Here is a 137,707-nt window from a genome sequence, read left to right as displayed (position 1 = left end):
CACACACTCATTCACACTGGTTGTCTCCCTCTTCTTCCCCTCCAGGTGAAAATGCTCTGGCTCAGTCAGATGACCCAGATCCCCTCCCAGGGCCCCTTTCTCCGTTCTGGGACCCCTCCCGCCTCCGCACCCCAGAAGTCGGCTGCCCTTTCAGCCATGTCTGCGCCTCGTTCTGCAGCAGGGACAGGTCCCCTTCCTGGCCTGGGGCTTGGGAACCTCCCGCAGAGCTTTCCGCTTGTACCCGGGGGAATCCCCAAGCTAGGGCGCTCGGATTGAGAAGTTTGGGGAGGTTGAGTCACGTCGGGGAAGAGGGTAGAGGTCCTGAGCAGGCCCCTCCGTGGAGTGGAGCGGGCTTCTCTCTGTCTCTTGTCTTTGTCACTCTCTTCCGCCCTCTTCAGGGACCCCCATGGGGACCCAATGTCCTGCAGGGAGGGCCTGGCTCAGAGAATGCTGAGAGACATTCCCAGACAGGTCTGGAACCTCTCAGCTTGCTCTTTTTTGCAGTTTCTTTTGAACTTGGACAGGGCAGAGTGTGCGGTGAGCCCAGGAAAGAGGGCTTGTCCAGCTTTTGTCTCTGGGTGCAGTCCCCGGTGCCGAGGGGGTCTTTTGGGTGCTTGCTGGGCCTCTCACCGTGCTTGGAGCTGGGGGGGGGGCACACTGAGATCGCTTCACGCTGAAGGGGAGGCCCCAGGGTGGGGTGGCCAGCCTCAGTGCCCTAAGGTCCCTCCACTGGCGATTCTAGCCCTCTCATTCACTTCTGTTCTGGGTCTCAACACCTGCCTTTGGTTCTAGTGCCTTTCAGCAGGCTTCCACTTCTTCCAGTGACAGAGCAACAGTGTCGGTGTGACAATGTGACAGCATCAGTGCAACAGTGTCAGTGTGACAGTGCAACAGTATCAGTGTGAGAGTGTCAGTGTGACAGTGTCAGTGTGACCGTCAGTGCAACAGTGTCAGTGTGACAGTGTCAGTGCAGGTGTCAGTATGACAGTATCAGTGTGACAGTGCAACAGCATCAATGCAATAGTGTCAATGTGACAGTGACAATGAGACAGTGTCAGCGTGACAGCGTCAGTGCGACAGTCAGTGTGCAGGGTCGGCATAACATCAGTGTCAGCAGTTACAGTTGTTTTCTCCCTGCCTCCACCCTGTCCTGCCCCTTAGTCTTTCTGACCTTCAGTTTGCCTCTAATCCCCTCACAGAGCTGGGGAGGGAGGGTCAGGGGCTTTCAAGGAAGAGCCAAATGAAGTCGCTTAGGAGAGGCTTTCAGCCCCAGTCGTTGGCTGCCTCACCAGCCCCGACACTAACAGGGGGAGCCCTGAGGCCTCCCCGAGACTTCCTTGCCACCTCCTGAACTCACAGCCCCCCCACCCCCCCACCCCGTGGCCTTCTCCCTGCTCCGCTCACCCCGCCTCAGAGAGCTTAGAGCTCACCCCTGCAGACCGAGCCTCCCCCCGGCCTTCCGGCCCTGGGCTCTGGCCGCCTCCTGTGGGTGGAGGTGCCCGGGATGGCCGTTCCTGACCGGCCGGGTGCCGGGGCCGCCCCCTTGCCACCGGGCCACAGTCAGGCCCGGGGTCTCTGTGGGGCTGCTCTCCTCCTGCTGGGCAGCAAGGTCTTGGGAGGCTCCTGTGGGGGCACCCCGACTGGTGGGGCGTCCTCCCTTCGCACCCATTTCTGCCCCGCCCTTGTCCTGGATGTTCTTCATGGCAGGAGACCTCCCCCTGCCCTGTGTCCCAACCTGAGGGCGCCAGCTCTGGGACAGGGAGTTCAGGAAGCCCTTGGACCCTGTGAGGAGCTGCATCCCCCTCAGGAGGGCCGGGGCTCTGGCTCCCTGCTGGTGCCTCTCCCTGTCCCTGGGGCCCTGATGGCAGCTGCTGCCCCTCCCCCCCTCCCCCTTCGCCGGTGGGATTGTTCCAGTGGACTCGGCTGGCTGCCATTTTCGTGCTCTTGTTCCCTGTGGTTTGGGTCAAATTAAAAAGAAGATTGAGTTAATTCTGATGTTATGTAAGGTCTGAGGCTGTCATGGTGATAGCCTGTTCTGAGGCTCCCTCCCCCTTCCTTTTCCCTCCTCCCCCCCCCTTCCCTCTCCCCCCCCCTTCCTTCTCCCTCCTCCCTCCCCCTTCCCTCTCCCTCCTCTCTCCCCCCTCCCTCTCTCTCCTCCCTTCCCCTTCCCTCTCTCTCCTCCCTCCCCCTTCCCTCTCCCTCCTCCCTCCTCATTCCCCTTTCCTCCTCTCTTCTCCCTCCAACCCCCCCTTCCTCCAGGGTGGCTTCAGAGGAGAGGAGGGCTGGGGGCCAGCTGCGGCTCAGGCTACTGTCACAGCTTGGCCGGGACCCCCAGCTGGTGCTCTGGGGAGGCCTGGTGCTGACCCCCACGCTGCCTTGGGTGGTAGACAGAGCGCTGGGACCTTCCCGGCCCGAGGGCCTGGAGCCCGGTGTAGACATCCCTGGTCCCGCAGGTTGCTTGTGGAGAGGGCGCCCAGCAGGTGGGGAGCAGCCGAGGAGAGGGAAGGGGCTGAGTCAGGGGCTCACCGTGGCTGGCTCTTGGCCCTCAGGATTGTGGAGGCCACAGTCCCCAGCAGCTGGAAGTGCTGCCCACAGCTGGGAGGTCCCCGTGGAGCTGGGACAGTGGGGGGCCAGGGGACGCTCTGTCTCAGCGGGAAAATCGTGGAGGTGTCAGTGAACAAGTGACACGGGGCTGAGAAGCGGGGGGAAAGATTCTGGGGCACCTGGGGCTTTCCAGGGCTGGACTTGCTTGTGGCCTGGCCAGGGACAGAGCTTGTTTCCAGTGCTGTGTGTGGATGGGGCAGACGTGCCCTTGGCTGAGACCTTCCCCTGCCCCCCATCTTCGGGGATCGCCCCTCCCCCAGAGCTGGAGTTCTTGGGAGCGAGGCTCCGCCCCACGCAGCGCCTTCTCATGCCCCTGCACACAGTAGGAGCTTCCAAAGTGCCTTTAACTTGCCAGGCGGAGAGCGTGGGGCGTCTTGGCGGGCACCGGTTGGCCTGCCATTGCCCCGGTTCAGTTACCGGCTGTGGGGTCCTTGTTCCTGGCCCGAGGCGATGGGCGCAGCAGCAGAGGTAGGGTCAGTGTGTGAGTGGGCACCCCCGTGCCCAGCGGGGAAGCTGCCTTTTGTCCCAGGGGCCCAAATGCCTGGCAGCATGAGGCGGGGGGTGGGGGGAGGTCAGCCCGGAGAAGGACCAAGGCAGCTCTCACCTCGGCCCTTCTCCCTGGGCCCCTGCTGGAGCCCATGGGCTTGTGGAGGTCCAGGGCACTGAGCCTCAGGGACACTCACAGACCCAGGCCTAAGCCGGGTGCAGCCCGAGGCCATTTGACCCAATGGTCTCTTTTGATGGAGGTCCAGGGGAAGCCAGCCAGGCTCAGCTGCAGGGGGAGATCCCAACACCTCCTTCTCCCAGTCGGGCCCTTTCATGTAATTGGGTTGGCTCAGCTTTGAGGCCGAGCAGGGTGAAAAGGATGGGGGTCAGGCTCCCTGGCTGCTGCATTGTAGCCGAGGCCGGAGTGCAAGCATCCAGCGTCTCAGGGAGCGCTGCTCGGGGCCCTTGGGAGCTGGCCGAGTCCTCTGTGCTCAGGGGGCCCCCTGGCCCGGACCACGCCGTCTCCTTTTCCTGTTGGTTGGCTTGTTTTCCCAGCGGCTGAGCTGGGCTTCCAGTGGCCAGCATGAACTCTGTCGGGCTCCTGGGACCAGCGGGAGCTTCACAGGCTGTGGGAGAAGCGGGAGCCCTTTGAAAACACTCATTCCTTGTGGAGCAAAGAGCTCCGAGGTTGCCGGGTCCGGCCGGGGCCTGGAGCCAGTCGGCGGACTCTTGCTCCTTGGGCCGGTGCCTTGTTGTAGCGGGAAGCGGCTTTGGGTTTCAGCCGGCCGTGAGGGACCCCTGCTAAGCGCTGAGATGTGGCTCATATGTACCGATGTGATACTCATCGGGATGCTGAGCTGTGGCTTGTATTAATTTTTAAAAATAAGTTTTTAGTCTGTTTCTTATACCATCATGGTTACCCGCCTCTCCCTCTCAGAGAGCCACTCCCATGACAAACTGTACTTTTTAGAGAGAGGGAGAAAAATCAGCTCGGCCGATAATTACAGCGAGAAGGCTCCAGAACCCAGGCCACAAGTCAGCCTCTTGGGCCCCCGCTGGGGCCAGCCTCTCATTGCTCTTCCTCAGTGACCTGTTCCATCCCCATACTTTTGTCACATTGGCTTTGGGTTTTTTGGCGTGTGTTTGTTTTATTTTTTCCTTTTCAGTAGTATTCTATTTTTCTAAATACATGTAAATATGGTTTTCCACCTTCATTTTTGTAAGACTTTGTGTTCCAAGACTTTTCCCTGCCTCCCTCACCTTGCCTCTCCCCTCTGATAGAGCTCCAAGACGTGCATTTCTTTTAAACATTTCCATATTTGTTACGTTGTGCGAGAAAAATCAGATCAAAAGGGAAGGAATCCTGAGAAGGAAAACAAACAAACAAATGAAACAAACAACAAAGTGACAGTTTACACTTTGATGTGCTTCAGTCTCCATAGTTCTCTCTTTGGCTATGGATGGCTTTTTCCATCCCAAGTGTATTGGAATGACCTTGGATCATCTCATTGCTGAAAAGAATCAAGTCCATCACATTTGAGCATCACATAATCTTGCTGATACTGCACACAGTATTCTGGCTCTGCTCATTTCACTCAGCATCAGTTCATGTAAGTCTCTCCAGGTGTCTCTGAAATCATCCTGCCAGTCGTTTCTTACAGAACAATAATATTCCACAACATTCATTTCCCATAACTTATTCAGTCATTCCCCGAGGACTATCATTTTCCAGTTCCTTGCCACTATAATAATTTTTGCACATGTCGGTCCTTTTCCCTCCTTTAAAATCTCTTTGGGATACAAGCCCAGTAGAGACACTGCTGGATCAAAGGGATTGCACAGTTTTATAGCCCTTTGGGCAGAGTTTCAAATTGTTCTCCAGAATAGTTGGATGATATTACAACTCCACCAGCAACACATTAGTGTCCCAGTTTTTCTGCATCCTCACCAATATTTACTATTACCTTTTCCTTTATTTTGGCCAATCTGAGAGGTGTGAGGTGTACTTCAGAGTTGTCTTAATTTGCATTTCTCTAATCAAGAGTAATTTAGAACATTTAAAAAAAAAAAAACTAGAATTGGCTTTAATTTCTTTGTCCGAGAATTGTCTGTTTTTCTCCTTTAACCATTTATCAATTGGGGAATGACTTCTATTCTTATAAATTTGAGTCAGTTCTCTGTATTTTAGAAATAAGGCCATCAGAAAACGTTGGCTGTAAAAATTGTTTCCCACCTTTCAGCTTCTCTTCTAATTTTGGCTGCATTGGTTTTGTTTGTGCAAAACCTTTTAAATTAAATGTAGTCAAAATTATCTTTTTTGCATTTCATAATGTTCTCTAGTTCTTTGGCCATAAATCCCTCCCTTCTCTGCACATCCGACAGATAGACAGACTATCCCTTGCTCTCCTAATTTGCTTATAGTATCTTGGTGTATGGTTGTTGATGGTTGTATTCACTGTGTATGTCGTTTTTCTTGGCTCCGTGGCAGCTCACACAGGCCTTTCTAGGCTCCTCTCTTCATCACAAGCATCATTTCTCACAGGGCAGGGCTATTCCGTTATACTCTCATACCCAAAATGTTTCGTTCTCCCCCAATCAATGGCCGTTGACTTTATTTCCAATTCTTAGCTCTCACAGAAATTGCTGCCATAAATATTTTGGAGTTTGTGAGGACTTTCTTCTTCATAAAAGTCCAAGTCTCCGGTTCAAAGGATATGGACATTTTAGTCACATTATCTGCGTAATTCCAAGTTGCTTTCCAAAATGTTTGTGCCATTTCACAGCTCCATCAAGGCTCTCTCAGTTTGCCCAACTTCCCATAGACCTCCAGCACAGACTGTGGCCATTTTTTGACATTTTTCCCAGGTTGCAGGATGTGAAGTAAAAAGGGCTGTTGCGAAATCATCTCTCTTTTTATTGTTAGTGGCTTGGAGCATTTGTGTGCTGTGAATTCTTGGCAGTTTTTCTTTTGAGAAGTGTTTGCTAATATTCTTTGACTCCTTAACCTGTTGGGGAATAGTTTAATCTTATGTGTGTGTATATGCGTGTGTATCTATCTATCTATCTATCTATCTAGATATAATTAATGTGTATGTGTATCCACATATGTATGTATACACATACATATTAATTTATTCATTCATTTATTGTGTGTGTCGGATTCCAACCCTTTATCCGAGAAATTTGATGCAAATCCTGTTTGATCACTTCCCTTCGGGTCTCAGGATTATGTTTCATCTCTTGCTCTGTCTCTTGTTTGGTCGATATTGAGGTCCTAGATTGATTTAAAACCTGTTGTAAATTATGGTCCCTGGTGTTGGCCACATGAGCCTCCCCTTCTCCTAGATGTTTTTATCAAGAAACCCCAGAGGAAGGCTCACCTGGACAAAGGGCGTTGCCAGCTGCTCCCTCCCCAGCCCTTTGCTGTTACCTCCCCCAGATCGCAGCCTTCACCGGGTCCCTTGGATATGTTGAGGAAGAAATCTCTTTCGGGCTCCCTTGCCTGGTTCCGGCTTCTGGGTTCACTCTTCTGACATTTCTCTTGTTGGAGGGTTCTGGAAGCAAACCGTCTCACTGGTTCTGCTTTTTTTGAGCTCTTTATTATTGAAGATGTTCCTTTTGTCTTGTATGACCAAGCTTAGTGTTGCAAGATGGGGTCCCTGGGCTGCCCCCATGCCTTCCTTCTTTTGGTGGGGTGCGTGTGTGTGAGTGTGTGTGCCCATTCCTTTGTGCTTGGAGACCTTTCTCCAAATCCCTTGCCCAACTTGTTTCTGAACTGGCCTGTGAAATTTAAGAAGCAGTCGGAGTCTGGGAGTCTCCAGCCGGAGGTGAATTCCTTCCATTGAACTTCCTTTTCTGTGTTCAGAAATGCTGGGCTGCTCCCTTCTGCCCTTTCCTTTATTCTGGCACTGAGCTTCTCTGTCATGGCCTGTTCTTCTGGGAGCCCATGATCCACAGGTGGACTCCGGGCCTCTGGACTCCTGGGTCTTCTGTGATCCACAGGTGGACTCCGGGCCATATATTCTGCGGTGTGCCCCCTCCCCCCCACCAGGTGCCCGACCTTTTCCTTTGCTTTAGGGGATCTGAATGCCGCATCCTTCCGTGGTTCGCATTTGCCCGTTGCTTTATTTTCAGCATCTTTGAGTTGTCTTCTTCCTGAGACCTTTGGTCATTTCAGACTTTTACAAAGGTGTCCTGAGGGCGCGCACCCCTTCTCCTTTTGTGACTCTCTCCCCGCTGATGGCAGCTCCCCCCGGGGGCTGGGTCTCAAAGCACTTCAGCCTCTTCCCACGCTGGGCAATTTGTGGTTCAGTGACCCAGATCTCTGCCCTCAGTGACTGTGGCTGCTCCCATTTGGAGGCTGTGCTCTTTCCTTAGGCCTGTTGGGCCCCCTCCGACCTGCCACGCGGGATGTGTTCTGCCCGCCCTTTATTGCCCAGTTTTCTCGTCCACTCGGCCTGTCCAGAGTTTGGCAGCCCTGGGGTTCCGGGCCTGTGGCCCCCAATGGAGGGGCCGTAGCTGCCTGAGCAAACTTCCCAGCCCGGGGCCAAGCTCTTCCTGGCACTGGGAAGGAGGAGGGAGGACTGGTTTGGGGAGGGGGGTTCATGAAAGGTCGGAGGGTCAGGGTCTGGGTCCTAGGATGGTCTGAGAGCTGGGGCTGGGAGGAAGTGAGCCCCAGGGCTCCAGTCTCCCTGAGTCCCTCTGGTGCCGTCCTTTCTGTTCTGGGGCGCATGAGGCTGCTGCTGGTTGGGGAAAGTGCCCGGTCTGCCACCTTGCTGCTTGTGCTGAGACTTGACTTGGGGCGTACGGACGCTTCTGTGGAAGGCCCCTTCTAGGGGTTTCCGCCATTTGTTTCTTCCTGTAGCCTGGCGATGTCCTTCCTGGGGAAGTGGGCTCTGGGGGCTGCCGCCTGGGGACCCGGCGGCCATCCCAAGGCGAGTCTCTGCGGTTCGGCGGGCTGGCGGAGGCCCAGGTGGCCGGCCCCCCAGGAAAGCTTTGGGAGACCCTTGGGTGAGCAAACGTGAAGGAAAATACATTTATGAAGGGCTCTGTGTGCCAAGTAGCTGGGGGGCTCCCACAGAATAGGTCCCGACATCCAGCAGAGGGGGAGTCCTGGGGTCCCAGGCGTCATTTTTTCCCTCGGCTCCCTTCTTCAAACCTCATCCCTGTCTGTCGGGGATCCCCCTGATGGGGCCGTGGCCTCTGGGGACTGGAGGTTGGCGGGGGGGCCGTGGAAGAGCCCAAAGGCTCGTGGCTGCCGTGTCCCCCACAGGAAGCAGGGCACAGGGAGGGTGGTGGAAAACAAGGGTTAAGTCAGGCCTGTTGGAATGTGTCTGCCCCTGGCGTGCGCCCGGGCTTCAGGACACGTCTTATGATTAACATGACAACTTTCAGTTTCCGGAAAAGCACGGCCGTGCCTTTTCCTGGGAGGGCGTTTCCCAGCCCAGGTTCCCCCTCCAGGTCCCTGAGGGCATTGTGAAGTCTGTTACCACACAAGAGATCTCAGGGCAGCCCCCAGGACTTCTGGGACTCCGGGAGAACGAGCGCAGTGTCCGCCACCCCCCTGATCTGTACCTGGTGACATTGTTTTCTCCCCTGTGATTCCCTCACTTTCTGGTTGGGGAGGGCCGGGATGCGGAGGCTCCAGGGTCTGCCAGTCTGGAGAGGACGGCCAACCAGACCCGGGCCGGCCTTTGTGGTCTTGGCTGGAGAAGGCGGCCACGCCAGCCTCTGTGTCCAGGAGTCGGGAGTGGGGGGCTCCCAGAGCCCAGTCCTGGAGTGTCGAGTCCATATTCCTCACCAAGCCTGCAGCTTCAGGGGCTCTGGGGATTCACAGAAACGAACAGTCGCTGCCCCCAAGGACTTGATGTGCGCTTGTCGTTTGGTAATTGTTGGTCAGGTCTGACTGTGACTGAATGGGCCACTTCCTTGTCCAGCTCATTTGGCAGATGAGGAAACTGAGGCAGGATCACACGCTTGGGAGTGTGGGGGGTGGGATTTAAGCTCAGGCCGACTCCAGATGGGGCCCTCTGTGCCACTTAGCTGCCCACCCAGCCGCAGAAGCTCGGTCCTGGGCTCCAGATGTCTTTGTCTCTCTCTTCATAATTACCAACCGGGCTCCAGAAAGGCCGAGCCAGCTCCCTGTCTCCAGGCCGGCCGTGCAGATGGGGGCACCCTCCAGGTCCCTGCAATTTGTGGGCCGTGTCTTAGGGAAGTGCCGGTGTGGCCCTAATGGTGGCCTGGTGCCCTCTGGGTGGCCCGCAGATACCTCCGGGAGCCCCCCCGAGGACTGACTGCTGGACCAAGGCTTCCTCCCCAGGCCTGGCCTTCTCTTCCTGGTGCCCTTAAAATAGGTATTTTGTGCTAAATTTAATGAGCGCTAAAAAGAGAGAGAGCGACTGTTTCCATGTACATCAGAGCAGAAGAGGAGAATCCTCCCTGGGACACGACTCACTCTTTAAAAAGCACAGAACACGGCTCCTCAACTTTCCGAATTCTGCTTGCCGACTTCCTTCCACTGTCTGGGAACGTTAAAAATGGCCCTGTCTTGCTTCTTCCCTTTTTGGAGGGTCTTTATTGCTGGTTCTTCTCCCCCTCCACCCCACCCCTCATTAAAAAGCAGGAAAGCCCTTGTCCCAGATGCCCGCACTGAAGGTAAGGAAGACCAGAGGTCAAATAAGACACGGCCTTGGGCAAGCCATTTAACCCCTTTCTGTTAAATGGGAGTCCTCATAGCTTGTCCCTCCCAGGGTAGTTGTGAGGATGCAGTGAGATCATGTTTGTGAAAAGTGCTTAGCATAGAACTTGGCACACAGTAGGTACCTACTAAGTACTCGTTCCCTTCCTTTCCCTGACTTGGAGAGAGGCTGTTTCTGTCTGCTGGTCAGTGTGCCGTCCCTCTGTTTGCATTTTTAAATTCAACGCTGTGCCTCCATCATGTGCCGGAGGCTCCCCGCAGCTCCCCGGTGCTGGAGATGTGGGCCTGGGAGCCCCGCGGCATCACAGTGCCCATCTCTGGGAAATCGGCTGCCCTGGACGCCTTTCCAGGGCTGCTTTCTGAGAGCCACAGTGAGTGTGTGTAAGCCGCCCTGGATCTTGTGACTCCTGCCTGGAAGTCTGGGGCTCTTGAGGATAGCTGCTGGATCCCGTGCTGGGGTCCCGTGGGGGCAGCACCGTCTCTCTGGGGCTCCACTTTTCCCTGCAGCTTTGGTGGGGAGAGGGTTAATTGCATGGGCTCCTGTGTCGAGGGGTTGCCAGTGGGCCAGCCCATGTGCTTATCCAGCTCTCCAGCCTGCTTCCTGGCCTCCTGACTGGTTGCCCACATCAGTGACATCAGCCCCAATCACGAGGCTCTTATGAATTGGTGCTTATTGTGAAGGGTGAGGTAGGTCCTTGGGCTGGGCTGGTCCTTGGAGAGAGGGAAGGGGGAGCCACTTCCTTCTCCAGCTGGGCTTTCTATCATGTGCATTCCTTGTTCTGAAAATTGTCCCCAAACCTCTTGACCACCCCCCCTCCCCCGGCAGCATCACAGTCTTGTGACATTTTGAAGCCTGGTCCCTTGAGAGAGGAGCAGAGGAGAGAAAGAGGCATTTAGTAAGCTCTTATAATCTGCCCGGCTCAGTGCAAAGTGCCTTGTGCATACCTGGTTCAGTCCTCTCCACAAGCCCAGCAGGTTGGTCCTGTTATTAATCCTATTTTATAGTTGAGATCACAGCAGCAAAACAGAGGCCGGGCGACTTACTCAGAATCACATGGGCAGCAGGGGTCCAAGGCTAGAGCGGAATCCTGCTCTTCCCAACTCCAGGCCCAGGGCTTCCAGTCACCATCTGGCGCCTCCATGAGAGAGATGAGATCCATGATGTGTATTGGGGTTTGTTCAGTTGGGAGGAGGTCACTGTCTCCCCAAAGAGTGGAGATTGACCTGAGACAGAATTAGGAGGAAAAAGCAACAGGAGATGGAATTCACCAGCCTTTGAAACATGGCTGGCTGCCCAGGGAGGCAGGCAGGTCCCCAGGGGACTGGCGCAGAGCTGCCACTCTCTGGTTCCAAGTCTTGGGGAACTGCGTTCGCGGTCTTTGTTCTTGGGGTCCCTTTTAGTGTTTGAGGGTTATCAATGACCCTCAATGACCAGTGAAACCATCAGCACCTGACACGTGGCAAGAGCTTCGGAGATGCTTGGTGACTTGTTGGCATTTGTTCACCCTCATGGTTCTGTCCAGAGAGAGAGTATTCTTTGGCCCAAGCAAGTCAGGTCAACCACAAGCATTTATTAAACACCTGCTGTGTGAGAAGCACTGTGCTGAGTGTGAAGGATATAACAAAGGTGGGGGGGGGGGGGAAGATAGTCTTTGCTTGTAAGGAGCTCACAGCATTCCGGGGGGAGAGAGCATGCAAACAATGGTGTATGATCAAGTTGTAGACAGACTGAAGAGAATCAGCCTCAGATGGCATCAGATGGAGTGAGACCAGTTTCTCACAGGAGAAACTGTGGGTCTTGAGGAAAGCCAGAAGTGGAGATGAGGAGGGAGAATTCCCTCTGTATGTGTGTGTACATGTATGTGTATTACATACAATATGTGCACAGATGTGTATACACACAAACCAGGATGGGGGCGTGTTCTTAGGGGTTACAAGAAGTGAAATCAAGGAGAGATGCTCCATTGGTGAAATCAGTGAGAAATGTTGCAGAGATGAAATCTAAAGAGATAATGCATAAGTGAAATCAATGAGAGATGTTGCAGAGGTGAAATCGAGAGATGTGGAGGCAAAGTCTAGGAGAGATGCTGCAGAGATGAAATCAGTGAGAGATTGCAGAGATGAATTCTAAAGAGATACTAATGGAGAGGTGAAATCTACAAGAGCTGCTGCAGAGGTGAATATGAGGAGAAATGTTGTAGAGGTGAAATCGAGGAGAGATGCTGCAGACGTGAATATGAGGAGAAATGTTGTAGAGGTGAAATCGAGGAGAGATGCTGCAGACGTGAATATGAGGAGAAATGTTGTAGAGGTGAAATCGAGGAGAGATGCTGCAGACGTGAATATGAGGAGAAATGTTGTAGAGGTGAAATCGAGGAGAGATGCTGCAGAGGAGAAATCTACAAGAGATGCTGCAGAGGAGAAGTCGAGGAGATTTGCAGCAGAGGTGAAAGCGCTGGCAATGGCTTGGAGTTGAGGGGTGAGAGAGAGGAGAGAGGCTGGGGTCACTCCTAAGTTGAGAGACAGGGAGGATGGTTGTGTCCTCACATTATAGAGTTCAAAAAGAGGAAAGATTTGTGGGGAAAGGATAACGAGTTCTATTTTGGGTATGTTGAGTTTAAGGCATCTATGGAACATCCAGTTTGAGAAAACTAAGAGGCAGTTAGAGGTGTGAGATTGGAGGTCAAAAGAGATTAGGGCTGATATATATGCCTAGTGCGAGGTACACAGGAGGAGCATAATGAGTATTGAATTAAATGAATGAGTATGTTGAACATTATGAGTGCAGCTAAGGAAACTGAGGCTGTAAGTGTAGGAGTCAGAATTGGAAACTGTGCCCCTCCTCCTTTGAATTTGAATACCCTTCCCACGTCACCTTCCTTGCTGATCCAGAGAGACTTCGGTTCCAAGGTGACCTGCCTTGAGTGTATGGTGCAGGTGTCACATAGACACATTTTCTCCTGACCAAATGCAGGGACTGGTTCATGTTTTCCTTTGTACACTTGTGTTTGCTGATTGATTCATTGACTAGGCAAAGCTTTGTGAAAGAGGAAGTGGGAAGAAGTGGATGCTGCCTGCCCTTTTCCCAATAGAAGGATGGTATCTTCTTCAGTTGGAGGAGTATTGGAGGGCAAAGATAGGAGACTTGTGGTCTTTTCTTGCCCTGCCCTTCACAAGTCAGTCTCAGTTTCTTCATCTGAAAAATGGGGATATTAAAATGATAATAGCTCTAAGACTGTATTGAGTAAACCTGGTCTTAGCTTCTTCTCAGCTGTATACTTGAGGAGCAAATTTTCTGGGCCTCTACCCAAGTCATTGGGCCACATATTGAACAGCATAAGGCCGAGCACAGATCCCTGTAGCACTTCACTGGAGACCTCCTGCCATACCCACGGTGCCCCTACCATCTAGTCTGCACCTCTCCATCTTCTCCATAAGAAGCTCTACTCTTCTTTGTGCCGATCCTTTTGCTTCCTGGCTTTGTGACCCTGTGGAGGAGGAAGTCAGGCAGGTGTGGTCTTGCATCCCGAGGGCTGGCTACTTCCTTCATGCTCACTGGCCATCTCTCAAATGTGCGCTCTCTTGTGGACTTCTCCCAAGAACCAAAGTCCGGCTTGCTGGGCTCTCATTTACAGTCCCATTCTTTTGGTTCAATTTTCCACTTGCTTTCGAAGCAGCCCAAAGGGATCCTGACTTCTTGGCTCTTCTGTGAAGGCAGCCCCCGGGAGCTTCCCCAGAGCTGAGCGCTGCTCCCTGGTTTGGCTGAGAGCCAGCAGGAGGTCAGGAAGAGACGCCTCTGGGGAGAAACAGCTGTCCTTGTGCATGCACTCCCATTTCAATGCATTTCTCTCCATACTAACAAGAAATAGGGAATCGATTTTTTTATGCTAACAGCTTCATTAAGGCAGAAATCACCTGGAAAAACCCAGTTCTTGCCTTAGCAGCCAGCGGGCCTCCGTACCTCCTGGATTCAAACACTGCCTTGGAGGGAGCCACACGGCTTTCTGCCTCCTCTTCATCCACCGGCCTCCATGTCCCTTTGAGCACAAAATCTGTGTCCTTTCCCAGAATTGTGATTCAGTTTCTTCGTATCTCCTGCAAGATCTAGCCTGGCACTTGTCACCAGCGCCATTAGCCTAAAAAACCCAAGTCTAGGCAGAAGCGCAGAGCACGGAGGGCTGATTTTTCTGTCTCGGTCGATGTTGTTCTGGCTTCGAGGAGGAATCCTCAGGGGTTGGCGGTAATCCCAGGACAGCTGGCCAACCTGGCTCTCCATCCTTGGAGAACGGCCTTGCTCGCGTCCAGTGAAGCTGGGGTATTTTCCTGTGTGAAATCTCATCGATACCCATACGGCAGAGGTTCAGACTGTCTGGTTTGGCAGCCCCTTGGAGGAGGCTTGTTTAGAGGCGGACGGGAGTCCTGACGAGGTCTCACGCTGAATGAAATCCGAACTTACTCATTTCTGTCCACGAGCTTTGTGATTCTGCCTCATGAAGAAAACAATCCAGCCAGCGTCCTCCTGGGAGGGGGTGGACAGAGCATTAGTGAGTCCGCAGAGACTCTTCTGTTCTCTGGTGGCTGTTGTGGGCGTCTTGCCTGTCCCCATGACGTGTCATTTAGAAAGAAAGGAAAGACGCGTGTGACTTGGCTGAAAGAGCCCGTCTGGCTCTTGGGCTGGATTTCCTGCTTGTTTCTGGGAGACTCAGGCATAGAGATGATTTCATTTGGGGAGAATTCATTCCGTCCCTTGTCCGCAGCTGTTGTAGGTGGATTTCTCATTGGAGCTCTGAATGTGTAACACAGCAAAGAATTTAGGAAAAGCGGAGGGAACACGTGCCTTCTCCTCGTGCAGGAGGCAGTGTGTGGGGGAGGGCTCTGCACAGTGTGGGCCCCTGCACCCTGAGCTGGGCTGGGCCCCTCACTCATCCGCCAACGAGCATTGCAAGTATTTTCTGGGTACCAGGGGACAGAGGACAAGTCGATTTCATGTTCTGTTCAGCCTGGCTCCTTTAGCCTGATCCCGCTTCCAGGAAGGCTTGTTGACCCCCATTTCATCCACCTTTAGCGCTTGTGTGTCTCGAGTCACGGCCTGCAGTGCTTCTTGCCTCTCAGTCACGTTCTCTGTCAGACACCCCGAGTCACAACTCTGAACAGAAGCCAGTTCAAGGAAGCTCAGGGGAGACTTGCCAGGTATGGGCCAGGCTGGGCAGAGTTTGGGGCTGTGGCCAGCTGTCAGTGCCCTCGAGGAGCAGCGAGCAGGTGTCCACCCGAGTGCAGGTCCCCCAGCCCACACCATTGCATTTGAACATATCCACTCTGTTTTAAAAAAAAATTTTTTATTAAAGCTTTTTAATTTTCAAAACACATGCATGGACAATTCTTCAACATTAGCCCTCGTAAAACCCTGTATTCCACACCCTCCCCTAGGTGGCAAATAGTCCAATATGTATTAAATATGGTAGAAATAGATGTTCAATCCAATTTATGCATACATATTTATACAATATCGTGTCGCATAAGAAAAAAAGAGAAGCAAAACAAAATGCAAGCAAATAACAACAGAGAGAGTGAGAATGCTTGTGTCATGGTCCACACCTGATCAGCTCCCAAGACTCTCTCTCTGGGTGCAGATGGCTCTCTTCATCACTGAACAAGTGGAACTGGTTTGAATCATCTCATTGGTGAAGAGAGCCGCATCCGTCAGAATTGATCATCGCATAATCCTGTTGTTGTCTGAACGCATCCACTCTTGAAGCACTTTGGTGTGTGAGGCTAGTAGATTAGGAAGGAGTTTCAGAGCCTCCAGGCCATGGCCCAGGGCTGGGAGAGAGGGATGGGCAAGGTGGGCAGCGTGATTTGGGTTGGTTGTTGTTTTAGCATGGATGTCATTGCTGCCCTTTAGCAAGGATTGAAATGGGAGGTTCTGGTACCTGAAGAACTTACCTTGTCATTCACGGCCACTTGTAATTCAGAGAGTAACAAAACTGGATCAATAAACCGTGTCCAGGCAGAGGAAAGGGGCTGCGATCAGTTTTTCAAAGGATACGGGACAAGTATATGTTTCTTCCTCCTAATTTATCACTGCGGCCGTCACACATCAGGATGATGCAAAGGCAGCAGCCACCGAATATTTTATCCTGCTTGGGACAGATATCAAAAGTCAAGAGAAAAAGGGCAATGAAGTCGCTCTAACCTTAACTGTTCAGATAAAAAAAGGTGGTGAAGTCATTGATCTTGGTGCATGGGCAGCATTTCCTGTGGGAGTTTAATAGGTTTTTAAAGCAGTTGTTGAGACGGCTTTGGGCAGCAGCCCGCAGCGGCTGTGCCACTGGAAAGTGGCTCATGAGCTTTCCCAGGGGGATGTGATGGGAGAGCGGCCCACAGGTCACTTCGAGTCCCCCTCTTCCTTTTCCCAGAACTGGCACATGAGCTGTGCCCGCTGACTGCCGCCTCCCCCCCTCCAACTGCCTTGTGGGTAGGGATTGTTCCCAGCACACAGTGGGAGCTCAATAAATGTCATTGATTGATTAAAAAGCAGCACAGAGTGGTGGAAGCGGATGTACAGTTTTGTGTGGGCATGTGTAGCGTAGGGTAAGGATCCTTTCATTCTTCATATTTGTGGCCGAAGCGCACAGTAGCAGCTCAGCTAATGCTTTAAAAATGGGCATGAAGCAATGGAAGAGAACGTGCTGTGTCCAAAGCACTGGGGAGCCAAGCCCGGTGATCCCAGAGTGTTTACCGGGCAGTTCCTTTTGGCCCAAGTTTTGCACTTAACGCCCGTTCTGATGATCCGAAGCACCAGCTGGAAACAGACGGGCTCCTTGCTTGTTATCGTGCTTGTTAAAGCCTGAAACTGGAGGAAAAACATCAGGTCCCCCAGCCCGCTGCCGTGGAGAGGACGATGATCAAGAGCTCCATGGTGAGCCTGGGAGACTGGGTTTGGCCCTGCGGGAGCTCATATCCCAAAACATGCTGAGTGAACACAGTAGATGGAGGACAGCTTTGGGAGTATCAGCAACAGTGTGGGGCTAGGGGTGGAGGGGGCGCCTCCTAGAGGAGGGGAGGTCTCTTTGGAGGAGGGGCCTCTTAGAGGAGGGGGGGGGTCTCTTTGGAGGAGGGGCCTCTTAGAGGAGGGGGGGTCTCTTTAGAGGAGGGGCCTCCCGGAGGGGGCCCTTGAACTGAGTCTTAGAGGAAAAAAAAAAGTGTTTTGGTCACATGGACCAGAGATGAACCGATTCCTGATAAATTACTAGCAGATTTTATCAGAATTATCCAGGAACCTTCTCAAGTGATTTGGGAAACAGAAAATCTGAACTCCCAGAGAATCTCTCCCCAGAGGTCCAGGAGCAGCTTTCCATCTGATCTTGTGGGATATCTGGGCCCGGTTCGCAGGCATTGGGAAGGGTCTTAGGCTCCGAGGCAACCCGGTGTCATTTGGCACGAAGCTTTGCTTTGGCATTGGATTCGTGGTGTGTTTTTCTTTTTTCTCACCCTGGGTCCTGCGAGATCTCTCTCTCACAACTGAGGGCAGTCAGTCTCCAAGTTGTTTGTTCTTTCTAGTTATGAATTTATGAAAAGCCTCATAGATTGGGCTTGTAGAGAAACGATCCATGGGGGTGGGATCTGTGCGTTCCCAGAAATCAAAGGGGGCTTTTGCAGGGCTTAGGACACCACGCGGTTAGTTGTAGATATGGGGAGAATTACGCTGCTGTCGGTCTCGTGCCTCGGTTCTGGGCTGGCCCAGGTCCTACTCTGTGTAATTAAGGGTCTAGTCCCATGTGGCTTGTGGGAAAGCCTGACGATGGGAATTTTGAGAAAATGTGGTTGCATTATTTGAAACCAGCCCATTGTGGCGGGGGAGCTGGGTCCCTCCTTGCCGCCCAGAGAACCCTGGCTACAAGCCTCCAAGACCCATCAGGGCCAGGATGGGACGGGGTGGGGCTTTCTTAGCATTACACACCTCAGGTAACTCGCATCTTATCTGAAAGTTGGCCCTATATTGATTAGTCAGGGTTGTTTCCGTGTTCCTTTGATTGTTCACAGATTGTTCACTGGGAGGAGGGGGACCTGGCTTGTTCTGACTCGCCCTCCCCAATTTGGAAAGTCCCTGATCTTTCCTCCAATTAAAAATCGACTTATCCCATTTTAGTATCCTGGCGGACCATTTTCTTCGTGACCTAGTCTTATTTGGTTAATTGTGCAGGTTTTCCACACTTACTCCAATGAAGATTACGACCGGAGGAATGATGACGTGGACCCCGTGGCGGCGTCAGCAGAGTATGAGCTGGAAAAGCGAGTGGAGAAACTGGACCTCTTCCCAGTGGAGCTGGAGAAAGGTAGGGCGGCCATTGGCCTCGGCCCCTAGACTGGGAGTGGGGAGGGAGGGTCTCCCGGGGGCTTCAGGGCTGGGCCCGGGCGCTCTCTAGGATGGCTCCTTCTCTTCCCAGATGAGGACGGCCTGGGCATCAGCATCATTGGCATGGGTGTGGGCGCCGACGCAGGGCTGGAGAAGCTGGGGATCTTTGTGAAAACGGTGACGGACGGTGGGGCGGCTCAGCTGGATGGTCGGTAAGTGTCCCGGGGCCCCTGCCCTCCCCCCCCCCCCCCCTGCCCTTGGGCGGTTCTGTCAGAGTCTGTCCTCTCTCCAGCTCAGTCTCCTTTTTTGTTGTCGGGGACTTCCTGCAGTGGGGCTGCATCTGTGCAGTGGGGAGGGGTTGCATCTGTTCTTCCAGAGCTTGGCTGTGGCAGACCAGGCCAGCGCCTCCCCAGATCCATGGGTGAACAGGCTTCGCCCTTCGGGGCCTTGGAGCCTTGGCCCTGCCTTTCTGAACCCAGACCCTTCCCTGGTTCCTCGTGGCACCTTCATTTCTGTGTGTGGCTCGGTGGGCAGCTCAGTGGGTGTCTTGATAGTGGGTCACTTGGTAGATGGCTTGGTGGGTGAGTCAGTGAGTAGTTTGATGGGTGGTTCAGTGGGTGACTTGGTGGGTGACTCTGGGCAGCTCAGTGGATGGCTCAGTGCATGATTGGAGCATGAGTGGGCAACTTGATAGGCAGCTCGGTAGATAGTTTGGTGCATAGTTTGGTGGGAGACTCAGTGGATGGCTCTGTGGGCGACCCGGTGGGCAGTTTGGTGCATGGCCAGGGCCATAATTTGGGCGACTTGGTGGGCAACTGGCTGGATGGCTCAGTGGGCGGCGACTTGGTGGATGGCCTGAGGCCTGAGCTGGAAGCAGGGCTGTGGTCTGGGCACCTGGGCCTGTGGTGTGTGAGTGCTGCTGGTTGTAATGAGGAAGATGAAGGCTGTGGAGAAAGGCTCACGTCCTCACTCCCTGCTCTGGGAGTCCCTAGTCGGCTGGAGGCAGCGCCCGGCCCAGAATCCTGCAGTCCCTGGTTGTGAAACCAGGGGGAAAGAGACCAAGGCAAGTTGGGGCCCACAGGTCCATAGTGCCCTTGGGATGCCCTTTTCATGTAGGAAGTCAGGGGGTGGGGGTTTTATGTCTTAAGGTTGCAAAGGACCCTGTGAGCCCCAGCCCTGTGAGTCCTGACCCTGTGAGCCTCAGTCCTGTGAGCCCCAAGCCCCTGTAAGCCATGACCCCATGAGCCCAGCTCCTTCCCAGCTGGCTTTGCCCTGAATCTTCCTCATGTGCCTTTCCCAAGGACGCGGCTTTGGCGGCAGGGATGACTTTCGGGCTTACACAGACTCCTTATTGTGGCCATTTTCCAAGTTTGGGGGAAGGAGGGGATAAGATTTCACTTGGTGCCTACTCTGAGCTGGGCACTGGGCTGAGCAGAACGCCTTTCTAGACCGGATGGAGCTCTGGGTCTGCAGTCAGAAAGACTTGGGTTCTAAGCCTCAGACGCTCATGGTTGCTCACCGCTGCCTGCCTCTGTTTCCCCAGCTGTACAATAGGGATCATGACAGCACCTCCCTCCTCCCCCATGCCCCCGAGTGGTAGCAAGGGTCAGACAAGATGGTTGGCTCTTCAGCACTCATTTCCAGTATGAGCTTTCTGAAAAGGTTCTCTCTGACCACTAAAAAGCAGCAGCGAGAGCCCAGGTCTGGAGCCACCCAGCCCCCCATTCCCAGGTCTGGAGCCCCCCAGCCCCTCATTCCCTGGTCTGGAGACCCCCAGCCCCCCATTCCCGCCAGGCCCGGCCCTCCTCTCCGGCGCCGTTTCTGGTGGCTCGGGCCCGGCCCGGCAGCTTCCTGGAACAGGCCGGAACGCCCCCGCTGCCTCCCTTCCTCTAAAAACGGGGTGCTTAGGCTGCCCCCGTGCTCCAAGGGGTAACCCCAGCTTTTCTGTGCTTGCTTTCAAGGATCCAGGTCAATGACCAGATCGTGGAGGTGGACGGCATCAGCCTGGTGGGGGTCACCCAGAACTTCGCCGCCACGGTGCTCCGGAACACCAAGGGCACCGTCAGGTGAGCGCCCTGAGTGGGCCCAGGCCCGGCTTGGGCTTCCGGGGTGAGGGGAGGGCTGGCGAGGGGGCTCTGGGCCGGGCCCGTCACCGTCTGGGCTCCCTCGGCTTCCAGAATGGAGCCCCCGGCCTCCTGTCCGGCCTTGTCCCATTGCCCGTGGCCCAGCCCAACGCCGTCTCGTCTCTGCTGTGCCCTCCCTTGCAGCCCTGCCCTCTGTATGCAGCCTCCTGGGCCCCGGCGCCCCCCATCTGTTCTGTGGCCAGCGCTTGGTGGGGATCCCCACCCCTGCCCTGGGAGGGAAGCTGCTCGAGGGCGAGGGTGGTTGTGGGTCTGTCCCGGTGCCAGCCCCCGGGCGCTCCCTACGGGCTCCGGGATCCAGAGCCGGCCTGTGCGCCAGGCTGCCCGTGAGGCGGACTCAGGGGGTCAGTGTGGGGCCGCGGGCGGCCCCTCCCTCTGCCCCTCCCGCTGTCCCGCCCTCCCGCTGCCGCTGCTCTGGCTGCCCCGCCCTCCCACTGCCCCTCCTGCTGCCGCGGCTGCCCCGCCCTCCCGCTGCCCCTCCCACTGCCCCGGCTGCCCCCTCCCTGCCCCGGGTACCCCGCCGCTGCCCCCCGGGGGACCAGGGGCGGGCGGAGGGGGCCCGCGGGGCGCTGTCTGTGGGGCAATGGCCCCGGGTCTCCTGGTGGGGAAGGGGGGGGGTCCTCCCAGGGCTGTCCTGTCTCAGCCTCCCCCTACCTGGGGAAAGGAAGGTAGCCCGCCTGTGTGCTCCTCCTTGGGAGCCCCGGGGGGGACTGCGGGTCCCTCAGAGACAAGAACGGGGCTGCGGGAGCAGAGTGGGAGCAACAGCAATGGCGCCCGGGGAAGTCCCGCCCTCAGGGGGGGTCCCGCCCTCCAAGAGGAAAGTCCGCCCAGGGGAGAAGTCCGCCCCAGGAGAAACCCCCCGGGAGAAGTCCTGCCCTCCGGGAGAATATCCGCCCTCACGGGGGCCGCCCTCCGGAAATGTCCGCCCTGGAGGGCCCCCCAGGGGGGTCCGCCTCAGGAGGGAAGCCCGCCTCAGGGGGAATAGTCCCGCCCTCACGGAGAGAAGTCCTGCCCTCAGGGGGAGAAGTCCTGCCCTCAGGGAGAAATCCCGCCCTCGGCTCCCCCCGGGAGAAGTCCCCTCAGGGAGAAGGGGAGGTTGCCTGGCCTGTGGGGGGCGGGCCCCGGCGGTGGGAAGTGCGGGGTCCCCGCCCTTGGGGTTTTGGATTTCGCTCAGAGCCGTTGCTTGGTCGGGCAGGACTCTTGGCCAGGGACCTTTGGGCGGGCTTTTGTTGGTTATTTCAAAGAACGTCCCCCTTTGCTGTCTGTCAGCGCTCTGGCTGCGGGGACCGGTGTCCCCAGGGTCCTGGCCGTGGCAGCCGGCCTGACCCGCCCTTGCAGTGTCGCATGGGGTCATTCCTTTTGGCTTTTTTGGTGTCCCAAATGGGCCGGGTTCGGTCCCCGCCCTGGCGCCTTGAAGCTGGGCCGGCTGTCGGCCGCTCCTCCCCGGCCCTCAGTCCTGTGTAACCCCGCCTGCTCTGGGGGGCCGGGCCGGGGTGACCGGAGTTGTGCCCCCGGCCTTCCCACAGGTTTGTGATTGGGCGGGAAAAGCCGGGACAAGTGAGTGAGGTGGCTCAGCTGATCAGCCAGACCCTGGAGCAGGAGAGACGCCAGCGGGAGCTCCTGGGCGCATTATGGGTGTGGCGCCCGGGAACGGGTGAGGGGACGGGGCGGGGCCCGGGTCCCAGGCCTGAGGGGAGTGGGTGGACTGTCACAGGGAAACCCCTCCCCACCCGGCGTCCATAAAAGGGAGGGGAGATGGCCCCCAGAGCCCCATGTCTATGTCCCATGGCCCCCTTTCCATCACGTCCACAAGAAGGGGACGGCCATGATGTGTGCAAGAGATAGTGGGGAAGTGATGAGGTGGGGGGGGGGGGGGGGGGTGCCTGGAGAAGGCTGGCCTTGGCAGGAGGGGGAAGGGCGGAGGCAGCTGGGCTGGTGGCTGAGGGGGCCGTTCCAGTTTTCCCCTGAAGGTCATGGCGATTAAAGGGGAAAGGGTGTTTGTAGGACTGTTTGTTATTCTTATTTTCAAACGCCTTTTCCTGCCTCCTCTCCCCCATGGCAGTATTCCCCCCCCCCAGTCTGGGAGGCCCCGCCTCCAGATGTCCGGGCCCGGGGCAGCCGAGGTAGATCCAAACTGCTTTCCCAACGTCCGTCCACAGGTCGGCCTCTGCTCCGGCAGTTCTCGCTTTCCTCCTTTAGTTCCCAGGTGCTCTGACTTGTCAGTCTCCCATTTTATTTCTCCCATCATCCCCTCTCCAAAAGTGGGAGCATCTTCCGCCATAAGTCCAAGTCTTTTCATTACGGCCCCCAGACCCAGAGCACTTGTTCCGGTTCGGCCCTGATCTTTTCAGTCGAAGGAGCGGGTGGGTTACCGGGGTGCCTTTCCTGCTTCCCGCGCCTTGGGGCACTTCCTCCGAGTCTAGAACTGCCCCCTCATCGTTTCTCGTGCCAGTCACAATCACAGCCGCCGGACACCATCCCGGCCTCCAGGCCCTTTGTGCCGCAGAAAGATAAGTCTTTTGCAGGATCTTTGGGTGGGCCCCAGGACTCCGGGTGACTTTTTTTGACGGGTGCAACGGCCCTCAGAACGTGGGATTTCCAAATCCAGAGGGGGCGCAGGGGCCCGATTTTCTGTCCTCCCTTCAACGGCTCTCCTTTTCTTTCCCCTCACGTTAGCCGGTCCCGTAAGTGTGTGGTGGTCCCTCAGAGGGGTCCTGATTTGCATTTCTCCAATCAGTCGTGATTTAGAACAGTTTTTCATTGGTTTCTTCTGAAAATCTGGTTGTATACTTTGTTTCTCATTTGAATGGCTCTTATTTTTATCAATTTGACTCATTTTTGAGAAATGGGGCTTTTATCAGAGAAACTGGCTATCAAAAATTGCCCATTTTTTGCTTTCTAATCTTGACTCCTTTGGTTTTATTTGTGCACAAACTTTTTAGTTTAATGTAATTAAAAAATTATCTATTTTTTCTCTTGTGACTCCCTCTCTATCTGTTTTTATAAACCTTAATTTCGGAACCAACTTTAAACAATAAATACATGCATGATGCAACCCCCGCCGCCAACACCGGTAATAGGAAATTACAAAACCTTTTTTCTAGAGTGTTCCCCTTGATATTCTTGGCCATTTGTTTTTCCACCGAAATGTCCTTGTGATTTTATATAATTCTATGACAAAACCCTTGGTATTAGTGTTGCTGTTACATTGAATATATGAATTTAGGAGATGTAATTTTTGCTACGTTTTTCTGAGTCACCCATCCATAGAAATAGAATGCCATCCATTTAGGTCTTCCTTCGTTTTTGTCATTATAGTTCTAACTATAAGGGGTATTTTTGGTTAAATTAATTCCTATCACTAATAATTCTCATTATTACAAACATTGGATTCTTAAAAATAAAAATAAACTTCATTTCTCCCTAGATCTGACAGGGAAACTGTTCCAATGCCGTGCTTATGGTATCAGCCTTTATGTCGAAGTCCTGTACACTCTTTGATCATATCTTAGTATGCGGTGATGGTTTATATCCACTTTCGGTCAAAGGGCTTTCCGGCCTCCCCCTCCCCCAGTCTTTCTTTGTCCCAAGAGCCGGAATCTTTGGGTTCATAAAACACCGCCTTACCCTGGTTTCTGACCATCGGGTGCCGGGCACCGGGCCTGTCCCACTAGGAGTGAGTAGAGCTTCCCTTCCGAGGATAAGGGACCCCTCACTGCACACATCAGCTGTCACAGGGATGAGCTAGAAGCCTTCTCAGGGAAATCAGGGAGAGGCAGGGGTGTCCGTGTCTCCCCTGCCACGCAGCATGGCGCTAGAAATGGGCGCCGTAGCAACCAGGAGAGGAAATTGGAGGTGCAAGACTAGGGAAAGGAAACCAAGCTATCGCTCTGCTGGCGACTTGCTGGTTCTTAGAGGATCAACTAAAAAAGTCTCCTCGGAATAAGGAGCAGCTTAAGCAAAGTCACAGGCTAGAAAACAGACCGCGGTGACCCTCCTGTCGCGCCAGCCCCAGAGAGGGACCCACAGGGAAGCTCCTTTGCCATTTGTCTGGTCTCCCTTCAGACAGGGGAGTACGCCACGGATGAGGAGGATGAGGAAGTGGGGCCTTCGCTGCCCAGCAGGGACCTGGCCATTGAAGTGTTCGAGCTGCCGGAGAACGAGGACGTGTTCTCCCCATCGGAGCTGGACACTGGGAAGCTCAGTCACAAATTCAAAGAAGTAAGTCGCTGTAAGCTGTCGACCCATCCCCGGAGGGGGGCCTCCACAAGGCCCCCCCCCCCGACCATTGGGGCCGGCCCTCCCCCTCCCCGACCGCTGGGGCCGCCCCCCCCCAACTGCTGGGGCTGGCCCTCCTGGCCCTCTGCAGAAGGCAAGGGGGGTTCCCAGTCCTTTCCCCTGCCTGCAGCACCCCTCTGTTCAGGGACGGTTCAGGGAAGGCTACCCCATAGCCGTTCTAGCCTCTCAGGGCTGGTCTGAGCACAAGTCACCATAGTCTGAGCCCTGAGGGGGTGCTTGGGAGGCAGGGTTGTTCAGTGGAATGTTGGGACTCTGAGACCTGCGTTCAGATCCTACCTGGGAGACTGACCAGCCCCCTGGGCCTCCGAGTCCCCTTGGCTGCCTCCAGCGAGAGGCCGTTTGCTGCAGAGGGGTGCCAGCAAATCCTCTCAGTTATTGGCAGAATCGTGGGGGGCTGGGGGAGCCCCGGACGTCGCCGTCCCTCCTCTGGTCAGTGTTAGCACTTGTGTCCTGCCTCAGAGGAGGAAGTGGGAGGGACTCAGACTGCCCAGGTCCCAGGTCTTCTGCTCAGTCTCCCCCTCCCCCCCAGCTGTTAAGAGGAGACTGGGGTCCCACAGCCCTTGTGAGACTTAGGGGGGGGAGGTCTGCCGTGGCCGGCCCCGGAGCCCACCTTGTCCGGCTTTGGTTTTCAGCTGCAGATCAAACATGCCGTCACAGAAGCCGAGATCCAGAAGCTGAAGAACAAGGTAAGGAGGGCCAGGTCCCGGAGGGTTCCTCACTGGGGGTGCGTTGGCGGGGCATCAGCTGCAGCCTGGTATCGAGGGGCAGGGGGTGTGGGGTTGGCGGCTGCCCCACTTGTCATGACACAGGCCCAGGGAGAACTTTTTTCAAGTTCACGGATCTCTGTCAGCTCCTTAGAATGTCTGTAGTTCACCCTAAGCTCCTTCCGGCCGCCGCGCTCTCCCGGCTCCATAAACGTTGGCTCGCTCTCCGCTCTCTCGAGCCGCGTACACAGAGTTCTTCCGGCCGAGTGGCAGCTCTTGAGCTCAGGCGTGGCCATGGATCTGTGGGGGTGGCGGCCAAGCCCCGGGAACATCTGTGATACAGAGCAGTGGTCGGGTGGTCGACGGCCCACAAAGTGCTCACAGAGTCTGGGCCCCCAAACCTCGGGTTGGAGCTGCCCTTCCTCCGGCTCCAGCAAGGAAAGGAGCCCTTACCAAAGTTTGTTTTTCAAAATGGGAAACTGGGCCGGAGACCCTAAGCTGGCTCTCTGGGGTCACTCACGCTGTCTGACAGGAGACCCTAAGCCGGCTGTCTGGGTCACTCACTCTGTCTGACAGGAGACCCTAAGCCGGCTCTCTGGGGTCACTCACGCTGTCTGACAGGAGACCCTAAGCCGGCTGTCTGGGTCACTCACTCTGTCTGACAGGAGACCCTAAGCCGGCTCTCTGGGTCACTCACGCTGTCTGACAGGAGACCCTAAGCCGGCTGTCTGGGTCACTCACTCTGTCTGACAGGAGACCCTAAGCCGGCTGTCTGGGTCACTCACTCTGTCTGACAGGAGACCCTAAGCCGGCTCTCTGGGTCACTCATGCTGTCTGACAGGAGACCCTAAGCCGGCTGTCTGGGTCACTCACTCTGTCTGACAGGAGACCCTAAGCTGGCTCTCTGGGGTCACTCACGCTGTCTGACAGGAGACCCTAAGCCGGCTCTCTGGGTCACTCATGCTGTCTGACAGGAGACCCTAAGCCGGCTCTCTGGGTCACTCATGCCTCCTGAAAGATTGAATCCATGAAGGCTGGAGGATGGATCCATCCTTCCGGCTTGGCCCCTTCTCCCAGACCCCAGAAGAGACTGGACGTGTCTCCCCCCCCCCCCCCCCTGCCATTGTGGACCGTTCCCTGTAGCTCATTCTGGGGACTCCTGCCCCTCAGCAGCCATGTGGCCTTGGCCCAGGAGCCCGCATCCATCTGCCCACAGGCGGTCTGGGCCATGGGGCCGTCAGGACTCGGACACCAAAGCCATGCGGCGGGACCCTCGCGGGTGCTTCTGGGGAGCCGGGCTGAGGCTCTGGATGGCCCAGCTCCGGGGGGCAGAGTGGGCCCGGCACGGAGGGCTGGCACGGAGGCCCCGGGGGGCAGAGCGCGCCCGGCACGGAGGGCTGGCACGGAGGTCCGGCTGCCCCAAGGCCGGGCCCTGACGCCGCAGCCTCTTCCCCGCCCAGCTCCAGGCCGCAGAGAACGAGAAGGTGCAGTGGGAGCTGGAGAAGAGCCGGCTGCAGCAGAACATCGAGGAGAACAAGGAGCGCATGCTGAAGCTGGAGAGCTACTGGATCGAGGCCCAGAGCCTGTGCCACACGGTGAACGAGCACCTCAAGGAGACGCAGAGTCAGTACCAGGCCCTGGAGAAGAAGTACAACAAGGCCAAGAAGCTCATCAAGGACTTCCAGCAAAAGTGAGGGGCGGGGCCCCGGGGGAGGGGCTGTGGGGGTGGGCGGGGCCACAGGGAGAGGGAGGGGCTTTTGGGGTGGGGAGGGGCCCTGGGGAGAGGGAAGGGCCTGGGGAGGGGGAGGGACCCTAGGGGAGGGGAGGGGAGGGGGCAGGGCTGTGGACCTGTGGCCTCTGCTCAGCGCTGATGGGAAGGAGGGTCTGGAGAAGTATGGCCGCCTCTCCCTCTGTCTTGTTGCTGTCATTCCCACTGCTGAATGAGAACAGGGGAGGGCACGTTGGGCATCCCCTTGAGCTCATGGTGGGGAGGGGGCAGTCTGGGGACTAGCCCCCATTGGGGGGCAGGCAAGAGCTTCCCGGGCCTCCCCCACGCCTGACAGCTGTCCCGACTCCGGTCCCGGCCCTCCCTGCTCCCCACCAGCGAGCCGGGAACCCCGGAGGTCCTTGGGGCCGGGAGCGGGCCGCTGCCCGGCCTTGGGCCCTCGGCCTTCTCTGAGGTCTCCTCTTCCCCGTCCTCTTTTCCCTCTGCAGAGAGCTCGACTTCATCCGGAGGCAGGAAGCCGAGAGGAAGAAGCTCGAGGAGCTGGAGAAGGTGCATCTGGTGGAGGTCCAAGGCCTGCAGGCCCGGGTGAGTGTCCCCGCCGGGCGGGGGTGGGGTGGGGGGGTGGGGGCACAGCCTTGGGCTGCAGCACGGCGCTCTCTCCCAGATCCAGGAGCTGGAGGCCGAGGTCTTCCGGCTGATGAAGCAGAACGGCACCCAGGTCAACAACAACAACAACATCTTCGAACGGAGCACAGGCCTGGCCGATGTCCCCAAGGGCGAGGCCGTGGGGACCCCGGACACGCAGCAGGTCTCCACTCAAGGTTCGTGCTGGGCGGCCGGAGGGAGGGGCCACAGTGAATGAGGGGGCAGCCAGAGCCAGTGAGGGGGGAGCAGCTGGAAATGAGGAAGCAGGATCCCCCTGAAAGGGCAGAAGTCACCGTTAGACCTTGTCCTGAATTGGACAGGCTCTCCGCCCTCCCTTCTGTAAGGCTGGGAATGTCCTGGATGTAGAAACAGGGGGGGTGTGAGGGGGGGAGCAGAAAGGGGCTGCTATCCTCCCTTTTCAGATGTGTCAGAGGCCCCCCCAGGACCCTTGTGGAACTGGACTCTGGCCCCTCTTGGGGCTCCTGGGGATCCCCAGCTCAGGTGCTCTGCGGCAGCCGTGGCCAAGGGCCAACAGGGGGCAGCTGTGTGTCCGTCATCTGGGCTGAGGGGCTGGACTGTGCAGCCTCTGCCTCCGGCCCTCGGCCCGTCCCCTGCCCCCTCAGCCCCCTCGGCCCTCTCGGGCCAGGGCTCCCTGCTCTGCCTTTCCCACAGAGTCCCAGGCAGACTCTGGGCCCGCCTGTGCCCGGCCCCGGGGCCTGTGTTTTCAGTCCTTCCCCTGGTGTGGGCGCTTGTGCTCTAGAGCTCCCTCGTGAGGAAGTGGGGGGGGAGGAAGAGGAGGAGCTGGCCGAAGTTTCCTCCCGGCCCCCCCACCATCACCCCCTTCTGCCTGGAGGACGGGGGCCGAGGCAGCTGGCGACGGGAGCACAAATTAAAGAACAAAAAGTAAACCGAGGGCCGCTAGGGCAGTGATGGCAAGAGCAGTGAGGCAGGAGATGCGCCCCAGCGGCCCAGAGCCGCTTTCAGCCCGCTGCTTGAGAGGGGGGCAGAGGCACCTGACCCCGCAGCCCGGCCGGCGGGAAAGGCTGCAGGCGAGGCCAAGTCTGCCTGGATGGAAGCCAAGCCCAGTTGGGGCTCATTTGGGGGCCCCCAAGGGAGAAGGAGGGAAAGCAGAGAGAGAAGGAAGGGGGAAAGGACCCAAAAGAGGCCGGGGAGACCCAGAGCTGGGCCAGCTGTTCCCCCCACGTTTGGGAGCGAGGAGCCTCAGGCTTAGCCATGAACAGCTGCCTCCCGCCTCTGTCCCCTACCCTGGGAGCTGCCCCTGTGCCCAGCATGGGCACTGTCATCATGGGTACAGTAGTGGGCATCAGGTTGTGGGCATCAGGTCGTGAGCACTGTCACAGGCACAGCAGCACTGGGCCTTAGGTCATGGGCACTGCAGCAGTGGGCATCAGGTTGTGGGCACCAGGCCATGGGCACAGTAGCAGTGGGCATCAGGCCATGGGCACTGTCACGGGCACAGTAGCAGTGGGCACCACAGCCGTGACTTCACGGTGCCACCTCAGGGCTGACCACACTGTTCCAGATGTGGCTCTGGCCAGGGCAGACAAGCTGCCCCAAGCTGGCCCCTCTCCAGGCCAAGTTGGGATGGCGATTTTGATAATCCCGGCCTCGGCTGGGCCCTTCTCGCGTTGGCGCTGGTGCTGCACCTGCCTGGGCTCCCCATTGCTGGCCGGGCGCCAGCCTGTGCTCCCCAGAACCTTGCAGGCCATGTGTTCAGCACAGTTGTAGATGGAGGTCAAGCCCAGGTCGCTGTGCTTGGGCTTCTGGGCCACTGCCTCCCGAGTTTCCCCGGCTCCCCCACGGAGGCTCCGCCGTGTGCCCGGGCTGCCGGCCCCTGCGTGGGGAGCCCCACGGCCAGGCCTGCCTCCCCAAGTCTGTGGGGACTCGGGAAAGTGAGAACTGGGCTGGGGCTCGGTGAGGGATGGATGTTCTCCTCTGTGTCTGTTGGAAAAGAGGCACTGGCAGCGAGCTTTTCTGGGGTGCCCACTGTGTGCCTGGCACTGCACCCAGGCCTGAAATGCCAAGGGAGGCAAAGAGCGCATCCTGTTCTCGCACCGGGAGGGGAGGGGGCCAACTCCTAAGGGGAGCACCGGCTGCTGTCGGGGAGGCTCCAGGTGGATGCACCCCCAGCAGCTGAGGGGCGAGGCTGTGTCTGCACAGGAAGGACCGCCCAAAAGCCTTTGCAGAGGTAGCGCTTCCAGGCAGACTGGGGGGGGGGCAGGAGTGGGGGTGCACCCAGGCTGTGGGGACAGTGGTGAGGGGAGGCTTGGGGGGAAGCACTGAGGTAAAGGCCTCTGGGGGCACCAGGAAAGCAGAGCGGGCGGGGGTGGCGAGTGGATCGGCTCAGCACCCTTAGACTTTTCTTTGGGGAAAAGCGGGCGTACCTGAAAAGCAAGCCCCGGACCGGGGCTGGGGTTGTATACTCTCTCTAGGAGCAGGTTTCTTGGGGAGGTTTCCTGGAGGCAGCCTTAGTTTTAGTTTTGAGTAATAATCGCCCCAAATTCAGCCAGGAGTTAAAATCCAAACGTTTATTTTCTCCTTCTGAGTCTTGTCTCTTTCCTTGGGCCCGGGTAGCTTTCTTAGAGGCCCCTCTCCCTCTGTGGTTCCAAGAGCTCCTGCAGCTTGTCTTTTGGCTCTTCCAGCTTCCACCTCCAGCTCAACTCCGACTGACGCTTCCCTCTCAGTCTTTTCAACTGAACTCTCCTGCCTGAGCTCTGCTGTTTTCATGCTCTTTTTGAGGTGTCGGCTCAAAGGGTGACTCCTCCTCTGAGAGTGGGATTGTGGGAGGTGGGAATTTGGATCTCTCATCCTGACCCCTGCAATCTCCCAAAAGGGGGAACTAATGTGTGAACTCTCCAAGGTGTTGACTTAAGCATTGTTTCTATCAATATTAGTGACTTAACACCCTGTAAGGATTTGCTCTAATGTGTGAACCAGTAAGCCTTGTTTTTATCAATACCAGGGAGTTAACCCTTGTTTCAAGTTCTGGCCCATGACATCTCGTAGGATCAGAGCAATCACACTGAACCAGGCTAAAGTAGATAATTATTGTCTTTATCAACTCTAATGACCTAACACTTTGTAAGGATTCCAACAAGTGGTGATGGTGTGGGGTACAAGGGGGGGAACCAGGGGCCGGCTACAGCCCCCCGGGGACGAGGGGCCAGCTGGAGCCCCCAGGGGATGAGGGGCCAGCTGGAGCCCCCGGCTGGAGCCCCGACAGAGGGACCAAATGGAGCCCCAGGGGGACGAGGGGCCCATTGGAGCCCCCCACCGAGGAGTGGCGGCCACTGGCTGGCCTATGTGGGCCAAGGAGTGCTCTAGTTACTAAGTTACCAGGGGAGCTGCTACGATGTTGCCTTTGTGGTAGCTGAGGTTCTCCTGCAGGGAGGGGAGATCCTGCCTCAGGCCTCTGGTCCGGGGCTTCCTGCAGTCCGCTGGGAGTGGGCCGGGGTGGGCCAGGGAAGGCTCCCAGTTTTATCTCAGGATCACTGCCCCCTTCTTTCCCCCCCTTCCCCCCAGCTACCTATTCTTTTTCCTGACCAGCCCAGGGGCCCTGGAGCCCTTAGGAGACACGGCTGTTAGCCCTGCCAACAGGAGGCACTCGCTAGAACGGGAGCCCTGATAGCTGGGCTCCAACCCTGCTTTTGGTCCTCACTAGCAAGTAACGGGGCACAGATGTTTAACTTCTTAAATTAAAGCCTTAATTCCCTTATCTGTAAACTGGGGGTGTTCATTAATCAGCAAGCATCTATTAAGCACCTGCTGTTTGCTTATTGCCGAGTTCAGTGACTGATGCGAGGATAAATACGATGAGGTTTTTCCCCTTGACCTTGGAGGTCAAAAGGGTAACTCAGTAAGGATTTGTTAAGCATTATTGTCATTTTCTACTTGTTAATAGGGAAGGGAGTTGGTGACCAGCACGGAAGTCATGGCTGGGAAAGAGTGACCGGGCGGCCTCAGCTAACCTGCTTTCTGGCTTCATTTTAAGAGTAGTCCTTAGGGGCAGTTGGGGCCATGTAACGGACGGTGTGACCTCATGGTTAGAGCTCTCTGCCGTGGCCCGGAGAGGTGGCTCCAGGCTTGGCCCTGGCACCTTTCTGTGTGACCCTGCTCCAAGGGGCAGGGAGGAGCTGAGACCCAGCCTCGGACCCTTCCCAGCTGTGCTTCCTCGGGCAGAGGGCACCTCTTCTCCCTGCCTCGGTTTCCTCGGAGGTAACAGCACCGGCCTTGCTAGCTTGTTGAGAGGGTTAAGTGAGAAGATGTTTGTGAGAAGGGCTTGGCACAGGGCCTGGCTGTACACGCTATGAAGCTTAGGCGCTTCATAACTGGGTGTTGCCCTCCCCTCCTTTCCTCACTTCATGTTGGTGGCAAGGAAGGTTTGTTGCTTGAGTCTTCAGAAGTGGAGTCTTGATTGCTGAGCACTAAGGGCGCTGCTGCTGCCAGCTGGGGGTTCCCCCAGAGAGCTAGGTCTGGGGCCCAAGGAGTGAGACAGGGCCCGAGGAGTGAGATGGGGCCCCCTGGCATGGCTGGGCATCTACGGGGCGAGCGGAGGCCAGCATTCGGGGTCTTGCCGGCACAGGAGGCCCTGGCGCCTTGGCCCTCTCTGCTTCTCACGCCTACCTATCTGCTGGGGATGTGGAGGTGGGGGGGTACAGTATCTAAACGAAGGACAGGAGGGAGTGATCAGCTGGCCTCCCCGGAGCACGCCGGTCTTAGTGTTTCCCTTCGACTGGTCGCCCTCCGGATGGTAAGACTCTGGGAGAAGGACAGAGAAGCCCCAGAAACAGTTTCTAAGCGATTGATAATCGATTTATTCACGGGCTGGTGGCAAGCAGTACGCTGGTCATCCCTGCTCTACTTTGGGGAAGGGAGGCTCCAGAGACCTTAAATCCCTTTCCAAAGGAGTGTCCCCTGGCAAGTGGAAGTCGGCGCTGACTGGCCGGCTCCAAGCTCCTCCTGCCAAGCAGGGCTCGCTCTTACTGGGTCACCACCCTGGGGGCTCCTGGGCAGGGGCAAGAAGATTGGGAAGAAGTGAGGGGGGGGAGAATGAGGGCAGGGCAGGGGCTGCCTGTGAGCCCGATGCCTTCCCTGGGCCCATCTTATCCTTGTGGCCTCTGCTGCCCACCTATGCAGCCTCAGCTTCTGGCGCCCCCAGAGCCTGGGCCCCTTCTGCCCCCTTGGGAGTCTGGGCTCTTCCCAGTGGCCCACAGAGCCTGGGCCCCTCTGCCCCCTCAGCAGCCTGGGCCCCTTCCTGGCGGCCCTGGGAGCCGCGTAGGCCCCACCACCCAGTCCTGCTTCGGGATGACCTTTGAATGTTATTTCCTCAGACCTGAACGAAGCCGTCCCAGAGACAGAACGTCTGGATTCGAAAGCCCAGAAGACCCGAGCCCAGCTCTCCGTGAAGAACAAACGGCAGAGGCCGTCCCGGAGCCGACTGTACGACAGCGTCAGCTCCACAGACGGGGAGGACAGCGTGGAGCGCAAGGTGAGAGCGCCCGGCTAGCCAGCCTCGGGCCTGGAGCAGGGGGCCGGCGGCTCTGCCCTCGCGGTGCCCCCCATTTGCCTGTCAGGAGGCAGGGTAGGGGTCAGGCTCCCCTCCCCGACCCAAGCACTATGGGCAGCCTCTGCCCCACATAACCCACTCTGTCCTCTCCCAGACCGGCGCCTTGGGGCGGGCACAGGCCACGGTCCCCTCTGCCAGCCTTGCTGACCTGCCAAAGGAAGCCCCATGGCCAGCCGCGGGCACATCGGCCACCTTGCCGCTGTTTCGGGGGAAGCGCTTTCCTCCGCTCTCCTTCAAAGCCCGCTCCTTCCCATCGATCGGCCGCCATCGAGAAGGCGGCCCCAGGAAAAGGTACCACTTCCTTCCTCCGCTTCACCTGCTCTGCGTCCGGGCTTCCGGCCGGGCCGTCCTCTCTCGGCACAGGAGGCTGCTATCTTTCTGCACGGGGTGGGAGGAGGCCCCAGTGGAGGCCACCCTGGGACCGCGCAGGGCGCGGGGACCCCAAACTGAGGTAGCCCGGTCAGCAGGCCCGGCGGGTGGGCATCGAGCTTGCACTTGGTGACCGTGAGGTTCCAGGTCCAGGAAGGGGCCGGGGCGCTGCTGGCTCACTCCCGGTGTAGGCGCCGGGCTGGACTGCGCCGAGAGCTCCCAGAAGCGGGCCGGGCCCAGAAGGTGATCCAGGCCCGGGAGAGGAGCTGCTGCCATGGGGCAAGCCCGGGCTCAGGCTTCTCTGGGTTCCGTTAGCAAACCGCGGGCCCTTCTCTGAGACTCAGCCTGGAGGAGTGTTCTTGGGAGCCAGGCTCCTGGGCCTTCCTGCTCCTTGTCCTTCCCTGGCACATCGACCTGAGAGCCCGTGGAAAGTGGTGAGGGGTGCGGAGCCCCCCCTCCCTGGGAGGGGCCTGGCTGAACCGGGCCGACCCCGAGTGGAGCAGCCTGGGCAGGAGGAGCCGCCCAGAAGCCGAGAAGAGCTCTGCCCTGGCCGAGCTGGGCCGCTGAGGAACAGGAGGCCCAGAAGGAGGCCGAGCTGGAAGTCGGCAGGCTCCGGTGGCTCCGTGGCCTAGGCCAGGCCCGCCAGCTGAAGGCAGTCCCCATGGGGTGGCCAGCAGAGGCCCTGTTTGGGGCCGCTTTTAGCTCCTGCGCCCCAGAAGCGCTTGTCCCCGGAGGTGGTGAGGAGGGGGAGGGGAAGGGGCAGCCAGGGGCGCCTGCGGGGATGGAGCGGCGTCATGGAGGCAGAAGGACCTGAGTTCAAATCCAGCCTCAGATGCATGTGAGCTGCGGGACCCTGGACCCTGATCGCTCCCTCCCTTCAAAGAGAAGAAAAGGGAGAGGAATGCATCAAAACCAAACCAAAAAAGCTCACTGAGCTGCTTGCGTCATCGAGTCTGGCTTAACCGAAGAGACGCAGGGGATGGAGATGGAAGGAAGGAGAAAATCCCCAGAGTCCTGAATACTGAGCCTGGGGGTCCGGACCGAGGTGGCTGAAGAAGGGCAAGCTAGGGAGCTGGAGGCCTGGCTGGTGGGTGTGGCTGTGGAGGCGGAGCCCGAGAAGAGGCGGGGCCTGAAGAGGTGGAGCCCTAGAAAAGGGTGGGGCCTGAAGAAGAAAGGGGAGGGGTCTGGGAAGAGGCGGAGCCTGAAGAAAAGGGGCCAGTCAGAAGAAGGGACAGCCTCAAGAGAAGGGGGAACAAGGAGAAGGCGGAGCCCGAAGAAAAGGGGCGGAGCCTCCAAAAGGCAGTGGAGCTGAAGTACCGGCGGGCCGAGGAGGAGCGGGCCAGGACGCCGGCCACGGAGACTCCCTGCGCTGGGCCCTGCACGGGAGCGGCGGGCGGCGGCCTCGGGGTCCCGGGCACTGCCGGGGCGCCGCTGTCCTGGTGCGGGGGCCCGGGCCGGAGCGCGCCCCGCCTCCACGCCCACTGCAGGACTGGCCCGGAGCCCGGCGCCCCGCGGGGAGACTCCGGGGGTTCCCACCCGCCCTTCGGCTCCTGCTTGGGGCAGGCCGGCCCTGGGAGGGCGGGGGCGCCAGGAGCACGAACCCTCTGGTCCGGGGCTCGGACCCTCGCTCGCTGGCGGGGCGGCGGCCGGACCGGGGCAGGGCAGGTCGGGGCTCTGGAGCCAGAGAAGCGGAAGGTGCCGCAGCTGACGCTGGCCCCGACCCGCGCCCTGGGCTGCTCCTGGAGAACCTCTGGCCCTGCCCCGGGTGGGGGGCGGCCGCGCCCAGGCCTCCTCCCAGCGCTGGGAGGGGCGAGGGGGGACAGCCCCCGCTGCCGGTGGGGCCTGCAGGGACCCTGCCCCGCCCGCCCGCCCTCCCCGGCCCTAACCTGCACTTTTTCACAAACAGGGTCTCCAGAGCCAGGCTGCAGAGTGTGGAGCCTGAGCCGCCTCCCGCAGCGCAGCCACCCCCACGGCCGCTCCACGCTCCTTTCTCGTGGTTTAGTGCCCGCGGAAAAGGACCCCACGGCTCCCGAAATCAGCCGGCGCCCGCCACTGCCCCGGAGCCCCCTCCCGGGCAGCTAAGCTCAGATAAGAAAGGGTCCAAGGTAGCAAACCGGGGCCAGACAGCTGGCCCGGCCCCCCCTCGTCCTCCCCACCTCCGTGTGCTTGACGCCCGAGTTGGTGATATCCAGGCCCCCGGCTGAAGGAAAGGCCTTCTCCCGGCTCCGCTCCCTGCGACCCGTCCCCTCCCCACCCCTCCCCCGCCGTCCTCTCCCTCCGCTCCCTCCCCGCCATCCCCTCCCTCTGCTCCCCGCCGCCCCCCTTTCCTCCTTCCTCTCCCCCTCCCTCTAGTTCCCACGCAGACCTGCCCTGTGGCACCTTCTGGGTCCCTGGGCTCCGCAGGGTAGGGACAGGATTAATCTCCCCTTCGGCTTTGCCAGGACCCAGGTGGCTCCCCTGGTCTCAGGTGGGAGCACCACAAGCTGCTTTTTCACATAGACCCAAACCAGCCCCAGCAGGTGAAGAGTGACCTCCGACCCCCAGGCCCCTTCCTCCCCGGTACAGTCGGGGCCTGGGGGAAGGCGGCAGAGCAGGGGACTTTTCATCGTTTGTGTGGAGAAAAGTAGTGAGTGCCATGTAGGGACCGGGTCCTGTGGGACCTGACACAGAGCCTGTAATTTCTGGTTAGGAGACTACATGACCCTTTACCTGTGTACCTTCCTCTGACCTTTATTATCTTAGTGGATTTTCATACTCCCCCTCACATCCCTTCCCCCTTCCCTCTCACTCCCCCTCACTTCCCTTCCCCCTTCCCTCCCATTCCCCTTCTACTCCCCCTCACTTCCCTGCCCCTTCCCTCCCACTCCCCCTCACATCCCTTCCCCCTTCCCTCTCACTCCCCCTCACTTCCCTGCCCCTTCCCTCCCATTCCCCTTCTACTCCCCCTCACTTCCCTGCCCCTTCCCTCCCACTTCCCCCTCCACTTCCCTCCTTCCTCCACTCCCCTCACATCCCTTCCCCCTTCCCTCTCACTCCCCCTCACTTCCCTGCCCCTTCCCTCCCATTCCCCTTCTACTCCCCCTCACTTCCCTGCCCCTTCCCTCCCATTCCCCCTCACATCCCTTCCCCTTCCCTCCCACTCCCCCTCACATCCCTTCCCCCTTTCCTCCCACTCCCCCTCACTTCCCTTCCCTCCCACTCCCCCTCACTTCCCTTCCCCCTCCTTTTCCCCTCTTCTCCCTTCTCTCAGTGAGGTGAGGGTGCTGTCAGAGATCTAGACTGTCCCAAGGACTGTGGACAGAACCCTGGCCCCTCAGGGAGAAGGGAAAGCTGGGGACACGACACCCACCTGAGTGCCCTTCCCTTGAGAAATGGGGCAGCCCTGAGGTGGGGTCTGAGCCCTGTTCCCTCGAGCTGGAACAGGAGAGGGAGACGAGCGAAGTTCGGAAGGCTGGTGGCACCCGGGCTGTGGAGGGCATTGTGTGCCAGGCAGAGTTCAGGCTCGTCCAGAAGCACGGCCTTGAGGGCCACACAAGGAGTCGCCAGCCGGGGCCCCCAGATGGGAGGGTGTCATTGGCCAGAAGGGATGCCCAAGGCCTGGCAGCTGATGGCTGGTGAGAGGAAGGGAGGGAGGACTGGCAAACATCCTGGCTAGGAAAAGCTGAAGCCGTCGAGGGGATCACACCCCGACCACTTTGGGGGGATAGAGCCTCAAAGCCCCAGGTTTGGGCTGGGGCTTAGCCCTGGAAAGGAAGAGTGGGTTAAGGGAAGTCTTTCAGGATGTTTGTAGGCAGCTGGTGGGTCCGTGTCAGAGGGGATAACTGCAGGGACAAAGCCTGATGGGAGTAAGAGTCGGGACGCTGTCAGAGAGCCCTGGGGAGCTGGCAGACAGTGGGGGACTTATCCCTTTGCCACCAGCCAAGAGGAGCCCAGCCGGGATGGGGGCAAAGTCAGTGCAGGCTCAGTGAGGCGGGGTGCCCTTGAGGGGCTTCAGGCAGTGCTGGGCCGCCCAGAGGGTAGAGTGCGCCCCTTGGTGCTGGGAGCGCCCAGGGAGAGAAATCTGAGACGTGGACCAGAGAAGGTCAGGAGGGCGAACAGGCTGGGGTCCCATTGGGGAAGGAGCTGGCCATTGGAGGCAGCAGAGAAGGATGGAAAGGGGGTACCTCTGAGGCTGGGTCTCTTCTGTGGCCTCCGGAGGCTGCCGGGGGCCCAGAATCATGGCCAGGCAGATGGGAGACATCTCGGGCAGGACGGGGAGACACCTTCAAGAGTTGCTGGAAAAGCCCGTGCTGTGGGGGGGGGGGGGCGAGAAAGGTGGGCGAGGGCCACCTCCCAGAGAGGTCCTGGAAAGCTGGAGGGCAAGGAGGCTCTGGAGGCGGCCTCTGAGCTGGCCTCCCCTCAGACTCTTCCCGGGATCTTTTGGTTTGACTCGGACTGCAAGAGCAGACGACAGCAGCTTGGCGTGGGGCTGCTGGAGGAGGCTCCAAGACAGCTGAGCCCGTTTGTGGATGGGCTGCACCCCCATCATGGGCCAAGGGCCCAACAGCGCTGCTCCGAGGCCCCGTGGGCGGTGTGATGAGGACTGGGAGACGGAGACCAGAGCCCTCCCCGGGCATGCTGGGAAAGCAGCTCCTGAGGGGCTGTAGAGCTCCCTGGCCCCTCCCGCCCTCACTCTTCCTTCCCTTCTTTCCCACAGAACTTCCCCCTCCCTGACGATTTCAGCCCCAGCAGCACGAGCTCTGCGGACCTCAGTGGCCTCGGGCCGGAGCCCAAAGTTCCGGGCCTGTCCAGATCCCTGGCCCTGTCCTCTGACGAGGTGCGTGCCCCTGTGGCCCGGGGGAGGGGGGGGGAACCTGGAAGGTCAGAGCCCTCCTGGGGGGCCCCCACCCCGAAGGGGGACCCTCTTCTGAACGATCTTCTTTCCTTCCCTTCACGCTCTCATTCAGAGTCTGGATATGATTGACGATGAGGTGAGAGCCCCGGGCTGGGGGGGTGGGCCAGAGGGGACCCCAGCATGTGGGCTACTGCTACCTCTGAGGGGACCCCCAGCACGGGGGCCACTGCTGCCTCTAGAGACGGGGCTTGGGGGCCCCAAGAGCTTCATCTTGTAGGGTCAGAGCAGCTCTGAGCCCGTCCTCCCCAGGCTGCCCCTGGGCCTTCACCCTGGTCTCCGCTGTCAGGAGGCCCTCGGGTGCCCCGCGGCCCTTCCTGCTGGCCCCAGGGCTCCACCCTGCCCCCACCCACTTCCCACCAGGCACTTTAAGCAAAAAAAGATGGCCCCTTTCCTCCAGGGAGCACTTCCTGAGTAGATTTAGGGGTGTTGTGGCCCCCCGTGCCCCAGGTACACGGACTGAGCTCCACTTTTTGTCCCCGGTGGAAGGCGGGTGGTGGTGGGGGCTGCCTTCCCCCCAGTCACCGCCCCGTGGGCCTCCGGGCCCAGGCCCCTGGTTCTCTGAGCGTCCCGCTGCTGCTCCGCAGATCCTGGACGAGGGCCAGTCCCCCAAGCACAGCCAGGGCCAGGGCCGGGCGGTGCGGGAGTGGAGCGTGCAGCAGGTGGCCCAGTGGCTGCGGAGCCTCAACTTGGAGCAGTACGTGGCTGAGTTTAGCACCCAGAGCGTCAGTGGGGAGCAGCTTCTGCAGCTGGACGGCAGTAAGCTCAAGGTGAGGGGGGCGCCCCGGGGCCCTGCCCCCACCCCGGCTCGGCCCGGGCTCACAACACAAGGTCCAAGTCCCCCCTCCCCCATCTCCCCTGTCCAACGGGAGGGTCCCCGGGGCCATCCCGCCGTCCTGGACACTCGCCGTGAGCCTCGAGCCTCTTCCTGGGCAGGCACTGCCCCGCCACCTGCACTTCTCCCCTGGGTTTCAGGGACTCCGGGCCAGGCAGCTTGTTCTCCCCTCGCGGCCCCCACTCTGGGGCCCTCTCTGACAGTCTGCGGGGCAGCGGCCCCCCAGCAGGGATGCTTCAGGGGCGCGTTTCCTGCCCCCCACAGCCCCCGTTCACCTGGACCCCCGTTATTAAGCCTCCGCCTTGTGTCGGGCACTGTGCCAGCGCTGGGACCCCGCCCTGCCCTCGGGAAGCTCCTTAGTGTAGGGAGGGGGGGTTCGTGGTTGGAGGAGGGAGCCAGGCGCTGGGCGGAGCTCAGAAGGCCATCCCCCAATCAGAGGAGGCCGAGGAGGTGGAGTCGGAGGCGGCTAAAACCAGCTGGGTCGGCCCGATGCCGGGTTTCTGGTGGGACCGAGCCCCCAGCACCCACCTGCCCAGCCCAGGGTTCCTTTTGGCCTAGGCCGCCACAGGGCACCGGGCCTGGGCTTCCAGGACATCTCAGTCCTGGGCTGATGGGGCGACAGTGGCCCCGCTCTTCGGGAGGCGTGGGGGCGATCGGCCGGTCGGGCGCCCGCCTCCCCTCGGCCGGTCTTGCCCAGTTCCGAGGCGAAGCCGGGAAGGGGGGCTTCGGCCTCGGACAGCTCCCGGCCTGCGCGCGCCTCCCGCCGGGCTCGGGCCCGGAAGGGTCGGGCCTTTGCCAGGCCCGGGGCTCGGGGCTCGGGACTCCGGGCCAGGGCCCTGATGGGACGGGGCTTTGCCAGGCCCGGGGCGGGGCTTGGGACTCCGGGCTGGGCCAGAGATCTGATGGGACGGGCCTCTGTGGCTTTGTCAGGCCCTCGGGGTGACGTCATCGCAAGACCGAGCCCTCATCAAGAAGCAGCTCAAGGACATGAAGGCGGCCCTGGAGAAGGCCCGCAAAGCCCAGGAGAAAATGGAGAAGAGGGGAGAAGTGGGAGGAAGGGAGAGCAGAGGAAAGTGGAGGGGAGGCCCTTCCCGAGTAGGGCGGAGGAGTGAGGGGTCGGTGGGAGGGTCGGGCCCGCCTGGCCCCTTTGAGGTTGCAAACCAACTGTGGGTGTTGGGCTCCAGGGGTCCCAAAGGGGAGAGATAAAGGGATCGGGGTGGGTGGGAGGGTTTTCCCAACCCCCCCAGGGATTGGGGGTCTTTGTACAGGATTCAACCCGGGGACGGGAGAATGTGGAGGAGGGGGTGGACAGTGGATCATGTTCCTGGAAAAGGCAAAGGAATCCCCCCTTTCAAGAGGAAGGAGCCTTAAAGGGGGGGAGGGGGAGCCAGGGGGGTGGGGAGGGAGTTTGGAACCCCGGGAAAAACCCCCCCGTTTCCCTCCCCTCCGGGGTTGTTTAAAAACACTCCCCATCCAAATTTAAAAAAAATTTTTTAATAAACCCCAAAATCCCCTTTGGAAACTTTCTTTTTTTTTCTAAATTTTCCATTGGGGGCTTGGTCTTTGAAAATAATCCCCCATGTGGGGACAAATTCCCTCCTCCGGGGATGGGAGGGGTTTTTTTTATTTTGGTTAAAACCCCAGCCGGGAGGGGTTCTGGGTGGGGAAGGAATCCTTTTAAAATTTGGTCCCTCCCTTTTGGGTTTTGCCCTTTCCTACCCTGGGAAATACCCTCCTCCCAATCAGGGGGGTGGATTTATTTTTTTTTTACTAAAACCCCTCCCTTCCACCATGGGAGGGAAAACCCCATTCAATTCTTAGGGTTTGAAAAAGACCCGGGGTTTTTTCCTTTATTTCCTCTTCTTTTTTTAGGTTGAAAAATCCTTCTCCAAATTTTCCCACTGAAAATGGCATTTTTCCCCTACATCCAAGGGTACCAAGGGGTTTTGGTATCCGGGGAACATTTTTTTTTCCCTTTGCTTTTTGGGTCCTCATTCAAAAATCCCTGGGATTAACACAATTACCCCCGGGCAGCAACTTGGGCGGGGTCACATATACACAATCCTCCAAAACGGGAAAATGCACCCAATTTTGGGTCAACACATTATCCACACCACGGGACCCCACAAATCCGTCCCCAATAAAATGGGCCCCAACTTCCCAAAAATCACAAACTCCAAGCTTTCCTTTCCGGCCCTCCCAGGGAAAAGCGGGATGGACAGGGAGGAGCCCTCCGGGCATCGGGCGGGGCCTGGAGCCCCTTGGAGAAGGAAGCCGCAGCCAGGGCCCACACGGGATACAATTTCTGGTCTTTGGGGCTGCCCCGAGTGGGGCTCCTTCATTTCCTCGCTGCCAGTCTCGAGCACTGCCATAAGAGCCCAGGTGGGGACAGAGCCCCTCGGGCTGCTGCATCTGGCTTGGATCGGTTGTTGGGCCCCCAGCCCTCTTGGCTGGATTCATGTTCCTTTGGGGGAGTCACTGCAGTCTCCCCACTGGCTGAGGAGCCTTGAGGTGACCAGTCTGGCAATCCTTTCTTGCCCCATGAGCCATAATGTCGGTGGACCTCCCCCAAGTTTCCATTGACTCCCATCAGAAACATCGAACTGGAAACAGAAGAAGGTTCCTGCTCACAGCTCCGGGTGATGTCTGGGGCCTTGGGCTGAGAGTTGGGGTGTCTCCCAGCATGTGTGTGACGCGGTCTGTCACCTGTGAACTCCTCATAGGGCGCCCGGCGCCAGACGAGCATCGTTGCCTCCCGAAATTCCCGCAGGATTTCCCTCCCGAGCCATGGTCTCCCAAGTGGGGGGAATCGGGTGGCGGGAAGCCGGTGTCCAAGGCGAGGGGGTTACGGGGTCTCCTGATCACTCCAGACACGCTGCGGCTCACGTTGAGGCACTGAAGGGCGGGGGGCCTGGGGGTGTGGGTCCCCAGCTGACAAGTCACCACGGAGCCTCCAGGCTCTCCACGTGGGGCAGAGGCAAGTTAGTCTCAGGAAGTCATCTTGGTCTAAAATCCACCCACCTCTGGCCACTCTGGGGACGGATGATCCGGAAGAGCAAGCCCAGCGATGGGGACCATGACCCCCCCAGCAAGCGTGAGCGCCATGACACGGTATCCACTCACCTCCGCGGGCGCATCTGGAGTGAGACGGGAGGCGGCCGCCGGCTCGCGGATGTGCGATGGGCGCCCGTCCCCGTCCGAGCCGAGGCAACGCTCAGATGTTCCAGCCCCAGTGCACCCTGGCACGTTTTCATTCAAACTCGCTTGTGGGGGTTGGGCAGATAAAAAGGTGGGAGGGCTTTGGAAGTCATGGGAACGGGAGCTCTGTTCTGTCCCGAGAACGGTCCTTGGCTGCCCGGGACCAGGCTTCCCGCCACCAGAGGGCAGTGGGGGGGGGGGGGGCGGGAATTTCGGGAGGGAACGGGGCTCGGGGGGGGGCGGGCGCCCTATGAGGGGGGTGCCGTGGGTGAGTGGGAGAAGCCAGTGGGCGTGAGTGGGTGTGGGGCGAGTGCTGTGTGTACGTGAGTGGACCTCGGGTACGGGGGGAGGGCGCGCACCGAGAGAAGGCTCCTCTCCGTCGTGTCTCGTTTCGGTTTGCACACCTGCGGGAGAATTCCATGTGAAGGGACACCGGGCCGCGAAGGCTGCCGCAGGGCACTCGCTGGGGGGCAGAGCCCGGTGCCCCTCCCGACCCGGGCACGGTCAGCCTCCTAACTACTGCTTTTGTACTTTTCGATGCCCGGAAATTCAGTCCTTGGGCAGCCCCGAGAGAGAAAAGACGAACTGTCCGCTCTTTCAGTCCTTTTTCTTTTCATCTTTCTTTGCTCATTGAGGGAAACCCAAGTGGCAGTAACTCCGAGTCTGTAAGGATAGCATGTTATCCCAAATTCCTAGTTTGTACATCTCGATGTCTGCTCGTCTGCATGGAAGAAAAGGCGCCGTGTGCCGGCGCCCTCGTCCTTGGCCCTCCGTGGAGTGAGTGCGCATCCCGGGCGCTGCTGGGCTTCTGGCCAAGAGAAAGCCCCGGATGACTCGGGATTTCCTTGTGTAAATAAACTTGCCGTTGAGTATTATTGTCACACAACGAATGAATGCAATAAAGAGCAGGCTTGAGATCTGTCCAGGGTGCTTTTGTCCTCGGTTCGTGTCCTGGCCCGGGCCGCGCGGCTCTTGCTCCGAGAGGGCCGGCGCAGGGTGAGCGGAGGGTTCCACACTCACCTCAGACGCTGCCGCCTCCCCCAGGTCCCTGAGAAATGGAGGGGCCCGGGAGCCCGGCTGCCGTCTGCGGAGGCCCGGGCGTGTCCTGTGCTTTCCCGGCGGGCCGCTCTCATACTGGGGAGAAACCCGGGGCCGTTAGCCAGGCGCCCGTCACAGCTGCAGAGTTCAGCCCAGTCATGTCCAGCAGGACGCGCCAACCCAGGCCTTCGGGTGCCTCCCCTGCCCCCTCGCTGCCCCTCCGCGACAACGTAGGCCATATTCTGCACCCGTCGCTCCCACCCTTCTGAAGTAAGGAAGAGAGCCATCCTTTCCAAGTCTTCAGGGAGATTTTAAAGCAAATAAACGCCGTTTGTGGCTCAGACCTGGGGCTGCGTTCAGTCATTTAGTCACTCCTGGCTCTTCCTGCACCGTGGCATCCCAGGCTCTTCTGTCCTCCGCTCGCTCTCCAGTCCCTCCAAGCTCACGCTGATTGTCTCCGGGGTGCTCCCCTTTCCGTCTTCTGCTCTTCCCTCCTTTTATATTCCATCTTTCCCAACTTCAGGGTCTTGTCCAGTTTACGTGGCCCAAGTATTTCAGCTTCGGTGTCGGCTTTTGGTCTGAGCCAGCGCCAGGGTTACTTGCTTTGCCCTTGTTTAAGGGAGTGTCCAAAGCTTTCTCCAGAAGCGGTCTGAGAGGGCCGGCCGCCGGGACTCGCTTTTCTTTATGGACGGGTTCGGACGTGGCTTCTGGAAGAGCCAATCGGGGCTGGGGTCTCTGCAGCAGGTGATAGGTCATGGAGCCCACGACTTCGCCAGCTTCCGCATCAGTGAGTGGAGTGCAGAGTTGGTTACTAGGATGGTGGATGGTCATCTCGGGTGTAACAGGCTTGCGCTGGTGTCGTCCCCCAGCACTGCTTTCTCCCCGCATCATGCAGGCTACTCCGTTTTCCCCAAGGGATTCTTGCCCACATTCACACAGTCGCACACACACACACAATCTCACACAGTGGCCCCCAAATCCAACTCATTCCTATCCATTTAATGTCACCGACACCCAAATGCCGAGTGTGCCCTTTGCGTCTCTGTTCACCCGCGCCTGCCGAGCTTGGATGGCAGTGCACGGTATGGGGGCAGCTGGGAACCAGGCAGGGGGGGTCCCATGAGGAGAGCAGCCTCCCCCACCCCGCAGCAGCCCCGGGCAGGAGAGAGACCCTCAAGGGCAGGAAGGAGTTCCCAAATGTCTTCCGGAGAAGCTGGAGCCCAAGCAGATTGTGAAGGAGATGCCCTTGGACGGGCACGGGCCAGGGCAGAAGAGGATAGGCCCTGGGGCGATGCCCTTGGGGCGGGGCTGAGAAGATGTCCTTGGACTGGGGCGGGGCTGAGATGCCCTTGGGGGGATGCCCTCGGGCCAGAATCTGGACAGATTCATTGGCCAATAACGAGCTTGAGGTGGGAATCGCCAGACCGGGCTCTGGGAAGTCAAAGATGGGGGAGCAGGTGCAGTCCGGGTGGGAAAGTCTTACAGGAAGAGCATCTCCCCGGCTCCCCACCCCCCCTGGAAGCCATGCTCTTGCACTGACGCGGGTGCCCCCATGCGTGTGTCCCCACCCCCTCTAAGACAGGGCGTCACCCTCCCCCAGGGTCTAGCTCTGGAGCTTAATGAATGATGACTGAGAGGCTGGGGGGTGGGGGACGGAGCCCAGGCTGGGGGGGGCCGGCCAGAGGGTCAGCCACAGGCTGGCTTTAGCCCCGGCCACTCCAGAGGCCGCTGACCAGGTCTGAGGCAGAAGGGGCCGCGCCAATGGGGCCACATGGGCCGCCCTGGCCAGGCGTGCCCCACTGGCAGGGGGGAGAGGAGGGATGGGGGGGGGGCTGGTCCGGCAGAGTCCCCCAGAGCCTTATGGGTACTGTGGGGGGAGAGCACTGGCAGCCAGGGAGACCCAGAAAGCCAGCTCCAAGGAGAGCAGAGGAGACATTGGGGCAGGGGGGCTGCCAGGGAGGGGAACCCCAGCCCAGTCCGGGAATGTCAAGCTCCGTGTTTTGGATGCGTCACGTGGCCGCGTGTTCTGGAGCCCCTCCTGTCCCTGCCCTCCCCCCTCGCTCCATCCCAGCTGATCCATTTGGGAAATTCTAGGCTTTAGGAGCTCAGGTGTCGTTCCCCCCGCCCCCATCTGCCTCATCCCCTGCCCCAACGCATTTGAAGAGAACACTGTACAAGGGGAATCATTGGGGGGTGGGGGGACAAGAGCCAGGAGGCCCCGGAAACTCAGCGAAGGCCAGTGGGGGCGGGCGTTCAGGCCGGAGGGAAACCTGGGGGCGCCATTGGCATTGCCTTGGCTGGAGAGGAGGGCCCGGGAGGAGGGAGCCAAAGCAGCTGGGGCAGGGGCAGCTGCGGGGCCAACAGCATCATCCCGAAGGGACCCAGAGGGTCTCAGGGGCCTCCCAGGGAGGCCGAGGTCCCACCCACTGGCCCCCCCCCCACGACCCCCAATCACACTCCCAACGTGGGCCAGCACTCCTTTTATTGCTTGGTGGGTCCCCCCCACGTCCCCCGGCTCCCAGGAGGGGATGCTAGAGCTGGCAGCGCAGAGCCCGGTGGAAGACGGTGCCGATCAGCAGCTGCCCCCGGTACACAGAGGCCACGGTGCTGCCTTGCAGGACGGAGCCGCCTTCGGCGTACACCTGGCTCACCGAGGGCCTAGAGGAGAGGATGTCCTGCACGCGGAGCACCTGCACACGGGAACCACGGCCAGCACTCAGGCCCTCCTCGGGCTGCTCTGACCCGGCCCGAGGGGCCCCTGAGGACCACTGGCCTCCCCCGGCCTCCCCCGCCTCCCCCACCTGCCCCAGCCTCCCCCACCTGCCCTGGCCTCCCTGCCTTCCTCTCCGGGCTGCATCGGGACAGCGACCCAGTGACCGTGGCTGGACAAGCTCAGGTGTGCACAGACTGGCCCGTCCTCCGGCCCTGGCTCTACTACTTAGCATCTGGGACTGCCCCCCCGTGCCTCAGTTTCCCTATGTGTAAAACAAGTAGGTGGCCCCATGACTCTCGGGCTCCCCAAACTGGGGTGGACTCTGAACCGCTCAGGTCTTGGGCCTCCCAAAGACGACCTGGGAGCCACTAAGGCACCTCCCAGGCCTAAGAGCCGGGGCTCCTTCGGCTCCCGTGGGACCCACTCCCACCCTCATATCTCAATTATCAGCACAGGACCTCCCCAAACAGAAGAAGCCCCGGCCGCTGCGGGGCCGCGTTTGCCAGCCCCGGGGCCAGTCCAGGTCACGCCGGGTGTGGGAGAGCAGCCTCCTGGGCTGGGAGACCCCCAGCAGCTGGGGTGTGGGGGGTGTGGTGGCGAGTGTGCCGGCTCGGCTCCGGGGGCACAGAAGTGAGCAGATGGGCTCCAGGTGGGGCCTTCTCAGGAGCAGCTGCTCAGCCTCTTAGCGGCACTGTCCAAGGCCCCTCCTCCTTCCCTCCCTCTCCTCCTCCTTTCTCTCCTCCCTCCCTCCCCTCTTCCCTCTTCCCTCTCCCTCTCCCTCTCCCTCTCCCTCTCCCTCTCCCTCTCCCTCTCTGTCTCTCTCTCTGTCTCTCTCTCTGTCTCTCTCTCTCTCTCCCTCCCTCCTTCTCTCTCTCCCCTCCCTCTCTCTCTCCCCTCCCTCTCTCTCCCTCCCTTCCTTCCCTCTCCCTCTCCCTCTCCCTCTCCCTCTGTCTCTCTCTCTGTCTCTCTCTCCCTCCCTCCTTCTCTCCCCTCCCTCTCTCTCTCCCCTCCCCTCTCCCTCCCTTCCTTCCCTCTCCCTCTCCCTCTCCTTCTCCCTCTCCCTCCCTCTCCCTCTCCCTCCCTCTCCTCTTCTCTCTTCTCTCTTCTCTTCCTCCTCCTTTCTTCTCCCCTCCCTCTCTCTCCCTTCCTCTCTCCCTCCTTCCCTTCCCTCCCCTCTCCTTCTCCTCTCCCTCTCCCTCTCCCTCTCCCTCTCCCTCTCCCTCTCCCTCTCCCTCTCTGTCTCTCTCTCTCTCTCTCTCTCTCTCTCTCTCTCTCTCTCTCTCCCTCCTTCTCTCTCTCCCCTCCCTCTCTCTCTCCCCTCCCTCTCCCCCCTTCCCCTCTCTCCTTCCTCTCCCTCCCTCTCCTCTCCCTCTCCCCTCTCTCTCTCTCTCTCTCTCTCTCTCTCTCTCTCTCCCTCCTTCTCCCCCCTCCCTCTCTCTCCCCTCCCCTCTCTCCCTCCTTCCTTCCCCTCTTTCCTGTCCTCCCCTCCTCCTTCTCCCCCCCCTCCCTCCCCCCATGGCCCTTCAGGGTTTTGGGGTTAGACTTGGACACTTTATTGGGTCTTATCCAGAATGTTCTAAACAACCCCAGAAAAGGTCGGGAAAGGAATTTGGGTCTGCAGGAAGGCTGGAACAGTGTGGCTCAGCGGGCAGAACACTGGACTTGGAGTCAGAAGAGGCCTGTGCTTAAATCTACCCCAGGGACTTCCTCGTTCGGGACACTAAGCAAGGTTCCCAACCTTCATCACTTCCCCATTGCTACAGGGGTGGGGGGTGGGGTAATGACAGCATCAACTTCCCAGGCTTGTTCTAAAGCTCAAGTGAGGGAGAAAAAAGGGAACGTGCATTTAATAGGCACCTACTACATGCCAGGAGCCAGGAACCAGCTTTACAAACAGTCTCTTCTTGGAGCCTCAAGGCAATCCTGGGAGACAGTTGCTGTTATTACCTCTATTTTACACTTGAGGAAACTGAGGAAGACAAAGTGTGTGAGGCTGTATTTGAACTCGGGTTTCCCTCACTCCGAACCCAGCGATCTATTCACTGTCCCACGACGCTCTGAAACGCTTGGTCACCAGCTGTCTAAATGTGAACCGCCTTGCACAATTATTGGCAGGCAGGTCTCCAGGGAAGGGCCGGCGCTGCCCCGGGCCGGGGAGAGGGAAGCTTCAGAGACCACACTGTCCACTCTAGCTTGATGGGGGGGGGTGCCCCACAAAGTCCAAGACAGAGCAAATCATAATCGGATCCCGCCAGCTGTCTCGCCTTCCCGGCTGAAATAGCGCTTTAAAATCAAACTTCTGCCTTGGCGAGGGGCACGGTTCCCGTTACGGGGGAGATGAAAGGAAACGTCTCCATTTCTTCACAAAACTCACCTCTGATGGAGGCGGGTCCTCGGGGTCATAGAAGAAAATCTTCATGCCGTTGGGATGGCACCCAACCCACACGTCCCCCGTGGTGGGATCCACGGACAAGTTATCCACGAGGGTGTCAAAGGTGAGGGCCTTCCAAAATTGAGACGGGGGAGACAGAGAGGGGGGGAGAGAAAGAGAGACAGAGACAGACACAGAGAGAGAGACACAGAGAGAGATGGGGCCGGGGGGAGAGACAGGCAGTGAGAAAGTAAGAGAGTGATACACACAGAGAGAAACAAAACGTCAGAAGTAGCAGCATTGGACTCGGGGCTTCCCTTTTACGCTCTCCGGAGGGGAGACTAATGCAGTCACAGTTAAGTGAAGGAGGAGCCATCCTGTCATATGATATTTACTGTTGCTCTCCGTTCCCTGGGGTCCTGGTACCCCGAATTCTTTCCTACTCCTTTGGGGAGATCCCGGGTGCAAGAAATTCTCCCCCCAGCTGCTGTGTGAGGGGTGGGAGAGCCCAAGGGTGAGAAAAGGGAGCTTCTGGCCCACCATAGGCAGGGATCCAGAGCAGAGACCCCCTAGGAACAGGTAGAGGCCCTGGGAACCCAGCAGCTGGTGTGATGGGCGGCTAAATCTAAAATTAGACTTAAAAAAGGAGCCCTGGAGCCAATTCAGAGAAAAATGAAGGCTCAGGGAGGAACCCAGGAACACTTCTCTGCCTTCAGTATTTCCTCCCCCCATCCTTGTTGACTCCCAGAGGGGGGCACCGTGAAGCAGCGTAAGTGGGACCCGCTGGGCTGCGAAGGCTGCCCCAGGACGGCCCCCAGGCCGGTTTAGCCTGCGGGAATGACTCCCAAAGCTCGCAGTGTAGTCACTATAGATTCCCGGGCTCCTTTGTTCTCTCCCTTGGCTGCCTTTGCTTTCTGGTCTCTGTCCCCAGGAGGCCTGAGCTTAGTCTCCCCTAGAACTTCCCCGAGCTCATCCATCTGCTCCTTCCCTGTAACCTCCTTGCCCTGGGTCACCCCTCCCCACCCTGGTCACCCCTCCCTGACCTGTTCACCCCTCCCCACCCTGGGTCAGCCCTCCCCACACTGTCCCCCCTTCCCCACGCTGTCCCCCCTCCCCCATGGCTGAGTTCCTCGGGGACCTCATTTTGGGGAAGGGCGAAGCTTGGTTCCCCGCTCTCTGACTCCTCCACCGGGCTTGCTCATTGGCGGCTTCCAGGGCAGACCGCCCGGGGCCTGCTCCATGCTAAAGATGGTGCCTTGGCGGGCAGGCGACTCCTACCTTCAGTGCTTTGAGGCTCCCGTCGGCAAGTCTTTCAAAGATGTGGATCTTGTGACCCAGCAACTCGGCCACGTAAAGGTACCTTTGGGAGAAGACACGGGCCATCAACCCCCCTCCCCCCTCCCCAGAAGGCGCGGGAGCAGCTGCCTCGGCCAGTCTCCTGAGAGCTTCACGCGGTTCTGGAGGACCAGCCGCCCCTGGCCACTTCCCTGGGTCCCCTTCATGGAAAAAGGGCTTGTTTCTTGGCAGAAGACGTGAGCCCCCTGAGCCTCGGGCCCTTGCTGCCGCTGCTCCGGCTGCCGCTCTTCGCCTTCTTGCGGCTGTTCCACTCCCCAGTCGACGCCCGGGGACCCTTAGCTTCCTCCCGGCCAGCCTTCCACCTCTTGCCCGACCACCCATCCATTCCCATCCCCCCTGGCTGCCCATCCGCATCCCCCTCTCCTCCTCCCCGCTCAGGGGAGAACGTGGCCCTCTGGGGCCAGGCCCTGCCTAACCTCGCCACTTGTGGACATACTAAGGCGTGGGCTAGGTAAGCGTTAGCAACGGTGGCGGCGGTCTCTCATTCAGGGGGCCCCAGTGGGGGGGGAGGCGTCTGGCATTAAACAGGCCTGGGAAATTTCTCGAGACCAGTTGGGGGGGGGGGGGGGGGGAGACCCTCCAGGTCGCCGGACCTGAGGGAGCACGTACTTGCCGTCGGGAGAAATGTTGATGCCGTTGGCGAAGTCGAAGCCGGAGGCCACCTGGCGCACGTCCCGCGGGCTGTAGTAAACCACGTTGGACCATTTCAAACCCAAGTACATCTCCCAGGCGCGGAGGGAGGGGTCCGAGAAGTAGTGGTCGTTGGTGGCGTAGAAGTGCTCCCGGCCCACGGCAACGAGGTCGTTGACGCTGCAGAGGAGACACGGGACAGTGTCCGGAGAGGAAAGTCCGGCCGGCGGGCCGCCTAGTGCCGAGCCTTCTTTCCCCACGTGGCTGCCGGGACATTCACAAGGCGGTCATTACACCTGGGTGACCGCTCGCTCTCCGGGGGAAGGGGAAGGGGAAACTTGGAGCGCGAAATCTCACAGAGCGATGTTGAAAACCGTATTTCCGTGCAATTGCAAAAAATAAAACACGATTAAGTTTAAGAACAAAAGAAAAGGAAAAGCACCTAGTAGCTTGCCTATAATGAAAAGCCAGACGGGGCAGGAAAGCAGGGGGTTTGCATCTGCAGGAAATCCCTTGGGCCTCGGGCCAGAGCCGATCGCTGAGCTGCGGACAGGCCCCTCCGGGCTCCCAGAGGGAAGAGGGGCCCTCTCCACGTCAGGCTGGTCGGTGGGCAACAAGAACCAATGTGGGACGGGGAGGGAGGGGCTAGCCCTCCCTGGGATGCCCATTGGCGGGGTGGCGGCTCCCCACCTGCTATAAAGCCTGAGTCTGAAGGGCAGGGATGATGGGATGGAGGAAAGGCCTAGGGCAGCGGCGCAGAGCCGGCTGACTCCGCTGAACTTTGGGGAAGCAGCAACGGAATGAATGGGAAGAGGTGCTGGGGGCCCCGCCCTCGGGGCCCCGCCTTCAGGGCGCTCTCACCTACGTGGCAGGAGCAGGTTTCCCGAGACCCCGGGGAGCTCCTGGAACCTTCCTCTGGCCCAAACTCCGGCCAGGAAGATGCCCACCCCACCTCGGGGCCAAGAGCGGGACTTTGGGGACAGCCCCAGAAGGTGGGGCTTGGGGTGAACCATGTCCCCGCTCGGGCCGTACTTGGGAAGCAGCTCGTGCCGGATTGTTTTCAGGTACAAAAGCGATCTTTCTTCTTCTTGAAACTTAAACAGCTCCACAGTGGTCGAGAGCTGGGGGTGGTTCACCACGAACAGGTACACGGTGTTATCTGAGGGGAGGCACAGAGAGCCCACCATTAGCCCAGCCAGGCTTCTGTGTGGCTTCTGTCTCTAGGGAGCAGTTCTGACCTGCCTCCCTTAGGGCTCCCTTCATGGGGCTCTTCCTGCTTCAGAAGGGAGGGCATCCAATGCCCAGGAAGGGCCAGAGCAGGACAGGACCCTCTGTCCTTGGAGGTTCGAGGCCACAGCAAGGTAGCAGGAAAGCTCCCTGGCAGAAGCAGTGCCTGCCCAGCAAGATGCCCAAGACCTCATGGGACTCTGCTGCCCCTGGGGCCTCCAGTGGGGTGGGGGTGGGGTCTCAGAGAGGCTGCAGGACAGTGAAGCCATTGCCTCATTGCTCCTGTAGATCTGGGGAGAAAACAGGAGGAAACGCTGGGGGGTTGGGGACTCGCATCTTGTACTGGGCTGCTTGAGGGGCAGAGCGTGGTGCCGGCGTGTCTGTGTATGTAGCAGGACTTGCATGAGGGACAGGCTGCCCTGAGCACAGGCAGAGTGTCTGAGACTCAGTGCGGGAGGACAGAGGCACCCAGGGAAGGTTCTTGAGAAAGCGAAATCAGTGGGGGCAGAGGAGGAGCCTGCAGCAGCTCCCTCAGGGTCACGCCTTCTGGCCCCCTACTAAGGCTCAGAGACTGAGAGCTGCCCATCACCCAGCAGGTGTGAAGCAGGATTGAAGCCAGTTCTTCAAAGTCACCCTCGATTTGCAGTGTGAGGGAGGTGACCAGGGTGACAACTCAGGGACCTTTAGTCCAGCCCCTCATTTGGCAGGTGGGAAAACAGGTGGCTGGTGTAAGGTTACCAGGGAGCTACTGGGATACAGAGAGGTTCTCCAGCCCCACCAGATACCTTCTCTGTTCAGCCCCACTGCCTCCAAGGGCGTTCATGACCATAGAGGGGACAAGAATAAGGGGTCGCTCAGGAAGAGCCCCCGAGTCCCGAGGCCTGCCTGGAGACAAGCCAGAAACCAAGGCTCAAAGCTTCGGGGGGGGGGAGAGATGCCGGCTAGTGGGGACCCCTAAGGCAAGAGCAGGACTGCCGGCTTTGGAGGCTTCCCTGAAGTCACTACTGCTGAAGCCCTTCTAGCCACCAAGGAGGAGTGGGAGAAGGGAAAGAGCTGAGAGAGGCCAGAAGAAGAGGTGATGAAGGCATAGAAGGGGCTGCTGCCCAGCCAAGGGAGGATGGAGGGAGCTGGCTCGTGCCCCAAGACACCTTTGAGAGAATATGTGCAGTTCCAGGGAAGGAGCCCAGGTAACAGGGGCTCAAAGACATTGAGTGGAGAGACCCTGAGCCAGCAGGACAGACCAAAGCACTGGTTAGAGAAAGAGCATGAAAAAGGGCTTTCCTTTAATAGTGTTATTTGGATTTATTTTTAGTTTGATTGTCAGATTAAAAGCCAGTCCCAATAGCAAAGTCAAACTAATAAAGATATTCTTAAATCTAGATTACCTGAAGATTTGGGGAATGGACCAATGATTTTTATCTTTGTAGGACTAAAATAATTAAGACTTTTTAAAGGCTATGTTTTCCTTTTTAGTATTAGGGGAGCAGCTCTCTTTTTTCTTGAGTTAGAGAGTAAGTCTAAAGACTAATGGAATCTTGGCTGCTGGAGAATGGAGGGTGACCACTAATTCCAAACCTCAAGTTCCCCTGTATCCCCTGCATCCACTGTAGGGCAAAGAAATCTGGGAGAATATCACTTTGACAGCAAAATGTTGCCTAGAAGAAGCAAACTAGGCATTGTCCAATTAAATTATGTTTAAAACAAGTTCCCTATTTAAAAAAAAAACATTCTTTTCTATTATAAAAATCAGTCTGCAAGTCATTCATTTGTCACTAATTACTGAAGAATTAGTTGACCCAATTTAATCGTGATTTGCTAGCTTTACAATTAAATCATTTTAACTCAAAAATAACAAGTTTCAGAAATTTTCTTATTTCAGATAATTTTAACAAGAGTCAAGAGACCAGAAATGCTGGGGAAGCACTTTTCTGCCAAAGGGGACAGGATTAGGGGAACAAGTGGCTGGTGATGAGGAGAGAGGGGTGCAGCCTCCCCTCCAGGGGGCCCAGACCCTCTGTGGTTGAAAGTGACTACTTCCCACTGAGTTGAGCTTCAATGGCCCCATTTCTGAGCAGCTTCAAGGAGAAGTGGTCTAGCAGATTGTAGTCAGCCCACACCCACACTGAGGGGCCATAAAATTAATTCTGGTAGGGAACTCCTGGACTTTTATAGAAAGGCAAACTTCTTACAGAACGGGGGACATGGATTGGCCCAAAGTCACACAAGTATCAGGGCAGGGATTCAAATTCAGCTTCCCTGACTCCCAACCTAGCCTCAATTTTGACTTGAGTTCCCTATGGCAAGATGTCACAAACATTCATACAATTCTGCCTTGGATGAGGCAGAAATTCTCAACTCTGAGGTCTTAAGGACACCCAAATAACCCTGGTATTTTACCTTCATCTGTGAAGGTGCTGATCCCATGTGGGTTAAGGGAAGTCTTGTCCAGTCCATCCCCATGGATCGGTAGCACCATAGGCTCAGGGTTTTCTTCATTGAGGTCCATCAAAAGTATTTCTCCAGGCTTGTGTGGATCAAAGCTCTTTATTCCTGGATATTTTAACCCCTTTTAAAAAACAAAGGAAATAAGTATAAACAGATTGACCCATCATCCAGGTACAACATCAAAGTCAGATGCACTAGACTTTATTTCTGGGGACTCATTTAGCCACATTCATTGTCCCCTTTTGAGCCCCTCAGGGCTGCCAGGTGAATCACAGCCACATCTAAATATCCCCCCCCCCAATCCCACTGATCTGTTGTAAGGAATCCTAGTGAGTAAGCAATCTTAAGGAAGTCTCAGTCTTGTCTTTTGTGTAATTTCTTTTTGCTGAGAACACAAAAACGTGCTTGCAGTTATCTCACAGAATGCCAGGAAAGCATAAAGAAGGGAAGGGCATTCTTTCTTGTGCATTAACCAGTGAATATTCTTTATGGCCAGCCTGTGTTTACCCCAGAAACCTGGCCAGTTCTTGGAGTAAACACAGTCCTCCTAAAAGAATGAACAAATATTCTCCTTGGTGGGCCTCTTGTGATGCAACATCCTGTACTTGGGAGGCTGCTACATCTCAAGAGGCACATATCAAATGAAAATACTTATCCTGGTGCCTTTTTTGTTCTCAGTCTATAAAAACCCTTTAGTGGAAAGGGACTTGGAGCATTCAGGTAGGAAGTCTTGTACAGCTTGCCTAGAAATGACTCCAGTGGAGACTTTGAATAGCTGTGACCATGAGTCCTCCCAACCAAGGAATTCAGATGTTGGTGCTTCCTCAGAGTGATGATGATGTCTGCTGTGTGTTGTTTGTTTATTATGGTGTCCACTGTGTCTGTTAATTGTCTATTACTTTTATACTATGAGTTTCCTCTTCCCTTCGATCAAGCTTCTGAGCAGGACTAAGTAATATGTTAATACAATATAATAAGTAATAATATTACTTGGGCGATAAAACTTTACCTTTAAGACAATGCCTGTTGAAATGCAAATTCCAAACCTAGATTAATCTTACATCTGCACACAGTAAGTGCTTAATAAATGTGGACAGCAAACAGTCCTGACCACTAGAAAGACCAGCTGGATCTCTCATGAAGATGTCCAGAGATAAACAGGTGAAGGAAATTTTTTTCAGCTGTTGCCAAAGACTCCAGATGACTGACTGGGGAAGCCCTTGGGTCCTCAGACAAGAGACATGAAAGGTGTGGGAGCTGCTGGGAAGGAACATTGATTTCTGGACTTTGCTCCCAGCATATAATAAGAAGTTAGAGGACCTCAGATGATCTGGCAAAGCTGAGAAGACTGAAGGGTGAGTTTATGTCTGTAGGCTTCTCTGTAAAGAGTGACTGGAACAGGAGAAGAAATCAGCTGCTTTCCTCTTAACTAAGAAAAAAAGCCCCAAAATAAAAATGGTTTGAGGACTTCTTTTTAGGAGCATCATGACCTTATAACTCTTGGGAAAAGCTGCTCAGAAATGGGGGCCATTAGGCCCAATTAATCAACTAACATTTGTTAAGCACCTATTGTGAGATGTGCTGGATCTTGGAAATGTCTGGCCCCTGAACAAAAAGGAAGGTAGCTTATGCTCTTAACATGAGGGACCATGCATACATACAAGTCAGCGAGGGAGGGAAGGAGAGTAGAAACAAGCAACTGGGGGTGTGGAGATCTCTGAAAACTGAGGCATGGACATAACTGGGTACAGTTCAGCCCACAAAGCTGATGCTTCATGAGGTCAGAAACATGCTCTTTGACTGGAGATCATATCTACAGGAAATGAGAGTTTGAATCCCTAATGTAGACAGCAGGAGACAATCTGGTTCTTCCCGGCTCCTGTCCCTGAGGCTTGGTGCAGAAGGGCCTCTGGCATCAGTACATATGGTTCTAGAAAAAGAGACTTGTCTGAAAGTAGCTACCCGAGTAACAGCGGGAGGCAGAGCAATAAAAAAGCGACTTGGGATCCCGAAGGGAGATAAAATCATTTGGGTAAAGATCACAGAGGGAGAGATAGAAGCCATCTAGTCATGCATACACCACAGACCATCAGAACAGAAGGTAGGAATAGATGAGAAGTAGAGGAAACAGGCCATACATAAATCTAGGGCAAGAGCAAGATAGACAGGGCGACAACTCCAATGATCCAGACATTTTCTGCTCCTGTCTCTGTTTCGTCTCTCTTTACCCAAAGCAGGAAGCTGTGTATGTGTGTGTGTTTAATTTCTTCATTTGCTATAAGGATAATTTCAGTGTTCAATAGGTGATGAGGGGAACCACCATCTGATTCTCACCAATAAGGAAGAACTGGTTGCTGGAAGAAGAAGTGATAGACATCATTGGAGATGCTACCAGTTCCATGGTCTAACAATGATCTAACAATGGTCTGACCCATCCTCTAGATTTGGGGAGAACAGATGTCAAAAGTATTTGGGGTTTCTTTTTACAATTACAATAGTCACATTCAGATGAATCTCAGACAAGTCACTAAAGATTCTGTGGTTTATAGTCTTTTTCCAGATCATGAAGAGACAGAAGACAAATTCAGATGGAATTTTTGAGTGCAGCAGCAGTTTCACATCATTCTTCTAGAGATTCAGGACAGAGGGCACGTGAGGAAGTGGAAGCAGCAGCAGACAGATATTTTGTGGGAGCCTAATAGTGACTGAAGTCTCCCCTTTCTCACCTTCTATCTGGCATATTAAGAAAAACCAATATGAATAACTTGGAGCTATGCTGAAAGGGCTCTAAAAATACTCGTAACCTTTGGTCCAGTGAGACCATGGTTAAGCCTGTATCTCAAAGAAATCAAAGAAAGATCAAAGGAAAAAGACGTATATATTTATAGATAGATAGAGCTATACATACATACATACACACACATATATACAAAAATATTTATAGCCTTTTTTTGTGGAGGCAAAGGACTAGAAATTGAGGGGATGCCCATCAGCGGGGAAATGGCTGAACAAGTTATGGTATATGAATGTAATAGAATGCTATTGTGCTGCAAAAAATGATGAGCAGGCAGAGGCAGAGTCTGGAGCAGTAGCAAGATCAGCTCAGGGTCCAGGAGGGAGGTAGAAAGCATTTGGGTAAAGATCACAGAGGGAGAGGGGGAAACTATATTGTCATCAGCATATATCACAGATCACCAGGACAGAAGGAAGAGATAGATGAGGAGCTCAGGAAACAGATCACAAGAAAAACCTGGAAAGACATAGATCCTGAGTGAAGTGAACAGAACCAGGAGAACATTGTTCACATTAAAGGGAACACTGTACACTGAACAACAGTGAATGGCTTAGCTACTCTCAGCAATACAAAGATCCAAAACAATCCCAAAGGACCTATCCATCTTCAGAGAAAAAACTGATAAGAATCTAAGGACAGATGGAAGAATATTATTTTTCACTTGCTTTTCTGTTTTATTTTCTTGCACAAAATGACGAATATGGCAATATACTGTACAGGTATAATCCATATCAAATTGCTTACCATCTCAGGGAGGGGGCAAAAGAGAGAGGGAGAGAATTTGGAAAAATAAATTAGTTTACCATACTATTTAAATAAAATATTCAAAATAACAATACAAATTTACTTTAAAAAGAAATACACATGGCTTTTTCAATGGAAATGAAATCGAAGAATCTCCATTACCATCTGTTTTGCTGCTGGATCACCAGACCTTTCCTTGTGACTTGCAACTGGAGTCTCTTATATGTGAAATCTCTCCCATTAAAATGTGAATTCTTGGAGAACAAGGTCTTTCTTTTCTATTTATATCCCTGGCACTTAGCATAATACTTTAAATATAATAAGTGATTAGTAAATGATTTTTCATAAAAAAACAAAGTCCATGGGAATGACTGAGAGATCCATGGAGATTTCACTCCCCTTTCTTTCCCCTTTTGTATTTATTGCATCTTGCCAGTGGCTGGCATCATTTCCTACTAAATGATTCTCTGCCTTTCCATTTTAGCTCTGCCCTGTAGTTTAATAATGGTTTTTCTAAGTAAAGATAATTTTAATAACCTCTTGAGTTCATTTCTTTGCTAGGAGAGAAGAGGCAGCGGCGATTCAGCTTAGTTAACTCAGATTAACCCAGGACTTTATAGGGTTGGGAAGCCAACTCTCAGCTGGAGACCCAAGGTTCTTTGGACCTCATAAAAGTGCAGAGCTTTCATGGATTTATTAACAATTTTTAAAAGGTTTTTTAACTTAAAAAAAAGACATATGGAACTGAGTCATGCCTTAGGCAAAAACAAAACAAAACAAAACAAAACAACAAAACAACAACAACAACAACAAAACCCAAAAACCAACCTCCAAACCCAAAACCAACTTTGCAAGCTAATTTCTAATAACTTTTTAGTAGAATCTCTGGGGTTCTCTAAGTATACCATCATATCAGCCATCATATCAGAGTGATAGTTTGCTTTCCTCATTGCCTATTCTTATTCCTTTAATCTCTTTCTCGACTCTTATTGCCAATGCTAGCATTTCTAATACAATATGAAATAGTGACGGTGATAGTGGGCAACCTTGTTTCACTCCTGATCTTATTGGGAAGCAAGCTAATTTCTGTAGAGCCAATAGTGATGTTTCCCATGGAGCCCTTGGACTTTTTCCATGTCTGCACCAAAAAAAGGGAGAGGGCAATAAGGTGGATCTCATAGAAAGATCATGTCCTGAGCTGCCGCAGGGTTTGCAGACGAGTGTGATCAGTTCCCTTTACTCCCCCGAAGAGGAGAAATTCTGGGGGACTCAGGTGATGTTTGCAATCCAGCTGCTAATGGCAGCACCATTTACTGGCCAAGTTATCCTCCACAGTGACACCTGCTGGCTGATCACTAGAACTCCATAGGGAAGTCAGCCCAGATGACAGAAAATACTAAAGAAGAAAATCTGGACCCAAAGGGAAATAACTCCAGTGATACAGGATGGACACTTTAAAGAGACCTTGTGGATGCACCAATCTGCCTCAGCTATTAAAAACGCAACCCTGAGTTATTTTTTAAAGCCCATTATTAAAAGAAAATGTAATGAAGAGAAAAGCCAGGACAGTTGCCAAGAGCAGTAACAAAGCAGGGATCATTCTCTGCCACAGTGGCAACCCTGCTAAAGTTCAGTTTGTTCTGGATGGTGAAGCAATCTGTGACAGCAAGTCCGGCGCACCCCCTCCTTCCCTTCCTCGCAGGCTCCTCAAAGTCTTCAGCTGCTCAATTGTGGCTTCAGCATCCCTTACAGCCCTGAGAGGGACCCAGCAGCCATCTAGTTACCCCATACATGAACCCCCCACTCCAGTAGCTCTGACCAATCATCAGCCTCTTCTTGATGACCCCAAGGAGGGTGACCCCACCAGCTCTTATCATAGCTCTCATGGGACAGTTCCTAAAGCTAGGATTTCTCCTGACATTCAGTGCCCTCCCTCTTCTTCTGCATGAACCCCCTCAAATCCATGACCTTGGCTTCCTCTTTGGACAGTCATTTAGCTTCAGATCCTCTTTCCTTTTTGGTCTCATAGCTCGTCCCCCATATCCTACCCATTTTGGGTTTTATCCTTTTACCCCTCAGACGGGCCGCCTTCCTGGTGCAGACCCCAGACAGCTGCAGTGGTCACTTCCTGCCTCAAGTTTCTTCCTGCTTCAGTCCAATCTCCCTTCAGCCACCAAAGTGCGAGCACATCTGACCATGTCCCTCTGCCTCTTACTCAATAAACTCTGGTAACTCTCTATGGCCTCCAGGATCAAATACCCATTCTTCTGGAATTCAAAGCCCTTTATCACTTCTCCCACCCTCACCTCTTTTCCCAAGCTTCTTCCCCCTCACTCCCATGTCTTTCAGTGCCCTTGACCTTCTTCCTGTTCCATGTCCTCACTAGCCTGGAACTCTAACTTATGCCAACCTCCCGACTTCCTTGGAGTTCAAGATACCATCCTGCCTTCAATGGGAAGCGTTCTTTCTCCTCCAGGCCAGGAAGGATGAAGGGAGATCTTTGGGCGGGGGGGTGGGCTAGACTTTGGCATTAGGGTTAGACGTGGGAAGTGGGAGCTCCTGCCATCACCTCCTAATAGTCCAGGAAAGAGGAAGATCTAGGGCTTCTGTGGGAGTCAGTCACAGGCTCTGACGGCTGATTGGCTGTGGGCAGGGAGCGAGAGGGAAGCATATTGGGTGTGGATCTGTGGGCTGCAAGGGGCCCTGGGCAGGGACAGGGGGTCCGGGCAGGAATGGACTGAGGGGAGAATCTGTAAATTCTGTTTCAAGCATGTTGAATTCAAGCTGCTGGCAAGAGAAGCGGGGATACCCGTTCATATTCCATCTTTCCATGTTCTATGTGACCTCCCAAAGTCACATAGGGCAGCTGTGATGATGTGTGGAGGGAAGCATTGTCTGGGGAGCCCTCCCTCCCCTTGATAATCCTCCCTCCCCTTGATAGTCCTCCCTCCCCTTGATAGTCATCCCTCACCTTCATAGTCCTCCCTCCCCTTGACAGCCCTCCTGGCTCTCACAGCAATGGGTCTCAGGGGACAGACTGGGAGGGAACTGTAGCAAGACCAGGAGATGGAAGAAGAGGAGGAAGCAGCCTGAAGTAGGATGGGCCCCTCCACTTTGGCAGATCGAGAGAGGTGATGGCCCCCCACTCTTTCTCTCAGAGTGATTATGATGGGGAGCACTGCTGCGCTGCTGGTGCCTGGGAGGGTGAGGAGGAAGAGCTACCCTGACGCCCAATGGACCTGGTTGAGTGAGACAGCCCCCTTGGACCCGTGTGGGAAAGGTGCGTGGCGCCTTGTGGGACTCAGAAGCTGGCGCTGCGCTCTGTGGGCTGGGGTGGGCTTCTGGGTTCTTCTTCCCTTCTCATCTTTGGGCCATTAGTTCTGCCACTGGGTTTCCCATAAAGACTTGGGGTCCTAACCAGCCCTTTGACTTGTTATTTAGGAGGGAGAGAGACTTGGGGAGGAGAGGAGACACCCCCCCAAAAAAACCAGCTCCTTCTGGGAACCAGTGTGAGGCTGGAAAATGAGGAGGTGGGCTGAGCAATGGGTTCAGTTACGGGCAGTTAGCTGTGTCTTCCCCCGGGACAAGAGCAGTCCACCTGCTGACTTCCTACTTCCCTGGCAGTTGACACCTTGCTTCCCTGGCAGCTGGCACTTGAGGGGGACACTCACGCAGCTCAGGAAGGCCAGGCCATGGGGGAGGATCTCCAGGTCTTCAGAACCAGTTTCTGCAAGAGAACAGATTCAAGGTGAGCTGGGGGGGGGTTGTGAGGGACATGGAGAGAACCTGGAGGGTCCGACTGAGGCTGGTTCCCTCCGCTATGGGGCTGAGAGGTGCGGAATCCCTCCTCCACAAGGCCAGAGGGTGGGAACAGCTTGTGATCACCCCCACTTTCCTGAAGGTCTGAGGAGGGACCCCACACAGAACTGGAGGTGGCAAGTATTCCCAAGGTCCCCAGTGAGCACATGGTTTGACAGAGAGATGTTGGGGGGGTTGGAGTGTGGACATTGCCCCAGATGACTCTGTGGGACTGGAGTTCTAAGGCTGCTGCACTGCTCACTCGTGCCTTACCTCCAGTCTTAAATGTGGGCGCTCCAGATCTCCTAGCACAGTCACACGGAGGGATCACACACACTTACACACACACACAGTCACACTCACATACACACACATACAGTCACACTCACACTCATACACACACATTCACACTCCCAGTCACACTCACATACACACACAGTCACACTCACACACACACACTCCCACATGCAATCACACTCACACACACACGCTCACACTCATACACACACACTCACTCCCAGTCATACTCACATAGTCACATACACAGTCACACTCATACCCACACTCACATACACAGTCACACTCACACACACACATACACTTATCATTATGAAGTTGTGGGTCCAGCACTTGCTTTACCATAATAGACAGTAAGACCCGTGTCCATGCCGCCAGCCTCCACAGAGTCCTCCCTCCTCACTCTCCTCGTCCTCCCCACTCGGTCCTCCCCAGCCTTGCTTGTCCCTGTCCCTGCCCCTGCCCTACTACTTTTGCTTCCAAAGAGCGGCCTGGAGCCCAGCTGTTTCCTTGAGTATCACCTAAGTGTGACTTGGTGGCCAGAGGAATTCCCAGATTTTCTGGCTCCCAAGGTCCAGGCGGGGGCTGACCCTGGGATTTCAATGATGTCGGGGGTCCTGGGCACGGGCGCTCTCTCTCCAGAGGCAGTGGGCACCCCTCCCCCCCCCAGCCCCTCATTGCCTGGGCCCTGAGAAGGGTCCTGCAATCTGTGGCTCAAAGGCAAGAGACCATGGAGGGCCATGCTCAGGCTCCCCCAATTCCTGCTGCAGCAGTGGGAGCCTGGACCCAACCCTGTCTAGGAAGAGCTTGGAAAGGTCCGCACCCAGAGCTTCCGGCAGTGGCTGGACACAGGCCCCTCAGGAGCGCCCCAGAGCCCGCACTGCATCATGGGGAGCTTCAAGCAACTTTCCGGGCACTAGGGGCTCCCCCGGCCATTTGTGACTGTAGGACCTCAAACAGCAGAGACGAAGCCGGGAGTGGAAAGGACCCGGTTTCTTTATGAAGCGCTATGGGGGCCAGAGGGAGGGACCTATGCGGGGGGGGGGGGGGGGGGATTTTCTGCCCAAACTCTGCCCAGAGAATGGGGAGGGTCGGTCAGCATCAGTGTGGGGTCAAGGAGGAGCCTTCTCATTTCCTCCAGCCCCCAAAGGCGGTGCCTTCAGGGCCCGAACCTGGAGCAGCTCCTCCCTTCTCGGGGAGCCCTCCCCCACCCTGCTCTCTAAAACAGGGACATGGTCAGAGTCGGGGGGGGGGCAGCGAGCGTGCTTTGTGATGCGGCTGCCGGGACCCCGAGAACTCCCAGGGGAACCTCTGACTCTGTGCCCTTCACTAGGCACCTCTCTGTCGGCCCTGCTCTGGGCACTTCTGGCCTCTCAGCCCACTCAGGTCTCAGCTTCCCGGAGCTCCAAAAGCAGCAGGTCATGGGAGTCAGTGCGCCCGAGGGGGGCTTCCCCTGCCCGAGGGTCCTTGGGAGAGCTCCCTGAGAGCATCTGTTCTCAGTGCTCAGAGATGCCCTGCGTTCACTTCCAAGTCCTTGGAAGCAAGTCCTTCCAAGACCAAGACACTTGCTGCATCCCACACAAGTCAGCATGGGTGTGTGTGAGTGTGTCTGTGAGTGCATGTGTGTGAGTGTGTGTCTGTGTGTGTGTGTCTGTGTAAGTGTGAGTGTGTGTGAGTGTATGTGTATGCGTAAATGTGTGTGTCTATGTGAGTGTGAGTGTGCACATTATTTGTGTGCACATGTGTGCATTGCACACTGTGTGCACAGGGCTGTAGGTGAACGCAGCGTGCTCCCTGTGTGCACACACATCGGGCACGCCATGTACACCCAGATATGCACACGTGTATGTGCTGATTGTGCATGTGCATACCCTGTGAGTGTATGTATGTGTAAGTGTGAGTGTGTGTGAGTGTATGTGTGTGTGAATGTGTGTGTCTATGTGAGTGAGTGTGCACGTTATTTGTGTGCACGTGTGTGCATTGCACACTGTGTGCACAGGGCTGTAGGTGAGCGCAGCGTGCTCCCTGTGTGCAACCACATCAGGCATGCCATGTACACCCAGATATGCACACGTGTGCGCGCTGAGTGTGCATGTGCACGCCCTGTGAGTGTGTGTATGTGTAAGTGTGAGTGAGTGTATGTGGGTGTGTGAATGTGTATGTCTGTGTGAGTGTGCACGTTACTTGTGTGCATGTGTGTGCATTGCACACTGTGTGCACAGGGCTGTAGGTGAGCGCAGCATGCTCCCTGTGTGCACACACATTGGGCACGCCATGTACACCCAGATATGCACACGTGTGTGCTGAGTGTGCATGTGCACGTCCTGTGAGTGTGTGCATGTGTAAGTGTGAGTGTGTGTGAGTGTATGTGGGTGTGTGAATGTGTATGTCTGTGAGTGTGAGTGTGCATGTTACTTGTGTGCATGTGTGTGCATTGCACACTGTGTGCACAGGGCTGTAGGTGAGCACAGCATGCTCCCTGTGTGCACACACATTGGGCACGCCATGTACACCCGGATATGCACACGTGTGTGCTGAGTGTGCATGTGCACGTCCTGTGAGTGTGCCTGATGCCCTTTGCAGCAACGTGTGTGTACATGTGTGTGCATGTGTGTGTTCTGTGGGCATGCATGTGCTTGGGACCATTTCCCCAAGTGCCCCCCAGACCCCCTCTCCCCCCCACTCCGTCCTCCCCTCCCGTCTCTGCTCTCCCTGCATCCCTGTAAACAAGAGCTTCTTGTGACTTTTGAACTCCCCGAGTCACAACTGGCCAGGCCGTGTAAACAGGCCCAGGTCCGATTGTGAAATGCCCGGGCTCTGCCGCTCCCCGGCTGGCAGCCTCCCTGGAAGCCCAGTTCCATAAGCAAACAGTCCCACCGGGCCGGCCCGGAACGTACCGATGCCTTTGATGAGCTGGCAGTGCGGAAGTTCCCGGGGCTTCACTTCTCGGGACGCATTGAACCGGGCCCTGAGCAGGAAGCAGACGGAATGTCATCAAGTCAGTGTCAACATGTGAAATCACGTCATTCATGGCCCTGCTCTAATCACTGCCCTGCCCGGCCCCATGGAGTCCGGCACCTGGGCCTCGGGCCTGGGGGGGGGAATGTCCTGCCTCAGGACACAGGGCAAAAGCCCCTCTGAGGACGAGCCTGTGAGCTTCCGGGCGGGCAGGGAGGTCAAACAGGCGGCCCTAGCTAAGGTGCCCTGGGGCAGGAGGCTGAAGGGCAGAGAGGGCAGCTCCTGAACGACAGCACAGGAGGGTCTCAGGCAGTAGCTGTGGGGGAGGCAAAGGAGATGGGGAGGAGGCGGGCGCAAGAGTGGCTTTTGTGGCTGGGCACAGGAAACATGGGGGAGCCGGTTTGGAGGGAGGGCTCAGAGTCTGCCTGAAGGGCCCCCCAGGGACACTATAGAGCCGTACCAGCCTCCCCCTCGGCAAGGGGCCTGGAGCGCAGGAGATAATGGCAAAGGGCTCGGGAGAGGTGGTGTCCATCTACGCTCTGCAAGGTCCTAAGGAAGAGGCCCTCAAGGAGGGGTCTTCACAGAAGGGGCCGGACCACGGCCTCCAAGGGCAGGGCCCAGCTGGATGAGGGGCCAGAAGGCTCAGCAGGAGGTGGAAGGAGGGGAATGTCCTTGGGCAACAGGCGGAAGAGGGAGCTGACTGGGGAGAGAGAATCCTTGGTGGGAGGAGCAAAGGGAGGAGAGGGTAAGATCAGCCATCCGAATTCTGGGTGAGCCGGGCAGTCAGGGAGACTCTTCTGGGTCACTGAGCTAAGCTATCAGCTTTGCTGGAGTCACCGAGAGGCGGGGGAGGCGATCTCTTCCAACCCACTCCTTTTATAGGAGAAGAAATGGAGGCTCTGGAAGGAAAGGGATTTGGCCACAGCAGCCATAAATGGCAACTGTGTGATGGGCAGGGAGATGGCCCTGGACAAGGGACGCCCGGTGGGAATGGCAGGAGGCCAGGGGGACTTCTTAAGGGCCGGCCTACAATGGAGTCAGCCAGCTTAGAATGGGCTGGGTTAGCCAGGCAGCAGAAAGTGGGGCCGGGGAGCATCCCAGCTGCTTGTCAAGATGGTGCTCCTCCACAGAGCAGGAGAGCGAAGAGGGGGCAGCGCCTCCCCCTCAGACTCGTCCTTTGTGGCTCCTCACTAGGGCTGTGTCTCTCTTAGGGACCCATTGGCCACTGCAACCAGACCCCAGCCAGGTCCCGTGTGTGAAGTGTGTGCTCGGTGCTGGGCATGAAGGTGCAAGGGGAAAGGGGCCTGTGTGCTCCCCGCCCAGAGCTCCCATCGGGGCCCGTGTGCATGCTGGGCGCTGCCGGGGGCTGAGAGCATCCAGGGAGGGCCCAAGGGCCACAGGGATGAGAATTCAGGAGCCCTTGCAGATCTAGAAATCAGGAAAGTCCTCAAAGAGGAGGTGACAGGCCAAGCCCCCGGAGGGGGGGAGCCATGGCAGACACAGCAGGTGGGCAGAAGTGGGCAAGATGAGGTGGAACTGGGAGCGCCGGCGCTGGGCCTAACGAGAAGATTCAGGAAGGGCGCGTGAGAGAGAAGGCGAGAGCAGGGAGTGTCCAGCTCGTCTTAGAGACCAGAGGGAGCCCCTAAAGATGCAGGGACTGGATGGATTTGGACAGAGGACACTAGTCAGGGAGGACAGATAGGATGGGATTGCAGTCAGGAGAGGGGGGAGGGAAAGGGAGACGGAGAGAGAGAGAGACAGAAGAGAAAGAGAGACAAAGAGACAGAGAGAGAGAGAGACAGACAGAGAGAGAGAGACAGAGACAGAGACAGAGACAGAGAGACTAGAGACAGAGACAGATAGAGACAGAGAGAGAGACAGGATGTGAGGAATGGAAGAGCAAAGGTTCTAAGACAGAGTTGGGGGGCAGGTCTTGAGGCTGCAGAGGTTGATGGATACCAAGATATTTCCATGGCACTTTGAGGTTTAAAAAATAATTTCACAAAACCCAAATGAAGTCGGGGGTGTGAGCGTGACAGTTCCCATCTCAGATGGGGGGCGAGTCAGCAGTAGAATTGGGGGATGGAGGAGGGCAGGTTTTGGGGTCCCCTGCTTCCCTCTGCCTTTTTTCTCTGCCTCAATCCAAGAACATCCCCACTCAATGAGCAGGAACTGAGTTTTCTTTTGTCTTTGTTCTTCAGCACCTGACTGTAGTACACAGCAGAGGATTAATGAATGTCTGCTGGATGGGGGTGAGTTTGAGCCTCCCTCCCCTGTGATTTCCAGCCTGAAGCACCAGGGAAAGCTGGGATTGGATTGGGAGGTGTCCCCAAGGGGGGGGGCAGATAAAGGCTGTCGTGCTTCCCCCTCTCGGTTTTAGACCAGGCTCCAGCCATTTCATTTCCAGCGCCCCTCTCCCCAGTTATATACTTAATCAAGTCCTCTCTGGTTCTTGGTTCCTCCTCTGTAAAATGGGGTCATTCCAGCACTCCCCCGGCACCCCCAGACCACAGCCTTGACTCCAGCTTGCCCTTCCAGCCTCCTAGACAACATACACCTCTTGGCTCTTCGACTGGGCCTGGCTGACGGTTCTAGAGGTCTCTGGGCCCTGCCCTTTCGGAAGGACCCTGGACAGGGCCCACCTTCCAACCTGCAGCAAACGCCTCCTGCTTCGTCCCTCCTAAAACCTTCCTTCTTCCGTACTTGGTCACCAGATCCCCTCCTCCTGTCAGAGATGAAACCCAAGACCTGTGGGACCGTAATTACCGGCTAGAAAGCTTGTGGAACTCCCCTTACCTTGACCTTGGTCATGACTCAGCTCAGGTTCCCACTGTCACAGCTCCAAACCAACTAGAGCACGGCCCTGCCGGCAGGAATAAGCCTGGGCACATGCTGGAGGTCCGGGCTAATCCCAACAGGAGGAAAGAAGAAGGAAGGGGAAGGGGGCAGAAGGAGGGGAGGAAGGGGAGGAGGGAGGGAAGAGAGATGAGCAGGGAGGGGATGCCAAGAGGGGGGAAGGTGGAAGGGAAAGGAAAGGGGAGGGAGAGAGGGGAGGAAAAAGAGAAGGAGAGGGGGAGGGGAGGGAGGAAAAGGAGAATGGAGGGGGAAAGGGAGAGGAAAAAGGGAGAGGGAGGGAGGAAAGGAAGAGGAGGAAGAGGGGGAGGGAGGGGAGAAGCCTTGTCCTGGTCTCCCACCCTTCCAAGCCTGAGCCGTGGAGGAGGCAGGAGGGCAAGGAGGCTCCAGGTTCAGGAAGGAGCTGGAAGCTTCTGGCCATTTCCCTCTTCCCTATGGCCAGGCAGCCGTGGCATTGAGGGGACAGCTCTGGGCAGCTAAGGAGCACCAGAGTGCACAGAGCCGCAGCCTCGGGGTTGGGAAGGCAGCAATTCTAATTCTGTCTCAGACACCGCTGGTTGAACCTGGGCCAGTCACTTCACCCCGTTGCCTCAGTTCCCCATCTACAGAACTAGCTGGAGAAGGGAAAGGCAGAATGCTCTGGTCTCTGACAAAACTCTGCGTGGGTTCGCCAAGAGTCGCTCGTAACTGAAGCACAATTTGGGAGCAAGCAGGCCTTTCTTCAGTAGATGGAGTCCTTCTTCCCTGAGCTGTGGCCATGGGAGCCACGGGGCAGAAGACCTCCCAAGGGATGCTCACTGGGTCACCCTACTCCCCGTCTGGGACCACCAGGGGGCAGGCAGCTGCTCTGCCAGAAGGATGGGCTGGGTACAAGGACTGCTGGAAGGGAGGCGCTCCATTTCTGGAGCCTCTGGCCACCGGGACAGTCTGCGCTGCCCAGTTTTAGTCCCACTGCGTCTGGGCTCTGGCACCGTGTGGGCACTCTCCTACTCTCAGGCCCGTAAGCTAGTCTGCCCCACCTGGGGTCGGCCCGTGGGAGGCTGTGAACACATCTGGATGGGCCCCTCCTCACCCTGTGCTTCCAGGCTTGTGAAAAAGTTCTTCACTCTGGGAGCAGGGCCAGAGCCCACCTGAACCACCTCGGGGCCTCGGAGCAGAGCGCCCGGCCCCGGAAGAGCTTCCCGCTGGGAGGACAGGGAGGCTGCCCTTGCCCTTGGCTGTGGACAGCCCACAAACCATCCCCATTCTGTATTGCTTGGCCCAGAAGAGGAAGTGCGACCCTTGGAGGGGTGGAGGCTGAGAGCCCCCAAGGGCCAAGGAGCTCCTGCCTTGGAGGGGTGGAGGCTGAGAGCCCCCAAGGGCCAAGGAGCTCCTGCCTTGGAGGGGTGGAGGCTGAGAGCCCCCAAGGGCCAAGGAGCTCCTGCCTTTCCCAAAGTGTCAGCCAGATTCCGGGGGCCCTTCTCTCCCACTGTTCTGGGCAGCTGGCCCCGTGCTGGCCCCTGCATGATTTGGCGTCGGCACCAGGGCCGTCTCCTGATAGCTCTCTATCCTCCAGGAATCTGTTACAGGAGCAGGTCCGGGCTGGTGGTTGGGGAAGGGGAGGAGGTGGGAGGCCGAAAGCTGCCAGTCCCTGCCCTTCCCCTAGGAGTGACTCCTGGAGGCCGCTTTCCCCTAGTCCTGGGACGCTCTGACAGGGACGCCCCGGGGCCACCAAGCACAATCTGTGGGCCTGCGCTGGGTCGGCGGAGTTCTCCCTGTGGTCTCAGGCTAACGCTGCCCCTCCACCCCAGGCCATCCCACCTCCCCTTCTCTGTAGCTGGGCCCAGTACTGAGCTGCTGAACCCTCGGCTTCCAATCCGTTCCTGCGGTCTTCCTGCAAGGGGCGGCCTCCCTCACACAAACCCACGCGGGCCCACGGACGCGGTGCGTCCCGGTGTCGGCCCCTGCCCCCCGTCCAGCCGCCACTCGCGGCCGCTCACCGGAAAGCCGCCCGTCTCTCCGCCACCAAAGCCAGCGCCAGGACCGAAAGGGTGAGCAGCAGCAGCCCCCGCGCCATGGCCGAGCCCTCTGGGTTCCTGCCTAGGAGCTGCTGGGGCAGATGGAGGGGCTGGAATGGTGCGGGGAAGGAGATGGAGGCGGCCTCCCCGCCCCTGCCCGGCCCCCAGCCCGGCCCCCAGCTCCAGGTGCCTCTCTGGCCCCGCCCCCTCGCATCCCGGCCCGTCCAGCTGTCCAAGGTTCCCGCGGGTTTCGGCCAGCGCGCTCTCCGGGGCAGCGCCCTGGCAGGCCCGCAAGGCCGGGGGCTGGGGCTGACTGTGGAAAGGACCTCGTGGGCCCCGACGGAAGAGCTGGGCCGGGCCGTCCTGCTTCGCCCACCGGGCGCGATCCCGAGCCCAAGAAGGAAGTCGGAGAGAGAAGTTTAAGCTCCGCGGCCCGGACTCCGCTATGTTCCAAAGGCATCAGAGCTCTTGGGGAGGGCGGAGGGAGAGGAGCGCAGGGGAGGAGGGGAAGAAGAGAGGAGAGGAAGAAGAGGGACGAGGGAAAGAAGAGGAGAGGGGGAAGAAGAGGGAGGGGAAAGAAGAGGGAGGGAAGAGAGAGGAGGGGAAGAAGAGGGACGAGGGGAAGAAGAGGAGTAGGGGGAAGAAGAAGGAGGAGGGCAAGAAGAGGGAGGAAGGTAGTCACTCCACCTCAGCTTCCTCGGTGTCAGATGAGGTGGATTCCAGCAGGGCTCCGGCGGGGCTGTTCTGAGAATCCAGATGTTGTTTGTCCGGTGGCTGGCGCGGCAGAGCGTGGGCTCGTGTCCTGCCCTCCCTCTTAGCGATGAGCACGAGGAGTTTGCTTTGGATCGGGGTTAACCCTGGGCTCTGACCGGGCTGGGCTTGGGCTGGGCTCAGGCCCACCCGCCGCAGTCTGAAGCCGGCCTGACGATGTGCACGGGGCGGGGGGAGACAGGGGGAGGGGGTAGTATTTGCAGGCCCCAAGACTCGGAGGGAGTTATCAAGTCACTAGCGGGCCAGGGTCCGAGGAGGCTTCAACAGGCGAGCACGCCGGGCTTAGTCAAAGAAGCAGGCCTCCGGCGGCGGCGTGTCCAGGACCGAACGCCTGCTTCTTCCAACCGGCTTCTCCGGGTCCCGGGGGCGAGGTCGCGTCTGTTCAGAGAAGCCTCGGGGTGTGAGCGGAGGAGCACGAGGCTGGGGTCCCCAGGCTGACTCGGGAGCCCCAGAAACCAGTGCGAGTTTGACTGACGGGGACGCTTGTAGTGTCCAAGGATAATCGGGACAAATCGGGGCTGGAGGGAAGGAACCAAATCCCGAGCTTCCAGCAATTCAGGAAAGGGAATCGGCTCCTGAGCCAAAGCCTTCTGGGAGAGCCAGAAGCAGAGGCTGAAAGGGGCTGGTTAGCCTCATAGAGAGGCTGTAAAGGGCGCCCTCGTTGTGGGACCGGTGGGGCCGGGGAGCAGGCGACCTCCCCCCAGCCCTGAGCGGGCTCTCCTGCTAGCCCTCTGTGCTCCGCCTGCTCTTGGGCCTGGACCCGCCGTCTCCGGGCCCCCCATTTTAGGATGCGCGCAGAGGAGAGGAACAGGCGGGAAAGGGCTGCTGTAAAAGCTCAGGGTTGAGCTGAAGCTTCGAGGAAGTCAGAGGAGCAAAGGGGAGAAGCAGAGAAGAGAAAACTTGGAGATCTGTCCTTGGCAGATTGGGAACTGGGAGGTTTAGGCTGGAGAAGAGAAGGCTCAGTGGGAGAAATGAACCAGAATTTCTTTGTGCCCATTCTGGGCTGGGAATTAGGGATCCGGGGACGATACCAAGTGGTCCTTGCCCTCCAGGAGCTCGCATCCCTTCTCCGTGGTGAGCTCCTGCCGGCATTCGGCTGCCCATCGGGGTGAGTTCGCTGTTGTATACCCCTCCCCACACGACAGTTTCTTTAGCCAACTAAGTTCTTTTGCGCCTCTGAAAGTGTCTTTGACTAATTTAGGGACGTGAAAGGATTAGAGCTAGAGTATCTTGTTGCCCACTTTCTTGTTACCTATAACCTGATGATTGAATGGCCGACTCAACCAACTCCCTCTTCATCTAATATAGATCTAGAGAAAAGCCTTGCAGTTGGAGAACGTTGGGAGGGGAGGGCTTCCTGAAGAAGGTTCCAGGAAAGAGAGGAGAGGGGGAGTATTCGCCTGGCATGATAGCCAGAGCAAAGGTACAGGGACAGAAAAAAAAAAAGCCAGTTTTGTGAAAGGAGACGCAAGGTACTCTTACATCACAGCCACTGGGCGTGTTCCATTCAGCTCCAAAGGGCAGGACGAGGAAAAGCAACAAACTTGCACATTCTGGCTTTTAGTCAGGAAATTTTTCCTCACAATTAATCCAGAAGAAGAATGGGTTGCCTCAGGAAGTGCTGGGATGAGTGACATATTTTTAAAAATGATTAAAGACTTATTGTGTGCTAATCACTGGTAAGTGCACAGGCTACAAATTCAAAAGTGACAGTCCCTGTCCTCAAGGAGCCTCTATTCTACCGGGAGAAACGACATCTTGAGAGGACGTTTTGGTCTGAGAAATTCCAGGAATGGTGAGAGCAAACTAGGGCAGTCCGCTGCCACTTCTGAAAAGTCAGAAGGATGGTGGACTTACTACGCAGAGCCAGGGGTCGTTAGGAGGGGTGGGGCTTATGGTGATGGACAGAGTCCAGGATATACTCAAAACTTTGTATCTAGCTAAGAAAAGTGAAGCGATACAATCTAAAAGACATCCCGGCTCCTTCCTTCTCTCTCTTTTACAATTTACAATCTTACAGGCTGTTAGTCTGCAGACCCAAGCCCCCAGAACTCTCCCAAACTTTTCATTGCTAGATTCCCTTAGAGACTAGTCCTTTAGCTATGGTGTAAATAAACTGTTTTGTGACTGTGAGAGAATCTCTTTGAATTCCTTCAAACTATGAATTATGATTCACACATTTCAATGGCCCAGTCCCAGGGACTGTAGAGCCAAATGGTTAGTGCCTCTTTTTCGTGGTTGTAGTGGTGGTGAATGGTCCCTTCCGCTTTAGCCCTAGTTCTTTTGATCTTTGATAAACTTGAACTGTTGTTGTTCAAGACCTGCAATTTTAAAAATTGTAGCCATTGATAGATCTTGTGTGATTCTAATTGTAGCTCCAGCATATTTGACTTGTGTTGATTGTAAAATTTTCTCTTTGATCTGGGGAATCCCAATTTAGCAATGATCTTCTTGTAGTTTTCCTTATAGGATCGCTTTCAGGTAGTGATTGGTGGATTTTTTCCTAGATCTGTTTTCCCCTTTTGTTTGAGCAGTTCAGGACAATTTTCTTTGATTATTTCTTGTATTATTTTACCAAGTAATCTTTCTTCAGGTAATTTCTCTTTTTGATCTGTTCTTCAGATCTGTTGTTTTTCTTATGAGATCTCACAATTCTCTTCTATTTTTTCATCCCTTATAATTTGTTTTGTTTTTTCTTGGTCTCATATCTTTCTTCAGATCTTCTCTGATTGTCCTGGGAGAATAGGGAGAATCCTGCCCTATTCCTATTTGTTTTTAATCACTCCATGTTTGCCCAGAGAAGCAGTCTTATCTTATTGGTAGTAGAAATCTGAAGACCTTGGAATTTTCTACTCTGTCATCTTACCAGAATCCTCTCCTCTATATTTGTTTTCTTTTTTTTCTTTTTCATTTCAATGAGCTTTTATTGTTTATTTTAAACATTTTTAAGTGTTTTATATTTTCAAATATATTTAAAGATAGTTTTTAACATTCATTTTTTAGAAACAAGAGTAAATATTAATTTAGTCAGGATCCAAATTATGTTCTTTCAGGACTCATAACTGACAGCTCACAGCAAATTGGATACTTATATAATACTTACATATTTGTTCAAATATTTACTCTAGAAAGGCAAACCTCCCAACGTCTTTTTTTGTGACGTTTGTAAACAGACTTGATTATTGCTGAGAATCACCAAAAACTTGCACAAAACAGAAATTAGCCTGGTTTGGCTTTTGTTGATTAGACCTAGCATGTGATGGGTGTATGTGCTAATAAAACATTTTAGATAACATACATCCCATTAGTATTTAACGGTAGTAGGGTTTTCATATATATCTTTTAATAAGCACAAATTCAACAGCATTGCTTCTCAAAACAAAGGTATTTACCATTTTCCTCATTAATTTCATATGCTGGTTTCTTCCTTTCTAATTATCAGGTTTTCTCTAGAAAAAGTTTCATGAGAATCATTCTGTGATTTGTGCAAGACTTTGTGTTCCAATTTTTTCTTCCTACCTTTTTTTTTATTTTACCTCCTCCTAAATAATCTGATCTATATTTATTTTCAATAGAATTTATTTCTATCTCTTTCTGCTGAGTTTTCTTATTAACATTCAGGATGCTAGTAATTTGTGTGGATTTACTTTTATATTGCAAATGTGTAGGACTGATTAATACTTTAAATTAACCATAGCTGATTCATTAAAATTCTCTAGTCAGACCATCAGATCATGAGTAAAAATGCTTGTTTTGTTTCTTCTTTGCCTACATGCCCCCAATTTCCTCTCCTTGCCTTGATCCTATGGTTAGTGTTTCCAGCACAATGCCAAATAGTCTGATAATAATGATCCTATTTACCCCTGGTCTTATGGAAAGGGCTCCAATTACATGTACTCTATTACATGTAATGTTTGGTTTAAGGAGCTTTTATTTACTAAAAACAAAGTCCATTTGTTCTTATGTTTTCTCACTTTTTAACCATCAAAGTTGATGGTTATGACCCTGATGGGTCTTTCTTGCTGAAATATGTTGTGATCTACTTAAATACGGCTTTGCAGCATTTGTTACCTTGCTAAGAAACCGAAGAGGAAGCAAAACAAACACCCAAAGGTTTCTAAATGCTGCCTCATGCTTGGAGCTGCCCAGGACAGGAAGGATCTGGTGCAGAAATGGCAGCCTCGTCCTCATGGGAGGTCTTCAGGCCGAAGTGTTTCTGTTCAGCCTGAAGCGGGACTGGACCCTGGCAATGGAGGACAACTGTGGGTCTGTAGAGTTCACAGCTAAGTTCTCCCCTTTTTGGATCACAGGGTGGGTTGGGGAGAGTGGGGGGTAAGTGGGGGGCATTCCCTGAGTCCATGGGCACATCTTCCTTCCCTGAGCAGAAGGCAGCCTCCCCTCTCACACCGCTGGCCCCGGACTCCCTCCTGCCTCAGGTCTTCCCTCAGCTCCCTGGGCTCTTTTCTCATGGGGAGTCCTTGCCAGAACCCCTGCTTGGGGGGAAGGCTCAAAGAGCCAGGCTTCAGTGTTCAGACTTTGTGAGCAGGACCCCAAGGGCCCGTCCGCCTGGGCCCCAGCAGGTTTAGCTTCTCCTTTCCCCCTGAGAATGGGAGCTCCTCGAGGGCAGAATTGCCTTTCTCTTGCCAGATACTTGTAGCCCCAGCCCAAACATGGCGCCTGGCACACAGTAATTGTTCAATAAATGCTTGTTGATTGACTGGCTACATATGAGGCATAAAGAGGCTCCGCTAGCAGGCTTGAAGCTCTGCAGAGCTGGAGACTCATCCAAACTTCAGAGAAAGAAGGGCAGGAAGGGCAGCCCTGGTCCTTGCAGGGAGTTCCCAGCTGAGCTGGGACCTGGGAGTCTTCCCACTGCTCCAGGAAAGTGAAATGGGCGTGCTGGGCGACTGGCTCTGGTGTGGATGGTCGGGGGGAGGATGAGAGCCCCCCAGACGCTTCTGGAGACGAGTTGGCTCTGAATCTAGCAGAAATCACTTATTCATGGGACTCCCTGCGCCTCACCCACAGTTCACTGGGACTGCCCTTTCCGGGTCCGTCTCACAGTAGGAAAAGTCCAGCCATGTCCGGAGGAGCCGCTCACCGTTCTTGGCTCAGCCCCCATCCAAAGCACCCAGAATATGGTCAGCACCGCCCATCCCAAACCGAGCCCAACTGGAAATGAAGGAGTCACAATGTGGTGGGGAGGACGTGTCCCAGTAACTGTCCCACTGAGCCAGCGTCACCCTGCCAGGGCAGGACCCCTCCTTCATCCTGACACCCCTCTCTTCCTGGATCTGCTCTTTCAGTGGTTGAATTGAGCTCCTTGGGTGTAGCCTTCCAAGCTTACAAAGCCCTCCGTTCTCCAGGGAAGACAGGAGCAGACCCGTGCCTCCCAGAACGGAGAAGTGCTCCAAGGAGCCCGTCCCCGAAGAGCCGGGGGTCTCCCTCCAGGAGAAGAGGGGCTCTCTGTCCCAGCTCCTCTGGTCACTGGCCCCATTTGGGACTGAACATGGCTGGACTTTCCAAGTGACCGACCCCACTCAGGGCCTCCTGGCTCCCATTTGAAGTTACCCAGAAGAGACGCTGCCACCAAACCATCCTCCTGGCTCTGCACCGCCCTCCCCCCCCCCAGGAAATGCCAGGGCAGGTTTTCTGTACGTTTTTATTTGTGCTCCTCACCCCTTCTTCCTCCGTCCGCCCTGGGAGGCCTGGTCAGAGCTGGCAGTACAGTGTCCTGTGGAACAACGTACCCACCAGCACCTTTTGATTGTACACAGCGGCAACTGTGCTCCCTTGGAGGACAGAGCCGTTGTTGGCGTAGACCGTGGTCACGATGGGCTTCGGGGAGAGGATGTTCTGGATGCGAATCACCTACCAAGAAAGGGCGCCAGGGTCATGGCTGCTCTCACTAGGATCGCAGCAAGTCCCCGTGCTTGTGTGTGGCGGCCGGAGACTTCTGCCTTCCCAGAGTCCTCCACAGACGGACCAAGCCCCATCTGCCCTCAGCTTCGGTGCAAGGACACGCATGTGTCTGTTCCCAGCCGCCTTTCTCCTCCTCGCCCAAACCTGGAAGGCTGGAGGTGCAGGGCAAGGGTTGGCCCTGTGCCCACTGATGTTAACCTGGGGGATAAAAACCTGGGAGGCCACATATCCACAAAAAGGGAGGAGCAAAGCCCCATGGGTAAGAGAAAGTAACCCTGCCCCCCTTCCTGAAACTTTTTTTCTTGCTCAGATTCACTTGTACCGGGCAGCTGGGTGGTGCAGTGGGCAGAGCACCAGCCCTGAAGTCAGGAGGACCTGAGTACAAATCCAGCCTCAGACACTTAACAGCTGTGTGACCCTGGGCAAGTCACTTAACCCCAATTTCCTCAACAAAAAACAAAAACAAAAATCAATTCCCTTGTACACCAAGCTGAAGAAAATATTGGGAAGTGATCTTCATGGAGAGGGAAGCCTTCCCTGTGAAATTGCTTGCAAGGGGCTATAGACGGGAATCAGAAAGAAAGCAGTAATAGGATTTCTAACCTTAAGTCAGTTTCCTGAGATAACAAACTGTGATTTAGTTGAAGGCCAAAATCTGAGAAACAACTTTGCTGACTATTCTGTGCCCCCAGAGAGCTTGATGTTTACAGAAGAAACTTAGCTTTTAGAAAAGAAAATCTGACTGGAGACAAGGCATTAGAAATGGACTCGTGAGGAGAAAAACTGCTGGGTGCTTTTCTCCTAATTCTGAGTGTGTAAAGGGCCGAGCGGCCTCCTCCAAGGATAAGTAAAGCCTGGGGAGAGGTGGCCAGCTGCCAAACAGGGCCATAGCCGGGACCCTCAGCCATGATCCCCAGCTCAGTGGGGCCCTGGTATGGAGAAGGGCAATGACCTCGTGGCTTCCAGAAGACAATGGGGGCCCTGCAGCAGTGGAAATACAGTGACCTGGGTGTGACCACCTTGGGTGCTTCCCTCTTCATGTGTTCCCTGGCTCCCACGGGTGCCTCCCATGTAAACCCCTCCACACACATTTCCTAGACCCCAAATCCCTCTGTGGGCATGTGTATTTGTGAGAATGTGTGCCGGGATTTAGGGGAATGTTCTGTTGATATCGGGTATCCCCAGAATCTTTAAGTCTAACTAGCTTAAAGGTGGGCTATGATCTCCGGCAGCTGGGCCCCTGTGCGTATTTAACTATTGCTCTTTCATTAAATGGCATAGCCTTCAAATCCTATGGCTGACAGTAAAAGAAAACACAGTGGCGGGGGCGCAGGAACTATGGGGTTTATTTTTTCACGGACGCAGACATGGAGCACCCTGAGTCTCTGGAAATTCCCAGATGGGCCAACTCCTGAGCTTGCCATCACCTATATGGCTTCTACCTCACTGATAAATTCAGAAGTTCCTTTACCTTATCATCACCTTTTGTTATTCCATCTTCCCAAGGCCTCACAACTCTGCCCCTCATCCTCTTTGCGCCTTCTTTTCCCTTCTCCTCACTTTCCTTGGTTGTCCTCCCTGTCCTGGCCATCCTCTCCCACTTCTCTCTCTTGATCCCTTGGTGAATCAGTCCAATCCGTACTGCACTGTTCCCTAATCTCAAGTCCCTCAGGCCCTTGACCTCTTGATCGTTCCTTGTCAGACCCCACACTTGGATTCTTCTTATCACCCCCTTCCTTGTCTCCTGTTCTCATACTGCTAAAGGAAATCACAAACTCAGGTTGACTGAGTCACTGCAAATATATGTTCTCTGCTCTCTACTGGACCATTACTGTGGGACCGCAATTTCCCCCACTTTCCAAGCAGACCCCCTGCCCAGCTTCCCACAGAAGGGGCTCCAAACTCCATCCCTTCTCCCGACCCTCCCAGAGAGGTCCTTTTCCCCAAGAGATGACCGGGCCAAGCTTGTACATGTGCCTTGCCCCGTGTCCTGCCCCCTACTCCAGCAGGTCGCCCTTGACTATCATCCCCACGCTGGCATCCAATCTCTTCCCCTGAGCATATTTCCCGTTCTTAAACCTGTCCTCATGTGATGCCGCCAACCCCACTAGCTCCATTCCTGCGTAGCGGCTGGCTCTGGGCCAGAGCCACCTGCACAGAAGCCCCTCCTTTACCCCTTTCTCTTGATCCTATGCCTTCCACGCTCTGGCTTCCAAGCTCCTCACTCCACTAAAACTTCCCCATCCGAAGTTACCAGTGACACCGATGGCCACATGGGCCCCTTGGGCCTCTTCTTTCTGGGTTTGGGGGAGCCCTAGTCTCTCCTGATCCTTCTCCCTGTCGGGAGCTCCTCCCCTGCCTCCTCTGGGCTGGGCTCCCTAAGCACAGGAGCCTCTCAGGCCTTTGGGCCTCTTTTCTGTCCATGATCTCAGTTTCCCTCGGTACCAAGAGCCCTCCAGTCCTCATGTTGGTCACCCTGTATTTCTGAGCATGTCTCTGCCCATAAGCACAGAGGAAGCCGTACCTCTGATCCAGGGGGGTCCGTGGGGTCATACAGTAGCAGCTTCATGCCATTAGGGTGGCATCCTGCCCAAACATCGCCCGTGGCGGGGTCCACAGACAAATTATCCACTAACGTGCCCAAATGCAGAACCTTGGAAGTGAAAGGGCATTGTGAGGAGCTCCTCCCCCCTCATCCCCCACCACCCCTTTCGTCTCCCGGAGGAGGCAAGTCCCGAGTTGCAGTGGCCCCTGCTGCCCTAGGAGGGCACGTCCTCTCTCCCCAGACGGACTTTACTCCCCTCGGTGGAGGATGAGCTCTACCCTTTCCCTCATCCCCTGCAGCCGCAGAGGCCCTGATGCTCGGCAGCCAAGCCCCACTCCACAGTCCACTGGAAGTTATCTTCTGACCGTCCCAGAGCTCATTACCTTCTCTTGAGTCAGGTTCTCGTTGTCGAGCCTTTTCATAACGTGGATGCTGTGAGCGGTCACCGCGGCTACATAGATGTACCTTCAAAAGAGAGATGCTCTTTGCCTTTGTGGGAAAAGAGGATGGACCCTGCTCTCTCCCCTCTGTATCCCAGTGAGAAGGGGCAATGACCGAGAACAAGACAAAAAATTACAGAGGGCACAAAGCACGGGTGGTGCCTGAGGGCAGGGAGCACTGTGTGGTGCCCAAGAGTAGGGAGCACTGGGTGATGCCCAAGGGCAGGGAGCATGGGTGATGTCTGAGGGCACAGAGCACTGGGTGGTACCCCAGGGCAGGGAGCACTGGGTGGTGCCTGAGGGCAGGGAGCACTGGGTGGTGCCTGAGGGCACAGAGCACTGGGTGGTACCCCAGGGCAGGGAGCACTGGGTGGTGCCTGAGGGCAGGGAGCACTGGGTGGTGCCTGAGGGCATGGAGCACCACTCCTGGAGTCAGGAACACCGGAGTTCCAGTTCAGCCTCAGGAACTTGCTAGGTGAATGACCCTAGACAAGTCACTTCATCGTTGCTTGCCTCTGTTTCTTTAACTATAAAATGAGGGGAAAACAGCTCCCTCCCCAAGCTGGTGTGAGGATCCAATGAGACTGCATTTCTAGAGCACTAAACGACAGCAAATTGTCATGAGGACAAGGGCTGCCAGGGAGGGAACAGAGGGAATTTCCTTCCTTTCCTTGCCTCTCCTGCCTCTCCCATCTCTTGGTGTGGCTATGGGGGGTTCCTGGCCCAGCCCGCAGGAGCCGCAGCTCTGGATATTTTTTCCCTGTTGTGGGTGAGGGACAATGGCTGTTAAATGACCTGAAGTTTCCTTGAACCAAGAAATAAAAGAGCTGAGGGATGGATGGTTTGTTTCTGGGGGCCTGGAGCAGACTGTGCACTCCATGTCTGGGGGTCCCCTGGGGGCTCTGGGGGAGAGACAGGTCTCCCAGCTCTGCCTTTTGCCAGTGTGATTCAGGGGCATTTTTATTCTATTTCAAGATCTTTCATTCTAAACAGGGAAAAGGCAGTTTGAGGGCAAAGGAGAGGCTGAAAGCCTCAAATCAAATCTGCCTCGGGCCTGCGCTAGTTGTGTGATGCTTCCGATGTGAGGAGAAAACAAGAGAATATGTGTAAAGTGCGTAGGAAATGCGTGCTATCCTTATGATTATTAGGAGGTGCTTGGAAGATAAAGAGACAGAGGGCACAGGACACTCGCTCCCCTTGCCCTTTCTGCTCCTCCTTCTCCAGAGCCTCCAGAACCTCCAACTTCTCCCCCTCCCCCGAGTCTTCCCCTCTCGAGGCTCCACATCCTCCCTCCCCCCAATGATGCTCTGGGTCAGGGCTCGCATTTACGCCACTTCCTTAGTCGGAGCCCACTTTTCCTTAGCGGGGAGACCCCCGTCGCGGAACCTTTGTCGTGGACTCCGTGCTACCCTGCTCGGGGCTGACAGGTTTTTAAGGGAGGAAACCCCGACGGGTCACCCCAAGGAGCCACTGGGTCCCGGAAGCGAGCCAAGGGGGTTCGGACCAGCGCACATACTTCTTGTCTGGGGAAATGGTGATGCCGTTAGCAAAGCTGAGGCCAGCGGCCACCTCTTTGACTTGTCCCGGACCGTAATAGATCACATTTGTCCACTGCAAGTCCAAGAAGAGCTCCAGCTGGGCCAGGAACTCATTGGTGAAATAGTGGTCGTTGGTGGCGTAGAACTCCTCTGGGCCTAGAACCACAAGGTCATTCACACTGCAATGGGGGGTGGGGGGGACAGGCAGAGAAGAAGAGAAAGTAAATGCAGGATCTGGCTCACACTCAAACTCCATCAATTTATTCTGGACATTCTCGCAATCATGATGTGACGTATATATTAGGAGCCCCAGGAAGCTGTGCAGTCAAGAAGCCCCAGGACTCTTGCTCTACTGGCCCCTGCTCCCCTTCTAGGCTAGGACACAAATAAACAAGAAAAGAGAACCCTGAATGGTCACAAAAGAGAAAGGTGATAGGTTAGAGGTCACCAACTCTCACCTTCAAAATAAAAAGGAATCCACCATCAAGGAGTTAAACGGAGCCCATCACGTCAGAGACAAAAGTTGAGTTTGGCCGATTTGTTAGTTTTATCAGTTAAAATAGACACAAGGGAAAAAACTCCAGAAATGTTATTCCTTCCAAGAAGTGGACAAGCATTCACTAAGCACCTACTGTGTGCCAAACACTGGGGTTACCAAGAAGGGCTAAAACACAGTGCTTGTCCTCGTGCTCTGGCCGGGGAGACTGCACACTGATATCCAGGAAAAGATTGGATGGGGCAACATGACAAGGAGATAATCTCAGAGTGGAGTCACTGGCACCAAAGGCGGCTGACAGAAGCTTGCGCAGAAGAGGGGTTGTCGGTGGGATGCCAGGCGGGAACGTGGGGTGGGTGGGGAGTGCGGGTCAGTCCCACATGGATCTTCTTTTATCAGCATGGCAAACGAGCCCAGATAAAGGGCTCTTCCTGCCTCTTAGTTTGTCCTTGGCAGAATCCCCGATGCTCCTTCTCTGCAAGTGTGTCTGGTTCTCTCCCATTCTCTGTCTCTGTCTCCCTCCTTTCCTGCCTCCCTCCTCTCTTTTCTCCCTTTCTCTCAATATACGTGTATATGTTTTACACGATACATGCATACACACAGATGTTAACACTGAACAGATGCTTGAAACCGTAGCAGAAACTGAAAAGTGGCCACGGGGAGAATGGCGGCATTGCTTGGGTGTCCCATCGAGACGGTTCCCAGGCACCCACTGGCCACTGAGATCTGGGCTGGATGGCACCGGGGGCTCCCCCAGAAGCTGGAGGAAGCCTGGCTGAGGGGGGCAGAGAAGCTCACTGAAGTCACCTCTGGGAGAGCCCCAAACAGCCCCAAACTCCATGTCTCCCTTCCCCTCTTCCAAGAGGGAAAGGAGCGGCTGTGGCCGGTCCGGCTGTGCCTTCTACCAGTGCCCCAAATGCCTGGACAGTGAGGTTAAGTGAGGCGAAGGAGCCTGGGCTGGGTGAGGACCTCCTGCCTCTGCAAATTCTGCAGCCCTAAGGCCAGTGGCCTTCGCTGCCCCCGGAGCTGACGCTCCCAAGGGCTCCCTGAGTGAGTCAGCCCTGCCCTGCCCTTCAGTACACGGGCTGCCCACCAGCTCAGCCTGGGTTGGGAAAGCAGCTTTCCCTCCCCTAACACTGCTGAGCTCTTCTCTCCCCTCGAGGTCCCCCGGACCTCTGGGAGTTACTGACCCATGGCCTGTAGGGAAAAATCTGGCAGGGGGTTGACCCCCTGGTCCTACCCAGCTGCACAGCTGGGCCGGAAGGAGCCACCCCCATCCCCACCCCCATCCCTCCTTCCCATTTGTCCCCCTTTCCCTTCATTCCCCAGCAGAGCTTGGGGAGACCCCCCTGCTGAGGGAGCTCAGGGCTGGCCAACATATCCACACCATAAAAAGCCCAGCAGAAGATCCAGAGCAGGAAGGAGATTGCAGGGTGGGAGGGGCTTGGGACGGGGACCTTCCTCTACTCAAGCAGCGCCAGAGTCCAGATCTGAGGGCGGACACTGAGCAGACCTTGAACTCAGGTCTCTGGCTCTGCCGCTGCCTGTCCACCCCCTAAGGGCCGCAGCTGCAGGATCAGAAAGTCCCCCAGGGGAACTTGGACCACATCATACAGCGGAATGGCCAATCCTGGCTTCCCCCTTCACCTCCCCAGAAGCCTCTCCGCCGTGCCCTGGGCCATGGCTTTCCCCTCTCTGATTGGCGGCTCCCCTATGTGTTGGTTCCCCTGTCAGAGTGTAAGCTCCTTGCGGGGAGGGCCTGTTGTATTTATATTTGGGGGGTTTGGGGCCAGACCCGCAGGAGGAACTTAACAGATGTTGACTGACTGAAATCTCATTCCCTTAAGTTTGAGGGAGGAACCCAAGGTGCAGCTGAGGGAGGGGTGGGACGGCACGGGTCCTCTCCGGCCGGGTGCCAGACATCCCCGGGCTCCTGTGCTGGAGCAGGGTTGGGGGCCACAGGAGCCCCCCAAGGGGCCCGGGCCCTTTCTGTACCTGAAGAGCAGCTCGTGCCTGATGGTTTTCAGGTGGAAGAGAGCATCGCCTTCAAACCGGAAGACTTCCACTGTGGACTTCTTGTGCGGGTGATTCACCACATACAAGTACACGGTGCTGTCTGGGGGAAAGACAGCGACAGCCTCAGAAGCAGCCTCCTTCCTCCCGGGTCCCCCGCCTCGCCTCCTGTGTCTAGGCCATGGCTGCTCCACCCCAAGTAAAACAAGCCAGTGCTTCCCTGTCTCCTGCCCCCTCTGAACCCAGGGCTGTCCGTCCCGCTTAGCTCCCTCCTTGACAACCGCGGGATCAGGCTCCTTTCCCGGCTGTCTGCCGGACGTTACCCATCAAACTCACGACCCAGAGAAACCGGCTCTTTCCCTCCAAACCCACCTCTCTCCAGAGCCTCCCACCGTTGGCTCATGTTAAACTGATGGTCCACTGAGCCCCTAAGTGCTTTGTCAGTTGTAGAAGGACACTTTCTGTATTCTGCGCTTGGGAGGTGAGGCATTATTATTGTGGGGTTTTTCTCGTTTACAGTGTAAGAGCCATTCATCCTCTTATTAGATTTGTTCAATACAGGATTTCTAAGGCACCTTCCCTGTACTAGGCACAGCCCCCAGGCACAAAGCAGGGACCAGTCCCCGTGGGCAAGGAGCTGACATTCAGGTGGACAAGATGACCGGTCCATATAAAGCTGCAGACCGCCCGGATATACCGTGAAGCCATACGGACCCTGCCCGACAGCACTGCGGCTGGGCAGTGAAGGCCGCAGGGTCTTGGCAGCAGAGGAAAGCAGGCACTGGGGTAGCCACCCCTCCCTCCCAACAGAGTAAGTGATCTCTCAATTTGTGGAGATCATGGACAGTGCTGCTCAAAGCCCAGTGCCAGAGGTCCCTGGAGCTCCCCCAGACGCGCTGCCAAGGTGCCACGGAGCCCTAAGAGCCCACGGGATCTGAATCACGAGATTAGCTGTGATCGGGCTGACATCTTCTCAGTCTTTTCCATACCCATAGCAAGAGGCACTAATCAAGTGCTTCTGTGGAGTCTGGGGAAAGCCTCCCCTTGCCGGGCAGTCTGTGCCAGAGGAGACAATGCCTTGGGCTGGCCCGAGCTACTTCTGACGGAGTGGGGCCCGTGGAACCACCACACGTGTCCCAGGGAGTTTAGAAACTGAGAGAATTAGGAAGCCCCCTTCCTAATTAAAAGGTTAAAAGGAAGCAGTGCTGGCTTCCCCTCCCCAAAGCCCAACTTTCTGCTGTGAAATTGAGGGTCAGATATGGGGAACCCCTCGCAAGGCTGCCAGCCAGTCTGAGTGAGAGCACCGGGGAGAAAGTACCCGGCAGGCTAGCCCAGCGTGGGGGAGACGCGTCTGCCAGGGACAAGTGTGCTCAGAGCCCATCAGTCCAGGCCGGAGAGCAGAGGCTTTGGGGGCCCCCGGTGGGCTTGGGGAGGGGGTCAGAGTCTAGTTCAATGAGTGTTCATTAAGGTAAGGCTTATGTAAGTTTCTGGGTTCTACCTCTGCCCCCAAGGAGCTCACCTTTCCCTTAGCAGGAGACACCTGTGCACAGGGGGCTGTGGGCTGGCCCTGGCTGTGGGACCCCCACTCCTGGAAGGAGCCCCTAAATACACTAAAAGGAAGGGAGGGCATGCATGGGGAGGCTGTGGGAAAGGGATGGGGAGGGGTACATTTAGAAAAGGCATGCATAAAAGGAGCATGGGGAGAGTAGAGGGGGCATGAGCTACCTTCCTGTCCCCAGGCTTCCTGCCTTCTGTGTTGGGTGTGAGGGGAGGATCCACACCTGCTTGGGGTCTGAAATCTAGGCCAGGCAGCACAGCCCTTCCCCACCCCCATCACTCCCAGACAAGGAGTTCAGAGATTCAGCTTCTGACTCCAGCTCTGTGATTACCCTGAAGGCCCCTATCTTGAACACTTGTTCCCCTCATGGAACCTCAGTTACCCACCCAGTCTCTGTCCTTGGTGGGGGACCTAGAGAAACAAGCATGTGCAAACACTCCTAGCCAGGCAAGACTGAGAGCAGCAGCAGTGCCAGACTGCAGGGGCAAAGCGTAACTTCCTCGGAGGGACACTTGTTAAACAAGTTCAAACGTTGTTATTACATTGATAGGATATCTTTTCCATCAGGGAGAGTTTCTCTTCTCTCTCTCCCAACCCCTTATCCTTATGGAGAAAGCGATGGGGGAGCAGACAGATCCCACATTGGCCACGGCCCCGACATGAGTCCGTTGTCTGTGTCAGGAGGCGGGCGACGAGCTGGAGCAGCAGTAGCTTGTTTTTCTCCAAAGTCAGTTGAATTTTCAGAGTTTGGTTCTCAGGAAAGAATTTATTTCTCTTGTTCCAGGAATCTTACTTGAAGTTGTGACCAAGTTCTAGCTTTCTTTGAAGCTTTATTCATGTATGTTTAGTAATTACTTTCTTCTGGGTGTGTGGCTTGAGAATACTTGTTTAGCTCTTTTCAGTCCTGACTTATCCTGATCCCATTGGGGAGATCTCTTGGAAGAGATACTGATGGTTGGCCATTTCCTTCTGCTTATTTTATAGAGAGGAAGCTGAGGCAAACAGGGTAAAGGGACTGGCCCAGGATCTCACAGCTAGTGAGTATCTGAGACTGGATTTGAACTTGGGCAGACGAGGCCATTTGCTTCCAGCCTGGCCACTCTGGTGCCCACTAGCTGCCCTTAGAATCCCTACAACATAATACATTTTTGGTGGGATCCCCCTGCTCATTCTTCCAGCCTATTTCCCAATTTTCCTTGTTCCCAAAGTGGTCTGATCCAGGACAGAATCTGATCACCGTCCTCTTGGCCAGAATTCAGCAAGTTCCTGACCTGGGTTTGGGTCTGAGTGACACATCTGTGGGATGGCCAAGGTTGAAGTGCCATAGACTTGCTGCTGGATTCACCCATCAGCTGGCTTGATTGCTCTGTTAGCTCCAGGGGATCAAACTGGAGGTTCCCCTTTTGTCTGGCATTTGAACCCTGATTATTGTCCTTCAGGCTTCAGACTGGGCCAGGACCACTCTTTACTCTTGACCTTGACCCAGGGACCCTGCTCTGTGCTGGATCTGTGAGCCAGAACTCAGTAGTGAGTGACATTCATTCCTGTGTCCCACCGGGGTCAGCCCCTCTATGTGGGTCTTGTCCTGGATCATACAGACTGCTCTGTGTCATCTTTCCTAGCCAGACCACCCCATTGTCTAGCTCTATCTGTCTTCCTATGCTGCCCTGCCATGGAAAATGAAACCATGATGATGTGTTTTCCTTTCATTTTCCTACACGGATCCTCCTGGTGCGTTTCCTAGATCTGTGTGCGTACAGCTGTTGGGGGTGGGGCTCGGCTGCACTTTTCCTTCCTGCCCCGCCATCTTGGTTCTGCCGCCCGTCTCGGCCCCAGTACTTGACCGGGGGATTCTCTGCACAGGAGCCTCCTCATCAGGGGCTTGCTGAATACCTCCTGCCAACTGTCCCACCTCCCACCTTTGTCCTTTGTGCTGCTAGTGTTGGCTGCTGGCCTCCAAGAGTGGAAAGGGCCTTCCCCCTCCGTCCAAGGCTTGATCCCTGACCCTTTCACAGGATGGCCTTCTCCCCTCTCCCCATCCGAGTCCTCAGGCCCAGTCCTCCTGCCGCCACCCTTTGTCAGGCTGGGAGGAAGATTGGGGCTTTCCACTTCGAGGAAACTGAGACTCATGGTCACAAGTGTAGTGGGTGTCGGAGGCAGAATTTGTTACTCCCAGTCTATCCCCACTAACCTAACCCTAACCCTCACCCCCCACCTTCCTAAGTAGCATCATTTGGGACCCACGGACTCCCATTCCTGCTTCTCTCTCTAATATAATGTCTCCGTGTGTCCATACGTGCTCTATGTGTCTCTGGGTAGACATCCGTATGTTGCCACCCCCCATTAGAGATATCTGTACATCCCTCTTGCCAGTCTCTTCTGTTACACGGTCCATATGCGGTCCTGCTGGCAGTCCCCCTTTCCCTGGATAATGCACACATTGCCCTCAGATGCCTTTAAGCTCATCCCCCGAACCACATGGTGACAAAGAGCCTGGTGGGACAGGGACTCAGCGGGGGTTCCTCCAGTTAAGAGCTGATGGCAATTAGCAGGTTCACTTTGGCAGTTGGGGGGACGATGGATTGGGAGAAGAGCTGAGGCTGAGAGACTAGTGAGGACCTCATGGCAATGGGCCAGGTGAGAGAGTAGGGCCAGGTGTGTGAGAGAAGCTTTTTAAAAAACATTTTATTCTGAACTTAAACACCAAATAAAATGAGCAATTCCATAAACAAAGTCAAACGGAAAAAAGATAATTTCCTGGAAAACACAAATCTCAGTTGTGTACAGATTGCTTTTTCTTTTAAGTACAGAACAAATTATAGGGAAACTCACTTTTAAAAGCTGTCACTTTGGGGGCTGCTTCCCACACTGCCTTGGGGCCAGGGCTGGGCACTCTGTCCATCACCCAAGGGCTTGGAGCCACCTCTGAGCAACTCTCTGAGGGGTTCTTGATGGGCAAAGATCTGAGTGTTCTTGGGGGCAGGACTGAGCTGAGGGCCGATCCCCAGCCTGCTCCCCTCCTCCCGGTGCTCCCCACGCAGGGAGCACAGCAGTCAGATAGAGGGGCCCACCCTGCACCTGCCCGGGTGCCCAGAGGCATCTTACCTTTGTCCACAAAGGCACTGATCCCGTGAGGGTTCAATGACTGCACGTCAAAGCTATTCCTGATGGGCAGGGCCCAGGCCCTCGGTTCCTCCTCCTTCAGGTCCATCAGGAAGATTGCTCCAGGTTTATCAGGTGCAGAACTGGGCATGCCTGGATATTTTAACCCCTTCCAAACACAGAGAACAGCAAATTCATGTCAACACTGGCAAATACTTAAGCTGTGAGGACCTTCCAGCTAGACAAAGGCAGTGCTCTCCAGCCCCAGGGCCCCAGCCCATCCCCTAATCTGTACCCAGGGTGGGGGAATCTGAGGGGGCGGTGATCAGCATTGACACTGGGGACACTGGGGGCCAGGCTGCAGAGTCTTGCTCCTTCTACACTGTGTCTGTAGCTAATGAAGGACCCCAGGGACTGAGTGACAGCTGGAAGCTTCTGAAGACTTTGGAGAAGAGCAGTAACAAGTCCAGCACTGGCTGGATGAGGAGTCTCCTCACTCCAGAAGCCTGGGAGCCAAATGAGAGGCTGCGGCCCTAGCCTCAGATAGGAGTTCTGAACTACGCTGTCCATGGTCCTGGGAACCAAAGCCTCCAGACCTAGATCACAAATTAAGTGCAATGCCTGCCGCACAGTGGGGGCTCTACCAGTGCTAGTTATTGTTATTGGAGCTCTGAGGCACTTCTCTCAGAGGCTGCCTGGTCCATCTCACCTTTATCAGATGGAGAAAAGGGGGAGGGGGAAGCACCTACTATGTGCCAGGCCTTTTGTCCCTGCTTTACAGTTGAGGAAACTGAGATAAATGAGGTGAAATGACTTGCCCAGAGTCACACAACTAGAATGTGGCTGAGGTAGAATTTGAACTCAGATCTTCTGTCTGCAAACCCAGGGTTCTGGGTGCTATGGCACTCCCTAGCTGTGAGGCCCCAGAAGGGGCCACCAAGGGAAAAGTTCCTGCTGCATCTGTGGGCGGGAGCCTGCCTGTCTCTGCCCTCTTGCCTCCCAATTACACTCCCACCTCCCACAGCGGTGCCTCTCCTGGGGGGTCTTAAGGAGAGAGCAGTGACTTACGGTGCTGAGGAAGACCAGCCCACTGGGCAGGATGTCGATGTCCTCTGAGCCATTGTCTGTGGGAGAAGACCAGGGTCAGAGGCAGGGCTGAGGATCCCCCTGCCGCAGAATGGGAGCCCTGGGCTGGGTCACTGCCAGCCCCGCCATGGGGCATGTGCTTATTCCCCCAACAGCCCCAGTCTTGAAGCTTGAAGGCCTGAGCAGACCCCAGAACAACTCAGGTATGATTTCCCTCCATAGAGAGTCTATGTAAATGGGCCAAGTCTGGGCACTTCAAAGTATTAAGGAGAAGCACCGGGAGCCCCAATCTCTCCTTCCCTGCACTTCTCTGTCGTTCACCGGCTCCTCGTCACAGAGACTAGAGTGAAGGCTCAGTGTTACCTGCTAATCCATTACTAATGTTATTGCAGCCCATTTTCCTTTACAGGAAAATTGGCATTAAAATAAATATTAAAATATGGAAATGGAGGAAGGAATCAAGCATAACTGACTCATACTACTATACACTTGGCAGTCTTAACCATCAGCTCTCGTTGGGTCTATTAATAGGTAAATGATTAAAAGCTTAAGCTTCTAAAAGGAAAATTTCACTTTGGACAAGGAACTCCCAAGGTCTGCAAGCTGCCTCCCACCCCCTGGGATTCCATCTCAGTAGCTTTCTGGTTCTGTGTAGCTTTTGTCATTTCACTGCGATATTTGTTTTCTATGATTTACCCCGAATATTCACGTTTTATCAGAAAACATAACATTTTTCCTTGTATGCGATTTTTAAAAAAATTCTGCATTAAAAAAAAAACCCACCAAAGAGAGATTTCTGTGGGAAGATGGCAGAGCAGATAAGAAGATTCCCAACCCAGCCTCAGACACTTAAGACTTTCTAGCTGTGAAACCCTGAGCAAGTCACTTAGCCCCAACTGCCTCACCAAAAAAGGAAGAAAAAAAAAAAAAGAAAATTGCAAGCTCTCCAGATTTCCTCCATGAACTGTTTGTTTCATATGTGAAAATGTAAACCACATATCTACAATTGTCCTTAGTAAATGGATAGTCCAAAAGAAAGACTGAGATACAGTTGAGTATTTTCTAAAAAAGACAAAACTGTGTAGGAAAAGGTAAAAACAATACATATGCTATAGGAATGAGGTGTGAGAGCTAGGACACATATATACAAATACATACATGCACACACACACACCAAGAAGAGTAAAGAACCCTCCAAAATCTATGAAGAAATAAGGGGAGAGGGAATAGGATAAGATGGGGTATAGAAAGTTGTATATAGATTAATAGGAAAGGATAAAGAGGGAGGGGAAGAATGAGAGTGATAAGAGAAGCTTCCATGGGCCAGGGTTGGAGGGAGTGTTAAGTAATAACAAGGCAAGTTAGTGGGTAGAAGTAAAGTAAGAGAGTTAACAGGGGTAGGAAATGAGATAATCTGTAAATATGTATATACATATATGTCTCTCTCTATATTCTGTAAGTATATATACATGTATATGTATATGATATGTGTACATGGACATGTGTGTTTATATATGTGTAAACATAAACATATCTATGCTTAATTGAAGACTGCTTGGGGGAGATGAAGGGAAAGAAAGGAGGAAAAGAATGAAGTAAAAAGCCCACAGCAAAAAAAAAAAAAAAACAAAAAAAAACAAAAAGAAAACCTACAAGGAAGCAAAGAAAAGATGGACAGTTCTGAATACAATGTGTTACATTATTATATACACTTTCTTGAAGTGGAAACTTATTGTTACATATTTTGAATCCCCTCAGATTCTGCTATGCACATGGTAATGTGATTCCCCCCTTCTCCCCTTCCCCCCCCTTTTTTTTAACCAGTGAGGTAACAATTTAATGACCTAACAGTAGAAAAGGTGGATCCCTAATCCCTGAGGTGAGTGCTCAGAACTGCTCTTCCATTACTGCACTGCTATAGAGTTGCTCAAGGACCAGGGACAGATCTCAATTCTATTCCGACCTTTTCCCATACCTTGGAAAACAAAAAGGAAAGAAGCGTACTTGTCCTGGCTGGAAGAGCAGCACAGCAATGGTCCATGGGTGTAGTAGAGTTCAGAGCCTTAGACAACAGAGGGAACTGAGACAACACACAGGACAAAACCGATGATGTATCCATCTGGGTTCACTCTAGCCCCCCACCCCCACCCCGAAGTCACTTGAGAAAGAGGCTGAAGCCCAGCATGAGGGGAAGTGATTTGAGATTCAGTCCCTAGGGCTGGGAAACTGTCATCAAAGAGTAGAGACTATCAGAAACTGGGCAATCTAAGAGTGGACCATGGGGGTCCAGTTTGAAATGATCAAGCATCTTCAGAGGAAACACAACTTAATCAACAAGGAGATATGAATGACAGAAGAGAATGTGGCTTCTAGGTCAGAGAAACAAGTCTGGAATCTGTGGATAGTACTTCAAGACAAAGGAAAATAAATCAGCACCTTAATGAGGCAGAGAAAGCAGTGGAATCCCAAAAGAGCATGGAACCACAACATAAAATTCCCAAGTGGTTTAAAAGAGAAATAAGAATCGGCGAAGCAGCATTTATGGCCTGCACAGCAGAGATAAATGCCAGAATAAAAAGCACAACTCCAAGAAAGCAGATCTCACCAAAGAAATGAAAAGGAGAATTACTGAAAGAAAATTCAAATATGAAGAAGTGAAGGACAATCTGGAAGAAGAAATGGGAACGATCTCCCTAAAACATCGATCACAAAGACACGATGCATGGAAAAAAAATTATAAGTCTTCCAGAAGAACATGACAAGTTAGGAAAAAACTTAAACAATAATGCAAGAAACAATACAAGAAAACCACCTAAAACTTCTGATCACTGAAAACAAAATGACAATCACAAACTGCATGGATCACCCATGGGGAAAGAACCTATGCTGCAAACTCTAAGACACATAATGGTTAAACTGAACAATTCCAATGACAAACAAAAAATTTTGCAAGTGACCAAGGTGTTCTACTCTTCCATAGAAGAGTATAAATATATACTCTTCAAATATATAGGAATATATATATATAAATATATTTGAATATAAAGGAAAGGAAATTCTAACAGTCCAAAACTCTTCTGTATCTCTAGAAGGATGGAATGGAATAATGGGTTACTGAACTTGAGAACTATTAATCACCATGCTAAACTAGATAATCATTATCTTATCAATTCCACTAAGTTAACACCTTGTTTAAATCAATCATCCTGCCCTTTACACATTTTACATGTACTACTATGTATGTTATGTGTTTTATGTGTATCACTTTCACTTGAGCCTGGGACAATTTTCCTGAGAGACAGCTCTGTAATGCATGACTTTCATTTGAAAAAACTGAGTCTTCAACACCAAGGTGCTGGTAAAGAGAGAAGCTTTTTTTGAATTCTAGGAAGCTGATGTAAGAGATTTCTTAAAAAAAACAAATATATAAGGACTCGTTGAAGGGAAAATAACAAGTTTCCTTGGAGCCATAGGTACCCGGAGAGTCGGATATCATTGTGCTCCTTGATTCTTCCTCTCTGAAACCCCAAATAACTCTCCATCTTAATTATTTCTTTCTCTGCACATTTCTTTGACTCGTATTCTTTTTGTCTATTCTAATCTATATAACGTGATCACTTTCTTTTAATGTTTACTTTAATAGAGAGATTTACTATTTAGTCATGATGGTCATTTATATAACCAATATTCATTGAGATGGGGGGTAAGTTGATGATAGTAAGTAAAATATCCTTCCCCTGAAAATGTGCATACAATGGTTTTTTTTCCCATCATTCCGACTTCCCACATTGCTTAATCTAATTCAACAACAACAGCTATTGAGCAAAAAGTTCCAGATGCAGTTATAGGCATGCAAATAATTCACTTTACTTTCTCCAATGTGAAACTTGGGATTTTTGTTAAAGATGGAATCTTGAATAATCAGTCAGCCGATAAACATTTATTAAGCTATGTACCAGGCACTGAATAAAAGTTCAATTTGTTGCAGTCATAAAGTCACTATCAATCATTGCTATAAACTCTGAAAAGAATATTCACGATTAGAAGTCTGTTATATGATGAAAGTTATCTATAATGATAAATGATTACATTTCTTTGATTTCTTTGTTTCCATTTTCCATAGAAACAGTTTGTGTAGGTAGAAAGTTGGATGCTAAGCAAAGATGATCTATATTTGGTTCCAGTCTATGACAGTAATTGTGAAATAAAGGACAAAATATTTCATCTTTGGGCATCATTTTCACCATCTAGTAAAAGAGATAATAATAACCATGTATGTATCACAGAATTACTGAGGAGAGTAGGTAAGATAATGTGTGGTCTGTCCTTTGCAATCCTCTAGAAGGATGGAATGGAAATGATGGGTTACAAAGAGCAAAGGAAGTTAAAGCTGCAGTCTAAGGTGCCCAACCCCCAAATCTGAGCTTAACCATAAATGAAAAAAGATGGACATTCAATTTTTAAAAATAGGTGTTTGAAACATCTGAAGAAAGAATGTAAGAGCTGAACAAATCATTTGTTTTGCAAACATCCCAGATAACAGAAATACAAGAAAAGCAAATAAATGCGGCACTAAGAAAGATGACAACTTTCTAAATGAACACCAGGATGGGCAGCTAGATGGCGCAGTGGATAGAGTACCAACCCTGAAGTCAGGAGGATCTGAGTTCAAATATGGCCTCAGACACTTAACACTTCCTCACTGTGTGACTGTGGGCAAGTCACTTAACCCCAATTACCTCAACAAGAAAAAAAAAAAAAAAGAAATAAAGGCCATTTCATTTAAAATAAATAAATAAATAAATGAACACTAGGTTAAACAGATGTGATGGTGGAGAAAGGGGAGAGCCAGCTGCCTAGGGGTGAATCTATGCTTCTTTGTGGGGATAAATTACACTACTGGAAGATGCATAATTGAGGAGATGGAGGAGAAGATAGAGGGGAATATTTGATGTAACCTAATCAACTCAAATTTCAATAATAAAGAGAAAATAATTTCTGCTGTCTTTCAAGAAGAAAAACTACAGGAGAATGGGTGCTGAAGGAAAGGGAGTAATGAAACAGGGGGAAACATAGGGGGATTCCACTGCAAAACACTCCAATGGGATAAAGAGATGAAGACCTTACATATGTTATAATATTCAGAGATTTGGTGTTTAGAGAGACACCTCCTCATGTCCTCAAGAAGTTTCATTCTAAGAGGGAAAAACAGCTCATAAAAGGAGACTGGAATGGGAGGTACTTGGGATGGGGATGGCTTGATTTCTAGCTGGTGACTACAAAACGTAATGAGGGCACCTATCATCAGTGCCCCATTCCCATGGGTGATGAAAGCTAAAGGGAGAACAAAATGGTTTGGAGACTTTGAGGATGTTCCCCTGAACTTTGGGCTTTCCATAGCTGGCCCAAAAGCCCGAGGAGAGGTCAGGAAGGGTTCCATGCCCTCCCGCTGTGAATGACTTGGCTTTTCTCAGAAATACAATGATCTAAGACAATCCCAAAGGACTCAAGATGAAACATACCATCTACCTCCAGATGGCATTGAATATGGACTAAAGCATGCTCTCTCTCTCTCTCTCTCTCTCTCTCTCTCTCTCTCTCTCTCTCTCTCTCTCTTTTTCTTTCTTAGTTTTCTTCCAAAAAATAACTAATATGTTCTACATGATTGTGCATGTATATCAGGCTGCTTACCCTCTCAGGGAGGGAAAGAGAAAGAAAAAAGGAAGGAAGGGAGAGAATTTAGAACTCAAAATTAAAAAAAGAACATTAAAATTGTTTTTACATGTAATTGGGAGGAAAATAAAATATTATATTCAGTTTGGCTGAGTAAGTTATTCTTTCCTTCCGGAATATTGTAGTCCAAATGCTCTTCTTTATCGTGTTAGCTGCTAAATCATGTGTGATGTGATCCTGACTAGCTCTGCAGGACTTTTTAAAAGAATAAAGTAAGGGACAGCTAGTTGGTGTAGTGGATAGAGCACCAACTCTGAAATCCGGAGGACCTGAGTTCAAATTTAGCCCCAGACACTTAACATTTCCTAGTTGTGTGACCCTGGGTAAGTTACTTAACCCCAATTACCCCAGCAAAAAAAGAATAAAGCAAAAAGTACCCAGCAGAAAACAAAAGAAAACCTCCAAGGAAGTAAAGAAGACATGGACAGTTCTGAATACAATGTTATTATTTATATATGCTTTCTTGAAATGAAAACATATTGTTACATATTTTAAATCCTCTCTTACTGTCTGCTGTGCACATGACAATTTTTTCCCCAGTTTTTTCTTTTTCTATTTTGTATTTAAGCTTTAAATAAATAAAAAAATTTTTAAAAATTTCTAGATCTTTCACATTTACACAGTGGCCATCCAGCCTCTGCATGTAGGCATGAACCTACCTCATCTCCAAGTAACCCCTTTCATACCTAACTAGATTAAACTGTTACCTTCTTTCTGACATCTAGTCTCAATTGGCCCCTCTGAAATGTCCTCCCATTGCTCCTGAGTGACCAGAAGAAGCCCATTCCCTCTGCTAAAGGACTGGAAACTGACAACCTAGTGTTCCAACAGCATAGGAAGGTTCACAAAGTAGTTCTGTCACTTGGGAGAGTCCAGCCCTCCCTGGATATGCTCCAGCTTCTTGAGGCCCTTTTCTTTTAAAAAATATTATATTTGTTTTAATTGGCCACGATTTACCTTCTCACTCTACACAAGGAAAATGAAACTCATCATAGACATGTATGGTCTATTAAAACAAATGCCTGCATTGAAGCTGTCCTAAACATGGGTCTTATTCTGCATTCTGAGCTTTCCTCTCATCAGCAGGTAGGCCTCAAGTTTTCCCAGTAGTCCTCTGGAATCCTCAGTCACTAAGCTGATGAGTTCAGTACCATAGTATCCATCTACCTAGGACTATCTTGTACATCCTTCCCTCAATTTATGGGTGTTTCCTTAGGGTATTATTCTTTGTTGCTTCTGAAAGAGCCATAAATATTTTTGTGCGTCCACATAATTTGTTTTTCTTAGGATTAGTCCCTCCCTAAGTCTAATTTCCCTCCAATTTTCCTTTTCCCTTTTCCTCCCATTTCCTTGTAAAGTACAATGGATTTCTGTACCCAACTTTGTGTGTGTTTGTGTATTCTTCCTTTCATTAGCAGTTTAGGTGAAAGTGAGGTTCTAATGCATCCATTTTGTGTGATAATTTCCTTTAACCTTCCTTTCCCTTCCTTCCTCCTTCCCTCAGTGTATTCCTTTCTCCTCTCTTTCCATTCCCTCCCAACTTTCCCGACCAGAATCATCAAAACCTAATAGCCATGCAGAAAAAGCATTTGATAAAATCCAACATCCATTCCTAATAAAAACACTTGAGAGTGTAGGAATAAATGGACTTTTTCTTAAAATAGTCAGGAGCATATATTTAAAACCATCAGTAAGCATCATATGCAATGGGGAAAAACTGGAATCTTTCCCAGTAAGATCTGGAGTGAAGCAAGGTTGCCCACTATCACCATTACTATTCAATATTGTATTAGAAACATTAGCCTCGGCAATAAGAGTGAAAAGTTAAAGGAATCAGAATAGGCGTGGGGAAACCAAACTTCCTCTTTGCAGATGACATGATGGTATTTAGAACCTAAGTTCTTAAAAGCTAGAAATAATCCATAACTTTAGCAAAGTTGCAGGTTTTAAAATAAATCCCCATAAATCCTCAGCATTTTTATACATCAAACAAAATCCAACGGCAAGAGATACAAAGAAATTCCATTCAGAATAACTGTCGACAGCATAAAATATTTGGGAATCTATCTCCAAAGGAAAGTCAGGAATTATATGAGCTAAATTACAAAAACTTTCCACAAAATAAATCAACTTAAACAATTGGAAAAATATCAATTCCTGGATAGGTCGGCAGATATAATAAAGATGACAATACTCCTAAATTAATCATTTATTTATGCTATACCAATCAGACTTAAAAAATTTTAAGATCTAGAAAAAAATAACAACAAAATTCTATGGAATAATAAAGGTCAAGAATCTCAAAAAATTAATGAAAAAAATCAAATGAAGGTGGTTTACCTGACCTAAAACTATATTATAAAGCAGCAGTCACCAAAACCATTTGGTATTGGGCTAAAAATAGATTAGTTGATCATGGAACAGGTTGGTTCACAAGATAGAATATCAACTTGCAATTTAGTGTTTGACAAACCCAAAGTCTCACTTTTTGGGATAAGAATTCATTATTTGACAAAACTGCTGGGATAACTGGAAATTAGTATGGAAATTGGCATGGACCCACTTAACACCGTATACCAGATAAAGATCAAAATGGGTCCATGTTTAGGCATAAAGAACAGTTATAAATAAATTAGAAACATAGGATAGTTTAACTCTCAGACTTGTGGAAGAGGAAAGAAAGTTGTGATAAAGAGAACTAGAGACCATTATTAATCACAAAATAGAAAATTTTGTTCATCAAATTAAAAGCTTCTGTACAAACAAAACTAATGTAAACAAGATTAGAAGGGAAGCAACAAACTGGGAAAACATCTTCCGTTAAAGGTTCTATAAAGGCCTCATTTCCAAAATATATAGAAGCTGACTCTAATTTAGAAACAAGCCATTCTCAATTGATAAATGGTCAAAGGGTATGAACAGACAATTTTCAGATGATGAAATTGAAATCATTACCACTCATATGAAAGAGTGTTCCCAAATCATTATTAATCAAGAAATGCAAATTAAGACAACTCTGAATACCACATACACCTGTCAGATTGGCTAAGATACAGGAAAAAAAGATGGTTTGGAGGGATGGGGAAAACCCCTGATACATTGTTGGTGGAGCTGTGAACGAATCCACCATTCTGGAGAGCAATCTGGAATTATGCCCAAAAGTTATCAAGCTTGCATACCCTTTGATCCAGCAGTGTTTCTACTGGGCTTATACCCCAAGGAGATCTAAAAGAAGGAAAGGGACCAGTATGTGCAAAATGTTTGTGGCAGCCCTGTTTGTAGTGGTAGAAGCTGGAAACGGCCGTGCCCATCAATGGGGAAAGTTGGGCAAATTGTGGTATATGAATGTTATGGAAATTATTGTTCTGTAAAAACGACCAACAAGATGAATACAGAGAAGCTTGGAAAATTACGAACTGATGCTAAGTGAAATGAGCAGAACCAAGAGATCATTATATCGTCAACAATGATCTTATGAAGATGTAATCTGATGGAAGTGGATTTCTTTGACAAAGAGACCTAATTCGCAATTATCAATGATGGACGAAGCAGCTACACCCAAAAGAAAAACACCGGGGAAATGAATTAAACTGTTTGCATTTTGTTTCTCTTCCCGGGTTATTTTCCTTCTGAATCAATTCCCCTGTGCAACAAGAAAACTGTTTGGATCTGCACACATACATTGTATCTAGGATATACTAGGACATATTCAACATATATAGGACCTTGCCATCTAGGGGGAGGGGTGGAGGGTGGGAGGAAAAATCGGAACAGAAGTGAGTGCAAGGGATAATGTTGTAAAAAAAATTACCCTGGCATTGATTCTGTCAATAAAAAGTTACTATAATTAAAAAAAAAAAAGAAAGAAAGAAAAAGAAACCACAAAAAAACAAAACAAACAAACAAAAAAAAAACCTAATAGCCATTTCTAAGCCATGTCCAATTGGGTTCCCTCTTTGACCCCTAAGGTAATGGGGCTTAAGGGAAACACAGGTAATATCTCTCCATATTTGAATGTAAACAGTAGATCCTCGTTTAGTTTTTTATCATTGTTCCTTCGAGTTGGCCTTTTAATGTTTTTCTTCCCTGTGTTTGAACGTCAAAGCTTCTCCATAACTCCAGTTTTTTCATCAGGATCGCTGGAAACATTTCATTTCATTATTTCATTAACGATCCACTTTTTCTCCTGTAGTTTTGAACTCAGTTTTGCTGGGTATGTTATTCTTTCCTTCTGGAATATTATATTCCAAGTTCTCTTCTCCTCTATAGTGAATAAAGGTTGCTAAATCATATGCGGCACTGACTGGCTCTATAGGACTTGAGTTCTTTCTGCTTGCAGCATTTTTATCTTGACCTGGAAGCTCTGGATTGTGTCTCTGATGTTCCTGGGACTTATCATTTGGAAGTTTCTTTTGACTAATGGTTTTCTTCTATTTCTGCTTTGCCCTCTGGTTCTAACAGAAACGAGCAGTTTTCTTGATTTCCTGAAAAAAAGGATAGGTAACCTCTTTCTGGTTATGAGGCTCAGATAGTCCAATGATTTGATTATTTTTCTCCTTGACTTTCTTTCTAGGTTAGTTGTTTTTCTATGAGATACTTTACATTTCCTTCATGTACTTTGTGGAGTCACTGGCTTTGATTTTATCCTTTTTGAGTTTTCATTTGAGTGGTTTGAACAGGTTTGTGCTTCTTAGGACAAAATGTTAATTCCCTTTTCAATTTTCCATTTTCCCCCTCCAGAGCTCTCATTTCCTTTTAGGAAAACATTTTAAACTTTTTGTTTCTTGCTTCATTTCTTTCGGGAATTTTAGTTAATGCCCAAAGTACGTTTCTTTAAGATTTTGCTTATAGATGTTTTGAAGTCATTCTTCTTTATTTGTGCCTTAAGCATCCCTGTTACCATGACAGATTATAAATGCTGAGTTTTTTCTTTTTCCTCCGTTCTTGCTGTGTATTTGTTGATTTGGATGATGTTAGGGTGGGGCTCCGTGGCACTTCTGATCTTATGGAGAGTTCTGTTATTCTGGAATCTTGGGGACAGGGACAAGAGCTTTAAATACTTCCAAAAGTCTGATTGGGGGCAATGTCGGATCACCATCTCCTGTTCTGAGCCCTGCATGTTTCTGATCTGGATTTGGATCTCCATTAGAATGGACTGTCCCCATTCCTACCTCACAAAGTGACATCAGGCAACTGGGAAACTCTTTTGGTTCAATGGCAACATTTTAGACTCCCCTTTGGTTTGGGATTGCTTCTCTGGTTATTCCTTGCAGACTGGCCCAGATGCTAGAAGTAAAACTCTGTTTTATGCCTGATGCATGACCCGTACCCCTGCTGCTGCTAGCTTCTGGGCTTACCCTTTCTTCAGGACATTACCCAGGGTCTCCCTATACTGCACAGGTTGCCTTCTCACTCTGTCCTGACTTTAGAACCTAAGATGAAGTAAATGGGTAAACTGGTGCTGGTTCCCCAAAATCACCCAATACAGTCAAACTGGGCTGGTCCTAGTTCATGGTTTTTCTTGGCCTGAGCTCTAGAAACCCAACCCTGGAGCTGTTTATTCTACAAATTATAGTCAGAGACTAGAAGAACTATTTAGGCTTCAGACCAAAGTGAAAGAAACAGGGATTTCTGGCAAGAAAATCACTGACTCCTGGGTGCCTGGAGCCATCCATAGAATAAGTTTGTGCATTTCCCCCTCCCCAATGACCCTGGAAAGAATGTGTTCCCAGAAGGTTTGAGTGATTATGGTTGAGATGCTCAGGAGCCATCGCCTCAGTAGGGTCTAAAATGATTCCAAATGGCTATCACACAAGTCCGGGAAAATAAGTATGTTAGTGATACACCCAGCACCTGGACCCCATCCATTGTCACCTCACCCTGACATTTCAAGTGGAACATAGCCAAGTTAGATACAAATCACAAGAAAGCAATTCTTAAATTCAAAATTATTAAATACTTCAAACTTGCCAGTTTCCAGCAGACGCTGAATCCCTCCTCTCAAGGAGCTTATAATCCATTAGAAGGCCAATGAAAGTATATCCAGAATAATATAAGTAAATGCAGGGTAATGGGGGAGGGGCATCCGCAGCTCAGGGATCTGGATGATCTCATAAAAAAGGGGGAGTTTGAGCTGAATCTTGAAGGAAAAAAAGAAAACATCCTGATGTGAAGATAAGGGCTTACTAATGATTTCTTGCATTGAATAACAATGACAAAATTTTTACCAGAAGTCAAGGTGGAGGGCCTGTATGGCCTTGGGCCAATGAACCCATCCCTGAAGATTTTATCGGGGACTCTCTCTTAGAACATTGGTTAGAGCTGCAATAATCTGTTTGGTGGGGTAAAGGTGGAGAGGGGAGAAGAGAGGGGTTCCAGAGCAAGCATCAGAGAAGGTGACTGACTACAAAGCAGATTTTAAAGGTGACTTGGTTGAAATGCAGCCAAGGAGGGAGAAGGGCTGGGTGGGCCTGGAAAGAAATCGATTGAACAGTTTCCTCTTATAGCTAATTTTCTTCTTGCTAACCAAGGCCAAACTCCATGGTTTCCACTTGTAGAAGGAGCCAAAAATATTGCCAACACTGAAACTTTTGATGTCCTGAGGCAAAGGCTTGATCACCCTGCCTTGGTTTCACTTCTGATTTTAGTTTATTTGCTTCTCATTGACCAGCTCTCTCTGAATGACTGCCCTTGGAGGGAAGTGATTTTCCTATGGAAGAAAAGCTCTGTGTAGGGCCATGCTAGACCTTTTGTGGATTGACCAGCGCTTGGTCAGGTTTAAAGCATCTTAATGGATCCCTTAGTGGAATCTCTTGTGATACTCCAAGGAGGAGAGGGGAGGAGAAGAGGACTACAGAGAGGCTTGGAGCCAGCTCAGAGAACTCTTAGGAGGAAGGGAGTCGGAAACAAGTGAGAGAGAGTTGGAACAGGACTGGACTTCGGTAGAAACTGGACTTGACTGACTCCCCAAGGGTGAACTGACAAGGTGGGGCTGGAGCAGAGAGCCACAAAAGAGTGGATCTACTCTCATCCAGGAAGAGAGACTTAGTGTGAGAGCTACTCAGAATTCAGGATGGATTTCCAGAGAAAAGGGGGGCAAGTTCCATTCCTGGACATCTCGAAGATGGCGTTGGGTATCTTGGGTGAGAGGTCTCCAAGAGCAGGGGCAGCACAAAGTGAAGGCAGGAAATGGAAATAGATGACCAAATTTCAGGTCCAGCTGACCAGTTGGGTGACCATGGACAAGCCATTAACCTCTGCTGAGTCTCAGTTTCATGTCTGGGAAATGGGCCTGATGCTCCAACTTTCCAATTGATCTCACAAAGATGTCATCAGCAGTGCACTGTGTGACCTTGGGGACCCCTGAGGGCCTCCGGATGTGTGAGTTTTGTTACTGGGTAGGGTGAGCCGGAGGCTGTTACAATGTCCAGTGGGACAGGCACCCAGGGTTTGAGATACGTGGGGGTGCTGGGTAGGGGAAGGCTATGTGCTGTGGGCCTCTAGTCACTGAGAGAAAGACTGGGCCCCGAGCAGAAACTGAAAACCCAACTTTGATGAGTCTAGTTCAGGGAATGTTGCCCCCCTCCCCATGCCCAAGAACAAATCTCATACATACCTAGTCCTGGAACTAGGTGGCAGTTGGGAGGTTCTACTGGGTGCACCTGGTGGGGGATATTCATCCTTTGTCTGGAAAAACACAATTTCACAGCAGGGAAAAAATGAGCCCCCCAGAATCCGGGAATATCTTAGGAGGACTCCAGTGTGGTCCTCGTCTGCCGTCGGGGGCGTATGGACAACAATAATCATCAGAGTCCCCTGCTCAGCTCACTGCCTGGCACAGAGAAGGTGCTTAATAAAATCAAGAAATTGATTAATTGATTCCCTTGCTTGAGGCTTGGGTGAATCATCTTCTTTTACTCAGCCTCAATTTCCTCATCTGTAAAATAGGACTAACAGAATTGGTTTCAAGTGAAACCGTGGACAGGAGCACAGGTCAAAGCCTGCGTGTGGCTCCTGAATTAATCAGCGATCAGAGAGAAGTGATAAGTCACAGGGCAAAGTCACCTTCCTCTCCTGACACACCTCAAAGCTGGCATCAAAACCAAACCCAACTAACCTCCCAAACTTGAGCGAGATTCTTTCAGAGTCCTGGGAAGCCAGAGCCCGGAGCTCGGGTTTCAGTTCTCCGCCTCCAGTTCCTTGTTTCTGTTTGCTGAGGTGTTTCAGCAAGTGCCCCAGCACCACTCCCCAGCACCCGTGCCCAGGCAGGATCACTTGACAGCTCTGGTGCCCACAGCCTGCACTCTGCCAGTGCCCCAGCAGGGCCACAATAAGAAAGCGAGCCAGGAAAATCTGTAAGTATCACTGGAGAGAAACGACAGCCTGTGGCCACTGGCACCGGCTCCTTTCTTATCGGCCAGGAGGGGCACCCTCAGAGGCCAGCAGGAAAGGCCACGGGGAGGGAGTTTCTCGAGTTCTTTTTGTACTTGTTTAGATAAGAACTTGAAGTGCCCCACCCCCGAGTCCTGGGAGGAAGCTGCTCTGCTCCTACTGAATGTTACCTCCCCTGCCTCCCATTCCTGCCTGCAGCCTTGGTCTTGGCTTTAAGCAGCCAGGTTGGGGCAAGGTTGAGGCTGCTGCCGGACCTGCCCTTGGCTCTGTCCCTCTCCCCTACTGGGGTCCTGGGAGCTGCTCTCTCTCCCAAAGTCTGGGCTTTTTTTTGAATAGCCTCCTGTTTCTCTCCCTCTCCCTGTTCCTCTCCTTCCCCCCCCCCCCCCCCCCCCCGTGAGCGTGTGTGCTGACGCGCACCCCTTGCTCTCTGCCCAGGAGGGGCTCCCGATGCCATCCTTGGTCCCCAAGACCCTCTCCTAAGGCTCGGAGAGGCAGGCGTGCGGAGGCTGCCCCAGTGGCGCCGCGCCCGCGCTCCGCAGCTGCTCCAGGGGTCGGCCCCAGGGCAGGGGAGATGGCCGCTGGCCCTGGCCGCAGGCAGAGCGCTCCGGAGAGCGCCGGACCCCAGGCCGTCCCTTCCACGCTCCGTCTCCCCGGGGCCCGGGGCCCGCCGTCCTCGGAGCAGCAGCAGGACTGGGTCCCCCGCCATTCCCGGCTCCCAGGGCTCCCGGCTCACCTGAAGGTCACGAATCTCTCCCCCACGAAGGCCAGAGCCAACCCCAGGACGGCGAGAGCCAGCAGCTTGGCCATGACCGAGCAGCGGCCGCCCCGCAGCCCGAAGGCGGGGGCCGAGGCTGAAACCAGGAGGGGAGGCCGGAGAGAGAGCCGGCGGAGGAGCGGGAGCGCAGCGGAGCGCAGCGGAGCGCAGGCCAGCTCCGCCAGCCACAACAACTCCTGCACTCTCTCCTCCTGCGCGGGCCCTGAGGGGCGTGCCCGGGGCTCCTCCCTCCTCCCAGAACCAGTGCCCGGAGGGAACAGGGTGGCCAAGCTCCGGCTCCTCGGCCCCAGGGAAGCGCCGCGGGCGGGGGCGGGGGGGGGGGGGCTGCCCGCTGTCTGCCTGCGGGCCTGCCGTCTGTCTACGTCGGGGTCGTCCAACACCCCGAACGCTAAAAGGCCGGGGTCGGGGAGTCTCCTCCTCCGCAGTCTTCGAAGGCCGGAGTCCGGGGTGTGGGAAGGGAGGACGCGGGATTGCCGAGCTCCGACAGACACATTGCCCTACGGAGACCTAGACGCGCACTGGCGGCTTCACTGGCGCGCAAAGTCCGCATCCTTTGGACCAGGAACCCCCAAACCCCGCTCCCTCCCCGAGTTCTCGGACCCTCTCCCCCCTCCCCAGGAGTGTTCTCGGACCCTCCCCCCCGTCCGCCTCCCCTCTCGCAGACAGTGGAGGGACTGTTGGGCGGCGGAGGGAGCGGCGGCGCTCCCAGGGCTGAGGGATCCTGCTGGGATGGGAGAGGGAACCTGCTTCAGCCCAGATGCCCCGAATATCCGAGCCCCGCCTCTCCCACCCGGCTCCCTAGGAACGGCGGTGTCAGCCTCTGCCCAGGTCACTGAGCGCGCGCACATATCCAGCAAGTTAGCGGGGGCGCGCGGTGGCTCGGGGAGTGCTGGGATCTGGGCCAGGAAAGGTGCGGGCTGGAGCCGGGCTGCAGAGAACGCTGGACGGACCGCCAGTGAGGGCCAGCCTGGGGGAGGGAGGGCGTCCCGGCCTAAAGGGGAACGGAGGCGTTCCAGTCTAGAGGGCAATGAGAGCAGGAAAGCTGGGGGGGGGGGGGAAGAACTGTTCCCCGGACTGAGGAGAGGAAGTTTCCTCAGCTAAATGTCTTCGTTCCCTAAGCGACGGGCGTCTGCACCCTCACTGCCCTAACTGCTGGAGCCACGGATGCCCTCCCAGAGCTTGAATCCTGGGCCCCACAGAGGGGAGAGGAATCCAGGAGGGCACATGGTGAGAACACGTAAAGAAGCAAATTTAGAGGAGGGGGAGGGAAAAAGAGGAGGGAGGGGTGGGAGGGGATAAGGGGTGGCCCCTACTCTCTGGGAAAGGCTCCGGCAGTCGCGCTGGAGCTGCTGTAATGTTGGGTTGGCTTTCTGGAGATCCTTCAGACTGGCCTTGGGCTCAGCAGGATAGACACCATGAGAATGGTCAAGAATAGAGGCTAGAGTCTTTATTCTGGCCCGTCTTGATCTTAGTACAGGAGGCAGGAGGCAGGAGAGCCACCAGGAGGCTGGGCAAAGGTGGAATGTCCTCGTTGGCCCTTATATACCTTATTGTAATTACATCATTAGGGCACAGAGTATGTGTGAGCTAGAGAGCTGGGCACAATGATATAATTGTGTATATCATTAAGTCACTAAGTACTAAATATGTATGGGAACAAGAGAACCATCAATTCCACGGAATTAACACCTTGATGTAAGTATCCCTTGCTTCAAGCAGAACACAGGTGATCAGGCCCTTCTTGACTTCTCAGGAAGAGAACACCAAAGGGAGGTGGGGAGCCAAAGCAGACCCTGTCAGCAGGTTCCCTCTGGGCTGAAGGGTCTTCCACCTTACCCAGAGTCCCCCCTCTATCTGCTGCCCTCTACAACTGGCCATTTAGGGAGGTTCTGGATTCTAAGAGGCAGGAATGAAGCTGAGGTGGGCAGCCAGTTTGTCTGGCTGCTGCATGGAGATTCAATGTGGACCAGTTAATGGAAGCTGGGCTCTCTGTGTGCAGGGACCAGTTAATGGAAGCCGGGCTCTCTGTGTGCAGGGTAGAGAGGTTTGGAAGAGACCACAGAGGCACCCGGAGTGTCGAGTCAGAGACCGGAGATTCGGAAATGTCGACTGGTCTCTGTGTGGGGGATGGATTGGAGATGGAGAGAAACCACTCGGAAGCTAGAGCAAATGGAGAGGAAGAAGGGATGAAGGTGGGGACCCTACGGGGGCTGTGGGCATGAAGAGAAAGGGTGAGTGGGAGAGCGGTGGAGACATGGGGGACTAGACGGGACCACTGATTGGACGTGAGGGGAATAAGGGAGAGGAAAGTTGTGAATGCCTCTAGTGTCAAATCCAGAGGCCTGGAAGAATGGAAGGGCCCTCGATAGGAAGGGGGAAGTGAGGCTGACAGGAGGGTCTGGGAAGAGATGTCCAGTTCTGTTTTGAACTTGTTGATGTTTATGATGCTGATGAAATGAACATTAACAGACTAACTCATTAACAAAGGGAGAAGAAAAAACTGTCAAGTTCAGTAATCATGTACTAAGCACTTACTGGATGCAAAGCACCCTGATAGGTGCTAAAGAAGATAAAAAGTTGGAATGACAGATGCCTGTAACACTAATTACTGTCATTTATTTAAATGCAGTGCCGTTTATATCTAATTACTGTGCACTACAGTAGCAATTGTGTATATCATTAAATAAATGTTAAATTAACAAGAAAAAGACCTTTGGTGATTTGGAATTGCCGATCTCCTGTGGCCTCCTACTCTACCTTGGGAGACTTAGCAATTTGCTAGCTGAAATCTGGCTCCATGTAATAGTGCCCACATAAATGGGTTTTTTTCCCTTCAAACTATCATCATCCCTTCCACACCTTGACCTTCCCTATCAGTGTTTCAATACATCTCGAGGGGGCATAAGAAATTAAATGGGAATTTTGTGGAAGTCACAGATGACAGGCGAAGTCCAGCAAACAAATGCCTATAAGATATGCAGAGTGTTATATAATATGAACCCCAATTTTACAATAAGGTACCACAAAAGAAAAAGAAAAATCTGAATGTCTTCTCTGGTCTGAAGGGAGCCCAAAATTGTACACAGATTCTTCAGATTTCAGTTCAATCTTTGTCATTGTTCTCACTTGCCAATCTGATGGTTGGAGGTGGAACTCAAGCGCTTTAATCTGCATTTATCCAATTCTTAGGGATTTAGAACATTTTTTTTATGGTTGTCCCTTTTCATTCTAATGGAATGTCAACCAGACCTGAATTGACCTTTAACCTGTGGGTAGTCTGAACCAAACAGAGCAGGCTAAAGACAAGAGAGAAGGTAATCAAATAAAAGTGAGGAAATATTTGCAAGTGGAAGCTCCACCCCCTTTCTGAGAAGCAGCACTTAACATACTCGGGCAAAAGGAGGGCTTATGTACATAAAAAATCACATTGGGGCTGGACACCAACACAATCATTCTTAGGTCAAGAGTAGCTGTGCCCACGGTTGGCATTTCTTGGGACAATAAAGGTGTTCTTGGATCCTGTGGGAACAGTCTGCACGTTGCATAAGGGTCATTGAGCCTTGTGATCATTCAGTGGGGGTACAGTGCCAGAGTTAGCATGTCAGGAGCAGGAACGCAGTAGCTGGTTTGGTTTGCTTGGCAGCTACGAGAAATAGGACTGTGAGCATGTCGAGAGATGTGATGGATGACACCTACTTCTGACTGTCAGGGCCCTGGGAAATAGGAGGATTGCTAACAAACCAGCAGAGGGTCCCAAATGGCAGAACCACGGGGAGGCAACCTCATACTTAGTGAATTATCTCAGTCTTGCAGCTGAGACAGTGGGTTTCCAGGTATATGGATAAGTAGGTAGAGATATAGATGTTAGCTAGATGGTGATGGTGATCAGTCATTTCAGTCATGTCCAACTCTTTGTTTGTCATTTCCTTCTCTAGCTCATTTACAGATAAGAAAACCGAAGCAGGCAGGACAAATGACTTGCTCAGGTCACACAGCTAGGAAGGGTCTGAAGCTAGATTTGAACCCAGGAAGATGAATTTTCCTGATTCCAGATCCAGTACTAGATCCACTGGGTTCCTTGGCTATGCTAGATGCATTGATTGCTAGGTGGATGTTAGATAGATGTTGGATTGATGGGATGATGGATGTTACATTGATAGATGTTAAATAACTAGATTGGTGTTAGATAGGTGATAGATGGACAGAGACAAAAAGATAGACGGATAGATGGGTGAGTGTGTGGATGGACAGACAGATGGATGATAAAGAGGTGTTGGATAGACAGATATAGATGCAGATAGATTGATAGGTGATAGATGTGTGTGTGTGGTTATGTTAGAGGGATTGATAGATGTTAATAGAGAGAGACAGACAGAGAGGGGATAGATAGATAGAAAGAAAGAGAAACAGACATATAGACAGACAGACATGGATAGTTAGATAGATGAAATAAACAGACATATATAGATAGATAGGTATATAGGTAGACAGACAGACAGTTAGTTAGATAGATAGATAGATGGATGAATGGATGGATGGAAACACAAACACATAGACAAACAGACAGACAGATTATAGCTGCCATTTGTTAAGTACTTAGTTTGTGTCAGCACTGCTAAGTAGTTTACAAATATTATTTCATTCGATCCTCACAACACTGGGAGTTATATGTGCTGTTAATATCCACATTTTTCAGTTGAGAAAATTGTGGCACATGGGCTAGTTGTCTAGAATCACCAAGCCAGGGAGCATCAGGCCCTCCTCCAAGCCCAGCTGTGTGCTCTCCAGCACCTCCTACTGACAGCTAATTCTCATGTTACTCTCCTGTCAATTCTCGTGTTATCAGCAATCAGGTGCTTGACCCCTGCCTCTCTGAGGTGATCTTTTTCCTGTCCTGTTTTCATCCTGTTTTCATTCCTGGAATTCTCAAGAGGGCGAGTCCTATTGCTCTAGAGAATGCCATAGAGAAACATCCAGCTCAGAACCGGAAGGGAAGGGACATTACTTTATCCCATCGATTTGACTTTCCTCCTGCAGGATTTCCAACCATGATGGCGCGATGGCCATTGTGGCTTACTACCTGATGTTACTCTGTGGCATGGATTTCCCCAGGCCTGATTTCAGGGAGACTGATGTTTGGATTCAAACCCTATTTCATTCCTGAAGTGGGCTCTCCTGCCTGCCTTTGGAGGTAAAACAAAACCATGTGTTTTGAGACGTCTAAAGTGTAACCAGTCAGTCAGCAAGCATTGGTTAAGCACCTATTTTGTGTCAGGCCTTAAACTAAGTGCTGAGGACACAAGAAAGTCAAAACCCAGTACCTGTCTTCAAGGAACTCCCCGTATAATGGGGGAAACAACTAGCAACCAATTAGCTAAAGACATGCTGATTGCTTGTTTTCCTTTGTTCTCAAAGAGAAATAAAATGCCATCACTAGGTTAGAGTGGAGTTTCCGTAAGTCTGACTGTGGTTGATCAGACCAATAGGAGCTTGGACGCTCTGCCACAGGTCAGGCACAAGTAGTCCCTATGAACATTTGGGGCAGCTTCTCTAATTTTGTGCATCTTGCATTTCTTCTGGGTTAATTCTGTTCTGCTTTGCTCATAGAGCAGAGCATTTTCTCTGATGAGGGCCCGCCATGCTAGGCGGTCCTGGCCAGTTCTGTTCCAGATCCCTTAGGAGGGATCTCGAGAGTGTCCTTGTATTGCTTTTTCTGACCACCTTGTGAGCACGTGACCCGTGTGAGTTTTCCATAAATTTTTTTTTTGGCAAGCATGCATTTGGCATTTGAACAATGTGGCCAGCCCAAGAGAGTTGCGCTCTCTGCAGCCGAGTTGGGATGGCTGGCAGTTTAATTGAAGAAGGGACCTCTGTGTTTGGTACTTTGCCCTGCCAGGTGATCTTCAAAATCTTCCTAAGACAATTCAGATAGAAATGACTCCATTTCCTGGCAGAGACAGTTCACGTTTTAAAGCATATATCAATGAGGTCAGCACGATGGCTCTAGAGACCTTGATTCTGGTAGTCAGTCTGTCCCTCCTTACAGTCACCCGGTCTATAAAATGCCAGTGTTTGTTGTGAGGGTGCTGAGAGAGGAATAGTAAATGCCCATTGCTGTTTCCAACTCCATTTCTCCCAAGAACTCCCTGACATAGCTGGTGGTCTGAGCCTACTCTAGCACCTCATTGCTGCTTCCAATGAGAAGATGGCCTTATAACCTTGGCCACCTTAGTGCAGGGTTGTGACTACAGCTCCCGATATATCTGCACCTGCTGCTTCATCACTCATCCATCCCACAGGGCTTTGAGAATAGAAGGGGTGAAAATGGAAAGGAGATGTCTTTTGGTTCATATGTAAATTGGATTTAAGTGAGGTAGAGTTCCATGAAGTCATCAGTCTCACTCTGTCTTCCAGAGCCACATTGTCCTGTGGCAGGACACAGTCAAGACAGCCGGTGATGACTTAAGATGTGGTGGACGTCCTTGATGTCTTCAATGTCTAAAGAAGCTCTAAGTGACCCATTTCACCCGCTTCCGTTGCCTTCATGGCCCGTGGAACATGATGTTCTCATCTGCCCATTCCAACAGGGGAAGTCTTTACACGCTTGGGGTACAGACATCCCTAACTCATCGTAGGGTTTGGGTTACCCTCAGCTTGGTTTAGCCCATCTGATGTAATGGATTGCTGGAGTGTGGCTGCTGTGCGTGCTACAGGTGAGAGTTAGGTGGATCAGGTGGACACCAAAGGTGGAAAGTGGCCCTGAAAAGGGCTCAGCAGCCCTCACCCCAGAGGGACTCGTCTTCCCTGAACATACCCTACATGACATAGAAAGAGTAAGAGAGAAGGTATTGTAAGGGAGAAAGGTACTGGCGGTGGGGGGACCTTTTTTGAATCAAGTCCTGAAGGAAGTTAGGGAACTTTGTCAGAGATCATGATTGCTATTCTTGCTTTTTTTTTTTTTTTTATAACATTAGCTGAACCATAATGAATTCCACTCCAGCCTTTCATATTTGCTTATATATTTATATTATATATAAGCTAATCTTTTATATTGCTCCCCTCCCATTCAGTGATATTTCACATTATATTTCCAAATAGATCCTATCACATCAGGATTACTTGAAGGAAATGGGACATTTGGTCTGGAAACAAGGACATTTAAGGACTTCAAGTATTTTGGGTCTCGGGCCCAGAGCAAATCGATGGAATAGGTAGCGATGACGTTACCCTCTGAATTATCTCGTTATATGTGTCAGAGTTTGTGGGACCCAGACACAAGAATACTGGACCCCAGGGAACATGAAACCGTGTGATGTGAAGCCTGGGGGTCGTACCCCCAACTGCGTGTTCCCCTTTTTGGAACCGAGACTTAATGTTTCTATAAAGCGAGCCACAGAAGCGTCACCTGGGAGATGGTACACAACACCTTTCTGCTTGTACTTCCAGAAGAGCGCACGTGTATTCATTTATCTTTAGGCTTGTTCAGAGCGGGCAGAGGGCATTCACTCTAGGCCTGAGCCTCAGCAATGACCTGTTCTGGGTATAGCACAAGTGGGATTTGAATCCGGTTTTTTATACAGTACCAATGCTGTTCTCCTAGCGTTCTAGACAAGGATCGGGAAGTGGAGAACCTGTGCCAGCTGCAGTCTGGCTTCCGAACCGGCACCGTCCCCTGCCATCAGGGCCAGGGATTGGAAATTTTCTGCTTTGGGCTCGCAGAGAGCAGAGACTCACCTGCTGGCCAGCTCCTTCCTGGGAGCGAGGATGACGGGGAATTCTAACATTTTCTTCCTTGGCTTGAAGAGACTTGGTAAAAGAATGGCTCTTGGGGAGGGGCGCTCGCTCCCGTGGCCCGCTTCCCCTCCCCCTCCTCGCGCTGCTGCAGGCCAGCCGGGCCCAGCCCCCTGGGACACCCCCCCCCAGGGCCCCCTGGCCAGAGTCCCCTCCATCGGGGCTGCCTGCAGGGTCGGCCCTTCTGGGCCCACGGGTGTGCGAGCCTGTGCGCGGAGAGGGAGCTGCGGGGCTCCGGGAGTCGGCGAGAGCGCAGACTAGCAGTGGAAACGCTGACTGGCCCCCCGCGCCGCGCCCGCCGCCCCAAGCCTTCCCTGGGAGGAGGCTCCTTAATTCTGTGGAAGCGGGAGCCGGACCCACGGATGGGGGCGGGCTGAGCAAAGGCGCTGGTCCCGGGGCTCCGTGAGGCCGCCGCGGCCTCGCACAGCGGGGGCGGCAGGGCCGGGACGGCGCAGGGGCCCTCGGGGCCCGAACGCAGGGGCCCTCGGGGCCCGAACGCAGGGGCCCTCGGGGCCCGAACAACGCAGGGGCTCGGCCGGGAGGAGGGGCCGTGGGGCCGGACGCTGCCCTGGCTTCTCGTCGCCCTTTGGAGCGCCGGGGGGGAAGCGGAGGGGAAGGACAGGCTAAGCCCGGGCGTGTTTTCGTGGTTTTTATTTGTTAGTAAAGGAGTCCGTTTCTGGGCGCCCGCAGGCGGCGTCGGGCAGGAGACCGGGACAAATCGTTGCAGCTGTAACCGCGGGCCCCCAGCAGGTGGAGCCACAGAACAGCGCCAGGGATCGCTGGGGTCCCCGCCGGGCTGGCAGTGCCCGGCAGGCACGGGAGGGCAGGGACGCGGTCCGGAGCGCGCCCTCCTCGCGCACGGCCCCTGCTCGCGCCCGGCCCCTCCTCGCGCCCGGCCCCTCCCGCTCCGAGCGCTTCCCCGGGAGGAACGTTCGCAGCGACCTCCGTGGCAGTGGGAGCCGGGCGCGCTGCCCTCAGAGCGGGCACTGCAGGGCCCTGTGGTACAGCGTGCCGATGAGCAGCTTCCCGCCGTACACGGAGGCCACGGTGCTGCCCTGCAGCACGGAGCCGTTGTTGGCGTAGACCGTGCTCACGGCGGGCGTCTCGGAAAGGATGTTCTGGATGCGCAGCACCTGGGGGGGAGGAACCCAGCCCGGGTCAGGCCCTGCCCCTCCTCCCCTCGCCCCCCACTCCCACCCCCCCCCCCGCCCTGCCCCCGGCCTTGCCCCTCGACCCGGCCCTGCCCCGGCCCACCGACGCCGGCAGGATCGCCTCGGGCTCAAGGCTTCCGAGGGAGCTCCCTGCACGAACCACCGGCTCCCTCTCCGTGCTCGGGGAGCGTCAGGCTCACGGTCCCAGAAGGGCTGACCCTGCAAACGGCCCCCGGGGGGTGACTGGCCAGAGGCCTCGCCGAGGGCAATGAGGGGTCCCGGGGCTGGCCCGCGGCAGCGCGAGGAGGGGGAGGGTAAGCTCCGGGGGCAAGAACGCACCTGGGATGCAGGAGGGCGACTGGGATCGTAGATGAGCAGCTTCAGGGCGTTGGGGTGACAGCCCACCCAGAGGTCTCCCGTGGAAGGGTCAACGGACAGGTTGTCCACTATCGTGTCCAGCTGGAGCACCTGGCAGAGGGAGGGGCGAGCAGGTCACGCAGGCGCCTCGTGGGCCTCCTGGGACCAGTCTCACGCCCTCTCCTGACAGGGACTCGATCCCACTGGGGCGCGGGGGAGCTGCGGGGGCGGGGCTGGCCGAGCCCTGTGAGCCCCCACGGAGCCCAGCCAGCTTCCCTGTGCGCACCGGGAGAGGGGACCAGAGCCGGGCTGTCTGCTCCCCGGCCGATGGATTTTCCCAGCTCTGATCCCAGAGCTTTTTGCCTTGAGGAAATTCAGAATCATGGCCACCGTGCCTGGCAGCCACCCAAGACCATTCAGAATGTGTGTGTGTGTTGGGGTGACCCAGAGACCAGCCCCCAGGGACACAGCCCCCAGACTTGGGCCCGGATGGAGCCGCTCCTCCCTTACCTTCACTGGACTCAAACTCCAGTTGGCGAGTTTTTCCATGACGTGGATTTCATGGGCAAAACTATCGGCCACATAGATGTACCTTCACAAAAGGAGGTGTTTGTTGGGGAGGCACCCCCTGCAGTCTGGGCCAGAGCCAGGGGCCTTAGGCTGTGGTCCAGGGAGTCTGGCCTGGCCAAGGAGCCCCCCCAAAGGCAGTCAGGGGGCAGTCTGCCCACTGGCCGCTAGGGCCAGAGGGGGTTTCAGGACTGGATGGGGGAAGGCTGCGGGATCCCCTCAAGGCAGGAGCTTGGCCTCCTAGTGCCTCTCCTGGCCTCAGCCTCCCTGCTCCTGCAGCTAAGAGAAGCCCCTGTCCCAGAGGAGCCAGTGGCCAGGTAGGTGTTTTCCTCTGGATTCCCTGGAGCCTTTTAACCTCATGGGGCAGATCCTTTGCACCTGAACTAACTACATTTTGTGATTTGCGTCTCTTGTGACACTGAGAAATAAGATGTCCTCAGGTCGCTTCATCTGCAAAGGCACAAAGGGGGCTCCCGGGAGGAATCCCCCCCCCCACTCTGGAGACCTTGTTCTAAGCAGGCTGAGGCTTGTATGACCTGCACTGGCACTTCACCCCTTGGGCCCCCTTCCCCCACAATGGGGCAGGTGGGCCAGCTGACCCCTAGGACCCCCGTCAGCTCTGGATCCCAGGGTCGCCTCGAGGAACATCGAGCTCCCCAGACCTCTGAACAGTGCCCAAAAGCCAGGCCCCAGGCCCTCGCCATGCTGGGGAACAAGCGGCCCTAAGTGACCAGAAGCCCCGGGTCCCCTGCTCCTCGTACTTGTGATCTGGGGATATGTTGATGCCGTTGGTGGAGTCGAAGCCTTCGGCCACCACGCGCGCGCCCTCAGGGCTGTAGTAAATGACATTGGTCCAGCGCAGGTTCAAGTAGACCTCCAGATACTTTAGGAAAATGTCGGAGAAATAGTGGCTGTTGGTGGCGTAGAAATGCTCGGGGCCCACGGCCACGATGTCATTCACACTGAGAAAGAGAGAGGGGCGCCCTGAAAAGCCAGCCTGGGTGTCTGCGGGGAGGCGGGGAGCACGGAGGATGTGGGGCCGAGGGCAGGGAGGGCTGGGACCAGAAGGCCTGAGTGCAAGAGGGGACAAGTGCGAGAAGGAACAAGTGGGAGGGGACAAGTGGGAGGGGGACAAGTAGGAGAGGGGACAAGTGGGAGGGGACAAGTAGGAGAGGAGACAAGTAGGAGAGGGGACAAGTGGGAGGGGGACAAGTAGGAGAGGGGACAAGTGGAGGACAAGAGGAGGGGACAATGGAGAGGGACAAGTGGGAAGGGACAAGTGGGGGGAATAAGTGGAGCAGGGACAAGTGGGAGAGGGACAATTTGGGAAGGGACAAGTGGGAGAGGGACAAGTGGGGGGAATAAGTGGGAGCAGGGACAAGTGGGAGAGGGACAATTGGGAGGGGGACAAGTGCCAGGGGACAAGTGGGAGGCAGACAAGTGCCAGGGGACAAGTGGGAGAGGGGACAAGTGGGGGGACAAGTGCCAGGGGGACAAGTGGGAGGCAGACAAATGCCAGGAGGACAAGTGGGAGGGGGACAAGTGGGAGAGGGGACAAGGGGAATAAGTGGGAGAGGAGACAAGTGAGAGGGGGACAAGTGGGAGAGGGGACAGTGGAGGGGACAAGTGGGAGGGCAGAAGTGGGAGGGGACAGTGGAAGAGGGACAATGGAGAGGACAAGTGGAGGGGACAAGTGGAGAGGGACAGATGGGGGAATAAGGTGGGAGAGGAGACAGAGTGAGGAGGACAGTGGGAGGGACAAGTGGGAGGGACAAGTGGAGGGACAAGTGGAGGGGCAGAGATGGGAGAGGGGACAAGTGGGAGGGGATCAAGTGGGAGAGGGGACAAGTGAGAGGGGGACAAGTGGGAGGGACAAGTGGGAGGGGGACAAGTGGGAGAGGGACAAGTGGGAGGGGGACAAGTGGGAGGGACAAGAGGCCGGAGCTGGGACATCCGTGGAGCGCCTGCCCTCCCACTCACCCACCCAGGTGGGGCAGGACGAGGAGAGCAAGAAGGGTCACCTAGTGGGAAACCCGAGATGTGCAGACAAAGGCAGTAACTGCCTCCCTGTTAGGGCCAGGGAAAGGCCGCTCCCGCCCAAGTGTCCACCTGGGGACTTCCTTCCTGTTGCATTGAAGGGAGCATGAGGAGCGTCCCCCGGGGTTCCTGCTTCCTCTGCCGCCGCCCATGGGGGCGGCCGGGCCACTGAGCTCCAGAGACAGGGAGGCAGGGAGCAGGGGCCCTCTGGGGGCTCCTCTGGCCAGGAGGCCGCCAGCCCCCCCCCCCATCCCCACATTTCACCCCCCTCCAGGGCTTCAGATCCAGGAAACGCAGAGGCTGCGCCTTCTGATTCCAGTGTGACCCAAGCCCAGCACAAAACCGCCCTGTCCCGGCCTGGCTGCTGCCTCCGGGAGCCCCCACGCCTTCCCCCCTGCAGGGCTCCCCAGGCTTCCCAAACAGGCCACCCAGACCGGACTGGGGGGGCCGAGGGGGCGGGGGCCACGGCCGGCTCCTGGAGAGCGGTGACCCCGACGTGGAGCCAGACGCCGCACCTGGGCAGGAGCTCGTGCCGGACGGTTTTCAGGTGCAAAAGGGAGTTTTCCTCTTCTTCAAACTGAAAAATCTCCACTGTGCTCTTGAACTCGGGGTGATTGGCAACAAAGAGATACACGGTGTCATCTAAGGGCAGAGTGCAGAGGTCAGAGAGCCCCAACCCCCAGGCTCTGCCCGATTGTCCCAGGGGTCTTGCCACTCACAACCCAAAGGTGCCCAGTGTCCTGCCAGGATGGCCCGGAAGGCGGGGGCTCCCAGAGACCCCGGACTGAACCCAAAGCCCGCAGGGGAGCCAGGACCAGAGAGTTCAGTTTGGTGGCAGCCTGTGTGTGCCCAGAGACCCCCGCTCCCCTGCTCCAGGCCGGGCCCAGGGAGCTTCAGGGGACTCGGTCCGAAGGCTCCTCGGCCCTCACCTTTGTCGATGAACGTACTGATGCCGTGGGGGTTAAAGGTGGACAGGTCAAAGCCCCGGCTGACCCTCAGCTCCAGAGCCCGGGGGCTGTCCTTGTTCAGATCCATCATCAGGATTCCTCCGGGCTTCTCCGGGGCAAAGCACTGGATCCCAGGAGACTTGAGGCCCTGGTACAAAAGCCCCAGCTCATCAGGCCTGAGGGGCAGCAGAGGTAGGGAGCCCTGGAGGGGGGGTCCTGCAGCCCCAACACTCGGGCCAAGGCCCTCCCAGCGGGAGGCTGGAGGGCAGGGCTCAGGGCGGGCAGGGGCCACTCAGGAGAGCTTCCCGCGAGCCGGAACATCCCGTCCCTTCCTCGGTCCCAAGGGAGATCCCAGGCCTTGAGGCAGCTTGCTCACAGAGGGACGGTGGATCTGGGCGCTGGAGGCTGCTCTGAATGGAGAGCAAGGACAGGCCCCTGAAACTGTCCCTGGCTGGGGAGCGATTCCTCAAGCCCCCGACTACACACAGGCCCCAGAGAGAAAGCCCCTGGGCAGGCCCCAGGGAAGCCAGAGAGTGCCCTCCAGCCACGGCAGGAGGGGGTGTGTGGCCCTGCATTCATGGTGAGAGGGGGGCAGCCCTGCGCCCACGGCGGGAGGGGGGCAGCCCACTCTGGCCCTGACCCACCGGGGCAGCATTGACTCCCAGAAGTGCTCAGAGACAGAAAAGACACTCACTGCGCTGAGGAACGCCAAGCCGTTGGGAAGGATGTCAATATCTTCAGAGCCCGCTTCTGCAAGTAAAGAGGAGCAGAGGTAAACCAGGGGTCAGCGCCGCGGGGCCCACCCCTAGGCCAGGCCGAGACCCTTGGGGCTGAGAGCCCGGGGAGAGGCAGAGCTTGACCTTTGGCTCCAACTGGACTTAGGCCTGTCCGGGAGGAGGGAGCCAGGGCCAGAGCTCATCTTTGGCCTCTGCCTCAGCCCTGGACCTTCCTCCGGCCTCAATCTGGGCACAGAAGCTTGGGCCCTCTGGTTCTCTGGGAAAGGAGCAGCTGGGGCTGGAGAAGGGGACTCTTGCCCCTTCTGTATGGGCTTAACCCCTTCTCACTCCTCCCTGTGCCAGGCCAGGCCTTGGAAGCCTTGGGGACTCCCTCTGGGCTCACGGGGGCCGCCCTCACAAGGCTCATGTGCTAACGTTGGTGGGACTGTCTGGAGGCGGACCTGACCCCATCCGAGGTGGTTTGGGGAGGACATGGCCCGGGAGGGGGCAGGAAAGACCCTGGGAAGGTGGGAGTCATTTCCTTGGGACCTGAAGGCAGCCAAGGGCCCTAAAGCGCTGAGGGGGCACCGAGGGTTCGAGAGAATTTGGGCCAGGGCAGCCAGTGTAGAGACCAGAGGTTAGACACCTTTGCTGAGTGAGGGCAGAGGCAGGATGGCCAGGAGCCTGGGAGGGAGGAAAGGGCTGACTCAGAAGAGATTTCAGCACCGAGTCACCGAGTTCATGGACCAGAGGTGGAGGATGGGCCGGAGGCAGGGAGGCCCGGGAGAGGGCGATTGTGGCAGGAATCACTCAGCACAGTGATGAGACCCTGATAAAAGGCGGGGCTCCCTGGGAGGAAAAGAGGAGCCCGGGGGAGCCAGGTGTGCCAGCGGAGCAGATGGGGGGGAGGAGAGACGGTGCTGGGCTTGGGAGTGGGGACGGGGAGGCTGGATGGGCCCCTGCTGTCTTAGACCCGGTGAGCGGGAGATGCAAGAAGCCCGACCAAAGGCCAGTGAGGAGGGGCTGAGTCCGGAGGAGAGCCTGGGGCTGGACACAGAAGGGAGCCGCTCACTGGGGCGGGGGGCGGGGCAGCACAAGGGAACCCAGGAATGCACCAGGGCCGGGCACCCACGCAGCAGGGAGTGGAGGAAGAGCCCTCCTGGAAGAAGGTGGGTACATGGGGGGCAGGGGCCCCACTGCTCAGGGATGCAGGCAAGGTAAGATGAGGCTGATGGAGGCAGCTGTTGGCAGTGACCGAGTGCTGCCCAGGGAAGGAAGGGCAGCAGGGGAGGCGTCCCCGGCAGAAATGAGAGCTGGGGTGGGGACCGCTCAGATGGGTGGGGGCGGGGATTCACAGAGATCTGGGGGCCTGGGGAGCTGCCAGGCCCTGCCTGTCACAGGAGACAAGGGGCCCTGGCTCCTGTCTGCCGCCCTCAGGCCCCTGGCGCTCTGGGAGAGGCCCTCAGGCCACTGGTGCTCTGGGAGAGGCCCTCAGGCCCCTGGCGCTCTGGGGGAGGCCCTGGCCCCTCTCTGCCACCCTCAGGCCCCTGGCGCTCTGGGGGAGGCCCTGGCCCCTCTCTACCACCCTCAGGTCCCTGGCGCTCTGGGAGAGGCCCTCAGGCCACTGGTGCTCTGGGAGAGGCCCTCAGGCCCCTGGCGCTCTGGGGGAGGCCCTGGCCCCTCTCTGCCACCCTCAGGCCCCTGGCGCTCTGGGGGAGGCCCTGGCCCCTCTCTGCCACCCTCAGGCCCCTGGCGCTCTGGGGGAGGCCCTGGCCCCTCTCTGCCACCCTCAGGCCGCTGGCGCTCTGGGAGAGGCCCTCGGGCCACTGGCGCTCTGGGGGGGGCTGGCTCCTCTCTGCCACCCTCAGGCCGCTGGCGCTCTGGGCGCACAGGCAGCTGCCCGCATGGACTCCAGTGAAGCTGTGAGCACCCTGTACACAGAGTCTGGTGGTCTGGCTGAAGCCGGGGGACTGTAGGGGCCGGCCTGCTGCTCTGCCCATGCCCACAGCAGGACTCTTGTCTGCACTGTCCCAACGGTACCACCCAGCCTCGCCCCGAGAAGCGCCAGAATCAGGGGGACTCCCTACCTGCAGCTGCCCGCTCTCCATCCTCAGAGCTCCCTTTGTGGCCTCCCCTGCCCCTCCTGGCTCTGCCCGGCCCGGGCCAGCCATGGGCCCGGGCCCACGTTTTCTCTTCCAGGCCCAAGGTTCTCCTTAATTCCTCCTCCTCAGACATGACCTTGAGCTTGTCTTCCTCGGCCCCCCGTGGCCCAGGGAAGGAGCATTTACTGCTAAATGGCAGAAGCCACAGTAACCGCATCCACATTAAGGGCCTTCCCGGGCCACGTCGCCTCTTCTGTGGCTCTTGGCCCGGGCAGTCTCAAAGAACTCTCCCTGGTCCTGCAGAGGCAGGAGCGCAGCCTTTTTAGGCACTTCTTATGAGGGAGCAACAAGCAGAGCCTCGGTCCGAGCCTTGAGACCATTTTGGAACCCAGGAGTGCGGCTATCCCTGCTAACTGGGCTCCCTTCCCAGGAGCCCCAGGCTCGGCCCTGGCCAAGTTGTTCTGGGTCACAGTGAGCAGGCCCTTCATCCCTTGCCAGCTTTGGACTGAACAGCGGGGGATTCAGACTCAATGCTACAGCAAGGCCGGAGCCGCCCCCAAAGAGTCAGGCTGAGACTGGCGAGGAAGGACCGGGGTCAACTCCAAGCGTGGCCATGGCCTGGCTCCCCCCTCCCCCAGGGGTCCGGGGAAAGAGCAGCTCCCGAGTGGGAGCCCAGAGAGAGCCTTGTGCCGCCCCCCAGAAGCTTTTAGAAAACCGCCACGGCAGAGGTTCAGGGGAGGGGCAGGGGCTCCTCATACGTACCTACTCCTTTGATCAAGCGACAGCCGGGAAGGTTGACAGGCTCCACTTCTCGAGAGGCGTTGAGGCGGTTCCTGCGGGTGGGAATCAGCGCATCAGCCGGGAGCATTCGGTGCGTGTCCCGACCCCCAGGGGCTACATCCCCAGAATGGCCCAGCAGAGCTTATGGCATGGCCGGTCCCTGCAGCCCTTCTCCTGGTGAGCTTCATGTGCAGGTAAGGGGTGTGAGTGTGTGTGTGTGTGTGTGTGTGTGTGTGTGTGTGAGAGAGAGAGAGAGAGAGAGAGAGAGAGAGACAGAGAGAGAGAGAGAGAAACAGAGAGAGAGACAGAGAGAGAGAGAGAGAGAGAGAGAGAGAGAGAGAGAGAGAGAGAGAGAGAGAGAGAGAGAGAGAGAGAGAGAGAGAAACAGAGAGAGAGACAGAGAGAGAGACAGAGAGTGTATGTGTGTGTGAGAGAGAGTGTGTGAGTGTGAGTGTGTGTGAGTGAACACTGCACTTCTCTCTCGAGTGGGTAATATCCTTCATTCTAGCCCACCTTGACGGCGGCTCTTCACGTGTGCTCTCTGGCCCTCCAGCTGCCACACCAGGAGCTTCTGTGACTGAGCAGAACAACATAACTTGCGATGTTAGCCCGAGCTCTGGGGCCAGAGCCCCTCTGCGCCCAGAAGAGCTGGACCCGAGGTCCTAGCAAGGCTCAGAATATAGGACTTGTGTGGAGGGTGAAGCTGGTCTGCCCCCAGACCCACATCGCAGAACGTGCTCCCAAGCCAGGGAGCAGCAGAAAAGGCAGCGGCCCGTGCTAGCTAAAGAGGAGAATGCTGGGAGATTTGAATGACCCTGCTCAGGAGGGCCCGTCCCCTCAGGTCCGGGACAAAGATGGGCAAAGTCGGCGTGTTCGGGCCAGTCCCTGGACAGTCCCTACTCGGCCTGCAAGCCCAGACCCTCGGGTCTCCCCCGAGGCTCCCAGGGGTCTGTGGGGCTGTCCACATGGGAATCGGTTCCTCAGCCCAATTAGCTTCTGCCACAGGTGCCCACCAGTGTTGTGGGAAGCTTCAGAGTGGTGCAGGGAGGTCAAGGCGGGGCCGTCGCCACCAACCAGAGCCTTGGGGAGAACAGTTGTGTCCCAGACCTCCTCTGTCTTCCTGAATGGCTCAGGGTCTCCATGGGTTCTACCGTTCCCTGTGACCTTACAAGGAAGAAAGGAGCCGAGTATTTATTAAGTGCCTACTATGTGCCAGGCACTTTACAAATGTTACCTCGTTTGAGCCTCTTAACAAGCCTGGGAGGAAGATACTATTATTATTATCCTCATTTTGCAGATGAGAAAACTGAGGAAGACAAAGGTAAAGGGGCTTGTCCAGGATCACACAGCTAAGAGGTACTTGGGGCTGCCTCAGATATTTCCTAGTTGTGTGGTCCGGGACAAGTTCCCTCACCTTTTGCCTCAGTTTCCTCATCTGTAAAAGGGACTGGAGAAGGAAATGGAATTTCCTTCATTTCAGCATCTGCCAAGAAAACCCCAAGTGAGCTGATGAAGTCAGACATGAATGAAATGACTCAACAATAGACTTCCTGACTCCAGGCCCAGCACGGCCAGGGGCTGTTTTCCTGCCCCTCCTGGGCAGAAAAGGGCAAGTCTCTAATCTCCCCCAAATGGGGATGTCCCTCGTGGGCCTGGTCTCCCCGCGACCAAGGACCCCCAAGATGTCAGGATGTGCTTGTGAGCTCCCGTCTGTACTGTGGGGGCTGTGTGGGGGCCGGGACACTTCTCAGCCACGTTCCACAGCCGCAGCCACCTGGAAGGAGACAAGAGGGAAGCGTGGCCCCTGCCTCCGTGGGAAACAAGGAGCCCCTACACCAGGGGCAGCCCCTGTGGCTGCACAGCATGGCCAGCACCCCGGAGACACCACCGGGCTCCCTGCCTGGGAACCTTCTCGCACCTTCCTCCTGGTCTCACTGGCACGGTCCCAGTGACAATGATGGGATGGGCAGTGATGCTAGGGGGCAGCTGGGTGGCTCAGTGGGTAGAGCACCAGCCCTGAAGTAGGAGGACCGGAGTTCAAACCGGTCTCAGCATGTCCTAGTCATGTGACGCAAGTCACTTAACCTCAACGGCTTCAGCAAAACCAAAAACAAACCAAAAACCCCAATGATGCTAAGGACCCACAACGTGTCCCAGGAAAATTGTAGGATGGGGGAAGGAGAAAGGCCCCTGGAGCCCATCACGCCCAAACTCATGTCAGGGAAAAACTGGGGCTGCAGGGGAGGGCTGCCCCAGGCCTGGGCCCTTACAGCCACAATCTGGGCCGCTGAACCTCCAGCCTTAGACGACAGGTGGGGAAAGTGGCCAAGGTCCGGCCGCCCCCCGGCTGGACCCAGAAGGCGCGATCCCCGACCCCGGTCGCGTGCTCTGTCCCCCTCCATCCCATGGTTAGAAGCAGCTTTCCAAGCCTTGTTCCTCTGCCCCCCCCCCTCCCCATGCCAATTGTCACCGTGGGGCCCGCGTTTAAAACTGGGACCGGAGGAAAGTAGAACCGGAAGCAAAGCAGGGGCTCTGGCTGGGATGTGGGTCCGCTGCCAGCCGGGGTGTGGGGGAGGGGGGCTCAGGGATGTTCTTCTCCAGCAGCCCAGAAAAAGCGCTGAGACAGGAACAAGCTCCCCAGCAGCAGGCAACCCAGGCCCGGGAGGGAGGTTCTCTCCGCGGCCGCCCAGATCTTTGTGAGGGGGGGGAGAGAACGGAGAGGGGGACAGAGAATGGGGAGACGCAGAGGGGGACGGCGAGGAGGAAGGAGGAGGGGGGAGGGGGCCTGGAAGTGCAAAGCCGAAGCAGTTTCTAGGCTGTCACTGCCCGTGGAGGGAGGGCGTGGGGAGGTTGGGGGTGGGGAAGGCAGGACCACGCCCTCCCCCACCTCGCAGCCCCGGTAACGCGGGACTAAGTTAGCCTCTTCTGAGGAGCGGGCGTCCGAGACAACTGGACAAGGCTGGCGGAAAGCAGAGCCCATTGAGGGACTGCCCTGGCCGCCAGATCGTTATCACTCTCCCTCTGCCCGGCCTCCGCCCACTTTCAGGGGAGGAAGGGAAGTTTCCAGGCTCCCACTCTTTCCCTGCAGCTCTCACTCTAGCCTCCCTGACCGCAGGAGATGGAAGTGGGTTGGGGGTAGGGGTAGGAGCAGGGGAAAAGCGAGCGCGAGCTCCTGGGGCCGGTCTCCCCAACCTCGGTCGGTGCAGGCTCCCTCCCCCCGACCCCCGCGCTCGGCGCCCAGTCCGGGCGCCCAGGGCGCCCAGGGGCCGGCTGGCGCTCAGTCCTTGCGCCCGCCCGAAGCCCCCTCTCACCTGAGCGCCACAAACCTCTCGCCCAGCAGCGCCAGAGCCAAGCCCAGCGCAGTGAGAAGCACCAGCCGCGCCATGGCCGCTCCTGGCCCCGGCTCAGCCCGGGGACCCGCCCTCTGCCCGCCTCCGCTGCCCCTAGGCTCCCGGCTCCGCCTCCATCCGCCCGGTTCCCAGGCTCCGGCGGTCCCTGAACCCTCCGGGAGGCCGGTCCCAGCTTCCAGGCTTCTCTCTGGGGAAGTGGGGCTCAAGACATCACCACCTCCTGACCTCTCCCCTTCCCCAGCTCCTCTCCCCGAGCGACCTCCTTTCTTCCCCGCTCCCTCCCTCTGCCTCTCCCCCGCTCCTCCTCCCGCCCCCTCCTGTCATTCTCACCCGCCAGAACAGAACCATACAAACCCGCAGGATCTTGTCCCGACGACCCCTCCCGCAAAGGGCTTCCAAGCGGCCGCTGCGTCTCCCTGGCGCCCCCTCGCTGCTTGGGCCCCGAGCCCCCTCGAGGTGACAGAAAGAGCGGCGCGGAGGAGGGAGGAGTGGGGCGACCTCCCTTTCTCCGGCTTGGACTTACTTTGGACTTTGAAAAAAAAAGTTTGTGGGACTGAAATGAATTGCACAAGCACTTCAATCCTCCCCTCCCCCCTCCTCCCCCCATCGGGATGTCCATTAGACACATCTCTGGAGGAAAACTCGCGCCTTGCCCACGTTTGCGAAAGGTTCGAGGAACTCTGCTCCAGTTGGATTCCCTATAGACAGGCTCCCCGCCACCCCCACCCCCCAAGTGACTGAAGTTTAATGAGGTTCTTGGGTTCCAATATGGGGAGAGATGAACCCCTGTCCGACAGAGCCATTGGGGAAGTCAAAGCGTCCGGGAGACGTCGCCCCCCTCCCCAGCCCACCTTCCCAGCGGGCGGCCTTGGCCGGAGTGGGCTGCCCCAGCCTAGCCGGGGCGGGGGCAGAGCCGGGGCCTGAGGCAGAGCCGGGGCCTGAGGCAGAGCCGGGGCCTGCGGCAGAGCCGGGGCCTGCGGCAGAGCCGGGGCCTGGGGCAGAGCCGGGGCCTGAGGCAGAGCCGGGGCGGGGGCAGAGGCAGAGCCGGGGCCTGGGGCAGAGCCGGGGCAGAGGCAGAGCCGGGGCCTGGAGCAGAGCCGGGGCCTGAGGCAGAGCCGGGGCCTGGGGCAGAGCCGGGGCCTGAGGCAGAGCCGGGGCCTGAGGCAGAGCCGGGGCCTGGGACAGAGCCAGACCACTTCCTCAGAAACCGTTTCCTCCTGGAGGAAAACAGCTCCCACCACGGTAACACAATAGAAATAGCCCCCCTCGGGCCGGGCAGTGCGGGGCGTCTGACTGAGTTCTGGCAAGGTGATTAAGCTCAAAAAGAAGTTCTTGCTCCTTCCTTGGCCATCGTGAAGTGACCTCTGCGCCCCTGACACTGAGTGTGTGTGTGAGAGTGCGTGTGTGAGTGTGTGAATGTGTGTGTGAGTGTGAATGTGAGTGTGTGTGTGGTGGGGGCAGCCTTGGGGCTGGCTACTCCTCCAGCGTCTTGCTAGGACTCCGCGGCCGGCTGAGCCTCCTTGGGCTGCCGCGGTGCAGCGGCTCCCGACGGCTGGGACCCAGCAGTGTCCGGCGCTCACCCTCCGCAGAGCCCCCTCACTCACTAAGCCGTCTAACCTCCCGCCCGGCTCCTAATCCCAGTCCAAAGGTCCACGGGGGAGGGATTCCCTCGGAGTGCTGGAAGCGAAAGCTTCTGCCCTCGAGGTCCGCAGACAGAAGAGCGGAGCAGGGGAGGATGGAAGAGCAGAGCAGGGGATGCTGCTTCAGGCTTCAAGCTTCCCGGCTCTTAGGAGCCTCTAGTTACAGAAGAGAGAGGAGAAAGGGGGAGGGAGGAAAGGGAGAGACAGAGACAGACACAGAGAGACAGGGACACATAAAAAACCAAGCCCTGGAAAGAAGGTGACATGACAGGAGCTGCTTCTATCCAGTTTGCTTTGCTGGCGACTTGGGGGGACTTCCTCTTAGTTGAGCCCCAGAACCAGCTCTCCTGTTTAAGCCGAGTCACCTTGCTCCTTTACTCTGCAATGTGTGGTATATTTTCTTCCTCAGGATCCTTCCCCCACAATAATTATTGAGAGTGACAGAAGTTACCTTGACCCTGAGATGCCCACCCCCTACACTAAGGGACCAGACACACAGAATTCTAGTCTGGTTCCCCCCCTTTCAGGTCTCTGGGTAGGCAGAGTGGGGGTCTCAGCCGCTCCCCTCCTCACAGGCAGTAAAGTCTCTAGCAGAAGGTGGGGAGAATGGGAATGTCTGTTGTCTCCCTTTGTCCAGTTGAGGCTCCCTCTGGGGGAATATGAGAACTTGAAGGGTTGGATGATCTTTCCCCTCAAACTGCCTTTTGGAGTCGGTGAATCCTGAAGCCACCTCCTGGTTCTCCTTCCCTGGCCCTTTATTCTGAACATGCAGCCTCCGAGGCCTGTCCGAAAATTGTCTTTCTGGCTGGATTCTGGTCTTTGTCTCTTCCATGGAAGCAGCCAGTTTCGGAGCCGCACAAGTTCGGTTCTCTCCCGGAAGTTTGCCGTGTCGATCTGAGTCTGTTTTAGGGTTTTTGCTGGGAAAGGCCACAAGTGTCTCCCGGCTTGGTCTCATCGGCACGTTATTGTTGCATTTATTAATGTGGAATATTTCTCACACGTCTGAACGTGATCGAATGGACAGTTACTTGCAAGATTTGAGGGATGACCTGAACAAGTCACTGACAGACTTTGGGTTGTCAGGATTTGAATTGAAGTCTTCTACTTTATTATCGGATCGCCTTAGGTCTCTCCCTTGTAGTCCATCCTCTACTCGGCCACCAAAGAGCTTTTCCTAAATCATAGATCTGAGCACGTCTCACTCTCCTATTCAATAAACACTGGGGTTCCCTATGGCCTCCAGAAGCAAATGCAAAATCCTCTGGCCTGTAAAGCTCTTCATACCCTCGTCCCTTCATACCTTTCTAGGCTTCTCACACCTCACTTACTCTCCAACTCTGGAACCAGTGACCCCCACCTCCGGGCTGTTCCACAAATAAAATGCTGTATGGGTTATTTGTTCTGGCCGTCCCCCATGCCTGGACGGCTCTCCCCCTCCACTCTGACTACTGACCTCCCTGGCTTCCTTTAACTCCCACCTCCTACAGGAAACCTTCCCTAGGCCCAATTATTACCTATATATTATGTGTGTGTATATATATATATATTATCTCTATAATTACCTCCTACTTAAACTTAAACTTGTATTATGCATTATATGTATATTATATATTTGCTTGCATATTGCCTCCCCATTTATGTATATTATATATTTGCTTGCATGTTGCCTTCCCATTAGATTGTAAACTTCCTGCGGTCAGGGACTGTCTTTTGCCTCTTTTTGGATCTGTGGTGTTTAGCCCAGTGTCTGGCTCGTAGTAAGTTCTCAGTAAATGTTTAGTGATTGATGACTAAAGGAGCTGAGAGATCAGTCAGTGACAAGATTGCACAATATCAGATCAGTCGCTAAGTTAGATCATGATAGTTCAATATGATAGTACATGTGAATTACTGGTACACGTGTTTGAGAATGCATGCTCAGTATTCTGATTTTTTGGTACATTTGACTTTATTCTGTGATGTTTATGTTCTTGTCTATTTCCTCATATGCTACTGCTTGGAGTTAAATTGGATTTTTAAATTTTTATTTTATTTTTAATTTATAGAATAAAACAAACATTTCCATAACATAGTATAATAAAAAGATGATTATACATAAAACTGCAAATCTACTATGCACAACCTGCTAATTCTTTCAAATAGATAACAAAATTATTGAATAAATTTCTTTTTTTCCCTTTTTTTCTTCCCTCTACTTCCTTGTCCTAGAGATGGCCACTTAAGAGCCTAGAGAGTTCAGGATATTTCCCCTTGGAAGAGATCTGGGACTCTTTCTCTCTCGGTTGAATAGTATTGTCTGGTATGTGTTCTCTGTGCATTTCCTCTGACTTCTGCCTGGCTTGGAGACCTATATATGTAAATTTATTTTATCACATAATTCTATTTATCAGTTCTTTTCTGAATCTTCCTTCTTAGATCCTTTGTTTGAGGTATTTATGATAGTCAAAATAACTTATTCATTCAATGCTGTTCTTTTTTTCCCCCAATGTTATTCTCAAAACAATATTATTTTTTTTTTACCACATACAATGTTCTCTTGGTTCTCCTCATTTTGTTCTTCATGATTTCATGTAAATCTTTCCACGGTTTTCTAAGATCACTGAGCCTGTCATTTCTTATACCACAATGGTTTTCTACCAAGATCCCATAACTTGTTCAGCTAGTACATTAAGCTGGATTTTCATTTTAATGGGCTTGGATGAAAATGCCTCCAGGAAGACAAATCTGACTTCAGATACTTCCTAGTTATGTGGCCCTGGACAAACCAGCTAACTCCATTTGCCTCAGTTTCTTTATCTGTAAAATGATTTGGAGAAGGAAATGGCAAACTACTCCAGTATCCAGCCAAGAAAACCCCATATGGGGTTATGGGGAGTCAGACCTAACTGGAAACAGCATATATGTGCTGCTGCCGCTGCCGCGGCGGCTGCTGCCCAGAGCCCGAGGCGCCGGGGCCAGTAGAGGCGGGCGGGGGGGTGGGGGGCGGCGGGCCGGGCGCCGGGGGGAGGGTTGGGGGGGATGGCACGGACCTCGGGGCCGGCTCCCCAGCCCGGCTCCTCCGGCTGCCGCCGCTGCTGCCGCTATTGCTGCTCTTCCCGCTGTTCTTTTCCCGGTTCTGCGGTGCCTTAGCTGGACCAATTATTGTGGAACCATATGTCACAGCAGTGTGGGGGAAGAATGTTTCATTGAAGTGTATAATTGAAGTAAATGAAACTATAACACAGGTTTCCTGGGAGAAGATTCAAGCAAAAGTTCACAGACTGTGGCAGTTCATCATCCTCAATATGGATTCTCTGTTCAGGAGGCCTATCAGGGGAGAGTCTAATTTAAAAACCATTCACTTAATGATGCAACAATTATTCTCCGAAATCTAGACTTCTCAGATTCTGGAGAATATATATGTAAAGCAGTTACATTCCCATTAGGAAATGCACAGTCAACTACAAGTGTAACTGTACTGGTTGAACCCACCGTGAGCTTAAAAAAAGGACCGGACCCTTTAATTGATGGTGGAAATGAAACAGTAGCAGCCATTTGTACGGCAGCCACCGGAAAACTATTTGCCAGATTTCATTGGGTCTCAAACCACGAGGGCTCTTCCCTGGAGCCAGTGTAGGAGCGTGGAAAGGAAGGCAAGCTGTGCAGGCTTTTACTATGCTCCTAGCTTCCTCTCTTGTTATTCCAAATCGTAAACGTAAAGCTTGCGAATTTATAAATCTTTTGGTCGTCTGTCTTTCATCCACGTTGTGGTAGACACCTTTTCGGGATTCACTTTTGCAATACCAGCAGCAAAAGAGACAGCCCGAGTGGTCACTGAATTCCTCACACAAGCATCTGCCATTATGGGTGTGCCACAAGCAATAAAAACAGACAATGGTCCTGCTTATACTTCGAAACATTTAGCACACTTTTGTGCACAGTATAAGATTTTACACACCACGGACATACCTTTTAATCCTCAAGGACAGGCAATAGTAGAGAGGAGAAACAGAAATATTAAGACGCTCCTCCAAAAACAAAAGGGGGAGCCACAGGTAATCCTAGAGAACTTCTAAATCTAACCCTTTATACTATTAACTTCTTGATTTTTGACAAAGATGCACTGGCTCCGGCAGACAGGTTTTATAACCCACCGGAAGGTCAGTGTCCAGTGCGAGCAGCTCCACTATCTTTAGATAATCGCCAGGTGATGTGGAAAGACCCAGAAAGTGGTGAATGGAAAGGACCAGACAGACTAATTGCTTGGGGGAGAGGGTTTGCTTGTATCTCTACAGGTGGAGAAGGAATCAGATGGGTGCCAATGAGCCGTATTCGCCTTGTCCATCGCAGAGAGACAGAGCAGACCCTTGAAACAAAGGAGAAGACCCAAGAAATATCGGGTGGTTCTGTTGCTGATTGTGCTCACCATTGAAAGAGCGTGGCAGTTATGGCATGTTCTCTGTGTCTATGGACTTGGATATTTGCTTTGAAACTGGCAGTCAAGACTTAGATATAAAACTTGGGATATCCCCTTTTCCCGCTAGTGAACAATGACCTGAAGTTCAGCTTGATCCTGAAACACATATCTCCTACACTAACAATATTTAAGGGAACAACAGATAGATGTAATTCTATTTTGGTATTCTCTCTCTCTCTGAGGAGAGCACAATAACCTCTAACTTAGACTTCCTGCTTTTTTCCAAGCAGGAATGAATATCCCTTCTGGAGAAATGTGGGAAGAAAAGAATAATATTTATTCTTCTTCCTTTTGAGCTACACAACAACACGCCCTATGCAATATGTCAGGGACATCCCATGCAATATATGAACTTCACCTGACCCATTTTATAGATGAGGAAAATGTCAGAAGCATTTGCCTGGAATCATAGTGAGTGTTTGAGGTTGGATTTGAACCCATGAACTATAAGGAAATTAAGTCCAGGAAGTATAGGAGGCTATCAAAGACCCAAAGACAATCATTTCAGCTGGGGAGAAAAATTCTTAATTTGCAGATGACATCAAGCTAAGAGCAAGAAATAAGAGACTGAATGTGAGAGCCAGGATGCAAAACAACTTAAAGAGGGGTTCTGGGGTCAAATACAGACTGTCAGCTAGTAATAGTTTTATATTTTTAAATGAAGCTTGTAATTTTAGCTTAGACTGGATAAAAACAATGGGCTAGATTTGACTGCCATCATTTGCTGCCTCCTGACCTAATGGAGAGTCTTCCATTTCTTCTAAATAAAACATCTCTGGAAGCACACTTTAAGGATGGCAGGGATGTTGAGCAGTTCTCCTAGAAGATGTCCAGTGGTTTTGTGGATCCCAAGTAGGCAATGTGATGTGGATGCAAAGAAAGGGAATGGGAATTCAAGTTGCACTGATGGAAGAGCAATGAGGGAGATGATGTCCCTGGCTGTTGTTCTAGTGAGACCACAATGTCATGGCCTTTTCCAGTGAGTCCCATCTTCTCACCATCATGGCCTTTTCCAGTGAGTCCCATCTTCTCATCATCATGGCCTTTTCCAGTGAGTCCCATCTTCTCATCATCATGGTCTTTTCCAGTGAGTCCCATCTTCTCATCATCATGGCCTTTTCCAATGAGACCCATCTTCTCGTTATGTGACCAAAGTATTTAAGCTTCATCGTAAGTATTTGACCTCCCAGTGAATAGTCTGAATTAATTTTTCTAAGTATTGATTGGTTTGGTCTCCTTGCTGTCCAGAGGACTCTCAAAAGTTTTATCCAGCACCACAAGTGGAAAGCTTTGCTTCTGCATTTCTCAGCCGTCCTTACAGTCTATTACATACATTGCTACTGGAAAAACCAGGGCATTGATTATATGGCCATATGACTTTACTAGCCAGGTGATGTCTCTGCTTTTTAGTCTGCTGGCCAGATTTGCCAAAGCTTTTCTCCCGAGGAGCAAATGTCCTTCAATCGCACAGCTGCCCTCACTGTCTTCAGTGATCCTGGAGCCCAAGAATAGAAAATCGGATCCTACTTCTATTTGCCAGGATGTAATGGGGCCAGTTGCAGAGATCTTAGCATTCTTGATGTTCAGCTTCAAGCCAGCTTTTATCCTCTTTCACCCTTATAAGAGGTTTCTTAATTCCTCTTAACTTCCGATCATCAGAGTGATATCATCTACATACCTGAGACTGTGGATACTTCTTGCAGCCACTTCCCTTCTGGCTTTGGATCCATCCAGCCTGACGCCTCTTATGCTGTAGTCTGCATAGGAGTTAAATAAAAAAGGGGACCATATACTGCCTCGTCACACTCCTTCCCCAATCTTAAACTGACTTAAACTGAATGGTTCCACATTCAGTTCTCACTGTTGCTTCTGGGTCCACATGAGGAAAGTCAGGTGATCTGGTGCGCCCATCTTTTTAAGGACTTGCCATATTTTGCTGTGATCCACACAGTCAAAGGCTTTAGTCTAGTCAGTGAAGCAGACACATGATAGAAATATAATTGGATATTGTTCAATGATAGAGATAAACACATGGATGGTGATAGATTAGTCAATAAGTGGATCGATAGATGGTTAAATCAGCTGATAGTGAAAGATCAAGTGAGAGATAGGTGGGTAGATGGATGAATAGACAGATGAACAGATGATAGAGCAATTATTAAGCAGTTACTGTGCACCAGGCTCTATGATTAGTGCCAGTGATACAAATACAAACCAAAACCCCCTGTATTCTCTACCTTTAAGGAACTTAATGGCACAGGACAAGCCAGAAAAGAGAGCTAGAGGACTGGCAGGTCAAGGGAAAGGGAGAGATGGACGGAAGAAGTCTAGGGTGTTGGGGACAGGACTGGGAGAAGTGGACAAGGATGCCTGGGCTCTTTATGAACTAGTGTGCTGGGCAGGAACACCAGAGGAGGCCCTTCAGGAGGTCATTAGAGAGGAAGTAAGAAAGCCCAGTCAGAACAGTGAGTGCCACTAGACTGGTCATTCGGAGCCTTCAGGGCCCCACTAGTGCCCATGGGCCATCTGTGCCAGCATTTTGGACACATCCCTTCACCATGGCCAGGTGATCTCTCTTTCTTCAGAGTGGCTAAATCTGAAGAGCTGATTTACTGACTGAATGGAACCAAGTGCTTCACCCTCTGCCCATTGATGAAGGGAGGGCAACAGGAGAGCCTGGAGGGGCTGCCCCAGCTTTGTTAACTTAGGGACAGTGTCTTGTCTGACAGTACTGGGAGTGATGACTTCTCCACAACTAATGTTTAAATGAAATAGGGCGCATCTTCATTCTCATTATGTGTGGGGTGACACAGTGGACAGAAAGCCAGGCCTGGAGTCAGGGAGACTGAGTTCAAATTTGGCCTCAAACACTGATGAACTTGGGCAACTCATTAGCCTCTGTCTATCTCAGTTTGCTTAACAGTAAAATGGGGATGATAACAGCATCCACCTCTCAGGATGGCTGTAAGGAACAAATGAGAGAATATTTGGAAATCATTTAGCACAGTGCCTGGCACAAAGTAAAGGCTAAATAACTGCTCTTATTATCACCTACCCAACACCATGTTTGACCCTCCTGATAGAGCAGGTTTTTTTTTTAAATTTAATTTTAATATTTTCAAATATTTATGTAATGTTTTATTTCTTATTTAATTTAACTTCAGTTATTACTTAGTCAATTAATTTGATGGCTCTTTTTAACTTTTATTTAATTTTATTAGTTAATAATTATCCTTCTTATATTACATGTTTATTTTACATATAATTATTATACATTTAATTAATTAATGGAGATTTAAGTTAATATTTAATGATTAATAATTTAAATTAATATTAAAATGAAATACTTATTTAATATTACTAAATATTTAAAATTTTAATAATAATAATAATTAAAACCTAATTTAAATGAAGGTCCTAGTCTGCTCCTGGGCCTAGTTTCACTCTTGGGGTTAAAAGCAGTGGGCTTGCATCCGGAGGCTCCGGGGCATTATGGGACTCACTCAGGGCAGCAGAGAGAGCCTGGCAGAAATACTTCGTGGGAGAGGACCCCGGGGGCCTCGGGACAGCAGGAAGTGTCTCCTTCTGTGGAGCGGAGGGGAGGGGGGGAGGAGGAGCCAGCCATCCCCGGGATAGTAAGCCACGGTTCACACAGCGGATTCTGGGGTTCCTCCGCATGGAGTTTGGCCAATGTAAGAGAGCTAAGCTCTGGTGGATGAAACCAAGTCAGCCCCCTTGGGAGAGAGTGGGGACCTTTAGGCTGAGAAGCCGCAGCTGTGCTTGCCAGAGGGACAGCCAGGACCCATGGGAGCTGAGACTTGCGCAGTGATCAGGCCCGGGCAGCCCAAATGTTTGCTCCAGGGCCTGTCCCTGGCCGAGTCCCCGGCTGTTGCCTAGGTTACTCTCCCTCCGTGCCCAGCGCCCAGAAGTAATGGGACGTTCACGTGGCCAGAGATGGACAAAAGCTCTTTGAGTGGGGGCCTGTGGAGGGAGGGGGAATCTCCCGCAGTTTTCCCCAGGCCGCGGCTGGAGGTAGCCACGTGAGTCCCACGGCTTGGGCTGGGAAGGTCAAGGGCAGTGAAAGGCTCCCAGCCGGGTCATCCATAGCCACAGTCCCGATTTCTTCTTCCCGGGGGCCCCGAGGCTCTGGGGGAGGAGACCGCTGAAGGCCGAGCACCCCGAGAGAGAGAGCGGGCTCACCGGCCTGCGCAGGAATTCCGCTCCCGTCTCCCCTCTTTCCCTTCCCGCAAGTCCCTGGCTTCCCTTTCGTGGATCCCGGCAGGCTGTGGAACGGGGCTTGGGCGCCCTGGCACTCACGGGCTGCTCACGGCGGGTGCCTCGGGGCCCTGCCCGCTTCCTGGGCTTTGGGGTCTTCCAATGCCACGTGAAGGGGCAGATTTGCGGACCTCCAACTTCCACCCGCCTCTGCAGCCGAAGAACGCGGCAGGGCTCCGCAGAGGAGCCTCCTCTTGGCCCTTGTCCCACCTCCCGAGGGGAGACTTGGTCCTGGCTCCGGAGCCAGCCCAGCGCTCGGCTTTGTACTTGTAATCAGTCAGCTGACTCAGGATTACGAAGGAACTTGGTCTCCCTCATTTTACAGTTCAGTAAGTGGTGCCCAGGGAAGGGAGAGGAACTTTTAGCTGTAAATTTAAGGAGCTTTTCTTGTTCTTTCCTAGTTCATCAGTCTAGGGGAATCCCGGTGTGGAGAGTTTCTCCAGTGATGCAGATTGTGATTCCTCTGATACCTCAACTCTCTGTGACAGAAGGAAAAAAAAAAAACAAAAAAACAAGCGGCTTTTGCCCTTTAGAGACGTCGATAGCGTTCTGCCCCGAGGGAAACAATGTGTCCCAGATTAGTAAATGCAGGATACAAAGTAAAGAGGAATGGGGGGGGGGGAGGGAACCTGTGAGTGAGCCCCCGAGGTATTGGATAGCAGGGGCCCCAGAGGCTGGAAGACTTCTGCCTTCAAAGGGTCTAAGCCTGGGTTTATCAGCCAGAGATTTAAAAACTGACATCGATTAGCTTTTGGAAAAAATTTTTGCTCAGAAGGTTACAAAAACCTTCCCCTAAGCAGAGACGGTCTCTTCCGGCTGCACCCGCCTGGGTCTGGGGTCTCTGGGGAGAGTGGACTTCTGCAAAGGTAAGGGGACTGAGGCACGCACAACCAGGCTCCCACATAGAGAACACACGTGGCTTTCGGGTGTCCTTATGGGATAACTTTTCTCTGAAAATTTCTCTAAGTCTTGGTATCAAGAAATGAACCCTGATCCCTTTGTAGTCCCAGCACTTAGACTAGTGCTTAACGTATAGCAGGCAGTTAACACACACTTCTTGACTTGACATCCACTTGGAAATGTCCAGCAGGCAGTTTTTGATGAAGGAAAAGAGCTCAGGCCCAAGGTGGACACATGACTCTGGGAGTTATCTGTATAGCAGTGACGGCTGAACCCACGGGAGCTGAGACGGTGCAGGAACGTTCCTGGGTGTGATGTGGAAGAAGATTCAGCAAAGGTGACAAAGAAGTAGTGGGGAGAGAGAGAGACAGACAGACAGAGAGAGACAGAGAGAAAGAGAGAGAGAGAGAGAGAGAGAGAGAGAGAGAAAGAGAAGAGAAGAGAAGAGAAGAGAAGAGAAGAGAAGAGAAGAGAAGAGAAGAGAAGAGAAGAGAAGAGAAGAGAAGAGAAGAGAAGAGAAGAGAAGAGAAGAGAGGAGAGAGAAGCAGAGAATATAGAAAGAGGGAGGGAGAAATGATTCACAAAAGCCCATGGAATGGCAGAGGTGCCAAGAAGTCAGGGAAGGTGAGGTTTGTAAAGAGCTTATTAGATGGGGAGCTTTCAGGAGACTGTTCCCAGTTAAGAGATTGGACGCCAGATCTCGGGGATCTGAGTTATCAGAGAAAGGCAGGTTCTGCCGGCTCTGCTTACTCACTGCCCACGCATGCAGGCCCATCCCCGGCATCCTCCCTGGGGCTCATCCCTTGGGAGCTTGGGACTTCCCAAGACTTGGGAATTCCCCTCCCTCCCCATCTCTGGGCATGCTGGATCCCCACCATCGCTTCGCAGTCAAGATGGCTGAGGAGCTCCTGAGATAGAAGCTTCTCCCGTGGGGGTTCAGAGGGCAGTCCTGGGCTGTTTAACCAAAGGCTGATGTCTAGTCCACATCCTAGGAATGCTTCCCATTGAATGGCTCAGGAACTGCCTGAAGATTTGAGGTTAAAGGATTCAAGCAAAACCTCCTTAATGGACCCTCAGGCAGGAGATAATTCTTAAAACCATTATAAACAGACTATTAAATCGGAGGTTCATGGCATTTTGTTGTTGCAAGTGGGCCATGGCCCAAACCTCTGGGCAGCACTGTCTTGGGTAAACGAGGGAAGCTGTCCTTGGCTCTAAAGTAGCCCTGTGTGGATTGGGAGACCCTGGGGACCTGGCCGCTGAGATGACCGCCTGGTGGGCAGGGCAAGGATTACCCTCCTAGGCGGAGCTGGGAAAGCCAGGGCCACACCTGAAGATAGGCTCAGGACAAGAAAAGTTCCGGTTGCACCCGCTCTTCCTGCGCCGCAATGGGGAGTGCAACCGTCTGGCTTCCATCATGGCCAGTGTCTGGCTCCCCCCAGTCATGGTCCTGTGGCTCCCCCACCTCTGACGGTGCAATGTCTCCGCTCTCAAGGCCCCCCACCAGACCACTGCCCCAGCGGTCCCTGTTTGGGAGGCAGGGAGAGCCGGCGCCCTCCCCGCTTTCTCCCCATCCCGATGCCACCTCGTGACCAATTGTCCTCCACAAGGTACAGAGAGCGGCCACTGACTGGCCAGCGCAGAGCTGCTTTTCCATTCTGGCATTTAGTCAGGGTGGCTTCCACCCCCAGTGCTGTGAAATCAGCCCGGTAGCCCCGCCAGAAGTGGCTCGGACTCCATGCGGGTTCCTGAGCGGGAGACGGGCTGAGGAGAAACGGGGTAGGGCCTCTCCGGGCAGACTGCTGTGAGCCAGTCTTCACCTCGGCCCCCATCCCAGCAGCGGGTACCACTCTGAGAGCAAACCTGTCCCCATGGCAACAGCCTGGAGGCTCCAGCTGGCTCGGGATCTGCAGCCTCTCCCAACAGGGGTGTGAGGTTCCCCCCTTCCTTTCCCAGTGATGGGGGTCTTCATTAGCCGGCTGGGGACACGTAGTGACTCGGAACGAATGAGGCAGATGAAGGGATGGCAATGGAGTCAGCCCGGGAGTTCAATCAGGGACTTTTGTGGGTAGTCAGCCAGGGAGTGTGGGCACGTGTGTGTATAAAAGAGAGAGATACAGAGAGACTGAGACAGAGACAGAGACAGAGAGAGAGACTGAGACAGAGACAGAGACAGAGACTGAGACAGAGGGACACAGAGAGAGAGAGAGACTGAGACAGAGAGAGAGAGAGACTGAGACAGACACAGAGAGAGAGACAGAGAGAGACTGAGACTGAGACAAAGAGAGACAGACAGAAACAGAGAGACTGAGACAGAGATAGAGATAGAGACTGAGATAGAGACAGAATGAGACAGAGACAGAGAGAGAGAGAGAGAGAGAGAGAGAGAGAGAGAGAGAGACTGAGAGAGACAGAGAGAGACTGAGACAGAGACAGAGACAGAGAGAGAGACTGAGACAGAGACAGAGAGAGACTGAGACAGAGACAGAGAGAGAGACTGAGACAGAAA

The 137,707-nt window shown here is 54.2% G+C and overlaps 4 protein-coding genes across 5 annotated transcripts in view; 1 reads left to right on the top strand and 3 right to left on the bottom strand.

Moving 5' to 3' along the window:
• The window catches only part of PPP1R9A (protein phosphatase 1 regulatory subunit 9A), a 47,724-nt gene extending 5,874 nt beyond the window's left edge, over positions 1 to 41,850 (top strand). The window contains exons 3-19 of the mRNA XM_031940293.1: positions 17,991 to 18,123; positions 18,235 to 18,355; positions 20,105 to 20,209; positions 21,811 to 21,919; positions 24,314 to 24,505; positions 25,216 to 25,269; positions 26,748 to 26,977; positions 27,502 to 27,598; positions 27,678 to 27,834; positions 33,010 to 33,167; positions 33,340 to 33,536; positions 35,521 to 35,719; positions 38,311 to 38,430; positions 38,561 to 38,584; positions 39,093 to 39,275; positions 40,271 to 40,455; positions 41,544 to 41,850. Of these exons, the coding sequence (XP_031796153.1) occupies positions 17,991 to 18,123; positions 18,235 to 18,355; positions 20,105 to 20,209; positions 21,811 to 21,919; positions 24,314 to 24,505; positions 25,216 to 25,269; positions 26,748 to 26,977; positions 27,502 to 27,598; positions 27,678 to 27,834; positions 33,010 to 33,167; positions 33,340 to 33,536; positions 35,521 to 35,719; positions 38,311 to 38,430; positions 38,561 to 38,584; positions 39,093 to 39,275; positions 40,271 to 40,455; positions 41,544 to 41,850 (2,571 nt within the window). The remainder of the gene's footprint in view (positions 1 to 17,990; positions 18,124 to 18,234; positions 18,356 to 20,104; positions 20,210 to 21,810; positions 21,920 to 24,313; positions 24,506 to 25,215; positions 25,270 to 26,747; positions 26,978 to 27,501; positions 27,599 to 27,677; positions 27,835 to 33,009; positions 33,168 to 33,339; positions 33,537 to 35,520; positions 35,720 to 38,310; positions 38,431 to 38,560; positions 38,585 to 39,092; positions 39,276 to 40,270; positions 40,456 to 41,543) is intronic.
• Positions 41,851 to 46,022: 4,172 nt separating this feature from the next.
• LOC116419648 (serum paraoxonase/arylesterase 1-like) lies at positions 46,023 to 69,892 on the bottom strand. Its single transcript, XM_031940768.1, has 9 exons — positions 69,742 to 69,892; positions 64,849 to 64,919; positions 61,528 to 61,583; positions 54,271 to 54,439; positions 51,679 to 51,805; positions 50,626 to 50,826; positions 49,939 to 50,020; positions 48,664 to 48,792; positions 46,023 to 46,266 (listed from the first exon to the last, which is right to left on the bottom strand). Exons 1-9 carry the CDS (start codon positions 69,816 to 69,818, stop codon positions 46,108 to 46,110), a joined length of 1,071 nt encoding a protein of 356 aa, XP_031796628.1. The 5' UTR covers positions 69,819 to 69,892; the 3' UTR covers positions 46,023 to 46,107.
• Positions 69,893 to 76,153: 6,261 nt separating this feature from the next.
• On the bottom strand, positions 76,154 to 104,358 carry LOC100929514 (serum paraoxonase/lactonase 3). Its single transcript, XM_031940767.1, has 9 exons — positions 104,088 to 104,358; positions 102,579 to 102,649; positions 89,213 to 89,268; positions 88,148 to 88,313; positions 83,467 to 83,587; positions 80,954 to 81,154; positions 79,381 to 79,462; positions 78,977 to 79,105; positions 76,154 to 76,401 (listed from the first exon to the last, which is right to left on the bottom strand). The coding sequence occupies exons 1-9, from the start codon at positions 104,159 to 104,161 to the stop codon at positions 76,243 to 76,245; spliced, it is 1,059 nt and encodes a 352-aa protein (XP_031796627.1). The 5' UTR covers positions 104,162 to 104,358; the 3' UTR covers positions 76,154 to 76,242.
• Positions 104,359 to 112,554: 8,196 nt separating this feature from the next.
• LOC100922843 (serum paraoxonase/arylesterase 2) lies at positions 112,555 to 124,174 on the bottom strand. Of its 2 annotated transcripts, none has more exons than XM_031940766.1 (9): positions 123,889 to 124,174; positions 120,560 to 120,630; positions 117,674 to 117,729; positions 116,962 to 117,127; positions 116,548 to 116,674; positions 114,757 to 114,957; positions 113,939 to 114,020; positions 113,411 to 113,539; positions 112,555 to 113,053 (listed from the first exon to the last, which is right to left on the bottom strand). In XM_031940766.1, exons 1-9 carry the CDS (start codon positions 123,960 to 123,962, stop codon positions 112,895 to 112,897), a joined length of 1,065 nt encoding a protein of 354 aa, XP_031796626.1. In that variant the 5' UTR covers positions 123,963 to 124,174; the 3' UTR covers positions 112,555 to 112,894. The 2 variants fall into 2 exon arrangements, with proteins under 2 accessions (XP_031796626.1, XP_031796625.1); XM_031940765.1 differs by lacking the exon at positions 123,889 to 124,174 and adding an exon at positions 121,091 to 121,552.
• Between the last annotated feature and the right edge of the window lie 13,533 nt (positions 124,175 to 137,707).

The sequence above is a fragment of the Sarcophilus harrisii genome, chromosome 5, assembly GCF_902635505.1.
Source record: "Sarcophilus harrisii chromosome 5, mSarHar1.11, whole genome shotgun sequence".
Lineage (NCBI taxonomy): Eukaryota > Metazoa > Chordata > Mammalia > Dasyuromorphia > Dasyuridae > Sarcophilus > Sarcophilus harrisii.
This window is presented reverse-complemented; position numbering and strand designations above follow the sequence as displayed.

What these genes read in the sequence shown, in the direction of transcription:
- LOC100922843 (XM_031940765.1), bottom strand. Translation starts at nt 121,170, where the DNA reads ATGTTGTTCTGCTCAGTCACAGAAGCTCCTGGTGTGGCAGCTGGAGGG. An exon ending in GCTTGGCGTTCCTCAGCGCA is followed by an intron (nt 117,128 to 117,673) that starts GTGAGTGTCTTT and finishes CTTTTGTACCAG; the next exon opens with GGCCTCAAGTCTCCTGGGAT. An exon ending in GGAGTTTGAGTCCAGTGAAG is followed by an intron (nt 113,540 to 113,938) that starts GTAAGGGAGGAG and finishes TCCCTCTGCCAG; the next exon opens with GTGCTCCAGCTGGACACGAT.
- LOC100929514 (XM_031940767.1), bottom strand. Translation starts at nt 104,161, where the DNA reads ATGGCCAAGCTGCTGGCTCTCGCCGTCCTGGGGTTGGCTCTGGCCTTC. An exon ending in AGGCACGAGCTGCTCTTCAG is followed by an intron (nt 81,155 to 83,466) that starts GTACAGAAAGGG and finishes CCCCCATTGCAG; the next exon opens with TGTGAATGACCTTGTGGTTC. An exon ending in CGGACCCCCCTGGATCAGAG is followed by an intron (nt 76,402 to 78,976) that starts GTACGGCTTCCT and finishes CTTTCTTGGTAG; the next exon opens with GTGATTCGCATCCAGAACAT.
- LOC116419648 (XM_031940768.1), bottom strand. Translation starts at nt 69,818, where the DNA reads ATGGCGCGGGGGCTGCTGCTGCTCACCCTTTCGGTCCTGGCGCTGGCT. An exon ending in GAGAGACGGGCGGCTTTCCG is followed by an intron (nt 64,920 to 69,741) that starts GTGAGCGGCCGC and finishes CTTCCTGCTCAG; the next exon opens with GGCCCGGTTCAATGCGTCCC. An exon ending in CAGCACCTTCACAGATGAAG is followed by an intron (nt 51,806 to 54,270) that starts GTAAAATACCAG and finishes GCCTCCCCTCAG; the next exon opens with ATAACACCGTGTACCTGTTC.